This window comes from Impatiens glandulifera, chromosome 1, assembly GCF_907164915.1.
Source record: "Impatiens glandulifera chromosome 1, dImpGla2.1, whole genome shotgun sequence".
NCBI classification, from domain to species: domain Eukaryota; kingdom Viridiplantae; phylum Streptophyta; class Magnoliopsida; order Ericales; family Balsaminaceae; genus Impatiens; species Impatiens glandulifera.
The window spans coordinates 101,184,155-101,297,401 of record NC_061862.1 but is presented as its reverse complement, the minus strand read 5'-3'; the positions used below and the strand labels follow the sequence as shown (position 1 = coordinate 101,297,401).

The window sequence follows — 113,247 nt, the reverse complement described above, 5'->3', positions numbered from 1 at the left end:
GAAGAGATTTTGAGGCAATACAATCAAAATGATTTTTTTAAAGTTAATCTTCAATTATATTTAACCATTTTAATAGTTATTTGGAAGATTATCGATTATGCAAATGGACACAGGCCGGGCCCCGAGGGGTAGGCAGCCTAGGTGGCCTAAGACCAAAAAGGGGCTCATTTTTTTTTATATATGCTAGGTATTACCGAATAGTAAGGATTTTTAGTTTTTTATTCTTTAATTTTTTTTATATTATGTTAGATTTTTTGGCCCATGGCACTATAGCCCAAATAGAGAAACAAACTAACACTATCAGAACAAAAAATTGAAAACCCTACTGTTTGTCTCTCTCAGTCTCTGTATCCTACATAGGGCTGCAAATGAGTCAAGCCGTTCGTGAGATGCTCGCGATCCGCTCGATCAAAGTTCGGCTTGAGCTTGACTTTGATCGAGTTCGAGCCGAGCTCGAGCCGGCTCGTTTAATATTCGAGCCGAACTCGAGCTCATATAATGCTTGCTCGACGGCTTGTCGAGCTTTTTCGAGCCTGATAATATATAATATATTTATTTATTTATTTAATATAAAAAAATTAAAATAATGTTTTTTCTCTATTTTCAAAACCCATATAGAAGCCCATAATCCTCATTATTATATTATATTGTCATAAAACAAAACCCTAATTTCTAATGTATCAATCATAAGTGACTCTTCATCTCTTTTACTTCTTTCTTTCATCTTCATCGCTTCTTCTTCTTCCTCATCTTCACCATTTCTTATTTCTTCTTGTTCTTCCTCTATCTTCACCATTTCTTCTTCTTCTTCCTTCTTCACTATTTCTTCTTTTTTCGTCTTCATCATTACTTTCACTCATTCATAATAGGTTAATACATTTTTTTATGTTATCTCTTATCTACACTATTTCTCTGATTCATTCACAAGAAACATACAGGTAAATTAAAATATATTTTCATTTCTACTGTAGTTATTACTCATACTTTTAAATAACTTTGATTTTTTTTTGTATTATGAAAAATTTGTGCTTATATAGATAGTTCATAGATCTATATGGAAAAACACTATTATATATATTAATTATTCCTAGATTTATATAGAAAAACACTATTATATATATTAATTGTTCATAGATCTATATAAAAAAACACTATTATATATATTAATAGTGTTCATAGATCTATATAGAAAAATACTATTATGGTAAACAATATTATATTATATAATATATAATATATAATATATAATATTGAAATATTAATATATTATATATAATAAAAGATAAAAAAAAAATGTTAGTATATATTTTGTTAATATATTATATATAATAAAAGATAAAAAAAAATGTTAGTATATATTTTGTATATATTATGAAGAGATAAAAAATGTTAGTATATATTATATATAATATGTTGAGAGAAAAAATGAATTTATAATATTAATAATATATTGTAATATATAAATAAATTAATAGATTCTTTCTATAAATAAGTTAATAAATTCTTGTTATAATTGTACCCAAATAATTTAATTATATATAATAATATTTAATAAAAAAATAGGTTGAATTTGTTTTTGTCCGTATATACCCTTAAACCTTAAAGTAAGTTAAATTTTAGTTATTTGTTTTAACATGTATTTTTTATATTAATTATTTTTAAGCTTAAATTCAGGTAGGTGTATTTGTGCTATGCTTGAAGAACGTGACTTAAAAAATATTAATATATTGAATGTTCAAACAATTTATATAGCATTGTACTTTAATTTTAGAATTTTATATTTTAGAATTTTGACGAGTAATTGTGGTTGAATGCTTTTTGGATTATTATGATTTTGGAATTTTAAATAGTTATGATTTTGTCATATTTTCAATTTTAAATATTATTTTTTAAATGTTTTATATGTATGAAAGTTTGATATTTCATTTTGAAAATAAATTTTAGTTTGAGTTCGAGCTTGAATTCGAGCTCGAGCTTGAGTTTGAGCTCGAACTCGATCTTGAATTCGAGCTTGAGTTCGAGCTTTTCGAGTCGAGCCGAGCTTATAGGTAAATAGTCGAGTCAAGCTCGAGCTCAAATTTATAAACTCGTTCGAGCTCGAGTTCGAGTCGAGCTAATAAATACTAAATCGAGTCGAGTTCGAGCTCAAGCAAATTCGAGCTCGACTCGGATCATTTGAAACCCTAATCCTACATCGACAACGAAACTCACAACGAAACCGACAACGAAACCGACAACAAAATAATTTCGACGGTGACTCTGTTTCGCTGAGTTGAGCCTTGAGGTAAGGTTTAACCATTAAAAGTGAAAATTCAACATCAGGGTTTGATTGTTATTTATTTTTATGCTTTGTTTTGAGATTGTGTATTTGTGTGGTTAAGCCGTAAAGATCTTTGAAAATAGTTTACTTGTTTAATGGCGCCAAAAAAATATTTATCTGGATATGAAAAACGAAAAAGGAAAGAATTAGAAGAACAATTTGTTAAATCTCAAAGTGGTGCGATTGACAAGTTTGTTAAAAGAACAAAAGCTTCTGAAAATTTAGACTCCACTGAAGCGATAAATGCTGAAAAAATTAATATAGTTAATATAGATGAGAATGTGGAGGAAATAAATATCATTCCCGAAAACGATAGTCAAAAGAACAACCATTTTATCTCTCTCGTGGATAAACCCTAGTAGATATATATGATCCTATAAATTGGGATAATCTTGATAATAAAACAAGTGATTTATTGGTTGAAAAAGGTCCTATAAATTGGGATAATCTTGATAATAAAACAAGAGATGTATTTTCTCAAGAAGGTACATGTGATGTTAATTTGAGTGATTTGTTTTCTGAACTAAAAATACTACAAGTTGTTTTACCTAGTTTGGATATGTCCGCTGCTGAAATTCTTGATTTTGTAATGTCAATAGATTGCTATCCTAATGTCTCTATTGTATATCGAATTTTACTAACATTGCCTGTTACGGTAGCTTATGCTGAAAGAAGTTTTTCTAATTTAAAATTATTGAAAAATTATCTAAGATCTTCGATGTCTCAAGATAGATTGAATGGACTTGCTATTTTATGTATTGAAAAAGATTTTTTGGAATATATTGATTACGATACAATTATCAATAATTTTGCATCTAAAAATGCAAGAAGAAGTCATTTTCGTTGACAATTTATGTTGCATCTTTGTAGATATTGGAAGGTTATTGAATATCAACGGTGAAACACAAGTGAAGTTTATGCGTAATGCCCCAATTTCGTGCTTTCGCCCTAAGGCCTAAAAAATCTTAGGAACGACACTAAATGGACTAAGATATAAAAAAAATATTACAATGATTTAAAGACATGTATTAAATATGTCAAATAATTAATAAACTACTTATAATATTAGAAAAAAAAATGATTCAAAGTAATTAATATAATTGGATCTGTTCATAATACTAGTAGGAGAGGGAATGATACGCAATTGGATCGGATTAGTTTAAAATATAAAATATTATCTCTCTTTCTTTTTATCATCTTTTTATTTTTCCAACAAATTAAGTCATTCTCACTCTTATTCTCTTTCTCAAATTTTTTCATCATATCACTCATCTTTCTTATATTTCATAAATTAAATATTATAATTAAAATTTAGATGTTATGACTTGATTGAAAATTTAGTTTTATTATTTTTTTTACATGAATGAATTGGGTGAGGGCTTTAATTAAGATTCACATAAATCAACTATTAATTAAAGTGGGAATTTTTTAATCCAAAAATACTAAAATATAGCATTTTATTTGAATTGGTTGGATGTGTTTTTTTATAACGATTAGTATATAAATATTGTTTATGTTATTATTATTGTAAGGATGCCTAATTTTAAAATGTCAAACTAAAATATTTATTAATAATCATTCTCTAGTATATTAAAGATAGAAATAATTAATTATTATTTTTATTTTTAATATAGTTGGAGTGAAAAGGTGATGGAAAATAAAAAACTAGTGAAATATATAAAAAAAAATTATTATTTTTTTCTAAACAAATTTAATTTAAATTTTAATGGGTTTAGTGCGACGATAAAATATGAGATTTGCGGACTAAGCAACCAAGATATTATCAAACTATGGTATGAGGGGACACGACATTGAAATGTGAAGTTCACTGTGGAGTAATGATTATCTACTTAACTTAGTCGTAGCATACATTAATACCAATATTCGGACTTAGTACGTATTCAAATTGGAAAATATACAACCTGTTATTCTTATCCTCACTTCGGTTAATCAACCATCTCATTTCATATTTATCCACCAATCTTCAATCGACCTCTCATCTCGTGAAATTATATTTTCACTTGATCAAATTAACTATCTCCAACATTACCAATTTCTTTTACCTTCACTTTGCCCCCAGAAATCCTCACTTTCTTATATTTCACAAATTAAATATTATAATTAAAATTTAAATATCATAACTTAAAATTTGATTTTATTATCTTATTTACTTGAATGAATAGTGTAAAAACCTTAATTAAGATTCATGTAAATCAAACATTAATTAAAATGGTAACTTTTTTATCCAAAAATACTAAAATGTAGCATTTTAATTGTATTGGTTGGATGTATTTTTTTTTTTTTATAATGGTTTGTATATAAATATTGTTTATGTTATTATTATTGTAAGGATGCCTAATTTTAAAAATGTCAAACTAAAACATTTATTAATAATCATTCTCTAATTAATCATTATATTTATTTTTAATATAATTAGAGTGAAAAGGTGATGGAAAATAAAAAACTAGTGAAATATAAAAAAATAGTATTTTTTTCTAAACAAACTTAATTTTAATTTTAATGGTTTAATGCGACGGTAAAATATGAGATTTGCGAACTAAGCAACCAAGATATTATCAAACTATGGTAACAGGGGATACGACATTGAAATGTGAAGTTCACTGTGTAGTAATGATTATCGACTTAACTTAGTCGTAGCATACATTAATACCAATATTCGGACTTTGTACGTATTCAAATTGGAAAATATACAACGTGATATTCTTATCCTCACTTTGGTTAACCAACCATCTCATTTCATATTTATCCACCAATCTTCAATCGACCTCTCATCTCGCATCTCGTGATATTATATTTTCACTTGATCAAACCAATCATCTCCAACATTACCAATTTCTTTTATCTTCACTTTGTCCCCGCAAATCCTCATTTTCTTATATTTTACAAATTAAATATTATAATTAAAATTTAGATATTATGACTTAAAATTTGGTTTTATTATCTTATGTACTTGAATAAATTGTGTAAAAGCCTTAATTAAGATTCATGTAAATCAACCATTAATTAAAGTGGGAATTTGTTAATCCAAAATACTAAAATGTAGCATTTTATTTGTATTTGTTGGATGTGTTTTTTTATAATGGTTTGTATATAAATATTGTTTATGTTATTATTATTGTAAGGATGCCTAATTTTAAAAATGTCAAACTAAAATATTTATTAATAATCATCCTCTAATTAATCATTATTTTTATCTATAATATAGTTGGAGTGAAAACGTGATGGGAAATAGAAAACTAGTGAAATATAAAAAAAATAGTATTTTTTTCTAAACAAACTTAATTTTAATTTTAATGGGTTTAGTGCGACAGTAAAATATGAGATTTGCGGACTAAGCAACCAAGATATTATCAAACTATGGTACGAGGGAATACGACATTGAAGTGTGAATTTTACTATGTAGTAATGATTATCGACTTAACTTAGTCGTAGCATACATTAATACCAATATTCGAACTTAGTACGTATTCAAATTGGAAAATATACAACCTGATATTCTTATCCTCACTTCGGTTAACCAACCATCTTATTTTATATTTATCCACCAATCTTCAATCGACCTCATATCTCGAGATATTATATTTTCACTTGATCAAATCAACCATCTCCAAAATTACCAATTTCTTTTACCTTCACTTTGTCCCCGCAAATCCTCACTTTATTATATTTCACAAATTAAATATTATAATTAAAATTTAGATATTATGACTTAAAATTCGGTTTTATTATCTTATTTACTTGAATGAATTGTGTAAAAGCCTTAATTAAGATTCATGTAAATCAACCATTAATTAAAGTGGGAATTTTTTAATTCAAAAATACTAAAATGTAACATTTTTTTTCGGAAAAATGTAGCATTTTATTTGTATTGGTTGGATGTGGTTTTTTATAATGATTTTTATATAAATATTGTTTATGTTATTATTATTGTAAGGATGCCTAATTTTAAAAATGTCAAACTAAAATATTTATTTATAACCATTCACTAATTAATCATTATTTTTATCTTTAATATAGTTGGAGTTTTAATATAGTTGGATTGAAAAGGTGATGGAAAATAGAAAAATAGTGAAATATAAAACAAAAATAGTATTTTTTTTAAACAAACTTAATTATAATTTTAATGGGTTTAGTGCGACGGTAAAATATGAGATTTGCGGACTAAGCAACCTAGATATTATCAAACTATGGTATGAGGGGATACGACATTGAAATGTGAAGTTCACTATGTAGTAATGATTATCGACTTAACTTAGTCGTAGCATGCATTAATACCAATATTCAGACTTAGTACGTATTCAAATTGGAAAATATACAACTTAATATTCTTATTCTCACTTCGGTTAACCAACCATCTCATTTTATATTTATCCACCAATCTTCAATCGACCTCTCATCTCGTGATATTATATTTTCACTTGATCAAATCAACCATCTCCAACATTACCAATTTCTTTTATCCTCACTTTGCCCCTGCAAATCTTCACTTTCTTATTCTCACTTTGGCTTTACCAAATTCTTTTACACTTACTTTGGCCTCACTAATCCTCTTACACTTTCACTTCGATCAAATCAACTATCTCTACTTTCACTTCGGTCAAATCAACCATCTCTACTTTCACTTCGGTCAAATCGACCTCCCATCATGATCTTCTACTTTCACTTCAGTCAAATCAACCATCTCCAACATTACCAAATTCTTTTATCATCAATTTGGCCCCATCAATCCCCACTTTTTTATCCTCACTTTGGTTTTACCAATTTCTCTTACCCTCACTTTGGCCCACCAATCCTCTTACAATTTCACTTTTGGTCAAATTAATATATATTTGAGATAGATTATTATTTTAGTATATATACATTTGAGATAGATTATTATTTTAGTGTGATTTGAGGGGAGGGTGATAATATTAGAGTTTATTTAATTATTTTATGTTATTTTATTCGAGTCTTTGGATAAAATATTTATTTGATTTAACATTTACATTAATTGATTTTTTAAACTAATTAATTATTTTACCTTTATATATACTAGAGAGAAAAATTAAAGAATATATTAAATAAATGATATTTTATTATTTCATTATTAAAATAAATGATGAGATAGATGAACTCAAATGTAAGAAAATATTTAAATTTTGAATAAAATTATAAAATATCTAATATCAAACAAGTTCTAGATGTATTCATTATTATTATTTTTCTAAGAGTTTGTTTGATTATAATTATTTGGATGATAATTATTTTTAGGATTTATTTGATATGATTATTGAGTATTTTATAATTCTTTAGATATTTTTTCTCTCAAATTATGTTTATTTATTTTATGTAAAATAATAGTTTATAATAAGTAATTAATTTATTAAAATAATTAATAATATTTTAAGAAACATATTTCAACTAGATAAAATCACATTATTGTACCTATTATTTTATTTTATTTGGTTTTACAAAACAATTAAAATAAAATTTAAGCCCACCCTTATAAAAATTTTTGGGTCCGTCCCCTGACCCAACTCATATTATTCATTAATATGAGTTGGATAATGGGTTGATCAAATTTAATTTGGGTTGAATATGGGTTGAGTTTACTCATTTGCACACTCTTAGGCCCACCACCCCACCAATTAATAATATATTGTTTTTAATTTAATAAAATCTTAATTTATTAATTTTAATTAAATAACCCGAGTGTTACATGGCTGCGGTTGATCCACACTGCCCCGCCAATAATTAATACTGTATAATATATTATTTCTAATTAAACGAGATCTTAATTTATTAATTTTTAATTAAATATTCTAGGTGACCCACCACTAAATAATGTATAAACAGTTCCTAATCTATTCCTCCCTAATTAATTAAACAATGTTTCTATTACAAAGATTTGTGTGTTATTTGTTATGTAAAAAATAACATATATATTTCTTACAATATATATAGGTTTCAAATACATATATAACAATAAAAGAATAAATAAAATTAAAAACATTAACAATATAGTTATTCATAAGTCATAAATTTAATTTCAAGTTTTGAAAAAATGGGACAACGCTAACGGGCTCGAACCCAATAATTTAAGGTTAGTATCCACATTTTATTGCTGTTAAGTTAGAAGAGGGATTATTTTACATTATTTTGACTTATTTTAAAAATGACATTTACACAATTATTTATTATACTAGTTACCTATAAATTTCAACAATAATGGTATTGTTGAAACTTGAAACTGATCTAATGTGGTCTCTCTGTTTATACTATTTAGACAACTAGGTTACAATGCCCCCAAGGTATCCATGATCTCTTCACTCTATGCACACATTTGTGAGAGAATTTTTTATGTGAAAGCTATCGTTCTTAGGGTTGAAGTATTTTACTTAGGATATCTAGTGGTTATGATGAGTAGTTCCCTTAATCACCATGAACCGCTACTCATCCTAACCGCCAGATGTACCAATTGCTACACTTCAATTTTAGGGTCATTAGTCATAACCATAAATATCTTACTTCGATCTACATTATTAGCCTATATTCTCACTAGTCATATTCTTCGCAGATGTTTTTAACAAATTTAAGAATAAGAATGAAAATTTCAAAAAATTCGTTGTGTGATACAAAAGGAGGCATACTTAAAAGTGGGCAGGTGTTTCTCACAATGGTGAATAATATGAAGTGGGCAGATCTGTGTGGGCGATACTTAAAAGAGGCAAAATGGTTCATGGTGGATATATATGTACCTACACTTAAGAGTATTTGAATAATTAATGGATTACAATTACAATCCCCATGTTGTCAGCACACCCTTATTTTCTCATTTCAAATAATCAAACAATACCCATCACAAAGGCTGGTTTGGATGCTATTATAAACTATCATGATCTTATTAAGTGGCCAACAATGGTAGTAAGGCTAGCTAATGATTTGCAAACATCCAAGACAATATATGCTATATATATATAATTCCCTTTTCACATGATATCACTCTCTCTTATGAATTAAAGTATTGATGCTTACTAATTAATTTGTCTTGTTTGTGAGTTTAGAATGAAATGATCAGAGACGATACAATGAAGTCAATGCAAGTGTATATGTGGGAGGGAGGAATATCGATGGAAGATGACCGCAAGCATGTGAAAGAGTTGGTTCGAGATGCATGGAAGAAGATTAATAGTACTCGAGTTGCACCTGGTTAGCAAACAACGTTTTAGAGTAAATATATCGGTCAACTTAATAATTAAACGTTTTGCAGTTTTTTTCAAATCAAATAATCCATCAGAAAATAATCGAGATAAAAACCTATAGAATTAAACCAACCGAGAACACAGTCTCAATTCAAACTTTTTTTTGACGGTTGACGATTGACTTCCACTTAACCTACTGAATATCTATCGTATTATTCCAATGTATGTTTAATATTGTTGTCACTTAGGGAAATAATAATAATCACAAATGTTCATTGTTTTCATTGGATGTTGTTTCAAATATGACCTAGCTAGTTTTCTGTCGGCGGGTATTATTGAGAAAGTTTCTAAATCTGTATGTAAATAGTTGGTCCACTTATAATGGTGTCGTCACAAAATCTATGCCAGGTATTTTAAGATCTACATATCATTATTTATGTGACATTAATGCAATGATAAACATGAAAAAAATCTGACATATTTAAAAATAATATATTAGTTAGTGGATAGTGGCAGGATTAGAAATTTTATCATTAAAATATTATGAATCATGATTTCCTAATTTATTTGTTAAATAGATCCTCCATTATGTCACTTATACACATTACTTTACTAGTAAAATGTGCTAATATTTTATTTTAAATGTCCTTATATAAAATATAAGGATAGAGTAATCCAAAACAACATAATTGAAAATCTTGTGATGGTATGATATCTATATGCGAAAATATAAACACAATAATTACGATAAACAAATATAATAAACTTTAGATTCGTATTTAAATGGATAAAATATTTATATTAAAAAAGTTGATAAGACACACAAATTATGGATGGAGAATTTAATTAATTAGAACCTAGCATGATTCAACAAATTTGGTTAGAAATACAACACAAATTAACCTAAAACAACTATCGATTAATTAATGGAATGCTAATACATGTTGACCAATTTGAAAACACATCTCATTTGGATGCGAGTTTGGATGAGTTCATGTTTTTTAAACATAATTTAATAAAATAGTCACTGAAACTTCATTAACTACTTCCCATATCGATCTCGATACAATATGTGTTTTGAAGTGTTCTTACAAAAAAACACACCATGACGCCCAATTTTACATTTAGGTATTTTCAACGGTTAAAGGGGTTAAGACCCTTAGTTTTTGTCATTTATAAATAATAATTGGATTCTCCAACTTACTACATTCAAACAAGTAAGACAGTATAAAATTGGGCAGCAACGAAAAATAGTTTTACTGTAGTTATTGTTCTTTATACATGGTAAACATACCAATCGCCAATAAGAAAAAGTAGCATGACTAAATATAACTAAAAAATAAACATTTAGTTTTTTTTTTTTAAAAACGACTTAGCGTCATTTCATTAAAAATTCCTAAAAACGAAAAAAAATCACAAATTTAAGAAATCATTCTAGACAGACCTAGAATGACTTTGAAGTCGTATCATTCTGAATAAAAACAAAAACGTAAATGAACTATTTGATTATAATGTTTTTGTTTATAATAATTTCAGTAAACGGTAAATTCCAATTCTTGCTGATATTTCAATTATGCTCTGTACTTGAAACTTTTCTCCACGTTCCCGCAAGTGCGCCACAATCCGAGACTATGTCTCTCCATAATTCTTCAACACTTCTGCGGGTTCTGCCATAGACTCTCGCATTACATTCCTGCCAAATGTTGTAACCTACTGCTCCAAAGCCGCACTTGAATACGTTTGTTGCGAATCTGTTTCCTTTGACTTTGAGTAGTGCTGCTTATTTGATTTATTTCAATTCCTTTGGGAAACTGATCAGCTCCAAGCTTTTAGAAAATCTGTTCAAAATTTCTAATGCTATACTGCAGCTCCCAAACAGGTGATCAATGGTTTCTTCACTTTCGTTGCATAGAAGAAAGCTCACGTCCGGGATGCTCATATACTTGCTGATACGGTCACGAGTGCTAAGTCTTTCTCAGAAGGCAAGTCATAGGATGAACTGGTGTCGAGGAATGATCTTGGTTGACCATACGAGATGAGCTCATTCTATTTTCTGCGCCTTTTCTCGGATTACCTCCCATATTCTCTTTGAGACCAGCTTCCCATTGCCTTCTGCATTCCATTCATGAACGTCGAGTCTATCTCAGAGTTGTACGGTACTGATGTGATCCAGTATTCTCTGTCCTTTTGGATTTTTCTCAAAATCGAGTTCCAGTCCCTGTCTTTTACGTCTCTGATTTTCGCCGCTACGTAGTCCCTTTTGATAAGTGTATTTTTGAACTCCTCTTTGTGAATGATTGGCTGATTTTCGAACCAGGGATCGTGTCAGAACAAAGTGCCTTTCCCGTCCCCTAGCCGAATGTCGTAAAGGTCTACAATATCACTTCTTAGTTTAAGAATTTTCTTTAGTGACCATCTCATACCTTCATTGATTTTACACGTCCAAATACTGGTTTCATGTTTCATAAATCATGTGTGTACCCATTTAATCCATAATGATTCATGGTTGCATTCCAATGCCCACAGATACTTGAAGGTTAGAGCCTTGTTCCACTTGACGCAGTTCTTCAGGCCAATGCCTCCCTCCTCGGCATTTAGGTTTCTATTCAACCTTGAAAATGTTTAAACTTATATAATAGTGTTTTTTTAAGAAGGAAAAATCTAATTCTATAAACAAAATAAAAATTCTTTGTAGGATAATATTATTTGAATAGCCATTGTTACATTTTTTCCTTTTAACTTATGATAATATTTATTTGTGTAATTTGAATTATAATTGATTCTTTGATCTTATGTAGACAAATGAATAAAATAATAATATTTTGAAAATAGATCGATTAGACCTTGAAATTCACTTATTGCACAAGTCAAAAAAATGATAATAATTGAGTTTATGATATTTTAATTGACAAAATTTTCTTTTGTTGTATCAAACTAAACTTAACTTGTGGTGATTAATGTCAAAACTCAAAACTTAAATTGTATTTAATTATATTTGTAGTGTGAATTAGTTGCGGGCCGTGACACTTAATTTCTCCTTCTATATAAAATGTTGCTCTCAAATATATCTAAGGTGAATAAACAAGAAACAATATTGCTAAGTGCAAAACAAAGATCTAGCTAGCGTTTCTTCTTTTCTCATTGCTTGATCAATGGGTTCCCAACATCTCATTCCCTTAAACCTAGTTCAATCTTCTAAGCTTCCCCAGTTTTGGAAGTTACCGGTCGGACCTTTCCGCCACCGGTTGTCACGACAAATAAAAGGTTTCCCGAGCCGAATGGGTTGCAACATAATCAACTGCAACAAGGCTACCACTTTAGACCAACCCAATGATGACCGAGCCGTGGTTAGGCGGTGGGCTAACTATGGTCCAACTATTTGGGAACATGAATACATACAATCGATTACCAATAATCATGTGGTAACCTATTTTTATTTTTTTTCCCTTTGAATTAGTATAAAACTTATTAAGACTAAAAATTATATATTCCTATATTTGTCACATACAACTTGATTCGTCATGATTCTTTTTAGCCATTATATTTATTATCTTCATATAATTGTGATTTAATAAAATAATTAAAACAAAAAATATTATATTTAATCAAGCATAGTAATCATGTATATGTATGTATAGGGAGAGGACTATGAGAAAAAGGTGGCAAAATTGAATGAAGAAGTGAGGATGATGATGCTAAAGAAGATAGATATTCCATTGGAGAAATTGGAGCTTATTGACATAGTGCAAAGACTTGGAGTGTCTTATCATTTTGAAGAAGAAATAAAGTCCTGTTTGGATAATATCTATAGTAACACAAATTGGTCTACTGATGCAGTTGACTTAAATGAGACAGCTCTCAAATTCAGGCTTTTCAGAGAGCATGGTTATAATGTTTCACTAGGTAATTCTTCATTTTTTCTAATTATTTCTTGGTGAGAGAATTTATGTGTGAATTAACTTGGTTGTGTTTTATAGATGTTTTTGAAAAATTTAAGGACCAAAATGGGAATTTCAAGGAGTCCTTATGTGAGGATACCAAGGGGTTGTTGTCCTTGTACGAGGCCTCATTTCATGCACTAGAGGATGAGGGTACAACATTGGAAGAGGCAGAAAATTTTGCTACTAAACATTTAAAAGAAAACTTGAAGAAGATAAAAAATCCATATCTTGCCAAGTTAGTGAGCCATGCTCTTGAGCTTCCCCTCCATTGGACCATGCAAAGATTCGAGGCGAGATGGTTCATAGACGCATATGGCATGCGACAAGATGCTAATAATGCCCTCCTCAATTTCGCTAAGATTGATTTCAACACGGTGCAAGCTATTCACCAAGAAGACCTTAAACATGTTTCGAGGTGGTTAATTATCAAATCATAGTCTTATATATATAAAGATCTTTGAACCATTTTATTACACTTTATAAAAATAAGATTATACTAGTATTATTTATAATTTATGACACCAACCTTCTATAATTTATATTTCCCTCAAATGTCCTTTATAGTAAAACATTCTCTTATTTTTTTTTATATATAAAATGAATAATTAATCAAAACTTCTGTTGTGCAGATGGTGGGACAACTTAGGATTGAGTAAAAAACTACCATTTGCAAGGGATAGGCTAGTGGAATGTTACCTATGGTCCTTGGCTGAAGTGTATGATCCACAACCTCAGTTTCAATACTATAGAAGGATGGCCACAAGGGTCAACCAACTAGTCACATGTGTTGATGATATTTATGATGTCTACGGAACACTAGACGAGCTCGAGCTCTTTAACGACGCATTTATTAGGTTAAATTTGTGTCTTTATTTACACAACTAACAAGTTTTTTATAAGCTATATAAAATTAACAATTGAGCTAGTTAAGGTAATTATTGGAGACTACGGTATTCATGATTCCACCGAATGGAAAATGGTCGTAAAATAAATCATACACAACTTATTATAGCAAAAAGTATATAAAGATGTGTTTATTTGAATTTGAAGGTGGGATGTCAATCATGTTGATGGATTGCCGGACTATATGAAGTTATGCTTTCTTGGCAATGTCAATTCTATCAATGAATTAGGCTATGAGGCTCTTAAGGAGGTTGGAGTCCACGCTCTTCCTTACCTCGTCAAAGTGGTACTTGTCATTTCGTTCCATTTCTATATTTATCGTCTTGATTCTTGTATATTTATCAATAATTTCTATTGCGCATAAGATTTTTGTATATAACAATACTCGGTAGCTTCTAAAAAACAAAGTTCACTAGTTGATAGCTTCATTTCAATTGTTTGTTTCGATGTAGTGGACAGATTTATGTGGGTGTTACATGAAGGAAGCGAGGTGGTTCCATGGGGGACATGTTCCTTCTCTTGAGGAGTACTTGGACAATGGATGGATGTCTGTTGCGATTCCTATGTTGGCCGTTCATGGGTATTTCCTATGTGGTTCTACTTCTCATGCAATCACTGAGAAGGGGTTAGAAGCGGTTAAAAACTATCATGATCTCATCAAATGGCCTTCCATGATAGTTCGTCTTACCAATGATTTGGGAACATCGAAGGCAAGTTGCATCCACATTCCTCCTGAATTTAAAATGTAGCAATAAAAATTTCATTTTCTATCAAACACACTCTAACCGTTCTTAATGATAGATGTTTTTTATTCTTTTTTATGGTTTCAATTTTAGAATGAATTGGAGCGTGGTGATATATTGAAATCAGTGCAAATTCATATGCATGAAACCGGCCTCTCGCAAGAAGAAGCTCAAAATCATATTAAGAAACTAATTAGGGCAGCATGGAGGAAGATAAACACAGCTCGAGTCGCACCTGATTGCCCTTTCGGGAAGATTTATGTGAATATAACAACAAACCTTGCAAGGGCAGGTCATTTCATGTATCAACATGGAGATGCACACGGTCATAATACTACAGGAAAAAATAAAGACCGCGTTGAATTGCTCCTCCTCGACCCGATTTCGCTTTCCTTTGATTGATATGAATTATCCAAAATCAGTGATGAAAGTAATGGTGAATGCTTTTAAATGTTGATCATTTAGTTCATAATAAGGCTATATATTGTGAGAACAAAATATTTGTCTTTATTTTCATCTATTTTAATAAATGTCTGGCTCATCAAAATATCTTAATTATGTGTTGTTTCTTTTTGAAAAACTTATATATGTGCACATGTTTATATATCATGCTACATATTGTTAGTATGTTAGGCTTTTTCGAGTCTATTAATGTGGAATATTATAGATAATATATATAATTTTAATTTTTCATACGTTTATAAAATATTGAAAAATATAATTTGAAAATTAGAATTTAAATTCAAATGGCTGAGTTTATGAGTGTATTGCTAAAATAACAAAATGATGCAAGTATTTGTCTCCATATAAATGCTGATTATCGACGCTTAATTATGTGTCGGATAAAATTTAATTTTTTCGAACTCCGTCTTTTGCGACGCTAAATCTTGTGCCGCTAAGATTTTTAGCGGCACATATATTGGACAGTTAAATTCTCTGTTTTTTTTTATTATATTTTGCGTTTTAATATATTTTGGTAAATTACATATTTTGAATTTAATCACATGCCTAATTTTTAAACATTGATAATGAACGGTGATGTTCATGTCAATCACATGATTCACATTGACTCTAGTCCAACATCAATATGTTTTTTTTTAATTATTAAAACTGACAATGATATCTGAAGAAAATAAATTATAAAATTATGAGAAAAAAATGTGACACTTTTAAAATTGACAAATGAAATCATCAAAATCACTATTACATTCAAAATCAAAATATATGTAAATAAATAAAGGTGGATTTTGTATCTAACATAATATAACCTTACGATTATGACACCCACTCTCAACTCGTTTTAAATATAGACATGTTAAAATCATTTTTGCATATTAATAACCACCACAAAAATAAATAAATAAATAAGCTCCCATGATTTAGTTAGGTACATGTCCATCAATAACCAACTTATGTAATTTCAAATAATGATTGATTTAATGATGTACACCTAATTTGGAAACCAAGAAAAGGCGTTGTGGAAATTCAAAACATTTTAAAAATAAATTCAAAATCACCTTTCAAAGCCTAATTACAGTGTGGTTTCACATATAACCAGGTTTGCCCCTAAACATTAGGGGCTTCATTCAAACAAAGATGCATTAAACAGATTAATCCAAAATCTAGGTACAAAAGTGTTCGAATTTAAGATTAATTCAATTTAAAGTTAATTTATAAATTTTATTAATGAATGAAAATGAGAATTTTGGTAGTTAAAATAAAATGAAATTCACACTAAATTCAAATGTGAATTAAATGTGAAATTTAATCTAAAGGTATAATTTGAATTAATTAATTTAAATTTGTTATTTATGTAATTAACATTCATAATTTATATGTATTTAATATGGTTAATTATCATTCTAACATTCGTTAGATTATTGCTATTAATTTATTAACAATTTAAAAAATCATGTAATGTGTCTTTTCTAATGAAGAGAAAATGTAAAGGACAATGAATAGACAATCAATGAAAGTCATGTTATCAAAAATTAATGGTTGATTTTATTTTTATGAAACATTATCTATTCAATAATATAAAATTCCTCATCTCTAATCTTAAACCAACACATCATCTTATCCTTTCTCACTCTAGAATTTCTAAAGTTCTCTCCTTATTTTGTGAGTAATCTTCGAGCTCTTCGCTCGACATTTTCTTTTAAATCTGGTAATAGTTTAGGTATACTGGTCAAGTTTGATGCGTAGTGATTCCAGTGTAGAATCACTACTAGATTCGTTGTACCATAGGAGACAGTCATCTGTGATAAGTTCCAGCACAAACGGGAGACGATAGAACTGTTTGAGTTGGTGCTCAAATTGATATTTAAAATTTGAGGATTTTAAAATCAAGAAACGTGTCATTTATTTGATATTACTTTCATAAAACTTTGAAGAAACAATATCTTCTAAATGATTTTATGAAATAGATAAAAAAAGAAATTTTTATAAAGTCTTTATATGACTTATAACAAATTTTATAATAATAATATGAAAATTTGATCATACTTTGATTAAAAGTGAATGTGACAATTACATATATCATGAAGATAATAAAAATTATTTCATTACGTGTCTTTTGTATGATATTTTTATCGTTGAAATTACGATGAAAAAAATTGGTATTATTAAATGATATATTGATATTATTAAATGAAAGACTTTACGCCTACAAGTGAATCTGTTTACTCTTGTAAGTGCAATCTAAGTATAGAATCTTCTAAAAAAATTATGTTTGATAGATTAAACATTATAATCTATAATTTTGACATATGTCAAAAAATAAAATATGTATATGAAAAAATATTATTTACACGAAGGCAGAATAGTTCAAAAATATTTTGTCTACTAGTTAGCCAAGTAAACAATAATTTTATAAAAACAAAAATTTAAACGGTAAACATGTACGAATGACTATGTTTTTTATTAGAAGATGTTTCAAGATTATCTAAAATGTACCAACGAAATTTTTTAATTATTGTGATAGTAATTTGAAATTGGACAAACTTAGAGTCAAAGACAAGTCTAGACATACACGTCTTAGAAATAATGTCAATAAAATATACTCTATAATGAAGTTGTCAAATTTGACTATTTAAGTCAAAGATAACATTGTGGATCCACTAACCAAATTATTAAATAAAGAGTTAGTTTGAAGTCTTTAAAGATATTAGCTTACTATAAGTTGATATGAAGGAAACCCAACCTATGTAGATTGGAGATCTCAAGAACTAGGTTCAATGGGATAACCTAATTATACTGACTTGGAATATTATTGTTGAGCATTAATCCTATAAAGAAACAATATATATTTTAATGAGGATAAACATGTCACTTTTAATTATTCTTTGAAACAAAAAGATCACCTATGTGAGGGAGAAGTCGGGTCGCTTCGAAGGAATTGCACAACTCAATTCTAGACCCTGTCACAGAACTAGGCGCGTGTTCTATGGACAAAACAGACACAACTATGAGAGCTTGACATGTATCAGGAAAAATTCGATGGAAAAATGTGTAATCATTTACATAAAATACGAAATAATTCAAGGAGATCGAGTCTACTAATCATCTAGTAAAATTATATACTTTCGTAAGGGAATGTTCAAAAGGTTACACATACATATTCTATGTAAGATTCAACTGTTGAACTTTTTAACGGGTTCATATTTCAATTTCCATTAATGTGGGGATTGTTGTAATTTTAAACTAATTCATAAATTATATTAATGAATTGAAATGAAAATTTGGGTAAATAAAATCAAACGAAATTCACACGAAATTCAAACGTGAAATTTGATTCAATTGTATGAATTAATTAGTTTAAATTTGTTAATTGTGTAATTAATATTTAATGGCTTGAAAAACAATTATCAAATTAAATATATTTAATTTTTCTTATTGTCATTATAACCTTAATGAGATTATTGCTATCAGTTTATTAGCATTATAAAAAATCATGTAACGTGTCTTTTCTAATAAAGAGAAAATGTAAGGATAATGAAGAGTCGATCAATGTAAATGGTTGGATCAAAGATTAATAATTGCTTTTATTTTTATGAAAGTTTATAATTCAATAATATAAAACTCATCATCTCTAAATCTTAAACTAGCACATCATCTTATCCTTTCTCACTCTAGGATTTCAAAAGTCCTCTCTTTATTTTGTGAGTAATTTTCGAGTTGAAACTTATTTTGTGAGTAATCTTCGAGGTGAAACTCGGTTATAGTTCAGCTACGCTGGTCAGGTTCGATGCGTAGTGATTCCCGTGTAGAATCACTACTAGATTCGTTGTACCCTGCGAGACAACCATCTGCGATAATCTCCAACCCAAACGGAAAACGATGGAACTGCTTAATGAAAATTTCTTATGCACATGCTTTGAATCAACCACTTATTCAATAATATTGTTCTTCATATATATATATATATATATTGTATTTAATTATTTTCTTTTATACCATCATATTTTATATATATAAAACTATAAAATTACATAATCCTCCTCTAAGGTAGAATAAATAATGATGGATAATTAAACTCTCTGCGTGTAAACTTGATCAAACAACCCAGGTAACCTCCAACAAAACTTTCCATCACAAAACTGCAATTTGTTTTCTCAGACAACCCGAGATAAAATCTTCATTTAGTAGAGCATGACTGCGACTTCAGTTTTTCGGAGTTGCGGGCGACGGCCATTGCGATTTAGACATGGGGTTTTTTCAACTACGACAACTTATTTTTGCAAAATCCCATGCCTAAACCAAACATGAAACATATTGTTACTCTAAAGTTTATTAATTAACGTAGAATCGTGTCCACATAACTAGAACACAATTAAGAGCTACCAAAGAGAATTAAGATATTTATAATATAGAAATCAAAATGTAGTTTGAGAGGTAACTAGACTCATGTTATGGTCAGTCATGTCAATTTTTTTATTTTCTTGTTCCATGTTGGAGCTTTTAGGTCACCCTAATTTGAGTTAACCCTAATTAGTTCTCAACCCCCATATATCCATCATGAATATAAAACAAACAAGTATGTCTATCAAATCGATTATTAAAGACGGATCAACTAATTCTAAGTTGATTTGAAATTAAACTTATAAAAATGTTCAAATAAATCTCAATATTCATGTATGTAACAAAAAAATATATCATTTTATAAAATCAATTTGAATTTAGTTTAATAAAATATCAATATATATATATATATATATATATATATATATATATATATATATATATATATATATATATATATATATATATATATATATATATTTGTGTGTGTGTGTGTGTTTTTTAATTTAATGTTCAATTTTATCATATTTTTAATTTAATTACGTGATATAATATATTTTATTATTATTAAAGCTAAAAATAAATAAGAATAAATTTATATATGATCATTTTAATAGAGTGAATGAAGAAAATTAATTGTGAAGAAAAAAATAGAATATTATGAAAGAATAAATTATAAATATATATATATATATATATATATATATATATATATATATATATATATATATATGTGTGTGTAAATATACATAAATAAATAAAAAATAAACTATAAATAAGTCGTGTTTGATTCAACTTAGATTATCCGTGTTTGCTTAATAATATGTCATTGTAAATTTAACTAATAAACTAACCAAAAAAATTATAATTAAAAATATTTTATGTTTTAAAGCAATTTTGTATTTATCTCATTTTATAACATTTGAGCTTATAATTTCGATGATTTATTGTCTGATCATTATTTTAAATATTTTTATTCATTCTTTCTCGTTTTCTTCACTTTTAATTTTGTTTTTTTTTATTTATATTATTTTATTTATTATATATGATTATTATATTAATTTATATAAAATTATTATTATTATAATATATATTTAAATATTTATATTTTTCTTTTATTCAAAAAAATAAATAAAATAAGAGTGTTTGGTAACTATGAAATTAAAATTGAGGTTTTAATCGCAATTTTTAAGTTTGGTAAATCATTTAAGATTAAAATTTGGAATTAAAATTCCAATGGAATCAAATTGATGTGATTTTATAATTTTCAGTTCCATTCTTTTTAACTCCAAATTGTAATTCCAAAGAGAGAAATGATTTTGGGAAGGAATTTGATATGGAATTACATGTTGCGATGAACCGGAAAAAATAACAATTTTTTTCCCTTTTCTCCCTTTTTCCCTCTATCCTTTTTTTAGCTAGTGATTGTTGATACATCATTCATTCTCCCAAATTCTTTCAATTTATCACTAAATATTTATGTTTTATGTTTTCTAAATAATTTTTTATTTTTATTATTTACCATACGGTTAACTTATTGTACCAATAATTTTTATTTTTGAATTTAGAAAAGTTAAAAATGTCAAACTAATATATTTTTTAAAAATTTAGTAAGTTAAATTTCGAACAGATATTTATTTTTTAATTTAAAATTTTAACATGTCAAACCTTTATTTTGTTTTTTTTAAATTTTCAAAGTTAACCTACTCAAACGATATTTATTTTTATAATTTAGTAAGTTAACATACTTAACCGATATTTTTTTTCTTAATAGAATTGAGCTCTGGACAAAAATCTTAACAAATAAACTATCATAACTAGAAGGATTCTCGTGCGATACCTACGGATTAAAATATAAAAAAAATATTAATAAAAAAAATTGTATTTAATGTTTAAAATTCTTAATAAATCACTAATCATATATTATAATAAAAAATAAAACATTCTCATTCCATATTTTATTCACTTTAGTAAAATAATTTATCTCATCACATATCTCAGGCTCTCAGCACATAATATTTTTCAATGGATCTTTCATCTTATTACCTTACACTTTCACTTTGATCAAATCAAAAATCTTAAAATTACCAATCTCTTTTTTACCCTCACTTTAGCTCATCGATGCTCAATTGACCTCTCATCTTGTGACCTTAAATCACTTCGACTAACCAATTATCTCATTCCACATTTATCTACCAATTCAAATCGAACTTCTTATCTCGTGACCTTAATTTTTACTTCGGTCAAACAACTAATTTTTTCGCATATTTTAATCATCAATATCAATTTCTTTTTGATCAATCTCTCATATCTTTACTTTACTTTCACTTCAACTAATCAAAAATTATTGCATTCCACATTTATCCACCAATCACAATCGACCTCTCATCACTCGAAGACCTTACTTTCACTTAATCAAACAACTCATCTTCTCACGTATTTTATAATATACAATCCGACATTATTATCCTCACTTAGGCTAATCATACATTTCATTCCACATTTATCCACCCAAAAAGACCTTACTTTCACTTTGACTAATTAATCATCTCATTCTACATTTATCCATCAATTCACAATTGATCTCTTATCTAGAGACCTTACTTTCACTTCGTCAAACAACTCATCTCCTAACATATTTTACAATATACAACCCGACCTTCTTTATCCTCAATTCAACTAACCATTAATCTCATTTCACATTTATCCACCTCAATAATCAACCTCTCATCTGTGATATTACACTTTCACTTCGATCAAATCAACCATCTCCAATATTACCAATCTCTTTTACTCTCATTTTGGTCACCAATTCCCAACTGACATCTTATCAGTGACTCATCTTCTCGCATATTTTATAATATACAACCTAGTTTTTTTATCCTCACTTCGATTAACTAACCATCTCATTCCACATTTATCCACACCTTAATAAACCTCTCATACTATGACCTTACACACTTTCATTTTAGTCAAATCAATCATCTATAACATTACCAATCACTTTTACTCTCACTTTGACCCATTAATCCCCAATCGACCTTTCATCGCGTGACCTTACTTACTTCAATTAACCAACCATCTCATTCCACATTTTTATCTCACCAATATCAAACGACCTCTCATCTTGAGACTTACTTTCATTTCGGTCAAACAATTCATCTTCTCACATATTTTAGAATAAATAATCCGACTTACTTATCCTCACTTCGAACTGACCATCATCTTTTTCCACATTTATCCACCATAATCGGACCTCTCTTACTGTGACCTTAAACTTTCACTTTGGTATATTACAAAATCTCTTTTATCGTAACTTGGCCCACAAATCCTCAATCGACCTCTCATTATGTGACATACTCACTTCGACTAACCAATTATTTCATTATACATTTTTATTCACCAATTTCAATTTCGACCTCTTATTTCAAAACTTTTTACTTTCACTTCGGTCAAACAACTCACTCCTCACATATTTTATAATAAATAACTCGACATACTTATCATCACTTCGAATAACCAACCACCTCATTCTATATTTTTATCCACCTCAATTGACCTCTTTCGGTAAAATCAACAAACTCCAAACAATCTCATTTCATATGAATGTCATTTACCCAACCATTAATTTCATCGCATATTTTAACAATCCATCACAATCGACCTCTAATCTCATTAATGTCATTTACTCCCCCACAAATTTCATCGCATATTTTAACCATTAATATAATTTCGCATTTAACTATCTTCTCATTTCGATAAACCAACATTCTCATTTTACATATTAACCATCAATGGTTTTTTAATAGTTAAAAAATTACAGAATTTTAACTATGATATCTATTATATAACATGAATATTTCAACCATTAGACCACCTATTAAAATATATATATATATATAACATTTATTTTTAAAAAAAATTAATAAATACTTATTATATTTATATTTTTAAATTAATTTTTATTTTAAAAATTATTACTTTTTTTTATTAAGATTTATAATATATATATATATATGAACGAATGAATTATTATATTATTAATATTAAATTTTTAATATTGTTTAAAAAAAATTTGAATTATTCATTTTATTTTGTATGTGTATTATAATAAAGGTGAAAACTAATAATTTTATTTAAATAGTTTGATATATATATATATATAAATAAATATATAAAGAGTGAATAAAATAGTTGAAATTTTTTAACTAATAGTTATTTTGTTCTTAATAATTTTATCTATCATATTTATTAAAAAAATATTCTTTAAAGCTATTTTATTCTTAATTAAAATCATGAACTATATTATTCTTAATTTAAATCATTAAAGTACTAAGATCATCTCCAACCCACCTGCAAACCCATCTCCATAATAGGTTTTAGCCTTCCAACTCACCTGCAAACTCAACTGCATTTTGAGTTTTTCTGCAAATTCTCTCTCCTCTATACCCAAATTTGCAGGGACACTGTTCACATATTTAAAACTTTTCAAAACTTTCATTCTAGTCCTTTTAGTTTGTTTTTAATTAATTTACATAACTTATTTATATTTTAATTTGTTTACCTATTTTATTTATTTATATTTTAATTTATTTATATAATTTATTTATATTTTACTTTATTTATATGTTTAATTCATGATAATTTTAATTTGATTATATGATTAATTTATATTTAAATTTGTTTTTATTTATATTTTATATTTTTTAAGTATTATAAATTTATAATAATAAACAATATTGTATAAATAATTGATTTATAATTAGAATTTAAAAGTAATTAATGAGTTGTGGTAAAGTTATGGGTTCAATTTGTAATTTTAGATAAATATATAGATAATATTGAAAAAATTAAAAATTATTATAAAAAGGAATATTCTGAGAATATTCTTTTGAGTTTCAATTTTTGGGTTGGAAATGAATTACTGTTTAATGGGATGTTTACTGCATTTTAGGTTTGAGAATAGGTATTTGGGTTGGAGATGGCCTAATCAGGCACATTAGTTGTTAATTAATTATTTAATATATATATTTTATATTAAATTAATAATTTTATATACTTAATGATGAAAATGATTTTATAATTTCCTATTATTTTAGATTTTAGTCATTCCATTTAAAAGTCTCTTCAACATTAAAAAATATAATTCAAACCAAAATAATAAATCCCAAAAATAAGCCTACAAGAAACACCATGAACATCCCAAATAAACACTGAAATTTCTCATTTTTACAAACTTTGTAATTCTTTTGAAACCATAATCATATATTTATTGTTAAACAAATCATTGATCAATATTCACCCTTGAAACACAAAACATAAAAGAAATAACGTTAAACCTAATATTATCTAGATTTGTACACACAGATAGGCAATTTTTTTCATTATTCATAGAAAATCTTATGAAACTGAACTTTTCATAATCTATGACACATTAGATCACATATTTGAAAAGTGAAAATAATGATGAATTATCAATTTTCAAAAAGTGAAAGTATTGATCATAGAAAATTTGATAAAATGTAGCCGAGATTTCTAAACACGCCAATAGTGAAAACAATTTGGAGTGTCTTTCAGTTCGGCTAATAATAACTCTACGAAGGTATAGATTAGTGTTAGAGAGGTCTCGTTAATAGAGCTTCCTCCCTGCTGGGACCTTCGAAAATAATAAATCTCAATCTAGGGTTTATAAATCTTAATCAATTTGTTGTAAGAGAGAGTTATAGATCTAAAATAGACTGTCAGTCAGGAGATAAAATCAAATAATTCATCTCCATTGTAACAAAACTCTCTAATTCTATATTCGAAAGCAAACTTGGGCGATAACGCATAATTGTGCGCTTCTTCCATAGGACCTTCGTATAAGCAAATTCAATAGAACGATAGATTGAGAAAAATGAAAAGAAAAGAATTGTAAGTAACTAGCTCAGGGAATACGAACCGTAGAAAAGTTCATCTTGCGAGATTACTGGATCCCGCAATCATATGTTTTCTAACATTCTCGTCATTGCCATACATACATAAACTGTAAATAGCTAATCTCTCTCTCTCTCTCTCTGAGTTGTTTGATTCAGATGTGGAAGAAGATGAGAAACTTCTACGAGCTTATAAATCCAAGGCAGGGCAGACGGCTGAAGAGCGACAATAGAGTTGTGCGCTGGTGTATATTAGGGTTTTATTGGGCCCTCGTCTAAAGCCCAATATGTTCAAGTTTTATATACTTAATTAGAATGGGTATTTTTTTTCTAAAGCCCAGGTTAAAGATGAGTGATAGGTGAAAGGAATGGTAGAGAAAAGGATGTGTTATTACCATATTAGGTGATTGGCTGTAAAAAAGTGTAGAGATTTTGAGGCAATACAATCAAAATGATTTTTTTAAAGTTAATCTTCAATTATATTTGACCATTTTAATAGTTATTTGGAAGATTATCGATTATGCAAATGGACACAGGCCCGGCCCGGAGAGGTAGGCAGCCTAGGCCACGGGCTAGGGCCTAGGACTAAAAAGGGCCCATTTTTTTTTTATATATGCTAGGTATTAGTAAGGATTTTTAGTTTCTTATTCTTTAATTTTTTTTATATTATATTATATTTTTTGGCCCATGGCTCTATAGGCCCAAATAAAGAAACAAACTAACACTATCAAAACAAAAAATTGAAAACTCTACTGTCTGTCTCTCTCAGTCTCTGTATCCTACATCGACAACGAAACCGACAACGAAACTCACAACGAAACCGACAACAAAACCGACAACAAAACAATTTCGACGGTGGCTCTGTTTCGCTGAGTTGAGCCTTGAGGTAAGGTTTAACCATTAAAAGTGAAAATTCAACATCAGGGTTTGATTGTTACACTGGTAAAAAAAGGATCTTTACCGACGGTTTTTCCCGAAGGTTTTCTAAACCTCTCCTAAATACTCCCGAGAGGAACAAATCCTTCGGAATTAAAAATAGATTCCGAGTGGGGTGTAAAACCTTCGGGTTTATTAATTATTACCGAAAGTTCTACAAAGAACTTTCGGTTTTTACCTTCCCAAAAAACCCAAAAAAATTCTAAGTGTTGGATGTGGGTTAGTTGCGAAGGTTTTTGGAAAAACCTTCGGTTTTGAAATCCCTTGGTTTTTTAATTGCGAAGGTTATTCAAAGACCCTTCGGTTTTGCTCATTTAAAAAAAATTCAAATTTTTGAAATTGTTTTTTCCGAAGGTTTTTTAATAAACCCTCGGTTTTGACTAATATCAAAACCGAAAGTTTTATGAAAACCTTCGGCCTCAACCTCTATAAATACAAACCCTAACCCTTCTCTTTTTCATTCCGCTTCTCTCCTTTCTCTCTCTTCCGCCGCCGCCGCCTGCCTCCTCCAAGCCGCGGGTTCTTCTCCTCTCAAGAGGTAATTTGTTTGATTTGGTTTTTTTGTTTTGTGTATTGTGAGATTTAGATTTTTCTTAAGTTTGTATATATATATATATATTATAGATCTAGATTTATGTTAGTTTACGTTATTTTGTTTGATGAATATATATATATATACATATATGATCTGAAATGCATTTAGGATATGGGTGATGATTCGACATGGAAGAGACTTCGGCGTACACCGGAGAAACTGCATCCGTGTTACCAGAATCTGATAACACAATCTGAAATTGCGGCACGTGAGGAAGAGGTCAGAAAGATGACGCTGGAAATGGAAGAAATCCGACTAAGGGATGCCGAAAGAGGTCGTTTGCTTAGTGAAATCAAAGCGGACCGGGCCGAAATGTCTCAGAGATTAGAGAATCTCGAACAGGAACTTGTCTTGTTGAGGAGTCGACTGAATCAACCACCCCCTCCTTCCACCCCATCTAATAATTAATTTGTAGATTTATTATGGATTTATGACAGTTATGTTTGAATATTTATGAATTATTCTTATTATGTTTGTTTTTGTTTGGTTTAATATGTTTTTATTAAATAATTCTGTTTTGTTGAATTTTCACAATTTTGTAAAAAAAAAAAACCGCATCGCCAAAACCGAGGGGTTTATTTGAAAACCTTCGGTTTTGACCATTTTTTTTTAAATTGGGGTAAAAACCGAAGGTTTTCAAATAAACCTTCGGTTTTTACCCCTCATTAAAAAATCTGATTTTTTTTTCTAAGTATGGGAATGGGTAAAAACCGAAGGTTTTCAAATAAACCTTCGGTTTTAGCCCCTCATTAAAAAATCTGATTTTTTTTCTAAGTATGGGAATGGGTAAAAACCGAAGGTTTTCAAATAAACCTTCGGTTTTAGCCCCTCAGTAAAAAATCTGATTTTTTTTCTAAGTATGGGAATGGGTAAAAACCGAAGGTTTTCAAATAAACCTTCGGTTTTAGCCCCTCATTAAAAAATCTGATTTTTTTTCTAAGTATGGGAATGGGTAAAAACCGAAGGTTTACTTGAAAACCTTCGGTTTTTACCCCTCAGTAAAAAATCTGATTTTTTTTCTAAGTATGGGAATGGGTAAAAACCGAAGGTTTTCAAATAAACCTTCGGTTTTTACCCCTCATTAAAAAAATCAGATTTTTTTCTAAGTATGGGAATGGGTAAAAACCGAAGGTTTTCAAATAAACCTTCGGTTTTTACCCCTCATTAAAAAAATCAGATTTTTTTCTAAGTATGGGAATGGGTAAAAACCGAAGGTTTTCAAATAAACCTTCGGTTTTTACCCCTCATTAAAAAATCTGATTTTTTTTCTAAGTATGGGAATGGGTAAAAACCGAAGGTTTTCAAATAAACCTTCGGTTTTTACCCCTCATTAAAAAATCTGATTTTTTTTCTAAGTATGGGAATGGGTAAAAACCGAAGGTTTTCAAATAAACCTTCGGTTTTTAGGGTAAAAACCGAAGGTTTTCAAATAAACCTTCGGTTTTTACCCCTCATTAAAAAAATCAGATTTTTTTCTAAGTATGGGAATGGGTAAAAACCGAAGGTTTTCAAATAAACCTTCGGTTTTTACCCCTCATTAAAAAAATCAGATTTTTTTTCTAAGTATGGGAATGGGTAAAAACCGAAGGTTTTCAAATAAACCTTCGGTTTTTACCCCTCATTAAAAAATATGATTTTTTTCTAAGTATGGGAATGGGTAAAAACCGAAGGTTTTCAAATAAACCTTCGGTTTTTCTAAGTATGGGAATGGGCAAAAACCGAGAGATATATTTAAAATCTTCGCAAATACACATCAAAAACGAAAGTTAATTTTATAACTTTCGGTTTTAACACTACCTAGTTTGTTCAATTATTTTGTTTTTAACCCACTAATCTTAACTTCTAACTAATATAATCATTTTCGTGTTCTATTTTAAAAATTAATATTGTGTTTCATGTTCAAATATTTATGAATGTGTTTGATTATTATAGAGAAGTCTATATGAATGTTCATGTTTGATTATCTTATGAATGTAGGTAATGTTTGATCATATGGATTGTGCAACATTTTAAAGACATTAAATGTGGTAAATTAATATGGTTGTAGGTCATTAGAAGGTGAAAAACCAAAGAATTTAACAATTTGTCAAGTGCTAATTCCGAAGGTTATATAATTAACTTTCGGAAATAGCCATCAAAACCGAAAGTTTTCTAAAAACTTTCGGATTTTACATTTCTCAAGAACGAGGGTTTTATATAAACCCTTCGGTTTTGATGGATATTTCCGAAAGTTAATTATATAACTTTCGGAATTAGCACTTGACAAATTATTAAATTCTTTGGTTTTCTACCTTCCAATCTAGACTCCTAAGTAATATAATCAAGTGTGTGTTTTTATTTTAAAAATTTAAATTGTCTTTAATGTTAAAATGTTTTATGAATGTGTTTGATCATATAGAGAAGTGTATATGAATGTTTATGTAGGATTATCCTATGTATTTGTGTAATGTTTGATCATATGAATTGGGACATGTTTTAAGGATATCAAATGTGTTAAATTAATGTTGTTCAAGGTTATTAGAAAGTGAGAAACCAATAAATTTAACAATTTGCCAAGTTGTAAAACCGAAAGTTAATTACACTACTTTCGGAAATATTGATCATAAAGGAGAGTTTTATGATTAACTCTCGGAATTAATCAATTGATCAAAACCGAAAGATAATCATAAAACTTTCGATAATGAAACATCAAAACCGAGAGTTTTGTGATTAACTTTCGGAAATAATTAATTAATCAAAACCGAAAGTTAATCATAAAACTTTCGGTAATGACCAATTAAAAAAACAAAACCCGCGACTTTCTTTCCTTTTCTTTCTTTCTTTCTATCTTTCTTCTCCCCCGATTCATCTTCCGCGCCGCCCGATTCCTCCTTTGCGCCGCCCCGCTTCACTCTCCCCGACGCCGATTGAAGACGACGCCGGATTGAAGACGACGCCGCCAACAGCCCGCCGCTTGAAGACCTCGACGACGACTACAGAACTGCTGAGCCGCCGCGCCGCTTGAAGAATCTCACTGCCGCCGGCCCGATTGGATTCCTGCCGCCGCCGCCGATTGGAGAATCGCCAAGCCGCCGCCCCACCGCCCACCACCTGCATCAAAGGTCAGTTTGAGTTATATGTTTGAATAAGGATTATTTGTTGGTTCAATTTAGGGTTTGTTTTGATTGGAGTTTGATTTAGGTTAGTTTTAGGTTTGATTTAGGTTAGATTTTGGTTTGATGAATTTGATTTTAGGTTTGATTTCAGTTTAGTTTGATTTCAGTTTGATTTAGATTGATTGCAGTTTTTATTTAGGTTTGATTTGAGATTTATTTAGGTTTGATTTGAGATTGGATTTGTTTGAGTTTGATTTAGGTTTGATTGAGTTTGGTAGAATGAAATTGATTTAGGTTGATTTGAGATGGAATTGGATTGAGTTCGATTTATGTTGATTGAGTTTGGTATGAATGAAATGATTTTAGGTTTGATTGAGATTGGATTGGTTTGAGTTTGATTAGGTTTTATTTGAGTTTTGTATGAATGAATTGATTTTAGGTTTGATTTGAGATGGGATTGGTTTGAGTTGATTTAGGTTTATTTGAGTTTGGTATGAATGAAATGATTTTAGGTTTGATTTGAGATTGGATTGGTTTGAGTTTGATATAGGTTTTATTTGAGTTTGGTATGAATGAAATTGATTTTAGGTTTGATTTGAGATTGGATTGGTGTGAGTTTGATTTAGGTTTGATTTGAGTTTGGTATGAATGAAATTTATTTAGGTTTGATTTGATATTGGTTTAATTTGAGTTTGATTTAGGTTTTATTTGGATTTTAGGTTAATTTTGATTAGTTCAAGTTCTTGTCATTAGGTTTGGATTAGGACCTTCATCCGCGTGCTGCCCGCCCGTCGATCTACATCCGCCGCTCTTCTCGTCGCTCTTTTCTTTCAAGGTTAGTTTCATTTTTGATTTATGTTAAATTTAGGTTTATGTATGTTAGATTTAGGTTAGATTTTGTCTGAATTATGTTGGATTTTCATGTTAGATTTAGGTTAGATTTAATTTTGATTTATGTTATGTTTGATTTATGTTATATTTTGTTAGATTTAGGTTTGTGAATGAATTGATTATTGTTGATTTAGGATTCAGTCATTTATTGAATGAATTGATTATTTTTGTTTGTTTAGGTGGAATTTTAGTTAGAAAATGTTAGATTTAGTTTAGATTTATGTTAGGTTTGTGAATCAATTGATTACTGTTGATTTAGGTTAGAGTCATTATTTGAATGATTTGATTATTATTGTTTGTTTAGGTGAAATTTTAGTTAGAAAATGTTAGATTAATGTTGAATTCTTTTGGAATAATGATAGATTATGTAGCGATTATGTTACAATTATGTAAGCCTAATTAATTTAGTGAAATATAAGTAAATAATAATGCGGGTTGTGTTCCATTTTATTAGAAATATGGAAGTACCCGATAAAAGCTGGATGACCTTACGTCGAGATCATCCAGATTACGAGGAAGGCGTTGACAAATTCCTCGAGTATGCTGTTAGGAGTACATCCCGACAAATCGTGAAATGTCCCTGCGTGAAATACTTGAACACGCCGTTCATGGAAATAGACGAAGTGAAGACTCACCTCATTGTTTATGGAATAAATGTGCATTATCAGTATTGGTATTTTCATGGAGAAAAAAGACGTACTACTCAAGTGGTGAATGACGATGTCGATGAAGATGCCGATGACTTCGATGATGATGATGATGACGATGATCAGTCGGAGGATGCCGTGCCGGAATTCAACGATGCGAGACCGGAGATGAATAATACAGTTAATGAAGAGGTCAACGAAGAACGTTATATGCACGAATTTATAAACGATATGTTCCCCAACGTTACTGACGGCCCGGATAACGATGAACCAGTCGAAGATGCGCATAGATTTTATAAATTGCTTGATGATTGCAAACGGCCATTGTATGAAGGTGCTCGAATAACGAAATCATCGGCACTACTGAAACTACTTCACATAAAAAATGTATGTCAATGGACGAATTCTTCGTTCGATATGTTGCTGCGTCTGCTTAAAGACTACATATTACCGATTGACGCTCAATTGCCAAACTCGTACTACGAAAGTAAAAAATTCATTACTGATATCGGGCTTAAATATAACAAGATAGACGCATGTAAGAACAACTGTATGCTATTTTGGAAGGACGACATAAATGAAGATTCGTGTAGAGTTTGCGGTCTTTCAAGATGGAAAGTCGACCAAACAAGTGGGACAGTTCGGGAGAAGCAAAACGGGAAATTCATTCCAAAAAAGGTGTTGAGATATTTCCCTTTAATACCAAGACTGCAAAGACTATACATGTCCTCAAAAACGGCTCCAATGATGAGATGGCATAAAGAAGGAAGAGTTGACAGTGATACGTTGAGACACCCCGCTGATTCCTTAACTTGGAAGACGTTTGATGAAAATTATACAGATTTTGCTTCAGAATCCCGAAACGTAAGACTTGGTTTATCAAGCGATGGATTTCAACCATTTGCAAATGGGAAAAAATCATACAGTGTTTGGCCGGTAATTCTCGTCCCTTATAATGTGTCACCCACGACTTGCATGGATTCTAGCAATTTCATTTTATCTATGTTAATTCCGGGTCCAAAGAGTCCGGGAGATGCAATTGACATATTTCTCCAGCCATTGATCGATGAGTTGCATGAACTGTGGCAAACAGGTGTGAAAACGTTTGATGCACACACCTCGCAATACTTTAACATGCGAGCGGCGTTGTTGTGGACCATTAACGACTTTCCCGCATACGCGAATTTATCAGGCTGGAGTACGAAAGGTAAATTTGCTTGTCCTTGTTGTAACAACGACACGGTATCCCTTCGATTGGTCCATGGTTCCAAACAATGTTACTTGGGTCACAGACGTTTCCTTCCACCGAAGCACAAATACAGAAGGGATATAGAGTCGTTTGATGGTCGAACTGATTATAGGGATCCCCCTAGATTGTTAACGGGCCAAGAAAGTTATGAGCAAGCACGAGACCTAGAAGACATTATTCTTAGTGCGGATATGAGCAAGAGAACCAAGATATATCATGAAACGCGGGGCGACAATTGGAACAAACTTAGCATTTTCTTCCGTCTACCTTATTGGAAATCGCTATTATTGAGACATAATTTGGATGTGATGCATATTGAGAAAAATATCTGTGATAGCGTGCTGGGAACAATAATGAATGTGAAAGAGAAGACTAAGGATGGTCCTAAAGCTCGTAAAGACTTAGAACTCTTGGGCATAAAATCATGGTTACATCCTATAAATGATGAAGGAGTTGTTCATTATCCAGAAGCGCCTTTCACTTTGACATCCGAAATAAAATACGTCTTTGTAACTTCTTGAAAGATCTCAAGTTGCCTGATGGGTTTTGCTCAAATATCGGGGGTTGTGTAAATTTGGAAGAGAAAAAACTTTCGGGATTAAAGAGTCACTGATTGTCACATCTTGTTGGAATATCTAATTCCTTTAGCAACTCGTGGAATTGCTTCCAGAGTATGTGTATGATGCGTTAGTAAATCTGTCTCGTTTCTTTCGGTTGTTGTGCTTCAAAGAGTTGATTCAAGAGGACCTGGAACAATTGTACATGGATATTACATTGACACTTTGCAAATTTGAAATGATTTTTCCGCCGTCAATCTTCGACATCATGATGCATCTCCCGGTTCACTTGTCATTTGAGGCTTTGCTTGGAGGACCTGTTCAGTATCGATGGATGTATCCCTTTGAACATTACATGGGTACAATGAAAAGATATTTGCGGAATAATAACCACCCCGAAGCCTCTATAAGCGAGAGCTATCTTGTTAACGAAAGTATTAGCTTATGTGCCAGGTATATGGAGGAACAAGATCAAGAAAATGCACAACCTGAAATCTCGGGGATTTCAATATTTGCATCATTGGAAGACCTATCCAACGGAAAAGTATACAACTTGGATTATATAGATCGAGTGACAGCTCATTCTTACATTTTGAAAAATTGTCCCGAAGCAGAACCCTTTTACATGTAAGTTTCAAAGTTGCTGTTACTAATTAGCATTAAAGAGTGTTACTAATTAGCATTCGATCTATTTGCAGAGATTATAACAACGAGTCCAGTGGAGAAACGTTTGCCGCATATTTCAAAGCATCGAGTGAGTAAATTACAAACCATATATCCTAACTCTTCTTATTCATATTAACAACTTACATTTCGGATACATATATAGGTCGCCCATTTAACAGAAATGAACGACATATCAAGAGACCTCAAGATCTTAGGAGAAGGTCCAAGTATGTACTCGTCTATGTATGTTTGGTGTAAAGTAAACTGGATTCAAATTCTGTACAGAAAAACACGACGAAGGTTTGACAACTCAAAATAGTGGGGTGGTTGTTGAGGGATACAACGGTTCTGAAACTATGTCATACTACGGAGTTTTGACGGATATAATCGGAATTACAATACTATTCTCACAAACGAGTTGTTTTATTCAAAGTGTAAGTGGTTTGATACACACTCGGGGGAACTAGGAGTGAAAGTGGATAAATATGGCTTCGTAAGTGTAAATGTAAACCGAATATTGAAAACGCAAAGTCAAGACCCGTATATATTGGCGAGTCAAGCAAAACAAGTATTCTACGCCCCTGATATGTCAGCCCGACCCGGTTGGAAGATTGTGACAAAAATAAAACCGCGGTTTACAAACATATAGTTCATATTAATTAATTAGGTAGATTTAATTATGTTTTTAACTTTATATTCATTTTTATTACTACTTTATTTCAAGTATTCACTCATTTTTATTAATGGTGTGAATTAAGAATGTCTGAAGGTCCTAAAACAGTTTGGAAGAGTATGAGGAAGACACCCAAGAAATTGGATAAGAGTTACCAAAACCTACTTGCCCAATCCGAGACGTTAAAGCAACGAGGATCGTCTTCGAGAGACCAACCACCGATTCCTGTGGTCCCGATAGCTACTGCGCCTCCCCGAACATACGAGTCTGAAGACGATATTGATGACATCGCAGAGTATATAGAGAGCACATTCGCTGCTGATAACCTGCCTACCGATGAGGCTGAAGACGAGGGTCTTGAGGAGCCTATCGAGGAGCAGGATGACGAGGAGGAGCACGGGACCACTCCAGACCCATCATCGACAGGTATTTCGTTTACAAATTAGTTAGTGTTTCAATTGATTGACATATTTAATTAAGATTTTGATAATTTCGAAGAATCTTCTGCCCGCAAGAGACGGGGGAAGAACAAGAATATTGCGCTGTCTAAGAGGCTAGCGGGGACGAGGATCCCTCTAACGTTTAGAGAGAAGGATGGGAGGCCAGGCGGTACAGACGTGGGAAGGACACTGTGGTCTAGACATGTGGGGTCGATTATCCGGAGCCCCGCAGCCGTCTCACACCGTCTTCTCAAGTGGAAGGCTTTAAGTGCAGACCAATTGGATTCACTGTGGACTGCTATCAAGGTTAATAATTATTACTTGATTATACATTACGTCATGAAATAATTATTTTTCACATTTGGATGTTATTTTTTTCAGGATCCGTTCGAAGCGACTAATGGTGACATTGACTCTTTTCGAACGAGGGGGTTGGGACACGCCAATCAGATATGGGATAGATGGCGGTCGGATTTGAACAAGAATTATATCCGCGTCCACAAAGGAGACGAGGCGGCGGTACTGGCTAATCCTCCACCGGACTACGATCGAGATGATTGGGAGTTTGTGTGTCGCAACCATTTCTTCACAGAAACGTTTAAGGTACGGTTTCATAATTCAAATAAGAGTTGATATTAATTAATCTAACTTCATTTGTTATTTCAAATACAGAGACACAGTACTACAAATATGAAGAATCGGAAGAATCTGAAATTCCCACATCGAATGGGAAGTAGACCGTTTGCACAAATTGAAGACGAGTTGGTAAGTACATTATTTGTAATAAGTTAATATAAAGATTGTTATTAATTATATAAATCATTTATTTCAACAGGCGATTGAAATGGGACGGCAACCGTCTGTAATTGAAGTATTCAAGAGGACCCGTACACCAAAACCGACACAAGAAAACCCAACACCCGTCCCGGACGAACACGTGCAAGAGAAAATTGTAAGTGAATTGAATATGCCTAGTTTTTTTATTATAGAAATGAGATTTTATTTTAATTGTGCAGGCTGAGATGGAGGAGGTTGTTAGTAACGAACCGGGAATATCTGATTTTGAATTGACGGAGAGGGTGTTCGGACAACAAAAACACGGGGTCGTCTTCGGAATGGGATCAGGCGTCCGACCCACACACTTTCGTGAGGATCGTCGTAGTGGAAACAGTTCACAGCGAAACAATGAGCGATTGTTAGAAGATAATCAAATAATGAAGCTCAAGCTGGAGGAACTGGAGAAGAGAGATGAAGAAAGAAGGCGGAAAATGGATGAAATGCAATTGGAAAAGCAAGAAATTGTGGAAAGAATGGAGAGGGAGAAGTTAGAGATTACCCAAAAAATGGAGAGGGAGAAGTCAGAGATTACCGAAAAAATGGAGAGGGAGAAGTCAGAGATGAACGCGAGAATGGAGAGAATCGAATTATATATGAGGCAACAACCACCTCCTCCCCCCACAAGCTAAGGTTGTTTCGATTATGAACATGTTTTCATTATAGTAGTTGAACTTATAACAGATTGTTCGGAATATTTGTTTGGTTTCGAATTTTGTAATGTTCACGATCAATTAATGTGATCGTTTAATGTATGCTGCATTTCTTTTATCATTAATATATTGGTTTGGCTGAACAGGTTTTGGTTATGTTTTGGTTGCGAGCAAAATAATCCGCACATTTTTAAAAATTTAGGGGAAAAAACCGAAAGTAATATTGAAATCTCTCGGTTTTTCTCTTTTTGAAAAAAACGAGAGATATTAGAAACCTCTCGGTTTTAAGCCAATGAGAAAACCGAGAGTTATATGACAAACCCTCGGTTTTTATCCTTAAGAGGAAAACCGAGAGTTATTCACAAAACTTTCGGTTTTCCTATTCGGGTAAAACCGAGAGTTTTCATATAACTTTCGGTTTTCTTGAAAAGGAGAAAACCGAGGGTTTTGCAAAGAACTCTCGGTTTTACAAGAAGAGGAAAACCGAGAGTTATTTACAAAACTTTCGGTTTTAACCGAAGAGGAAAACCGAAAGTTTTGTATATAACTCTCGGTTTTCCTCTTCGGGTAAAACCGAAAGTTCTTTGCAAAACCCTCGGTTTTTCCACACAGAGAAAAACCGAAAGGTCTGTATAAAACCCTCGGTTTTTCCAAAAAGAGAAAAACCGAAAGTTCTTGTAAAACCCTCGGTTTTTTCAAAAAGAGAAAAATACGAAAGTTTTCATATAACTCTCGGTTTTTCTCTTTATGGAAGTCCCGAGAGTGTCAATAGCGAGGGATGGCGAGGGTTACTAAAACCTTCGGTAAGGTGTCTTCACCGAAAGTTATAGGGTCAAAACCGAGAGTTTTAACTCTCGGTTTTGACCCTTTTTTCACCAGTGTTATTTATTTTTATGCTTTGTTTTGAGATTGTGTATTTGTGTGGTTAAGCCGTAAAGATCTTTGAAAATAGTTTACTTGTTTGATGGCGCCGAAAAAATATTTATATGGATAAACAAGCACTACCAGGTGAAGCTTGCTTCACCTATGGATTTACAGTGCTCAAATGAGTGAAACAAGCACTACTAGGTGAAGATTGCTTCACTCAATATTTACAGCACTGATAGAAGTGAAAGAAACTTCACTTGATATTAAATTTGTAAGATATTTAAATGAATTTACTTTAATTATTTTATATGATTATATATTAAATATATATATATATAAAAAACAACATGTTCAATTTTTTTTTTGTAATATATTTAAAAAATTTGTAAAACAAAATATTTTAAAAATTATTTGTAAGATATTTAAAAAATAATATATTTCAATTATTTTATATTTTATATAATTATATATTAAATATATGTAAATGTTCATGTAAAACCACTAACACATTTATGTAAAAATATTTATACGTTCATGTAAAAACATTTATGCATTCATGTAAATCTGCAAAAGAATAAAAAAACAAGCGTTATAAGGTGAAACTAGCTTCACCTGGGTATTTACAGCGCTCAAATGTGTGAAACAAACACTAACAGGTGAAGCTTGCATCACTCAATATTTACCGCGCTGATAAAAGTGAAGCAAACTTCACTAGATATTTACATTTGTAAGATATTTAAATTATTTTGTAAATATATTTAAATTAATTTGTAAAACAAAATATTCAATTTTTTTTAATATATTTAAATAAATTTGTAAAACAAAATATTTTAAAATTTATTTTTAAGATATTTAGAAAATATATATATTTAAATTATTTTATATTGTATATAATTATATATTAAATATATATAAATGTTCATGTAAAACCACTAACATATTTATGTAAAAACATTTATACGTTAATGTAAAAGCATTTATGCCTTCATGTAAATCTGCAAAAAAAATAAAGAAAACAAGCGCTATCAGGTGAAGCAAGCTTCACCTGGTAACTTGTTTTTATTTTTTTATTCTTTTGAAGACTTACATGAAGACATAAATACTTTATATGAACATATAAATGCTTTTACGTAAATGTGTTAATGGTTTTACATAAACATTTATATATATTTAATATATAATTATATACAATATAAAATAATTTAAATATATTTTTTTTAAATATCTTAAAAATAAATTTTAAAATATTTTGTTTTACAAATTTATTTAAATATATTACAAAAAAATTTTGAATTGCTTCACTTCTATCAACGCTGTAAATATTGAGTGAAGCAAGCTTCACCTGATCGTGTTTGTTTCACTCATTTGAGCGCTGTAAATATCCAGGTGAAGCTAGCTTCACCTGGTAGCGCTTGTTTTTATTTTTATTTTTTGCAGACTTAAATGAAGGCATAAATGCTTTTACATTAACGTATAAATGTTTTTACATAAATGTGTTAGTGGTTTTACATGAACATTTACATATATTTAATATATAATTATATAAAATATAAAATAATATAAATATTTTTTTTAAAAAATATCTTACAAATAAATTTTAAAATATTTTGTTTTACAAATTTATTTAAATATATTACTAAAAAATTTGAACATATTTATATATATATATATATATATATATATATATTTAATATATAATCATATAAAATAATTAAAATAAATTCATTTAAATATCTTACAAATTTAATATCAAGAAGTGAAGTTTGCTTCACTTCTATCAACGCTGTAAATATTGAGTGAAGCAATCTTCACCTGGTAGTGCTTGTTTCACTAATTTGAGCGCTTTAAATACCCAGGTGAAGATAGCTTCACCTGGCAGCGCTTGTTTTTTTTATTCTTTTGCAGATTTACATGAAGGCATAAATGCTTTTACGTGAACGTATAAATGTTTTTACATAAATGTGTTAGTGGTTTTACATGAACATTTACATATATTTAATATATAATTATATAAAATATAAAATAATTTAAATATTTTTTTAAAAAATATCTTACAAATAAATTTAAAAATATTTTGTTTTACAAATTTATTTAAATATATTACAAATTTTTTTGAAAATGTTATATATATATATATTTATTATATAATCATATAAAATAATTAAAATAAATTAAATTAAATATCTTACAAATGTAAATATCAAGTGAAGTTTACTTCACTTCTATTAGTGCTGTAAATATTGAGTGAAACAATCTTCACCTGGTAGTGCTTGTTTCACTCATTTTAGCACTGTAAATCCCAAGGTGAAGCAAGCTTCACCTGGTAGTGCTTGTTTTTTTTTGTTTTTTATTTTTGCAGACTTACATGAAGGTATAAATGCTTTTACATGAACATATAAATGTTTTTACATAAATGTATTAATGATTTTACATGAACATTTATATATATTTAATATATAATTATATAAAATATAACATAATTTAAATAATTTTTTTAAATATCTTACAAATAAATTTAAAAATATTTTGTTTTACAAATTTATTTAAATATATTACAAAATTTTTTGAACATGTTATATATATATATATATATATATTTATTATATAATCATATAAAATAATTAAAATAAATTAATTTAAATATCTTACAAATGTAAATATCAAGTGAAGTTTAGTTCACTTCTATTAGTGTTGTAAATATTGAGTGAAGCAAGCTTCACCTGCTGGTGCTTGTTTCACTCATTTGAGCGTTGCAAATACCCAGGCTTCACCTGGTAGAGCTTTTTTTTTTTATTCTATTGCAGACTTACATGAAGACATAAATGCTTTTACATGAACATATAAATATTTTTACATAAATGTGTTCATGATTTTACATGAACATTTATATATATTTAATATATAATTATATAATTATATAAAATATAAAATAATTAAAATATTTTTTTTTTAAATATCTTACAAATAAATTTAAAAATATTTTGTTTTACAAATTTATTTAAATATATTACAAATTTTTTTGAATATATTGTTATATATATATATATATATATAATATATAATCATATAAAATAATTAAAATAAACTAATTTAAATATCTTACAAATGTAAATATCAAGTGAAGTTTGCTTCACTTCTATCGGCGCTGTAAATATTGAGTGAAGCAAGCTTCACCTAGTAGTGCTTGTTTCACTCATTTGAGCGCTGTAAATACTCAGGTGAAGCTAGCTTCACCTGGTAGCGCTTGTTTTCTTTTTATATTTTTTGCAGACTTAAATGAATGCATAAATACTTTTACATTAACGTATAAATGTTTTTACATAAATGTGTTAGTGGTTTTACATGAATATTTACATATATTTAATATATAATTATATAAAATATAAAATAATTTAAATATTTTGTTTTACAAATTTATTTAAATATATTAAAAAAAAATTTAAACATGTTTATATATATATATATATATATTTAATATATAATCATATAAAATAATTAAAGTAAATTTATTTAAATATCTTACAAATTTAATATCAAGTCAAGTTTGCTTCACTTCTATCATATAAACTGATTTTACATGAATGTATTTTATATTCACCTGAGTGAATATATATCAATCAGTTTTACATGGATAACCTTATGTAAAACAGTGTAGACTGTCTCTTCAAAGGTCATGTAAAACAGAGTGACTCATTTCTGTTTCTGCTGAACCCGAAATAAAATACGGGTTCCGGGTTCTCTTTCTTCCTTTTCAACCAAATTTTAATTTATTAATATAATAATAATGCTGAGTTTTGATTGGTCCGCAACAGGGGAATACCCAATTCGGTAGCAGAAGATCTGATCCCAAATTCCTAATGCAATATGAGATATAGTCATTCCTTAATCTAGCCTACTTTAACTAGGCCCGCCGGTGTGTTTTCCCCATTTTACATAAATGGCTAAAAAGTCCATTTCTATTTATTTTACTTTACTATATAATATTTATTATTAATTAAATAAATATGAGGTCCAGTTTGGTCATGATTTATTTTTATATTTAATTGTTATTTATTTTTAAATTTTTTTTAGGGCTCCAAAAATCCTAAAATTAAATATATATATATATATTATATTTTTGTACATACTTATTATAAATTAATATTTGATGCATACCTATTAATATGTCATTAAACATTGTTTAATGTGATTAGAAAATGTTTCATTATTATTAGACCCATGATTTAAATATATATATATATATATATATATATATATATATATATATATATATATATATATATATATATATATAATCTTTATGCTTCATTTTGTAATTAATACCTTGAATGAATTGGAATGATTAATATGATTGTGTTTAAACATGTTTAAATGACATTTCTTGAAAATTCATTGTTTATACGTTTTATATAATAAGACATCCATGAATTCCGGCAGTACTCCAACCAGATAACATTCCATATGCTGAAAAATCATTTATCGTCCATAAAAGAGCCGCTCTCATATTGAATGTTTGTCCACTTGATATGTCGAATGTTGGAACACCTTCCACCCATAATTGATTTAACTCTTCTATTAATGGTTGCATATATATGTCAATATTCTTTTTTGGATTTGATGGTCCGGGCACAATCAACGAAAGAAACATGTATTGTGTCTTCATACACATACTTGGTGGAAGATTGTATGGAGTCACCATTACCGGTCAGGAAGAATATGTAGACATATCAAAAGGTGAAAATCCATTAGCGCATAGTCCTAAACGAATATTGCATTTCTCGGCTGAAAATTTTGGAAATTTACGGTCAAATAATTTCCACGCCTCAGAAGGATGACACATCACGCCATTTTCAATATCATGTTGAGAAAACCAAGTAATGTGTTCTACTGTTACATTTGAAGCGTATAACATTTGTAACCTTGGCGTTAAAGGCAAATATATTAATTATTTCAAAGGTTTTTTCTTTGTAGAGTTGACTTCATTTTATTTGTATCTTGGTTGCAAACAAAACTTACAACCTTTAAGACATACATCAATCTTTACAACCGGTAAACCTAGATCTTTGAGCAGTTTTTTCGCATTATAATAATTTTTATGCAAGTTGTTGTCACGTGATATTAGATCATGCAACAATACTATAATGTCATCTATTGCACTTTCAGATAAGTTATAATCAGATTTAAGACTTATAAGTCCCGTAGTTGCTGACAATTTTGTTTCGCTTAGGTGACCTGACCAAATAGGTTGATCTAAAATATTTAACATTTCCCAAAAATTTTCATCTTTAATAGGTTTATCTATCGGAACATTAGATGAAGAACTTGCACCTTCATTTTGTATTGGCGGGTCATAACTAGCTGCAACATTGAAAAACCATTCTATGGTACGAATTAATGTCGTAAACACTAGAATTTGGTTCAACATTAATTTCATCCGAAAATTGTACAAACTGAGTTGGTGCTTCCCCGTGACATACCCACATATGATAATTCTCAATAAAACCACTACGATAAAGATGACTTCTATAAGTTTCTGAATCTTGAAATGCACGATTTCCTCATTTTCTACATGGGCACAAAATATTTCTTCCATTCATACCGTTAACATTGTGGATAGAAAACTGAATAAACTTCTACCCCTTTAATAAATTCGTTAGTTAATCCTCGACGATCTGGTAAATTTTTGTTGTACATCCAAAGCCGATTTTCTCTCATATTTTTTTGACAAAAATTTAATTAAAATTACCTTAGATAGACTCACTTGAGAAACTTTTAATAATTGGTACAAATGAATAAAAAATAGTGATGGACATACACAGTGACGGACCTACAAGGGGGGCCTTGGGGGCCCGGGCCTCCCCCAACCAGGGTAAAACTTTTAAGATATTTTATATATATGTTTACTAAATAGAATTTTGTCCGGTTGATTTTTGAGCTAAAATCTATATTAGAGGTAATGTGATCAAATCCCCTAACTCTCACATTTTTTTTTATAATAACCTCACACTTCTTTTATAAATTTTTTATTTTATACCAACACTATTTTCTAATATTTATAATAAATTAACACTTTCTTTTATAAAAAAAAAACTAATTCATAATTATATTATTCTAATTTCAAATATAATTTTATTAAAGTAATTATTATTAATATTTTATTTTATACAAAAAAAATATTTTTTTTATACAAAAAAAAATATTTTCTAAGATACTATATTTATAATAATACATAAATTTTAGTTAATATATAAATAAAATCTATTTATATAAGTTAAAATATAAAGAATTATATATAAAATAATGAAAATCATATAATATTATTATTTATTTTAAAACTACATTTATATTATAATTTATATATATATATATTTTATTAATTTTATTAAAATTAATAATACAAATTATTTATAAATATAAGGGTAAAATATTAATTTATATTTCTTAATTTTAAAATAGTTTTAAATTATTTCAACAAATAAATGTATTTGTTAGATTTTATTTAGGGGCCTAGGGTTGACACATATTTATTTTTAATTATTTATTTTATGTAGGATATAGAATAACGGAGATATTCTATAAACGAATTTGTACTTCTACATCACATGACCAGAATGAGTCTTCTCAATCAATTAATGAGCTTACTAATGAGTCTAATGTTACTGATCAAATATACATGGTTAGAATATAGCATATCAAAAGATGCATCATTTTGTTTTGGTGTTATCTTTTCAAGATTTTAAATAGACGTAGATGATACATTTATAAGAGATGGGTACAAAAATTGGAAAAGGGCATTAGAAATATTCAATCATCATATGAGAACTTCAAATAGTTGTCATAATGAAACTAGAGTTCAATTTGAATCATTTTAAGATCAAAGACATAACGTGAGAAACGTTTTACGTACACATGATCGTGATATAGAAATAAATTATCGCACCCATTTAACGACAATGTTTGATGTAACACGCTTTCTATTGAGGCAAGGATTACCTTTTCGAGAACATATGAGTCAAGTAGTTCATCAAATAAAGTTAATTTTCTTGAATTGATTGATTGGTATAATCAACGTAATGAAGATATTTTGTATTCTTTTGTACCAACTCATGGACAAGAATAATTTAGTAATTGTGCTTGTTAGTATTTTTATATAATTATCGAGTAAAAATTTAATTAAAAATGCATTTATTTGATAGCAAAAAAAAATGATACGTTACTATGTATTTGGCCCCCCCGAGAAAATATTTCTGGGTCCGCCACTGGACATACATGTATTATTCAATAGCAGCTAAAGATTATTCATCAACGGATGCAAAATGATAAGGTCAACTAAAGCTCCAAATATAAGGATCGGATCTTTAGAAGCCCTAGAATATAACCAAAATTTCAAATAAGAAACAAGAAATATCCATACATTTCTTTTTAAAAAAATCATTGTTTTAGATTATACTATAATAAAAAAAAGTGACTGTTATAAAAAAATATTATGCCTCTCAAATAAGTTATTTTTGGACACAATAAATCAAATATATTAATTGTTTCCAATTTTTTTTCTAATTCATGTACCTCTTTTAATTTGTGTTTCATGACAACAAATAATGAAAAATTACATTTTTTGAAGATATTATATGAAATCATTACCCCAAATTTGTTTAGTATATATCTAGAACAAGCCCGACTTTTGAATGAAAGATAAACAAATAAAGCAAGAAAGAAAACAAGGCATTATTCATGGAGGAATTGAGGTGCAACCTATTCATAAATTTACTTTCTGATGCTACTCCATAATTTGTCATCTAAGGTACTCAAAGTGTTTGAGTTTCATAATTGAATCTGACCCTCTAATGGTTGTTGAATATTGTATGAACAAAGAAATAATTGGAAATCCAGCCAAAAACTATTAACAACTTGGTTTATTTGTAAACAATAAAACATGTTGCACTAATGATATTATGTCCAGTGTGGATGAATAGTACAGTCGTAAGGAAATACATCCCAAGATACCTTTTTCTACAAAGATTATGATAACTAGAAATTGAACCCCCCCTCTAATTATGCCTTGTACAAAGCTTAAGATATCTTAATTTGTGTGTTAATGATCCACTAAATAGGGGTTTTCTTTTGTAAACACTTTTCAAGGTCTTAAGTCTGCAGTATATTTAACCCAACGTTCAAACCCATAAAATAAACAATTGTTTTTCATAGAAAATTAATTACCTTCATTATTCTCAGAAGTTTGTTTATTAGCAATTGCACATTAGATTGTAGATTCTGCAACAACCCCTTAATTACCTACTATAACAAGAAGAAAATACGGGTAAAATGAAAAAAGGGAGAAGAAGATTATAGTACTCACAGTTCTCAAACTGAACAAACAGATCTGCAATCGCAGAAACAAATAGACGAAAATTGTACTTAGAACATGTAGTTTTCAGCTCAAGAAACATGTGTCGTTTTCGATTGAGAAAATGTCGTATTCATGTGCAACCCATTGGTTCATGCGGATTATCTCCAGAAGGTGCTCTATTAACATAAAGAAACCGGAGCCTTCGTTATGTTCTTCTTTCTAAACCTAGATATTATAAATTTGTCATTTGCGATGAAATTTATTACGAAAACAAATGTAAAAAATAAATTTGAATGTAATGTTGAAACAAGCGTCGAAAATCTACGACGAATTTTCTGCGGATATTTGCGATGATATTTTTTACGGATTTTTTGACAAACTAAAAAACTTCAAAATATAGTATAAATTAATTGACGGATCCTACGGAAATGTACCTTTTAATTTAGCGACGATTATTAATCATGGGTAAATATCTTTATTTATTTTGATGAAGTTTTTTTCATTTATTAATATTTTCGATGGTTCATGTTTTTCGTGGATTAAACTGTCGCGATCGCCGTCATATATTTTCGACGCTTACTGAGCGTCGATAATTATTCGTCGCCAATTAGGTGTTTTTTTGGTAGTGTTTCATTCTCCTATCGTTATTTTAATACTATATAATATATTAATTTTAATTAAACAAGATCCTAATTTATTAATTTTAATTAAATAGCCGGACCTACCTCTAGGTGGCCCACTTAGGGGTGAGCATATCTTGTGTTGACCCAAACCCCAAACCTAACCCAAAATATTAATTTGGGTAGTTAATTTGGATTGTGTTGAGTATGAGTTGGGTTTAATTTGGGTTGAGTTATGGTTACTCAAATTACCCAAATTATATAAATTAAATTAAATTTTCTATTATTAATTCAATATAATCTAACAATCTTCCAATTTTAATATATTCTCTTGATTTTTACTACGTTGATTTCCGTTAAAGTTGAATATGTTTTTAACATATTTAACACGTTTTTAACATGTTTAACACGTTTTTTTTTACGTTTTTGGCACGTTTAACACGTTTTTGACATGTTTAACACGTTTAATACATTTTCACACGTTTAACACGTTTTTCACACATTTTCACACGTTTAACACGTTTTTGACATGTTTAACATGTTTAACACATTATCACACTTAAAATAAATTTTCACATGTTTAATACGTTTTTGACATTTTTAATACGTTTTTCACGTTTTTGGCACATTTAACACGTTTTTGACATGTTTAACACGTTTTACATGTTTAACAAGTTTTTCACATTTTTAGCACGTTTAACACGTTTTTGACATTTAGAACGTTTATAACATTTTTGGCACGTTTAACACGATTTTCACGTTTTGGGCACACTTAACACATTTTTGACATTTTTAATATGTTTAACATGTTTTTCACACGTTTAACACGTTTTGACAAATTTAACACATTTTTCACGTTTTAAGCATGTTTAATATATTTTTGACATTGCTAACATGTTTTCATTTTTTAGCACATTTAACTCGTTTTTTACATTTTAACACGTTTTGACACATTTAAAATGTTTTTGGCATGTTTAACACATTTTGGCATGTTTATGTCAAAACGTGTTGAACGTGTCAAAAACGTGTTAAATGTGTCAAAATGTGTTAAACGTGTCAAAAATGTGAAAACATGTTAAACGTGGTGAAAACGTGTTAATGTGTTAAACGTGCAAAAACGTACAAAATATGTTAGATGTGTGAAAAACGTGTTAAACGTGAAAAACATGTTAAACATGTCGAAATGTGAAAAATATGTTAAACGTATGAAAAATGTGTTAAACGTATTAAACATGCAAAAATGTGAAAAACATATTAAACGTGACAAAAATGTGTTAAACATGCTAAAATGTGTTAAACGTGCCAAAAACGTGTTAAAAATGTTAAAAAATGTTAAACGTGTCAAAACGTGTTAAGCGTGCTAAAACGTATTAAACGTGCCAAAAACGTGTAAAATAGATTAAAACGAGTTATATACTTATTAAAACTAAAAACGTATTAAGCGAGTCAAATACATGTTAAATGAATTAAATATTTGTTAAATTAGTTAAAACGTGTTGAATAAGTCAAAAACGTATTAAATTAGGTAAAACGAATCAAATAATTGTTAAACGAATCAAAATGTGTTAACGGGACAAAAATATTTTAAATATTAAACGAATAAAAAAATGTAATAAATATTTATCAACTAAAATTTAGTTTGAGTTATCCAACCCATATTATTCATTAATATGAGTTGGATAATGGGTTAATCAAATTTAATTTGGGTTGAATATGAGTTGAGTTTACTCATTTGCACCCCCCTACGCCCACTATCCCCACCAATTAATAATATATTGTTTTTAATTTAATAAAATCTTAATTTTTTAATTTTAATTAAATAACCCGAGTATTACATGGCTGCGGGTGATCCACACTGCCCCTGCCAATAATTAATAGTACTGTATAATATATTATTTCTAATTAAACGAGATCTTAATTTATTAATTTTTAATTAAATATTCTAGGTGACCCACCACTAAATAATGTATAAACAGTTCCTAATCTATTCCTCCCTAATTAATTAAACAATGTTTCTATTACAAAGACTTGTGTGTTATTTGTTATGTAAAAAATAACATATATATTTCTTACAATATATATAAGTTTCAAATACATAAATAACAATAAAAGAATAAATAAAATTAAAAACATTAACAATATAGTTATTTATAAGTCATAAATTTAATTTCACGTTATATCACATTATTGGAAAAAATGTGACAATAAATTAAGTATGAATCCCGCAAACACACTTAATCAATTAACCAGACGCAGAATTTGCCGCCTAACGGGCTCGAACCCAAGAATTTAGGGTTAGTATCCACCTCTTATTGCCGCTAGGCTAAAGAAGAAATTATATCACATTATTTTGACTTATTTTAAAAATAATATTTACATAATTATTTATTATACTAGTTACTCATAAATTCCAACAATAATGCTATGGTTGGAACTGACCTAGTGTGGCCTCTATGTTTATGCTAGGATGTCTAGTGGTTATGATGAGTACTTCCCTTATTAATCATTAACTTCTACTCATCATAACCGCCTGATGTACCAATTGCTACACTTCAATTTTAGGGTCATTAGTCATAACCATAAATATCTTACTTCGATCTACATTATTAGTCTATATTCTTACTAGTCATATTTTTCGCAGAAGTTTTTAACATTTAAGAATAAGAATAAGAATGGAAATTTCAAAATTTCGTTGTGTGATACAAAAGGAGGCATACTTAAAAGTGGGCAGGTGTTTCTCACAATGGTGTGTGGGCGATACTTAAAAAGAGGCAAAATGGTTCATGGTGGATATGCACCTACACTTAAGAGTATTTGAATAATTAATGGATTACAATTACAATCCCCATGTTGTCAGCACACCCTTATTTTCTCATTTGATCAAATAATCAAACAATACCCATCAGGCTGGTTTGGATGCTATTATAAACTATCATGATCTTATTAAGTGACCATCAATCGTAGTAAGGCTAGCTAATGATTTGCAAACATCCAAGACAATATATGATATGTATATATAATTCCTTTTTCACATGATATCACTCTCTCTTATGAATTAAAGTATTGATGCTTACTAATTAATTTGTCTTGTTTGTGAGTTTAGAATGAAATGATCAGAGACGATACAATGAAGTCAATGCAAGTGTATATGTGGGAGGGAGGAATATCGATGGAAGATGACCGCGAGCATGTGAAAGAGTTGATTCGAGATGCATGGAAGAAGATTAATAGTACTCGAGTTGCACCTCGTTGTTCCTTTAGCAAGCAACGTTTTAGAGTAAATATATCGGTCAACTTAATAATTAAACGTTTTGCAGTTTTTTTCAAGCCAAATAATTCATCAGAAAATAATCGAGATAAGGACCTATAGAATTAAACTAACCGAGAACACAGTCTCAATTCAAACTTTTTTGACGGTTGACGATTGACTTCCACTTAACCTACTGAATATCTATCGTATTCCAATGTATGTTTAATATTGTTGTCACTTAGGGAAATAATAATAATCACAAATGTTCATTGTTTTCATTGGATGTTGTTTCAAATATGACCTAGCTAGTTTTCTGTCGGCGGGTACTATTGAGATAGTTTCTAAATCTGTATGTAAATAGTTGGTCCACTTATAATGGTGTTGTCACAAAATCTATGCCAGCTGCTAATTTAAGATCTACATATCATTATTTATGTGACATTAATGCAATGATAAACATGAAAAAAATCTGACATATTTAAAAATAATACATTAGTTAGTGGATAGTGGCAGGATAAGAAATTTTATCATTAAAATATTATGAATCATGATTTCCTAATTTATTTGTTAAATTGATCATCCATTATGTCACTTATACACATTACTTTACTAGTAAAATGTGCTAATATTTTATTTTAAATATCCTTATATAAAATATCATGATAGAGTAATCCAAAACAACATAATTGAAAATCTTGTGATGGTATGATATCTATATGCGAAAATATAAACACAATAAATACGATAAACAAATATAATAAACTTTAGATTCGTATTTAAATGGATAAAATATTTATATTAAAAAAAGTTGATAAGACATACAAATTATGGATGGAGAGTTTAATTAATTAGAACCTAGCATGATTCAACAAATTTGGTTAGAAACACAACACAAATTAACCTAAAACAACTCTCCATTAATTAATGGAATGCTAGCTAATACATATTGACCAATTTGAAAACACATTAGATGTGAGTTCGGATGAGTTCATGTTTTAAACATAATTTAATAAAATAGTTACTGAAAATTCAATAATTTCTTCTCATTCGATCTCATTACAATATGGTAGCGTTTGGTACGATATATTAGTTATATAGGTATAAATTGTAAGGGGTATAAATTATAAGGAGGTATTATGAGGTATAAGTTATATAGATTATTAGTGTTTGGTTGAGAGAAAAAAATAGGTATAAGTTATATATATTTTGTTATTTTGTGTTTGGTTGGTGGTATAAGAGAGTAGTAAAAAAATGTAAATGATTATTTTAATCTTATATTTTTTAAAATTATTTTAAATTATTATTTTAATGCTTATTATAAGTAGCTTGTAATATTAATTAAATTGAATTTTATAAAAAATAATAATATATAATTATTGTAAAAATGTATTTTTAAAATAAATAATACTGTTATATGGTTTACATTATTTTATATATAATTCTTTTTAATTTAACTTATATAATTATATAAGTAAAACTTATTTATATATTAATTAATATTTAATTTTGAAATTTATGTATTATTATAAATATTTATATATTAAAATAATATTAAAAATAATAATTTTAATAAAATAATATTTGAAATTAGAATTATAAATTAATTTCAGAAATAATATAGATATAAGTTATATTAATTAATAATAATATCATTAATTTATATAATTAATTATAAATATTATTTATTAATAATGAAATACAATTTTATTTTATAAATTAATTTTATATATTATTAATTTTTAACTAACATTATTATTATTTTTAATCATTATATTTAATAATGTATATAAATTATCACATTAAAAAAATTATACTTAAAATAATATAATTTTTGTTTATATACATAAAAAAAATATAAATTAAAAAATCAAATAAAAATAAGTAATTGTGTAATTATTATTATTATTATTATTTAAATTTAAAAATTAAACAATGTTAAATTTAAATTAATACTTAGATATAATTTATATTATTATTATATTTTAAAATATAATAAAAAATTAAAATTTTAATAATTTTATAAAATTAGGGTAAAAGAATAATATTAAATTTTATAATTGACTTTGTAACTGGTGTAGGTAGGTATTACCTTATACCTCATATAAGTGATAAGTTATACCTAAATATTATTACTGTATATATAAATATTATTCAACCAAACAATCATTCTAATTTACTAGTGATATAAGTATACTTTATCTACAGGATTATACCCTATACCAAACATAGCCTGTCTATTTTGAAATGGTCTTACAAAAAAACACTATACCATGACGCACAACTTTACATTTAGGTATTTTCAACGGTTAAAGAACTTTGAACCACAGGGTTAAGACCCTTAGTTTTTGTCATTTATAAATAATAATTGGATTCTCCAACTTACTACATTCAAACAAGTAAGAGTATAAAATTGGGAAGCGACGGAAAATAATATAAGTGTTGCATAATTTACTGTAGTTATTGATCTTTATCCTGCATGGTAAACATACTAATCACCAATCATCGCTATAAATTCCGTAGCTAAAATATAGCTACAAGAAAAAGTACCTTCAATAAAAAAAAAAAAATATTTAATTTTTTTTTAAAGATTCTATTAATAAGTAGTCATATTTTACTTTACATATTAAATGACCATGACTAAATATAACTAAAAAATAGGACATTTAGGTTTCTATTCAACCTTGAAAAAGTTTGAACTTATATAATAGTGTTTTTTTAAGAAGGAAAAACCTAATTCCATAAACAAAATAAAAACTCTTTGTAGGATAACATTATTTGAATAGCCATTGTTACCTTTTTGCCCTTATAATTTATGATAATATTTGTTTGTGTAATTTGAATTATAATTGATTCTTTTCCAAACGAGAAACATGATCTTATGTAGACGTACAAATGAATAAAAAATTCACTTTTCAAAAATAAAAAATAATAATAATAATAATTGAGTTTATGATATTTTAATTGACAAAATCTTCTTTTGAAACTAAACTTAACTTGTGGTGATTAATGTCAAAACTTAAATTGTATTTGATTATATTTGTACTGTGCATTAGTTGCGGGCCGTGACACATAATTTCTCCTTCTATATAAAATGTTGTTCTCAAATATATCTAATGTGAATAAACAAGAAACAATATTGCTAAGTGCAAAACAAAGAGCTAGCTAGCGTTTCTTCTTTTCTCATTGCTTGATCAATGGGTTCCCAACTTCTCTTTCCCTTAAACCTAGTTCAATCTTCTAAGCTTCCCCAGTTTTGGAAGTTACCGGTCGGACCTTTACGCCACCGGTTGTCACGACAAATAAAAGGTTTCCCGAGCCGAATGGGTTGCAACATAATCAACTGCAACAAGGCTACCACTTTAGACCAACCCAATGATGACCGAGCCGTGGTTAGGCGGTGGGCTAACTATGGTCCAACTATTTGGGAACATGAATACATACAATCGATTACCAATAATCATGTGGTAACCTATTTTTATTCCTTTTCCCTTTGAATTAGTATAAAACTTATTAAGAGTAAAAATTATATATTCCTATATTTGTCACATACAACTTGATTGGTCATGATTCTTTTTAACCATTATATTTATTATCTTCATAGAATTGTGATTTAATAAAAGAATTAAAACAAAAATATTATATTTAATCAAGCATAATAATCATGTATATGTATGTATAGGGAGAGGACTATGAGAAAAAAGTGGCAAAATTGAATGAAGAAGTGAGGATGATGATGCTAAAGAAGATAGATATTCCATTGGAGAAATTGGAGCTTATTGACATAGTGCAAAGACTTGGAGTGTCTTATCATTTTGAAGAAGAAATAAAGTCCTGTTTGGATAACATCTATAGTAACACAAATTGGTCTACTGATGCAGTTGACTTAAATGAGACAGCTCTCAAATTCAGGCTTTTCAGAGAGCATGGTTATAATGTTTCACTAGGTAATTCTTCATTTTTTTCAAATTATTTCTTGGTGAGAGAGAACTTATGTGTGAATTAACTTGGTTGTGTTTTATAGAAGTTTTTGAAAAATTTAAGGACCAAAATGGGAATTTCAAGGAGTCATTATGTGAGGATACCAAGGGATTGTTGTCCTTGTACGAGTCCTCATTTCATGCACTAGAGGATGAGGGTACAACATTGGAAGAGGCAGAAAATTTTGCTACTAAACATTTAAAAGAAAACTTGAAGAAGATAAAAAATCCATATCTTGCCAAGTTAGTGAGCCATGCTCTTGAGCTTCCCCTCCATTGGACCATGCAAAGATTCGAGGCGAGATGGTTCATAGACGCATATGGCATGCGACAAGATGCTAATAATGCCCTCCTCAATTTCGCTAAGATTGATTTCAACACGGTGCAAGCTATTCACCAAGAAGACCTTAAACATGTTTCGAGGTGGTTAATTATCAAATCATAGTGTCTTATATATATTAAGATCTTTCAACCATTTTATTACACTTTATAAAAATAAGATTATACTAGTATTATTTATGACACCAACCTTCTATAATTTATATTTCCCTCAAATGTCCTTTATAGTAAAACATTCTCTTATTTTTTTTTTATATAAAATGAATAATTAATCAAAACTTCTGTTGTGCAGATGGTGGGACAACTTAGGATTGAGTAAAAAACTACCATTTGCAAGGGATAGGCTAGTGGAATGTTACCTATGGTCCTTGGCTGAAGTGTATGATCCACAACCTCAGTTTCAATACTATAGAAGGATGGCCACAAGGGTCAACCAACTAGTCACATGTGTTGATGATATTTATGATGTCTACGGAACACTAGACGAGCTCGAGCTCTTTAACGACGCATTTATTAGGTTAAATTTGTGTCTTTATTTACACAACTAACAAGTTTTTTTATAAGCTATATAAAATTAACAATTGAGCTAGTTAAGGTAATTATTGGGGACTACGGTATTCATGATGATTCCACCGAATGGAAAATGGTCGTAAAATAAATCATACACAACTTATTATAGCAAAAAGTATATAAAGATGTGTTTATTTGAATTTGAAGGTGGGATGTCAATCATGTTGATGGATTGCCGGACTATATGAAGTTATGCTTTCTTGGCAATGTCAATTCTATCAATGAATTAGGCTATGAGGCTCTTAAGGAGGTTGGAGTCCACGCTCTTCCTTACCTCGTCAAAGTGGTACTTGTCATTTCGTTCCATTTCTATATTTATCGTCTTGATTCTTGTATATTTATCAATAATTTCTATTGCGCATAAGATTTTTGTATATAACAATACTCGATAGCTTCTAAAAAACAAAGTTCACTAGTTGATAGCTTCATTTCAATTGTTTGTTTCGATGTAGTGGACAGATTTATGTGGGTGTTACATGAAGGAAGCGAGGTGGTTCCATGGGGGACATGTTCCTTCTCTTGAGGAGTACTTGGACAATGGATGGATGTCTGTTGCGATTCCTATGATGGCTGTTCATGGGTATTTCCTATGTGGTTCTACTTCTCATGCAATCACTGAGAAGGGGTTAGAAGCAGTTAAAAACTATCATGATCTCATCAAATGGCCTTCCATGATAGTTCGTCTTACCAATGATTTGGGAACATCGAAGGCAAGTTGCATCCACATTCCTCATGAATTTAAAATGTAGCAATAAATTTTTCATTTTCTATCAAACACACTCTAACCGTTCTTAATGATAGATGTTTTTTATTCTTTTTTATGGTTTCAATTTTAGAATGAATTGGAGCGTGGTGATATATTGAAATCAGTGCAAATTCATGTGCATGAAACCGGCCTCTCGCAAGAAGAAGCTCAAAATCATATTAAGAAACTAATTAGGGCAGCATGGAGGAAGATAAACACAGCTCGAGTCGCACCTGATTGCCCTTTCGGGAAGATTTATGTGAATATAACAACAAACCTTGCAAGGGCAGGTCATTTCATGTATCAACATGGAGATGCACACGGTCATAATACTACAGGAAAAAATAAAGACCGCGTTAAATTGCTCCTCCTCGACCCGATTTCGCTTTCCTTTGATTGATATGAATTATCCAAAATCAGTGACGAAAGTAATGGTGAATGCTTTTAAATGTTGATCATTTAGTTCATAATAAGGCCATATATTGTGAGAACAAAATATTTGTCTTTATTTTCATCTATTTTAATAAAGGTCTGGCTCATCAAAACATCTTAATGTGTTGTTTCTTTTTGAAAAACTTATATATGTGCACATGTTTATATATCATGCTACATTGTTAGTATGTTAGGCTATTTCGAGTCTATTAATGTGGAATATTATAGATAATATATATAATTTTAATTTTTCATACGTTTATAAAATATTGAAAAATATAATTTGAAAATTAAAATTTAAATTCAAATGGCTGAGTTTATGAGTGTATTGCTAAAATAACAAAATGATGCAAGTATTTGTCTCCATATAAATGCTGATTATCGACGCTTAATTATGTGTAGGATAAAATTTAAAATTTTCGAACTCCATCTTTTGCGACGCTAAATCTTGTGCCGGTAAGATTTTTAGCGGCACATACATTGGACAGTTAAATTCTCTGTTTTTTTTAATTATATTTTGCGTTTTAATATATTTTGGTAAATTACATATTTTGAATTTAATCACATGCCTAATTTTTAAACGGTACAATAATTTTTAATGAACGGTGATGGTCATGTCAATCACATGATTCACATTGACTAGTCCAACATCAATATGTTTTTTTTTTTTTATTAAAACTGACAAGGATATCTGAAGAAAATAAATTATAAAATTATGAGAATAAAATGTCACACTTTTAAAATTGACAAATGAAACCATCAAAATCACTATTACATTTCAAAATCAAAATATATGTAAATAAATAAAGGTGGATTTTGTATCTAACATAGTATAGCCTCACAACTATGACACCCACTTTCAACTCGTTTTAAATATAAACATGTTTAAATTATTTTTGCACATTAATAATCACCACAAAAAAAAATAGCTCCCATGATTTAGTTAGGTACATGTCCATCAATAACCAACTTATGTAATTTCAAATAATGATTGATTTAATGATGTACACCTAATTTGGAAACCAAGAAAAGGCGTTGTGGAAATTCAAAACATTTTAAAAATAAATTCAAAATCACCGGTCAAAGCCTAATTACAGTGTGGTTTCACATATAACCAGGTTTGGCCCTAAAGATTAGGGGCTTCATTCAAACAAAGATGCATTAAAAAAAGATTAATCCAAAATCTAGGTACAAAGGGTTCGAAATTTTAAATTAATTCAATTTAAAATTAATTTATAAATTTTATTAATGAATGAAAATGAGAATTTTGGTAGATAAAATAAAATGAAATTCACACTAAATTCAAACGTGAATTAAAGGTGAAATTTAATCTAAAGGTATAATTTGAATTAATTAATTTAAATTTGTTATTTATGTAATTAACATTCATAATTTACATATATTTAATATTGTTAATTGTCATTGTAACATTCGTTAGATTATTACTATTAATTTATTAACAATTTAAAAAATCATGTAATGTGTCTTTTCTAATGAAGAGAAAATGTAAAGGACAATGAATAGGCTATCAAGGTTAGTCGTATTATCAATAATTAATGGTTGATTTTATTTTTATAAAACATTATCTATTCAATAATATAAAATTTCTCATCTCTAATCTTAAACCAACACATCATCTTATTCTTTCTCACTCTAGAATTTCAAAAGTCCTCTCCTTATTTTGTGAGTAATCTTCGAGCTCTTCGCTCGACATTTTCTTTTAAATCTGGTAATAGTTTAGGTACACTGGTCAAGTTTGATGCGTAGTAATATCAGTGTAGAATCACTACTAGATTCGTTGTACCCTAGGAGACAATCATCTGTAATAAGCTCCAGTATAAACGGGAGACGATAGAACTGTTTGAGTTGGTGCTCAAATTGATATTTAAAATTTGAGGATTTTAAAATCAAGAAACGTGTCATTTATTTGATATTACTTTCATAATAAACTTTGAAGAACCAATATCTTCTAAATGATTTTATGAAATAGATGAAAAAGAATTTTTTATAAAGTCTTTATATGACTTATAACAAATTTTATAATAATAATATAAAATTTTGATCATACTTTGACTAAAAGTGAATGTGACAATTACATATATCATGAAGATAATAAAAATTATTTCATTACGTGTCTTTTGTATGATATTTTTATCGTTGAAATTACGATGAAAAAAATTGGTATTATTAAATGATATATTGATATTATTAAATGAAAGACTTTACGCCTACAAGTGAATCTGTTTACACTTGTAAGTGCAATCTAAGTATAGAATCTTCTAAAAAAAAATTATGTTTGATAGATTAAACATTATAATTTATAATTTTGACATATGTCAAAAAATAAAATATGTATATGAAAAAATATTGTTTACACGAAGGCAGAATAGTTCAAAAATATTTTGTCTACTAATTAGCCAAGTAAACAATAATTTTATAAAAACAAAAATTTAAACGGTAAACATGTACGAATGACTATTTTTTTTATTAGAAGATGTTTCAAGATTATCTAAAATGTACCAACGAAATTTTTTAATTATTATGATAGTAATTTGAAATTGGACAAACTTAGAGTCAAAGACAAGTCTAGACATACACGTCTTAGAAATAATGTCAATAAAATATACTCTCTAATGAAGTTGTCAAATTTGACTATTTAAGTCAAAGATAACATTGTGGATCCACTAACCAAATTATTAAATAAAGAGTTAGTTTGAAGTCTTTAAAGATATTAGCTTACTATAAGTTGATATGAAGGAAATCCAACCTATGTAGATTGGAGATCTCAAGAACTAGGTTCAATGGGATAACCTAATTATACTAACTTGGAATATTATTGTTGAGCATTAATCCTATAAAGAAACAATATACATTTTAATTAGGATAAACATGTCACTTTTAATTATTCTTTGAAACAAAAAGATCACCTATGTGAGGGAGAAGTCGGGTCGCTTCAAAGGAATTGCACAACTCAATTCTAGACCCTGTCACAGAACTAGGCGCGTGTTCTATGGACAAAACAGACACAACTATGAGAGCTTGACATGTATCAGGAAGAATTCGATGGAAAAATGTGTAATCATTTACATAAAATACGAAATAGTTCAAGGAGATCGAGTCTACTAATTAGCTAGTAAAATTATATACTTTCGTAAGGGAATGTTCAAAAGGTTACACATACATATTCTATGTAAGATTCAACTGTTGAACTTTTTAATGGGTTCATATTTCAATTTCCATTAATGTGGGGATTGTTGTATATTTAAACTAATTCATAAATTATATTAATGAATTGAAATGAGAATTTGGGTAAATAAAATCAAACGAAATTCACACGAAATTCAAACGTGAAATTTGATCCAAATGTATGAATTAATTAGTTTAAATTTGTTAATTGTGTAATTAATATTTAATGCCTTGAAAAATAATTATTAAATTAAATATATTTAATTTTTCTAATTGTCATTATAACCTTAATGAGATTATTGCAATCAGTTTATTAGCATTATAAAAAATCATGTAACGTGTCTTTTCTAATAAAAAGAAAATGTAAAGGATAATGAAGAGTCAATCAAGGCCAGTCGTTGTAAAAGATTAATAATTGATTTTATTTTTATGAAAGTTTATAATTCAATAATATAAAACTCATCATCTCTAAATCTTAAACTAGCACATCATCTTATCCTTTCTCACTCTAGGATTTCAAAAGTCCTCTCCTTATTTTGTGAGTAATTTTCGAGTTGAAACTTATTTTGTGAGTAATTTTCGAGATGAAACTCGGTTATAGTTCAGGTATGCTGGTCAAGTTCGATGCGTAGTGATTCCCGTGTAGAATCACTACTAGATTCGTTGTACCCTGCGAGACAACCATCTGCGATAATCTCCAACACAAACGGAAAACGATGGAACTGCTTAATGGAAATTTCTTATGCACATACCTCGAATCAACCACTTATTCAATAATATTGTTCTTTATATATATTTTTATATATATTGTATTTAATTATTTTTTTTATAACTTCATATTTTATATATATATATATATATATATATATATATATATATATATATATAAAATTGCATAATCCTCCTCTAAGGTAAAAAAAATAATGATGGATAATTAAACTCTCTGTGTGGAAACTTGATCAAACAACCCAGGTAACCTCCAACAAATCTTTCCATCACAAAACTGCATTTTTTTCACAGACAACCCGAGATAAAATCTTCATTTAGTAGAGCATGTCCGCGACTTCAGTTTTTCGGGGTTGCGGGCAACGGCCATTGCGATTTAGACATGGGGGTTTTCAACTACGACAACTATTTTTGCAAAAGTCCCATGTCTAAACCAAACATGAAACATATTGTTACTCTAAAGTTTATTAATTAACGTAGAATCTTGTCCACATAACTAGAACACAATTAAGAGCTACCAAAGAGAATTAAAATATTTATAATATAGAAATCAAAATGTAGTTTGAGAAGTAACTAACACATGTTATGGTCAGTCATGTCAATTTTTATTTATTTATTTTCTTGTTCCATGTTGTAGCTTTTAGGTCACCCTAATTTGAGTTAACCCTAATTAGTTCTCAACCCCATATATTCATCATGAATATAAAACAAACAAGTATGTGTATCAAATCGATAATTAAAGACGGATCAACTAATTCTAAGTTGATTTGAAATTAAACTTATAAAAATGTTCAAATAAATCTCATATTCATGTAGGTAACAAAAACATATATCATTTTAATAAATCAATTTGAATTTATCAGATTTTTAATTTAATTACATGATATAATATATTTTTAATTTTATTATTAAAGCTAAAAATAAATAAGAATTAAGTTTATATATGATCATTTTAATAGAGTGCAAGAATAAAAATAATTGTGAAGAAAAATAAATATATAAAGTTATATATATATATATATATATATATATATATATATATATATATATATATATATATATATATATATATATATAAATAAAATAAACAATAAATAAGTCATGTTTGATTCAGCTTATAAGTTGAAATTATCCGCATTTGCGTAATAATATGCTATAGTAAATCTAACTAATAAACTAACCAAAAAATTATAATAAGAAACATTTTACGTTTAAACGCATTTTTTTATTTATCTCACCTTATAACGTTTGAGCTTATAATTTCAGTAATTTATTTTCTGATCATTATCTTCAATACTTTTATTCATTATTTCTCATCTTCTTCATTTTTTATTTTTTCTTACGTATATTATTTTATTTATTCTATATGATTATTATATTAATTTATATAAAATTATTATAATGTATATATATATATATATATATAAACATTTATATTTTCATTGTTTATAAAAAAAAATGTTTGGTAACTATGAAATTGGAATTGGGGTGCAATTGTAATTTAAGTTTGGTAAATCATTTAAGATTAAAAATTTGAATTAAAATTTCAATGGAATATTAATTGATGTAATTTTATAATTTTCAATTCCACTCTTTTTAACTCTGAATTGTAATTACAAATAGAGAAATGATTTGGGGAAGGAATTTGATAAAGAATTATCGTGACGACAATCTGATTCGTTAAAAAAACAACAAAGTTTTTCTTTCTTCTTTCTCTCCTCTCTTTTATTCTTTTTTCAATCAGTAATGTGGTGACACCTCATTCACTCTTTCAAATTCTCCCCCTCTATCATGGAATATTTATGTTTTCTAAATAATTTTTTTGTTTTTATTATTTACAATACAGTTAACTTGTTGAACCAATAATTTTTATTTTTGAATTTAGAAAAGTTAAAATTGTCGAACCAATATATTTTTAAAAAAATTAGTAAGTTAAATTTCGAACAAATATTTTTTTTAATTTAAAAATTTAACATGTCAAACATTTATTTTATTTTTGTTTTTATTTTAAAAGTTAACATGCTCAAACGATATTTATTTTTTATAATTTAAGCTTAACCGATATTCTTTTCTTAATAGAATTGACGTCTAGATAAAAATCTAAAAACATAAACTATCATAATTAGAAGGATTCTCGTGCGATACATACAAATAAAAATATAAACAAAAAATTCATAAAAAAAAAATATAATAATTTTAAAATATGTATTGAATATTTAAATTTTTAATAAATCACAAATAATATATTATAATAAAAAATAAAACACTCTCATTCTATATTTTCACTTCGGTAAAATAATTTATCTTCTCACATATCTTATCACATAATCTTTCCAATGGATCTTTCATCTCATTACCTTACACTTTCACTTTGATCAAATTAAAAATCTCAAACATTACCAATCTCTTTTTTACCCTCACTTTAATTCATCAATGCTCAATCGACCTCTCATCTCGTGACCTTAAATCGCTTCGACTAACCAACCATCTCATTCCACATTTATCTACCAATTCAAATTGAGCTTCTCATCTCGTGACCTTAATTTTCACTTCGGTTAAACAACTAATTTTCTCGCATATTTTAACCACCAATATCAATTTCTTTCTGATCGACCTCTCATATCTTTATCTTACTTTCACTTCGACTAATCAAAAATCATTGCATTCCACATTTATTCATCAATCACAATCGACATCTCATCTCTCGAAGACCTTACTTTCACTTCATCAAACAACTCATTTTCTCACATATTTTATAATATACAATCCGACATTCTTATTCTCACTTCGGCTAACCATACATTTCATTCCACATTTATCCACCAATTCACAATTGATCTCTTATCTCAAGACCTTACTTTAACTTCGTCAAACAACTCATCTCCTAACATACTTTACAATATACAGTCTGACATTCTTTATCCTCAATTCAGCTAACCATTAATCTAATTTCACATTTATCCACCTCAATAATTGACCTCTCATCTGTGATATTACACTTCGATCAAATCAACCATCTCCAACATTACCAATCTCTTTTACTCTCACTTTGGTCACAAATTCCCAACTGACATCTTATCTCGTGACTCATCTTCTCACATATTTTATAATATACAACCTAGTTTTTTTATCCTCACTTCGGTTAACTAACCATCTCATTCAACATTTATCCACACCCTAATAAACCTCTCATACTATGACCTTACACACTTTCATTTTAGTCAAATCAATCATCTTCAACATTATCAATCTCTTTTACCCTCACTTTGACCCATCAATCCTCAATCGACCTTTCATCGCGTGACCTTACTTACTTTAATTAATCAACCATCTCATTCCACATTTTTGTCTCACAAATCTCAATCGACCTCTTATCTTGAGACTTACTTTCACTTCGATTAAACAATCCATCTTCTCACATATTTTACAATAAACAATTCGACTTACTTATCCTCACTTCGAACTGACCATTCATCTCTTTCCACATGTATCCATCTTAATCGGACCTCTCTTACTGTGACCTTAAATTTTTACTTTGGTATATTACCAAAATCTCTTTTACCCTAACTTTGGCCCACAAATCCTCAATCGACTTCTCATTGGGTGATATACTCACTTCAACTAACCAATTATATCATTGCACATTTTTATCCACCAATCTCAATTTCGACCTCTCATTTCGAAACTTTTTACTTTCACTACGGTCAAACAAGTCACTCCTCATATATTTTACAATAAACAACCCGACATATGTATCATCACTTCGACTAACCAACCACCTCATTCTATATTTTTATCCGCCTCAATTGACCTCTTTCAGTTAAATCAACAAACTCCAAACCATCTCATCCCATATGAATGTCATTTATCCAACCACTAATTGCATTGCATATTTTAACCATCCATCACAATCGACTTCTAATCTCATTAAAGTCATTTACCCACCCACAAATTTCATCGCATATTTTAACCATCAACATAATTTTACATTTAACTATCTCCTCTCTTCAATAAACCAACGTTCTCATTTCACATATTAACCATCAATGGTTTTTTAATAGTTAAAAAATTGTGCCTAACGAAATTTGAACTAAAATCTCTATTATATAACGAACAATCCCACCACTAGACCACTTATTAAGAAATATTTTATATATATATATATATGATATTTGTATTTTCTTAAATTTTAATAAAATTCTTAATATATTTATATATATTTAAATTATTTATTTTTCAAAAATATTAATTTTTTACTAAGATTTGTAATATATATATATATATATAAATGATTTATTATATTATTAATGTTGATTTTTTAATATTGTTTAAATAAATTTTGAATTATTAATTTTATTTATTATGTATATTAAAAAAAAGGTGAAACCTAATAATTTTATTTAATAGTTTGTTATATATTTGATTAATCCAATCTCCTTGTTAATTATCTATTTAAAAATATATATATAAAAAATAAAGGGAAATTATTAAGATAGAGAGATGAGATGAGAGAAAAATAACTAATGAAAAGAAAAAAAAGAAATCTGACATTTTTAAAATTATGCTTGGTTACAAATTATGTAACATTTTCTCTCTTTTGACAAATTATAAACATATTTAATAATATTTTTCTTTAATTTTTTATTTTTAAAAAAATATTTCATATTTTCTATCTTTCTAATTTATATATTAAAATTTTATAGTTATAAGAACCGTAACTTTCTAAATATATATTTCTTAATAAATAATTTTTTAATTTAATAATAAGTTTTTTAAATATTTAATAATATCACTTTTGTACATATAACTACTCATTTGTTTATTATATATTAAGATTGTTATTTATATATATATATTTAACATTTTTTTATAATTTTAAAAGAATACAATAAAAGTTATAATTTAATATATATATATATATATATATATATATATATATATATATATATATATATATATATATATATATATATATATATATATATATATAAAAAGTGAATAAAATAGTTGAATTTTTTTAATAAATAGTTATTTTGTTCATAATAATTTTATCTTTCATATTTATTAAAAAATGTTCTTTAAATCTATATTATTCTTAAATAAAATCATTAATTATATTATTCTTAATTTAAATCATTAACTATATTATTCTTAATTTAAATCATTAACTAATCAGGCACATTAATTGTTATTTAATAATTTAATATTTATATTTAATATTAAATTAATAATTTTATATACTTAATATTGAATATGATTTTATAATTTCATTTTATTTTAGATTTTAGTCATTCCATTTCAAAGTCTCTTCACCGTTAACAAATATAATTCAAACAAAAATAATAAATCCCAAAAAACAAGTCTACAAGAAACACCATTAACATCCCAAGTAAACACTCAAATTTCTATCTTTACAAACTTTGTAATTCTCTAGAAACTATAATCATACATTTTATTGTTATTGTTAGAGCATATTTATCAATAACTATTTTTTTTTAGTTTTTTAGTTATGATCATGAAAAAAGTTTTATAACCAAGATTTTGGTAAGCTTGTTTAGTCATAACCAAAAAATCTTAATTATAAATTAAAAATTATTATTTTAATTTTAAAATTAAAAAAATAATAAATAATTTTTAAATATAAACGAGTTTAGATTATTGTTATAATTATCCATAATAATTTATTATTAATTATGGAAAAATTATAAATAAAAGAGGATAATTAGTATGAAATGGAGATTATTGATAATAATTTATTATTAATTATGGAAAAATTATAAATAAAAGAGAATAATTAGTAAGAAATGGAGAAAAAAAGTGATTTTTTTTATCCATTTCTTACTAAATACCTCCGCTAATTATATTTAAAAAAGATTTATTATTTCTGTAATTTAAAATAAAAATAAATTAAAATTTTAATTAATGTTGGAAGATTTTTTTGGTCATGAAAACTTAATCATAAAACTTAATCATAATTCATGAGAAAAATTATGAATTTTGGTATATTTTATTTATCTTTTTAAATTATAAATAATAATAAAATCAAGTTTTAAAGATAAGAGATAAAAAAAAAATCTTAGAGCCTAACAAATGACAGCATTTTATTGGATGAGTTTGTTTGAACTAATTGTGATTTTGGTCATTGAATAACAAACCAAGGTCATAATAAACTCACACAATCAACAACGAAAAAATTGGTTATTGATAAAGATGCTCTTAGACCATCCTTATTCATGACCCAAAAATAGGTCACGATGCTGGTTATAGTTAATCTTGTCAATTTATAATACCAAATGTATGGTCATTCCATGATCAAAACCAAAATCATGTCATTTTATTGATCAAAACTAAAATCCTGTCATTTTATTGAATGGGTTTCTTTGAACTGATTATGGTCAAATAACCAATCAATTGGTCATGATAAACCCACACAATCAACAATAACAACCAACATCATGACCAAAAAATTGGTTATTGGTAGGGATGCTTTTAGACCATCATTATCCATGACCCAAAAATGGGTCATGATACCGATTATGATTGATCTTGTCAATTTATCATGACCAAATGTTAGTCATTCCATGACCAAAAACATAATCAAGTCATTTGGTCTTAATTTTTTTTTTTGTCAAATACTGTCATTTGTCAACATCTGTCAAATGTCAACATCTGATATTAAAAAAAAAAATATATATATATATATATATACTAAAATTCATAATTTTTTAAGATCTATAAATAAAAACCACTCTTGCTAAATTTCGGAGCACAAAAAATCATCACAAATCATGGGTTTGACTCAAACCCATGGATAGCCATACTCTTAAACAAAGAAATAGGACATTTTCGAAGGTGTATGATTTTTCAACACCTTCCTTACAGAGATATCATCGTGCATAGGCGGTTATGAATATGCCTCTTCAAGTGAATCATTTAACAAATCATTGTTCAATATCCATCCTTGAAACAAAAAACATAAAAATGCATCTTCAAGTGAATCATTTAACAAATCATTGTTCAATATCCATCCTTGAAACAAAAAACATAAAAGAAGTAATGTAAACCTAATATTATCTAGATTTGTACACATAGATACACAATTTGTTTTCATTATTCATAGAAAATCTTATGAAATTGAACTTTTCATAATCTATGACACATTAGATCACATATTTGAAAAGTGAAAATAATGATGAATTATCAATTTTCAAAAAGTGAGTATTGATCATAGAAAATTTGATAAAATGTAGCCGAGATTTCTAAACACGCCAATATTGAAAATGATTTGGAAGGTCTTTCAGTTCGGCTCATAATAACTCTACGAAGGTAATAGATTAGTGTTAGAGAGGTCTCGTTAATAGAGATTCCTCCCTGCTGGGACCTTCGAAAATAATAAATCTCAATCAATCTAGGGTTTATAAATCTTAATCAATTTGTAAGAGAGAGTTTTAGATCTAAAATAGACTGTCAGTCAGGAGATAAAATCAAATAATTCAACTCCATCGTAACAAAACTCTCTAATTCTATATTCGAAAGCAAACTTGGGCGATAACGCATAATTGTGCGCTTCTTCCATAGGACCTTCGTATAAGCAAATTCAATAGATAGATCGAGAAACTAAGATGAAAAGAAAAGGAGTTGTAAGCTCAGGGAATACGAACCGAAGAAAGTTCATCCTGCGAGATTAGATCCCGCAGTCATATGTTTTCTAACATTCTCGTCATTGCCATACATACATAAACTATAACTAGATAATCTCTCTCTGAATTGTTTGATTTAGATGTGGAAGAAGATGAGAAACTGCTACGAGCTTATAAATCCAAGGCAGGGCAGACGGCTGAAGAGCGACAATAGAGTTGTGCGCTGGTGTATATTAGGGTTTTATTGGGCCCTCGTCTAAAGCCTAATATGTTCAAGTTTTATATACTTCATTAGAATGGGTATTTTTTCTAAAGCCCACTAGGTTAAAGATGAGTGATAGGTGAAAGGAATGGTAGAGAAAATGATGGGTATTACCATATTATGTGATTGGCTGTAAAAAAGTGTAGAGAGCCGAAGAGATTTTGAGGCAATACAATCAAAATGATTTTTTTAAAGTTAATCTTCAATAATATTTAACCATTTTAATAGTTATTTGGAAGATTATCGATTATGCAAATGGACACGGGCCGGAGGGGTAGGCAGCCTAGGCCACGGCCTAGGGCCTAAGACCAAAAAGGGGCTCATTTTTTTTTATTTATGGTAGGTATTAGTAAGGATTTTTAGTTTCTTATTCTTTAATTTTTTTTATATTATGTTAGATTTTTTGGCTCATGGCACTATAACCCAAATAGAGAAACAGACTAACACTATTAGAACAAAAAATTGAAAACCCTACTGTCTGTCTCTCTCAGTCTCTGTATCCTACATAGGGCTGCAAATGAGTCAAGCCGTTCGTGAGATGCTCGCGATCCGCTCGATCAAAGTTCGGCTTGAGCTTGACTTTGATCGAGTTCGAGCCGAGCTCGAGCCGGCTCGTTTAATATTCGAGCCGAACTCGAGCTCATATAATGTTTGCTCGACGGCTTGTCGAGCTTTTTCGAGCCTGATAATATATAATATATTTATTTATTTATTTATTTATTTAATATAAAAAAAATTAAAATATTTTTTTTTCTCTATTTTCCAAACCCATATAGAAGCCCATAATCCTCATTATTATATTATATTATCATAAAACAAAACCCTAATTTCTAATGTATCAATCATAAGTGACTCTTCATCTCTTTTTCTTCTTTCTTTCGTCTTCATCGCTTCTTCTTCTTCTTCGTCTTCACCATTTCTTATTTCTTCTTGTTCTTCCTCTATCTTCACCATTTCTTCTTCTTCTTCTTCCTTCTTCACTATTTCTTCTTCTTTCGTCTCCATCATTACTTTCACTCATTCATAATAGGTTAATACATTTTTTTATGTTATCTCTTATCTACACTATTTCTCTCATTCATTCACAAGAAACATACAGGTAAATTAAAATATATTTTCATTTCTACTATAGTTATTACTCATACTTTTAAATAACTTTGATTTTTTTTTTTTTTATGAAAAATTTGTGTTTATATAGATATTTCATAGATCTATATGGAAAAACACTATTATATATATTAATTGTTCATAGATCTATATGGAAAAACACTATTATATATATATTAATAGTGTTCATAGATTTATATAGAAAAATACTATTATGGTAAACAATATTATATTATATAATATATAATATTGAAATATTAATATATTATATATAATAAAAGATAAATAAAAATGTTAGTATATATTTTGTTAATATATTATATATAATAAAAGATAAAAAAAAATGTTAGTATATATTTTGTATATATTATGAAGAGATAAAAAATGTTAGTATATATTATATATAATATGTTAGAGAAAAAATGAATTTATAATATTAATAATATATTGTAATATATAAATAAATTAATAGATTCTTTCTATAAATAAGTCAATAAATTCTTGTTATATTTGTACTGAAATAATTTAATTATATATAATAATATTTAATAAAAAATAGGTTGAATTTGTTTTTGTCCGTATATACCCTTAAACCTTAAAGTAAGTTAAATTTTAGTTATTTGTTTTAACATGTATTTTTTATATTAATTATTTTTAAGCTTAAATTCAGGTAGGTGTACTTGTGCTATGCTTGAAGAATGTGACTTAAAAAATATTAATATATTGAATGTTCAAACAATTTATATAGTATTGTACTTTAATTTTAGAATTTTATATTTTAGAATTTTGACGAGTAATTGTGGTTGAATGCTTTTTGGATTATTATGATTTTGGAATTTTAAATAGTTATAATTTTGTCATATTTTCAATTTTAAATATTATTTTTTAAATGTTGTATATGTATGAAAGTTTGATATTTCATTTTGAAAATAAATTTTAGTTTGAGTTCGAGCTTGAATTCGAGCTCGAGCTTGAGTTTGAGCTCGAACTCGATCTTGAATTCGAGCTTGAGTGCGAGCTTTTCGAGTCGAGCCGAGCTTATAGGTAAATAGTCGAGTCAAGCTCGAGCTCAAATTTATAAACTCGTTCGAGCTCGAGTTCGAGTCGAGCTAATAAATACTAAATCGAGTCGAGTTCGAGCTCAAGCAAATTCGAGCTCGACTCGGCTCATTTGCAGCCCTAATCCTACACCGACAACGAAACTCACAACGAAACCGACAACAAAATAATTTCGACGGTGGCTCTGTTTCGCTGAGTTGAGCCTTGAGGTAAGGTTTAACCATTAAAAGTGAAAATTCAACATCAGGGTTTGATTTTTATTTATTTTTATGCTTTGTTTTGAGATTGTGTATTTGTGTGGTTAAGCCGTAAAGATCTTTGAAAATAGTTTACTTGTTTGATGGCGCCGAAAAAATATTTATCTGGATATGAAAAACGAAAAAGGAAAGAATTAGAAGAACAATTTGTTAAATCTCAAAGTGGTGCGCTTGACAAGTTTGTTAAAAGAACAAAAGCTTCTGAAAATTTAGACCTCACTGAAGCGATAAATGCTGAAAAAATTAATATAGTTAATATAGATGAGAATGTGGAGGAAATAAATATCATTCCCGAAAACGATAGTCAAAAGAACAACCATTTTATCTCTCTCGTGGATAAACCCTAGTAGATATATATGATCCTATAAATTGGGATAATCTTGATAATAAAACAAGTGATTTATTGGTTAAAATGGTCCTATAAATTGTGATAATCTTGATAATAAAACAAGAGATGTATTTTCCATGAAGGTACGTGTGATGTTAATTTGAGTGATTTGTTTTCTGAACTAAAAATACTACAAGTTGTTTTACCTAGTTTGGATATGTCCGCTGCTGAAATTCTTGATTTTGAAATTTCGATAGATTGCTATCCTAATGTCTCTATTGTATATCGAATTTTACTAACATTGGCTGTTACGGTAGCTTATGCTGAAAGAAGTTTTTCTAAGTTAAAATTATTGAAAAATTATCTAAGATCTTCGATGTCTCAAGATAGATTGAATAGACTTGCTATTTTATGTATTGAAAAAGATTTTTTGGAATATATTAATTACGATACAATTATCAATGATTTTGCATCTAAAAATGCAAGAAGAAGTCACTTTCGTTGACAATTTATGTTGCATCTTTGTAGATATTGGAAGGTTATTGAATATCAACGGTGAAACACAAGTGAAGTTTATGCGTAGTGCCCCAATTTCGTGCTTTCGCCCTAAGGCCTAAAAATCTTAGGAACGACACTGAATGGACAAAGATATAAAAAAATATTACTAATGATTTAAAGACATGTATTAAATATGTCAAATAATTAATAAACTACTTGTAATATTAGAAAAAAAAATAGATTCAAACTAATTAATATAATTGGATCTGTTCATAGTACTAGTATTGGGAGAGGGAATGATACGCAGTTGGATCGGATTAATTTAAAATATAAAATATTATCTCTATTTCTTTTTATCATCTTTTCATTTTTCTAACAAATTAAGTCATTCTCACTCTTATTCTCATTCTCAAATTTTTTCATCATATCACTCATCTTTCTTATATTTCATAAATTAAATATTATAATTAAAATTTAGATGTTATGACTTGATTGAAAATTTAGTTTTATTGTCTTTTTTACTTGAATGAATTGGGTAAGGGCTTTAATTAAGATTCACATAAATCAACTATTAATTAAATGGGAATTTTTTAATCCAAAAATACTAAAATATAGCATTTTATTTGTATTGGTTGGATGTGTTTTTTTATAACGATTAGTATATAAATATTGTTTATGTTATTATTATTGTAAGGATGCCTAATTTTAAAATGTCAAACTAAAATATTTATTAATAATCATTCTCTAGTATATTAAAGATAGAAATAATTAATTATTATTTTTATTTTTAATATAGTTGGAGTGAAAAAGTGATGGAAAATAAAAAACTAGTGAAATATAAAAAAAAAATTATTTTTTTCTAAGCAAATTTAATTTTAATTTTAATGGGTTTAGTGCGACGGTAAAATATGAGATTTGCGGACTAAGCAACCAAGATATTATCAAACTATGGTATGAGGGGACACGACATTGAAATGCGAAGTTCACTGTGGAGTAATGATTATCTACTTAACTTAGTCGTAGCATACATTAATACCAATATTCGGACTTTGTACGTATTCAAATTGGAAAATATACAACCTGTTATTCTTATCCTCATTTCGGTTAATCAACCATCTCATTTCATATTTATCCACCAATCTTCAATCGACCTCTCATCTCGTGAAATTATATTTTCACCTGATCAAATTAACTATCTCCAACATTACCAATTTCTTTTACCTTCACTTTGCCCCCGGAAATCCACACTTTCTTATATTTCACAAATTAAATATTATAATTAAAATTTAGATATCATGACTTAAAATTTGATTTTATTATCTTATTTACTTGAATGAATAGTGTAAAAACCTTAATTAAGAATCATGTAAATCAAACATTAATTAAAATGGTAACTTTTTTATCCAAAAATACTAAAATGTAGCATTTTAATTGTATTGTATGTATTATTTTTTTTATAATGGTTTGTATATAAATATTGTTTATGTTATTATTATTGTAAGGATGCCTAATTTTAAAAATGTCAAACTAAAACATTTATTAATAATCATTCTCTAATTAATCATTATATTTATTTTTAATATAATTAGAGTGAAAAGGTGATGGAAAATAAAAAAACTAGTGAAATATAAAAAAAATATTATTTTTTTCTAAACAAACTTAATTTTAATTTTAATGGTTTAATGCGACGGTAAAATATGAGATTTGCGAACTAAGCAACCAAGATATTATCAAACTATGGTAGCAGGGGATATGACATTGAAATGTGAAGTTCACTGTGTAGTAATGATTATTGACTTAACTTAGTCGTAGCATACATTAATACCAATATTTGGACTTTGTACGTATTCAAATTGGAAAATATACAACATGATATTCTTATCCTCACTTTGGTTAACCAACCATCTCATTTCATATTTATCCACCAATCTTCAATCGACCTCTCATCTCGTAATATTATATTTTCACTTGATCAAACCAATCATCTCCAACATTACCAATTTCTTTTATCTTCACTTTGTCCCCGCAAATCCTCATTTTCTTATATTTTACAAATTAAATATTATAATTAAAATTTAGATATTATGACTTAAAATTTGGTTTTATTATCTTATTTACTTGAATAAATTGTGTAAAAGCCTTAATTAAGATTCATGTAAATCAACCATTAATTAAAGTGGGAATTTGTTAATCCAAAATACTAAAATGTAGCATTTTATTTGTATTTGTTGGATGTGTTTTTTTTATAATGGTTTGTATATGAATATTGTTTATGTTATTATTATTGTAAGGATGCCTAATTTTAAAAATGTCAAACTGAAATATTTATTAATAATCATCCTCTAATTAATCATTATTTTTATCTATAATATAGTTGGAGTGAAAACGTGATGGGAAATAGAAAACTAGTGAAATATAAAAAAAAAATAGTATTTTTTCTAAACAAACTTAATTTTAATTTTAATGGGTTTAGTGCGACAGTAAAATATGAGATTTGCGGACTAAGCAACCAAGATATTATCAAACTATGGTATGAGGGAATACGACATTGAAGTGTGAATTTCACTATGTAGTAATGATTATCGACTTCTTAGTCGTAGCATACATTAATACCAATATTCGGACTTAGTACGTATTCAAATTGGAAAATATACAACCTGATATTCTAATCCTCACTTCGGTTAACCAACCATCTTATTTCATATTTATCCACCAATCTTCAATCGACCTCATATCTCGAGATATTATATTTTCACTTGATCAAATCAACCATCTCCAAAATTACCAATTTCTTTTACCTTCACTTTGTCCCCGCAAATCCTCACTTTATTATATTTCACAAATTAAATATTATAATTAAAATTTAGATATTATGACTTAAAATTCGGTTTTATTATCTTATTTACTTGAATGAATTGTGTAAAAGCCTTAATTAAGATTCATGTAAATCAACCATTAATTAAAGTGGGAATTTTTTAATTCAAAAATACTAAAATGTAACATTTTTTTCAAAAAAATGTAGCATTTTATTTGTATTGGTTGGATGTGGTTTTTTATAATGGTTTTTATATAAATATTGTTTATGTTATTATTATTGTAAGGATGCCTAATTTTAAAAATGTCAAACTAAAATATTTATTAATAACCATTCACTAATTAATCATTATTTTTATCTTTAATATAGTTGGAGTTTTAATATAGTTGGAGTGAAAAGGTGATGGAAAATAGAAAAATAGTGAAATATAAAACAAAAATAGTATTTTTTTTAAACAAACTTAATTTTAATTTTAATGGGTTTAGTGCGACGGTAAAATATGAGATTTGCGAACTAAGCAACCTAGATATTATCAAACTATGGTATGAGGGGATACGACATTGAAATGAGAAGTTCACTGTGTAGTAATGATTATCGACTTAACTTAGTCGTAGCATACATTAATACCAATATTCAGACTTAGTACGTATTCAAATTGGAAAATATACAACTTAATATTCTTATTCTCACTTCGGTTAACCAACCATCTCATTTTATATTTATCCACCAATCTTCAATCGACCTCTCATCTCGTGATATTATATTTTCACTTGATCAAATCAACCATCTCCAACATTACCAATTTCTTTTATCCTCACTTTGCCCCCGCAAATCTTCACTTTCTTATTCTCACTTTGGCTTTACCAAATTCTTTTACACTTACTTTGGCCCCACTAATCCTCTTACACTTTCACTTCGATCAAATCAACTATCTCTACTTTCACTTCGGTCAAATCAACCATCTCTACTTTCACTTCGGTCAAATCGACCTCCCATCATGATCTTCTACTTTCACTTCAGTCAAATCAACCATCTCCAACATTACCAAATTCTTTTATCATCAATTTGGCCCCATCAATCCCCACTTTTTTATACTCACTTTGGTTTTACCAATTTCTCTTACCCTCACTTTGGCCTCACCAATCCTCTTACAATTTCACTTTGGTCAAATCAATCATCTCTAACATTACCATTTCATTTTACCCCCACTTTGCCCCCACCAATCCTCACTTTCTTATCCTCACTTTTACCAATTTCTTTTTACCCTCACTTTGGTCAAATCAACCATCTCCAACATTAAAAATTTCTTTTACCCCCACTTTAGCCCCCATCAATCCTCATTTTCTTATCCTCACTTTGGCTATACAAATTCCCTTTACCCTCATTTCGGTTAAGACCTTACACTTTCACTTAGGTCAAATCAACCATCTCCAACATTATCAATCTCTTTTACCCTTAGTTTGGTCCATCAATCACCAATCTCCAGTTTCTTATTCTCACTTTGGCTAAGACCTTACATTTTTATTTCGGTCAAATCAACCATCTATAATATTACCAATCTCTCCTACCCTCAATTTAGCCCACCCCCAATCAACCTCTTATCTCTTGACCTTAATTTCACTTTAGTCAAACACATCTATCTCACGAGCATTTTTTGCATCCAACCATCTCCTCAATTTGATAAACTAACAATTTTATTCATATATTTATAAGAGTTTAACAATAGTTCATATTGTGATTTGAACTTTCGTCTTTATTACGTATATCAAACGACAACTTAATATTGTTGATTTATATTTATAATTTCGTGTATGTATACCTACCTTCATTTATTTTTATTTTTATATATTATTAAAATATATATATATATATATTTAAAATATCTAATAAACACTATTATTTTAATATATTTAAATAAAAAAAAATATTTTTAAATTTTATTAATTCTTGAATGGTTATATATATATATATATATATATATATATATATATATATATATATATATATATATATTATTATTTTACTATTAATGTTTATTTTTTAATATTTTGTTTTAAATAAATTTTAAATCAGTAATTTTATTTATTTATATTTATTATCAAAATAAAAAAATTAATATAAAAAATTGTATTTCTTTCAATAATTAATTCAATTATTTAATAACATAATATAGGAGAAAATGAATAAAAATTCTTAACAATTAAAAATGCACAAAAAAAATCTCACTCACATATATATTTAATAAATATTGATTATTTTAATATTTTATTAATTATTACAATATTAGAGTGGATTTTATATATATATATATATATATATATATATATATTTTGTACTATTATGTTGATTTTAATATATTTAAATTAATTTTTTATTTTTAAAATTAATTAATTATAATATTGTAAAGGTATATTATTATATATGATTTCTTTGTAAACATTTTATCATATTTGGATGGAGAGGAACACAATAACATTTTCAAGAGTTTGAAATGACGTAGAGTTTATTTGAAATGAAATTATCTTTGATGGAAACTCACTCATTCGAATCGGAGGCGAATTCCCACTTATGAAAAAAATTGGTTGATTTGTCAAAGATGGAGAATTGTATATGAGAAACTCAACCTCTCTTCTGATTTTAAGGCGCTCTAAGCTTAGTTGTTTGTGTTTTTCACTTTTGTTCTCATTCTATTTTCATCTTATTGGTTCATTCAATTTTGACAAAAGTTTGTTTTACCTTAATCCTGAACTCTTGTAATCCTTACCTTTTTCAGGTCTTTCTATTTAATAATGATATATCTTTTTCTAAAAAAAAAACTTATATAATATATATATGTGATAAAATAATATATATATATTTAAAATATCTAATAAATATTTATTAAAAAATAAATTAATATAAAAATATTCAATTCAATTCATTTAATATTTAATGAAATTATAATCCATCAAAATATTCAACTTTTTATATTATTAACTATATATATATATATAACGCCAAAAATCGACACTTCACAATAAGCGTTTTTGTTACTCGATAACTGCGCCTCATAACTAACTTTCATCTTGAGTGTCGAGTAAGACAATGAATCAAAATAGTAGGCTTAACTAGAGTGCATTAAAAACGCCGATTTAAACTAGTTTTGACTTTTATAGATTCGCTGCCTAATTACTTCTCAAAAAATTAGTAAAGAAAAATATTTTATGTGTTCAAACACGTTTTAAAGATTATGTTCTTAGTTTGGTGATTAATTATAGATAACAAAGGGCTCTCGCGCTATGTCTAACATGCATGTTACATTATAGTCTTTACTTTAAATGTTTGGCCATTTAAAATAATATTATTTTACACTTTATTTATTCATTCAATCATAGGGCATACGTCTAAAGGTAATTCGAACATAAACATGTGTCTAGTTTTGTATCATTCTATTACTATAGCTTGTGTCTATGTCATGAGTTCTAAATCTAAAGAATACAAATGCTAGTACATGTAAACGAATTACGAAACTCGAAGAATGATACCTGCAAAAGAAATAAAAACAAGTTAGTTTTAAAAGGAGATATAATTCAAACAATATTTCAAGTTAAATATTTATAGTTATTTTATTAGAAAATAATTTTATTGCATTTTATATTATACATATAAGTATTTATATATAATATATCCACGATAATTATAACCCCAGGAAGATCCCTTCATTCCCCGTAGCTTAGCACGTGTTTGGTTGACACGTGGTAATACGGGGACCCGAGTTGGCTCAAGTTTCGATAGTTTTAACTTTGGTTTGCATGTTAGACATCTTTTTAAAATAAAATATTATCTTAAAAGATTTTGATAGTATCTGCCGTTTTTAAAATTAATTATATAAAAATAATTAATTTTTATTTAAATTTCATAATCTAGGGATTTGTTATAATCAAATGACGTTTTGATTTGAATTTCGATTTAAATTAATTAAACATAATTAGTTTAAAAAATATATATATTTAAAAAAAGTCGCCAATTAATTTTAGAAAAATCAATAAAATGGTATACGTGTACAAATGTATTTTATACCAGAGTTTCATTTTTTGGTTTAAAGTTTGGTGATACTCGGAAAAGATTTTCGCGCTTCATCCTTCGTACCCGTCCGAAGACGGTCTCTACTTATAAAGTTGGCCTTTGAAAATGAGTTGTATCACGTTTTTAGTTTTAACCAATTATTTTTCTTGGCCTAGTCATGCTTCTAGGTTTAGCGTTATTTAAAATATTGAAACATCAATATTTAAATCTTGTTATGTGTTGCGAATGATAAGTAGAGTAGAAATAAGTGATGAGTATTAGTCATTTTTAAAAGTATTAGGGTTTAGAAATAAACACGTCGAGCCATAAATGTCTCTTCTTTCGTTTTGATTTATTCACTGATCTAAAACTTAGCAAACAAGCCTTTGTTGAAATATTTTGTGGGAAAATTCCGAAAATATTTAAAATGCATTTTCTAACTTTTGGGGAATTTTAGAAAATGATTTGTAATCCCAAAATTACAAAAATAATATTGAATTTTTAAAAGTGGAACCAAACATACTTTAGGACCGGAGTCCTAAGGCTTGGGTCCAACTTTATTGATCGGGGTCCGGAGACCCTCGGTCTGGGCTCGGGAGCTCTCGGTCTGAGTACCGAAGTCTCTCAGTCAAGATGCTAAGGACTCTCAGTCCTTAATTAATCTTATCGGTCGTGTAAAACCCTATCAGTCCTAAACTAGATTGGGTTAGGTTTGTCAATCGAGGTGTATAAATCTCTCGATATGTGGCTAGCTCTATGTAAAGTTCATCGGTCCTTGGTCTCGAGAGTCTCGGTCCCAGGTCTGGAATTCTCGATCCCAAGTTTGAATTTTTCGGTCGCGGGTCAGTCCTCTCGGTCCTAGGTTCGAATTTTATCAGTCCTAGGTTGGACCTCTCATTCCTAGATGAGAATCCTCGATCGAATTTCTCGGTCCTTTCTCAAGAACATCGATCATATGTCTCGATCATAACTTAAGAACATCGGTCCTAAGTCTCAGTCTTGGTTTATTTTTATCGGTCCTTGGTCTCGGTTCTAGGCTCACAAGTCTCGGTCCTCAAGAACAGAAGAATTCATTTTTAAAATTTTTTAGGTCATATTCTTTGATACAAGAGTTTGGCTAGCTTCACAAAGCTCTTAGGAACATGTTGATCATCATCTCAATGTATGGATCAACCTAGATAATGATCAATTTGTTCAAAACAGTTTTTGATCAAAAATTGGGTTTTTGATTTTAAGGTTGTTTTGAAGTGAAATGAGTTATCCAATAGTTTTCTTATAACACATATACTTGATTGGTACCAAAACAAGAACACTAATTGTTCGTTTTGACCAATTCAAAAAATCATATTTTTCAATTTATTTTGAAAAATTGATTTTGATCAAACATGATCGGGATGGATCAAACATGATTGGGATTGATCAAACATGATCCAAATGGTTGTCCAACATCATTACAATCATGTTGGGAAGCTTTTGGGGTTGTGATTCGATCGAATTAACCCAAGAACAGCAAACCCGTTTTTTTTTTTATTTCAATTTGTGTTTTTTTTATTAGACTGATTCATCGATTCTATCATATCTATATAGTTTCTAAATGATCCTAAAATCAATATTCAATCATAAAATCACATAAACAAGAAGCATACAAGCTTCTAAAATTTGAAATATGAAAACTTCAAATTCAAACTTTGAATATGGACTTGAGGATGATTGGAACCTTACCAAGGATTAAAGAACACACATTGATTCTTATGGAAGCTTTCTGGATGCACAGATCTGAGCTTCCAAGCCTTAAACATAAATTTTGAAAAATCTAAAAACTTTAAGCTTTAATGGAGAATTTTGAATTTCTTTGATTCAAGAGGGCTATGTTGGTTGGTTGTCTTCGAAATGACCTTATGAGGGTATTTATACTACTCCTAAGTCAATTGGGGGAGCATAGTGGCTTGAATCAGCCAAAATATATTTAATGTATTTTAGTTGTTATTTAGTCAACTCGCCGGAGTAGGCAGTGACAAAGCCTACGGTTGAATGAGTTGATTTGGTGGACCAATGAGAAAGTTCCAAAAATCCAAAATCAACACAGATGTTCATCCTTATCTTCGCGGTGTCGCGTTGAGGAAGATGATCGGAGGCCAAAACGATGTCGTTTTAGGCGTGTTTTGGCGTTCCGTTTTGGCGTTTAGCATTCTGTTTCTTGATCCGCTGCGAACTGAACGTGTTTCTACTCAGGCTACAACCGGCTGTGTGGAAGCACTTGGAGCGTTGGATGAGTCTTAGCGTCCATCCAATGGACGTGTCTCTTACTGTAATAAAGTCGTACATTTTCGGCTACACCTAATTGTGAATTTATTTTTATTTTAAAACCTTAAGAGTTTGTTTGAATTTTTTTTCACATTTTGACTTTAATTTTGATATTTTCAAATATACAAAATATTAAAATAAATATGACAAATATTTTATCAATTATTTTATTTTAAGATTTTTAAGATTTAAATAAATATTTTTTTAGGTGAATTGCGTACAAAATTCACTCTAATTATTTATTTTTGTTCTTTAATTTTTCTAAAATTATTTTGAGACATTGAGTATAACATTTATTCTAAATAATTTTATTTTCTATTTTTATCCTTAACTCTTAATTAATATGATTAATTAACAAATTAATTAATCCTAATTAATTACTTTAAATAAGTTTTTAATATGAAACTAATTATTTTGATATTATTTATTTAAAAAGTAATTTAAAATAATTATTTTATTATTATATTTTGGATGTAAATTACTATTATTCTATATCTATGACTATGGATATTATATATTTTATATAATATTATAATAATATATATATATATATATATATATATATATATATATATATATGCTTTGTTCTCCTTGGGTTATTTTAAAAACTCACACAAAATTAATTTTTTAATCAATTACTTTTAACTAATCAAATCACTCATTTCATTAATCAAAATACTAAAATACTCTTTATTTTAAATTATTATTATTTTTTTATTTTATTTATATTTATTAATATCCTTTAAGTCATTTTACAAAAAATAATTATTACTTCCTCAAAATCATCACCCATCATTCAATTTTTTTCTCTCTTGGTTTTTTCAAATCCCCGTATAACCGAAGAAGACCTATATAATATATCACTTTTGTTTCCCTTTCTTTTATCACATTGTTGGTAAACGAATCCTCGGTCGGGTAATAAAAAACATCGTCAACACCCCCATTAGGTGAAGCCGGAACGTTTGAGATCCCTTTTCTTTTTCTCTTTTTAGCTCGGATGGTTACCAGTTCAATCTCAGTTCGTAACATGAAAACAAATACAACATCCTACATAGTCTAAATATTATAGTCAATCCCAAATAAGAATCTTAAATGTAAAATTTGTACAAAAGGATTTCAACCACCTCCTAAACCCATAAAGTATTCACAGGCATCACTCATAATGCATTTTGCCTACTTGAAACAACACAATAAATTTTACCAAGGACAAAGACAGCACTACCAAGTTCTCAAAAATATTTGAAACTAGTTCTTACATTCTCAGTTCAACATGAACCTTCTCAACTAGTCTACGTTATTCATACATCACATACAAAATAGAAATGAAATACAAGAGCAAACGATAAGCAATCAAACAAACAAAATGTTGTTTCCTTTTATTATCGACTTTCTAGAAATCTGTTTCATTACAAAGGCGGATTGGGAACTTAAACAAATTTTCTTAAAGGTTCTGAGACGAACTTGAGTCAGCCTCCATTCGAATGGGGATCATTTTGGTATCCGAGAACTGAGCCCAAGAATTCCCTCCTTTCTCTTAGCTCTTTTTCTTTTCTATTCTCGTGAGAGATTCTCCCTTTTGGTGTCTCTCCCTATCTGTCTTTTATCATTACCCCTTTTGGTGTCTCTTCCTACCAAGGTTGTTAAAATCTCAAGTTTACTCTTAAAATTTTTACGATTTCATATTAGGTTAACGAGTCTGAGTTTAAGTGAACTCTAATAGATAAACTCTTACGATTTTAAATTTACGATAATATGATTTTACGATTTTACGAGTTTATAAATACTTTTGATTTTACGATTTTACTATTAAAAAACAAATTTGTATTTAAAAATAAAAAAATAAAAAATAAAGTTATTATTTATTTAAATTAATTAATTAATATAAATAATCTTGTAAGTACCATTTTTTTTTAGTGTTATTTACTTATTATTATTTTTTAATTAATTTTATATTAAAATATATATTTTTTTTAAATTGACTAAATATAAATACTTAATTAAATATATAAATAATAATAATATATAACTATTATTTTTTCATATTAAACTATTATGATTTCATATAAAATCTATGTTTTTGTCCAATCTCCCTTCTCTCATGTTCTCCCTTCTCTTTTGTCCTTTTTCTTCGTTTCTTTTTATCTAACTTTCTCAAATCTCTCTTTTATCGTTTTTTTTTTCATCATTTACTTTGTTTGGTTTGGAGTCTAAGTGGCGGCATGCTGTTCAGGCTTGTTTGATTTCGCGTTCAATTATTTATCTACAAAATAAAATAAATTAATTCAAAAGATATAATTCATTTTGAATTTATTTTAATTTGTTTAGCTTATTATAATAGTTGATTTTATTGAAATAATTATAAATAAGGTGTAAGATGTAATTGTCTATAATATATGATATTTTTATTTTTAAAATATTTAATAAATACTTATTATTTTAATATATTTAAATTTTATTTTACTTTTAAAATTAATTAATATATATATATATTTGTAATTTTAAAATAGCTAATAAATTTATATATTTAAATTAAATTTTTATTTTTAAAATTGATTAATTCTATATAAATAAATATCAAGAAAAATATATAAATATAAACTAATGAATAGAAAATTTTATTTTACATTTTTTTTAGTTAGTCAAAATATAGTAAAAATATTATATATAAAATATAAAGAAATATGTAATATTATATAATTATTATATAACTGAGAAAATAAATTAGTACATATTTTTTTATTAGGTAAATTGATATAATTATTTTGATTATATATGAAATATTATATATATATATATATATATATATATATATATATATATATATATATATATATATATATATATATATATATATATATATATATATATATATATATATATATATATATATAAATTTGTAAACAAATTTTTTTTTTGATAAAAGATAAAATATATTAATATTAAATTATTGATTAGAGAAAAAATTAGGAGTTATTATTATTCACTTTTTTGCATTTATAAAATTTTGTTAGAATTATATATAATTTTTTTATTATTATTTTAATATATTTAAATTAAATTTTTATTTTTAAAATTGATTAATTCATATATATATATAATTAAATAATAAAAAAATATATATATAAATATAAACTAATAAAGAGAAAGTTTTATTTAACATTTGTTTTTTTAGTTAGTAAAAATATTATATATAAATAAAAATAGTTGTGTAATATTATATATTGATAAAATAAATTAAGAAAGATATTGTTCTTAATTAGGTGAATAGATATAATTATTTTTATTATATATATAAATAAATAAATATGTAATATTATATATATAAATATATAAATGAGTAATAATTTTTTTTATAAAAGATAAAAATTATTTATATAAAATTAATGATAAGAGAGAATATAATTAGAAAAATAAATTATAAAATATAAAATAGAAGATAGAAATTTGATAATTTAAGAAATAGAAATAAATTAAAGAGATATTTTTTAATTAGGAATATATATATATATATATATATATATATATATATATATATAGAGAGAGAGAGAGAGAGAGAGAGAGAGAGAGAGAGAGAGAGAGAGAGAGAGAGAGAGAGAGAGAGAGAGAGAGAGAGAGAGAGAGAGAGAGAGAGAGAGAGAGAGAGAGAGAGAGAGAGAGAGAGAGAGAGAGAGAGAGAGAGAGAGAGAGAGAGAGAGAGAGAGAGAGAGAGAGAGAGAGAGAGAGAGAGAGAGAGAGAGAGAGAGAGAGAGAGAGAGAGAGAGAGAGAGAGAGAGATTATTTTATTAATAAATTTAATTAAGATAATAGATAATAAAGAGAATATAATTAAGAAAATAAATAAAGAAATTAGTTATAATTATAGAAGAGAGAAATCCAATAATTTATGAATAAAATGATTTATGAAAGATAAATACTGTGAAGAGTTTGTGTACTGTAATAAATAAATAAATAAATAAATATATATATATATATATATATATATTAATAAGAACAATTATTGTGTTTTGGATTGCGAAGAATCTCTATAAAAAAAATACTATTTTTTTCTTATCACTTGAAGAATGTATATGTATAACTATTTTAATTTCAAATCAATTATTTCTTTAACTAAAATTTTATTAAATCTAAATTTATATATATGTTGAAAATTTAGTCATTAAAAATTTATTCAAAAAAGTTTTTGGAACAATATAAATAAATTGTGTCAAACACTAGTCCATTTTTTAAAAAATTGTCAACACTAACCTGCTATTTAAAACCAACTATTAAAAAAGACATGTGCTAAAACGTGTACATAGTAAAATTTTATTCAAACAAATTTTAACAAATTCCTCCCTTAAACTATATTACATGTCCCTTTTAATTTTTAATTTTTTTTTATCATAAAATCAGTTAACTATTCTTCAATCATGCAATGAACAAAGTTTATCAAACTTATTGGATTATTGGATGAATCTCTAATTAAGTGATAACAAGTATCAATTAGCTTGCCCCTTTAATATAAACCTTAAATGAAGAGTAGAAACAATAACACACCAATAACATTTTAAAATAATTTTATAATAAAAATATTATCATAAAAAATAGTAATTCATTTAGAGGTGACTTATAGAGTTTTGTAGAATTCTTCTCATCTTACTTAACACACTACCTAAGTTGATGCCACCAATTCAACCTTAGCAGAAGAAAATATAACAATGAGTTGTTTTCTAGATGACCATGTTAGAGCTCCTCCTCCATCATAAAAAAAAATATATTTGGATATGATTATACGATAAACATCAGCTATGTAGTCACTGTTGATATACCCAACAAATTCTCTTTATTTTTCTTTTTAATATAGTACACTCAATCCAATAGCCTCACTTATATACTTCAGTATCCTTTTTAAAAGATTCAGAGACTCCATGTACCTACTTGTTATTTCATCTACAAACATCAAGTCATCTATAGTGATTCTAAGGTAATTCAAACCATTTGTTTTTAATTTGTTGGATGAATTTAATTTCCACTCCACTTTCATCCTTATTTAGAACAATTGAATTTTGGACAGGATTACAACAAACTATTCTAAATCTTTCCAACATCTCACTTATGAAAATTCTATTGTTATCTTGTTTTACCTTAACTTCTATAAAAATTCATCAACCCCTCAAAATTTTACATCATAGTTTTTTTAAGACATCAATCATCTGCTCACTACTTCCCTATTAAAATCAAATCATCAACATACAAACTAACAATTAAATATTTTTCCTTATATAATTATTTTAACAAACAAAAATAGTTTAGATGAGCACTTTTCAAAATCTTGTTCTATAAAATAAGCTTCAATTTTGAAGAATTATGCCTTTCGAGCTTTTTCCATGCCTAACAAGTTTTTCTGGTTTATAAACTTTGTCCTCCACCTTTTCTCAAATCACTTTGGCTAGTCAATAAATAGTTACATGATTTATATGATTTTATAGATTTATGGCAACAAAAATAAGGTTTTTCAAGAAGAATAGGAGATGTGTCAATTGATTAACAACAAGATTTCAAGGAAGAAAGAGATAGGTAGATTGATTAATAACCAATAAGAAGAGAAAAAGAGATATTTCAATTGATTAACAACCAAGAATTCAAAGGAAGGAATAATTGTACATGTCAACCTTCAGTATGGAAGATATTTCAATTGATTAACAACCAAGAATTTAAAGGAAAGAATAATTGTACATGTCAACCTTCAGTTTTTCCATGTTCATTAATAAAGAGATTTGTGAATTTATCTTACCCAAACCTAAACAGTTACATAATTTGCATAACTATACAAACAGTTACATAACTGCTCATGCAACATTACTAATACTATTATAAACACAACACGTAAATGCCCATATAACTAAAATTATTAGCTATAAACTTAGATATTTTGACAGCTTCACTTACTCTTATTTATACTATTTCTTCCTGTGTTAGCCAAAGAGTGCTTTCAGAAATAGTGATAAAAGGTAATCTAGTTATGCCCCGTTCCACATTGCCATAACATTGGTTTCACAACTTGACACAGCTGCAGAGAGTATTTTTTTTTCTACTATGACTTTGTCTTCAAGTGTCACCTTCTCTTCTCAACATTGATTTTAAAGAGCATATTTGAGCTCAATTAAGGTATTAATCCTCTCCTCCGATGATAAATTTGATAAGATGTAGACGAGATTTCTAAACACACCAATAGTGAAAATGATTTGGAGTGTCTTTCAGTTCGACAAATAATAACTCTACGAAGGTATAAATTAGTGTTAGAGAGGTCTCACTAATGGAGCTTCCTCCCTGCTGGGACCTTCGAAACAAATCTCAATTTAGGGTTTATGATTTCATCAAAAGGAAAATTTGTAAGAGTTTTAGATCTAAATAGACCGTTAGTCAGGAGATAAAGTCGAAAATTTCACATCCATTGCAACAAAACTCTATTCTATATTCGAAAGCAAACTTGGGCAATAACGCATAATTGTGCGCTTCTTCCATAGGACCTTCGTATAAGCAAATTCAATAGAACGAGAAAGATGAAAAGAATTTTGAGACAACTCCAAAAGGGAAATTAGGAATTTCAAAACCAAAATCAGTTCAATAATAAAATACTTCAAACTGATTGGGGTGGCAAATACCAAGCTAAATGTAATTCAACATTGTTTTTTTGTCCATACATAAACGAATCATCTAAAACATATCGGGTCCCAATCATCTATGTCATATGAATATTGGGATGCTACTTATCTCAACAACAACAACGGACTTCTCGCACATGCTTTGGACAATAATATGAATATTTGTATAAACAAACACTTGATTAAGGATCTTTAATCTGCATGCTATCCTCTAACAATGTCATACAATCAACACAAAATGGGATTTAAATCAAATCATCAGCTACAGTCCCGATCATATCAGTGTCTACATACATGTTACTTATGATGAACAGAAATTCTCTTTTTCAACTCTCCAAACCTTACTCTATTCCTCTGAGGAGTGCATTGATTTACTTACTTTTCCTTGTTTCATTGCTTCACTTTTATTTTTAATGTTTCTTCTATCTATTCAGAATACATCTTTTGTAGACATAATTAAGATTTCCATTCTACATTGTAATAACATAGATTTCTCATCGAAAACAAAATATAGATGTAGAGACTGCTTTGATTTTCACTTCAAGTGTCACCTTCTCTTCTCAACATTAATATTAAAGAAGATTTCTAAACACGCCAATAATGAAAATGATTTGGTGCGTCTTTCGGTTCGGCTAATAATAACTCTACGAAGGTAATAGATTAGTGTTAGAGAGGTCTCGCTAAAGGAGATTCCTCCCTGCTGGGACCTTCGAAAATAATAAATCTCAATCATTCTAGGGTTTATAAATCTTAATCAATTTGTAAGAGAGAGTTTTAGATCTAAAATAGACCGTTAGTCAGGAGATAAAATCAAATAATTCGACTCCATTTTAACAAAACTCTCTAATTCTATATTCGAAAGCAAACTTGGGCGATAACGCATAATTGTGCGCTTCTTCCATAGGACCTTCGTATAAGCAAATTCAATAGATAGATCGAGAAATTAAGATGAAAATAACTAGCTCAGGGAATACGAACCGTAGAAAAGTTCATCTTGCGAGATTACTGGATCCCGCAATCATATGTTTTCTAACATTCTCGTCATTGCCATACATACATACATAAACTGTAACTAGCTAATCTCTCTCTCTGAGTTGTTTGATTCAGATGTAGAAGAAGATGAGAAACTTCTACGAGCTTATAAATCCAAGGCAAATCAATCATCTTCAACATTATCAATCTCTTTTACCCTTAATTTGGTCCATCAATCTCCACTTTTTTATCCTCACTTCGGCAAAGACCTTACATTTTTATTTCGTCAAATCAACCATTTGTAATATTACCTATCTCTCTTACCCTCACTTTGGCCCACCCCAATTAACCTCTTATCTCTTGACCTTATTTTCACTTTAGTCAAACAATTTTATTTCATGAACATTTTTTTCATTCAACCATCTCCTCAATTAGCAAACCAACAATTTTATTAACATATTTATAAGAGTTTAACAATACCTATAGTGATTTGAACTTGGGTCCTTATTGTGTATCTCAATTAAGACCACTTAATATTGTTGATTTATATTTAAATTTTGAGTATGTATACATAAATATTTTTTTTTTATTTATTATTAAAATATATATATATATATATATTATTTTAATATATTTAAATTAAAATTTTATTTTAAAATTTTATTAATTCTTGAATTGTGTTATATATATATATATATATATATATATATATATATATATAAATTATTATTTTACTATTAATGTTTATTTTTTAAAATAAATTTTAAATTATTAATTTTATTTATTATTAAAAATAAAAAATTAATATAAAAAAAGTGTATTTCTTTCGCTAATTAATTCAATTATTTAATAACATAATATAGTTAGAGAAAATGAATAAAAAATCTTAACAATTAAATAAATCAAAAAAAATCCCACTCACATATATATTTAATAAATATTGATTATTTTAAAATTTTAAAATTTTATTAATTCTTACACTATTATACTATTAAGTTGATCTTTTAATATTGATTTAAATAAATTTTGAATTTCATTTATTTATATTTATTATTAAAAAATAAATTAATATAAAATTTCAATTCTTCTCCTAATTTACTATAGGTATTCAAAATTTAATAATAGTTGTATTTTAAAAATATCTAATAAATATTTATTATTTTAATATATTTAAATTAAAATTTTATTTTTAAAATTGATTAATTATAATAGTGTGAGGTATATTATATATGATTTCCGCAAACATTATTTATCATATTTGGATGGAGATAAACACAAAAATATTTTTAAAAGTTCGAAATGATGTGGAGTTTGTTTGGATTGAAATTATCTTTGATGGAAACTCACTCATTCGATTCAGAGGTGAATTCCCACTTATGAAAAAAATTAGTTGAGTTGTCAAAGATGGAGGCATTGCATATGAAAAACTCACTCACTTCTGATTTCAAGGTGTTTTAAGCTTCGTTGTTTTTGTCTTTCACTTTTGTTCTTATTCAAGTTGTTTTTTCTATTTTCATCTTATTGATTCATTCAATTTTGAAAAACGTTTGTTTTACCTTAATCATGAACTCTGGTAATCATTATCCTTTTCGGGTCGACATCGTATCGTTTCTAAAAAAAACTTATATATAATATATATATATTATTTATATTTTTAAAATATCTAATAAATATTTATTAAAAAGTAAATTAATATAAAATTATTCAATTCATTTAATATTTAATGAAATTATAATCCGTAAAAACATTTGAATAAATAATTAAAATTTTATATTGTTAACTATTTATATATATAACGCCAAAAATCGACCATTCACAAAAAGAGTTTTCTTTACTCGATAGTCGCGCCCCATAACTAGCTTCCATCTCGAGTCTCGAGTAAGGCGGTGAAACAAAATAGTAGGCTTGAATATAGTGCATTAAAAACGTCGATTTAAACTAGTTTTGACTTTTATAGATTCGCCACCTAATTTACTTCTCAAAAAATTAAGAAAGAAAAATATTTTGTGTGTTTAAACGCGTTTTAATGATTATGTTCTTAGTTATGTGATTGATTATAGATGAGAAATGGCTCCCGCGCTATGTCTATTGTGCATGTTACATTATAGTCTTATTTTAAACTTTTGGCCATTTAAAATAATATTATGTTACACCTTATTTATTCATTCAATCATAGGGCATATGTTTAAAGGTAATCCAAACATAAACATGTAGTTAATTTTTTATCATTTTGTTTCTAGAGCATGTGTCTATGTCATGAGTCCTAAATCTAAAGAATAAAAATGCTAGTACCTTGTAGACACTCATGAACAGAAAGAAGGGGCTACTGACACTAGTGATGTTGATCCAGATGCACCAGATCCAATCACCGATTAGTATAAATTTTAGAGAACACAATCTGTAGTCATTGAAGACAATTAGGACAATGATGTATACGACTTCACTAAAGATGAGACATATCGTGTAGTGCAAGACAGTCTTGAAATGCAAGAACCAAACCTTATATCCATTCATGAATATCATATCATGGAACATAAGATGTCTTAATGATCCTCTCAAATGCAAATAAATTAAGAGGTGTATTGAGAATCAGAAGGTTATAATCATAGGGATTCTAGAAATAAAAGTCAAAAGCAATAATGTTGACAAGGTTCGCATGTTGTGCATTGATAGTAGTTGGGAACTCATTCATAATTCGAACTCGAGAGAATTTTGTGAAACGAAAATCAAGGAAAAATTGGCTTTCTCTCTGTGACAAGAATACTACCTTATTCTATTGGAAATGTATTACTAAGAATATGAGGAACAATATTTACAGTCTTAAGAATGATGATGGTGAATATGTACAGGGAAAGAAAAGAATACACGATCTCGCCATCAACTTATATAAAGAGATTATGGGTACAAAGAAAGCGCAACCAAGTCATCTAAACACCTTGTAACAAATTATCGATAAAAGGGTTTCTGTTGAAGACAATCAAGATCTAATCAGGGTTGTCACACATGATGAAGTAAAAGAGGCTGTATTCAGCATCAATGGTAATAAAAGCCCAAGTCTGGACGGTTTTAATGCTCAATTCTTGAAGGAAAACAGGTCGGTTATGAGTCACGGTATTACAGAAGGAGTTCTAGAATTCTTTAAGAACAGGAATGTAAGAAAATAGAGAATAAAGAAATTGTATTGAATGATATGTTTCGGTTATATAGGTTATGTCTATTATATAGACATTACATTGAACTTATAAGGAAACTAATATAATAATATAATATAATAATGATATTATTTGGAAAAAAAGATTATTAAAAATTAAAATAATATTAATGATTAGAGCCCTCCATTAATGACTAAGATAACCATTGATGGAGGCAACGGAAGACTAAATTATGTAGCTCAAGAACAAAATTTTAGCTCTGATATCATGTGAGAAATAAAGAAAAAGATTGTGTTAGAATGTTATATGTTTCGGTTACATAAGTTATGTCTATTATATAGACATTACATTGAACTTATAAGGAAACTAATATAATAATATAAAATAATAAAGATATTATCACAATTTATCATATTATATTGAACTTATAAGGAAACTAATATAATAATATAAAATAATAAAGATATTATCACAATTTATCATATTGTGATAATATCTTACAAATATTTTATTTTATATTCTAACAAGGTAGATGCTCAAGCAGTGGAACACTACAATCCTGACTCTTATACCCAAAACCTCGGTTCTTGAAAAGGTTCAAGATTTCATATTAATTTCATGTTGCAATGTCGTTTACAAAATAATTTCAAAAATTCTTTCAAAACGATATAAAAATGTCATTGTTAAAATAGTTGGTTTAAATCAATCTGCATTCATTCTCGGTCGTACTATTTCACATAACATTTTGCTCATGTAAAACCTCCTCAAAGGTTATGGGAAAAGAAAAATATTCCCGAGAGTGGCTTTCAAAATATATATCAAAAAAACTTTTGATTTTGTTAAATGGGAAGTCATTTGGGACTTTATGGTCATATCAGGTTTTCCCATGATTTTTATAAAATGGATCATGCAATGCGTTTCTACCTCTCGTTTTGTAGTTAGCGTCAATGAGATCCACAGAAGTTATTTCAAGGGTGAAAATGGTGTGAGACATGGAGATCCCTTATCATCTTACATTTTCGTCGTCATCATGGAGACCTTTGAGAGCGTCTTTACGACGTTACGAAAGAATCGACCATACAACTTCCACTCATTCTGTGAAGAGGAGATCACCCATTTATGCTTTGCTGACGATTTGTTCATTCTCACGCATGCTGACGTTGATTCCATAAAAACTATAAAAGATGCACTAACATTTTTTTTCTGAGATTACAGGTTTGATTATTAACGAGAACAAGAATTTAACATTCTATAGAGGAGTAAAAGAGTAAACGAAAGTAAAGATCTACAACATCATGAGCATCGCAGAAGGAAGTTTCCCGGTAAGATACTTAGGAATACAACTCACGACAAAACAAATCAAAATCTCGCACTAAAGACCACTGATCGAGAAAGTGAAGAAATCAATTTCCAGTTGGGCAGCAAATAAACTTACATACGTTGAAATAATTGAGTTAGTCAAAAGTGTGGTGATGGGAATCATCGGTTACTGGCCGTAGTAACTCGTGCTCCCGAAGAAGGTAATGAAAGAACTTGACGCACTAATGAGAAACTTTATTTGGGGAAGTAGCGGGAGATACGGGAAGAATGTTCAGTGGACTGCACTTTGCAAACCAAAGGAAGAAGGCGACATAGGGCTCAAGAATTGTGTTGAATGGAATAAAGCGTTGACGTATAAGCACCTATGGGCCATCAAGAGCAAACAAGAATCACTCTAGATCAAGTAGATCCACACTCGTTTTATAAAAATGAAGCAATCGTTTGGACATCCAAAATAAGCGAATGCATGGGATGGTCGTTAAAGAAAATCCTTAAGCTAAGAAACAATATTGCATGACTTTTTGACATTAGCTGAGAGACGGTGAAAATACACTATTTTGGCATGATCCATGGTATGAGGACCAACTGCTAATCAATAAAGAGGAATTCAGAAACGGGAGGATCAGATGGGACTGCCTAGCTACCAAGGTTAGAGACATTACAGACGGGCTATAGAATTCACTCCTTAGACGAATACCGGTGGGGCGACGCATTCTCGAACATATCAATAACATCCAATTCAACAAAAGAATAGACGTACACCGATGGAAAGTCGAGGAAAATGGGAAGATGATTTCAAACAAAGTGTCGAACACCATCCGAGAGAAGGAGAAAAGAGTAGATTGAGCTAATTTGGTCTAGTCATCAAAGGTTATCCCGAGACACCAATTTATCCTATGACTTGCATTTCAGGAAAGACTAAACACGAGAGATCGCGTAAGGAAGTACATGGAAATTTCGGATCCAGGTTGTCTGTTGTGTGAAGGAAATGAAGAAACAATAGATCACTTATTTGGTTGTTGTCCTTACACATCGAAGTTATGGAAGAAGTTTTTCAAAATGAATGGAAATGATTAGCTTGCTTACAAAATGAAAAGAGATCAAAAAGGAAGTCATACACAAAACAAAGAGAAAAAGTTTCAAGTCAAGTGTTTTCAAAAGAGGCTTCAGTACAATCGTCTACCACATGTGGCAAGAAAAGAACGCAAGGGTACACTCGAAAATAAAAAGAAGTATAGAGGAGACATGAGAATACATAGTATTTGACAACAACTCAAATCTACAAACGCTAAGGCAAGTACCCATGACTGAGAAAAACTGGAAACTAAGTTGGAACTAGAAAATCACAATCAAAGAATTCACGAGAACAAAAAAAATTAGTTAGATAAACGTTTTCAATTATTTGTGTGTTGTGTAATTTATTTGTTTCAAACTGTTACGAACTAAATTCTCCTAGGCTTGTCTAGAAAAATACAGAAACTCATTTGTTTTCTTTCTTTTTGGGAATTTTTAATGAAATATCGTTAAGTCGTTTTTTCCAAAAAAATGTTAGTACATGTAGACGAATTACGACACTCGAAGAATGATACTTGCAAAAGAAATAAAACAACTTAGTTTTAAAAGGAGAATATTTTAAGTTAAATATTTATAAAGATTTTATTAGAAAATAATTTTATTGCATATATTATATATATAATTATTTTTATATAATATATTCACGATAATTGTAACCCCTAGGAAGATCCCTTCCGTCCCAGTTGCTTAGCACGTATTTGGATAACACGTGGAAATACGGGGGACTCGGGGTGACTCAAGGTTCAATAGTTTTAACCTTGATTTGCGTATTAGGCATCTTTTTAAAATAAAACATTATATTAAAATATTTTGATAGTACCTAACAGTTTTTAAAAATAATTAAATTTTATTTAAAATTTTCATAATCTAGGGATTTGTTATAATCAAATGACGCTTTGATTTAAATTCCGATTTAAATTAATTAAACATAATTAATTTTAAAAAATTATGTATTTGAAGACGAAGTCACCAATTGATTTCAGAAAAATCAATTAAAGGGTATATGTGTAGAAATGTACTTTATACCAAAGTTTTGTTTTTGTTCGACGTTTGGTGATACTCGGGAAAGGGCTTCGCGCTTCAATCTTCGTACCCTTCCGAAGATGGTCTCTACTTATAAAGTTGACTTTTGAAAATCAGTTGTATCACATTTTTAGTTTTAACTAATTATTCTTCTGGGTCTAGTCATGCTTCTAGGTTTAGCGTGATTTAAAATATTGAAAAATAGTTGCCTAAAACATAATGTACCAAAGAAACTTACATACGTTGAAAGAATTGAGTTAGTCAAAAGTGTGGTGATGGGAATCATCGGTTACTGGTCGCAGCAACTCGTGCTCTCGAAGAAGGTAATGAAAGACTTGACGCACTAATGAGAAACTTTATTTGGGGAAGTAGCGGGAGATGCGGGAAGAAGGTTAAGTGGACCGCACTTTACAAACCAAAGGAAGAAGGCGGCATAAGGCTCAAGAACTGTGTTGAATGAAATAAAGTGTTGACGTATAAGCACCTATGTGCCATCGAGAGTAAACAAGAATCACCATAGATCAATTGGGTCCACACCCAATTTACGAAACACGAAGCAATCGTTTAGACATCCAAAATAAGTGAAGGTATGTGATGGTCGTTAAAGAAAATTCTTAATCTAAGAAACAATATTGCATAACTTTTTGACATTAGCTAGGAGACGGTGAAAGTACACTATTTTGGCATGATCCATGGTATGAGGACCAACCGCTAATCAATAAAGAGGAATTCAGAAATGAGAGGATCAGAGGACCAAACGCTTTCAATAATTTATTTGTTTGTTGTTTAATTCAATTATTTAAGACTATTACGAACTAAATTTTCCTAGGCTTGTCTAGGAAAATACATAAACTCATTTGTTTTTTTTTCATTTTTGAGAATTTTTAATGAAATGTCATTAATTCGTTTTCCCCCCAAAAAATATGCTAGTACCTGTAGACGAATTACGACACTAGAAGAATGATACCTGCAAAAGAAATAAAAATAAGTTAGTTTTAAAAGGAGATATAATTCAAATAATATTTCAAGTTAAATATTTATATTGATTTTATTAGAAAATAATTTTATTGCATTTTATATTATATATAATTATTTTTATATAATAAATAATCACGCTAATTGTAATCTCTGAAAAAATCCCTTTCGTCTTAGTAGCTTAGCACGTATGTGTATGACACATGGCAATACGGGGAACCCGGGGTGGCTTAAGGTTCGATGGTTTTAACCTTAGTTTGCGTGTTATGCATCTTTTTAAAATAAAACATTATCTTAAAAGATTTTGATAGTACTTGACCATTTTTAAAACTAATTATATAAAATAAATTAATTTTTATTTAAATTTTCATAATCTGAGAATTTGTTATAATCAAATGACGCTTTGATTTAAAATCCGGTTTAAATTAATTAAAAATAATAAATTTAAGGAAAAAAATTTTATTTGAAGACAAAGTCGCCAATTAATTTTAGAAAAATCAATTAAAGGGTGTATGTGTACAAATGTACTTTATACTAGAGTTTCATTTTTTTGGTTCAAAGTTTGGTAATACTTGGGAAAAGGCTTTTACGCTTCATCCTTTGTACTTGTCCGAAGACGGTCTCTACTTATAAAGTTGACTTTTGAAAACCAATTGTATCACGTTTTAGTTTTAACCAATTATTCTTATGGGCCTAGTCATGATTCTAGATTTAACGTGATTTAAAATATTGAAACATCAATATTTAAATTCAATTACGTGTTGCGAATGATAACTATGGTGGAAATACCTGAAGAATATTAGTCATTTTTAAAAACATTAGGGTTTTAAAATAAGCACCAAACAAACCTTTGTTGAAATATTTTGTGGAAATATCCCGAAAATATTTAAAATGTATTTTCTATTTTTTTGAGAATTTTAGAAAATGATTAGGAGTCCCAAAATTACAAATATAATTATGGATTTTTAAAAGTGGAACCAAATCAGCCTTAGGACTCCTTAGGACCAGAGTTCTAAGGCTTGAGTCCAATTTTATCGATTGGAGTTCGGAGACCCTCGGTTTGGGCTCGGGAGCTCTCAATCTGAGTACTAGAGTCTTTCGGTCAAGATGTTAAGGACTCCCGGTCCTTAGCTAATCTTAATGTTCTAGGTTTAAAAACTTATCGGTCTGAAGTTAGCCTGGGCTAGGTTTGTCAGTCGAGATGTATAAATCTCTCGGTCTGTGGTTAACTTTGTGCAAAGTTCCTCGGTCCTTGATCTCAGGAGTCTCGGTCCCGTGTCTGGGATTCTCGATCTCAGGTTGGATTTTTCGGTCGCGGGTCCTGGGAGCCTCGGTCCTGAGTTCAAATTTTATCGATCCTAGGTTGGACCTCTTAGTCCTAGGTGAGAATCCTCGATCAGATTTCTCGGTCATTGCTCAAGAACATCGATCTTAGGTCTCGGTCATAACTCAAGAACATCGGTCCTAGGTCTCAGTCTTAGTTTATTTTTATCGGTCCTTGGTCTCGGTCCTAGGCTCACAATTCTCGATCCTCAAGAACACAAAGATTCATCTTTTTTAATTTTTTTTGTATCTCATATTTTATGATCCAAGAGCTTGGGTAGCTTTACAAAGTTTCCAAGAACATGTTGATCAACATCTCAATGTATGGATCAACTTGGATAATGATCAATTTGTTCAGTTTTTTATCAAAAATTGGGTTTTTGATTTTAAGGTTGTTTTAAACTGAAAGGAAATATCCAATAGCTTCCTTATAGCACATATACTTGATTGGTACCAAAACAAGAACACTTATGTTCGTTTTGACCAATTCAAGAAATCAAAATTTTTATTTTATTTTGAAAGTTTTGATTTTGATCAAACATGATCGGGATGGATCAAACATGATCCAAATAGTTGTCCAACATCATTACAATCATATTTGGAAACTTTTTGTGTTGTAATTCGATTGAATTAACCCAAGAACAGTAAACTCGTTTTTTATATTTTTTAAATTTAAATTTAAATTTTGTTTTTTGTTTATTAGATAGATTCTATCCTATCCAGATAGTTTCTAAATGATCCTAGGATCAATATTTAATCATAAAATTCATAAATAGCAAGCATACAAGCTTCTGAAAGTTTAAATATAAAAATTTTAAATTCGAACTATGAATATGAATTTGAGGATGATTGGAATATTACCAAGGATTAGAGAACACTCTTTGATCCTTATGGAGCTTTCTGGATGCACAAATCCGAACTTCCAAGCAATAAACAGAAATTTCGAAAAATTTGAAAACTTCAAGCTTTAATGGAGGATTTTGAATTTCTTTGATTCAAGAGGGCTATTTGGTTGGTTGTCTTCGAAATGACCTTAGGAGGGTATTTATACTACTCCTAAGTCGGTTGGGGGAGCCTAGTGGCTATTTAATGTATTTTGGCTATTATTTAGTTAACTCACGGGAGTAGGTAGTGACAAGGCATGTGGTTGATTGAGATGATTAGGTGGACCAACGAGAGAGTTCCAAAAATCCAAAATCAAAATGATTTTTCATCCTTATCTTCACGGTGTCATGATAAGGAAGATGATCGGAAGCCAAAACGACGTCGTTTTAGGCATGTTTGGACATTCCGTTTTGGCGTCTAACGTTCTATTAGTGTTCTAGCTAATGGTCTATTTCTTGATCTGTTGCGACCTGGGCGCGCTTTTATTCGGCTACAACCGGGTTGTGTGGAAGCGCTTGGAGCGTTGAATGAGTCTTAGCGTCCATTACGCTATCTAATAGACGTGACTCCTACTGTAATACATTCGTGCATTTTCAGTTACACCTGATTATGAATTTATTTTTATTTTAAAACTTTAAGGGTTTGTTTGAAATTTATATTTCTTTCATCTTTTGACTTTAATTTTGATCTTTTCAAATACACAAATTATTAAAATAAATATGGCAAATATTTTACTATTTTATTTTATTATATATTTTTAGGATTTAAATAAATAATTCATTTTAGGTGAATTGGGTACAAAATTCACTCTTAATTATTTATTTTTGTCCTTTCAATTTTTTAAAATTATTTTGAGACATTATGGGTAAAATATTTATCCTAAATAATTTTATTTTTATTTTGTTCTTAACTCATAATTATTTTGATTAATTAACACATTTACTAATTCTAATTAATTGTTTTAAATAAGTTTTGGGCCATGTTAATTATTTTGATCTTATTTATTTAAAAATAATTTAAAATAATTATTTTATTATTATTATAAATTGGAATGTAAATTTTCAATGTTTATGTTAATATTCTATATATTTTATATAATATTATATATCTTTCACATCACCCCGAATCTTATATTACACACAGGGCCGGCCAGGCAAGCCCATGGGCTATGGGCTATGGGCTATGGGCTATGGGCTATGGGCTATGGGCTATGGGCTATGGGCTATGGGCTATGGGCTAGAGACCTACTCTTGGCAGCCCAATTCATATTATATATATAGAGAGAGAGAGGAGGGATAGAGAGAGAGAATTTGGTGAGGGAATTTGGTAAGGGAATGACTTGGCATCACATTTGGTTTGAAAAATGTAAAAATGGGAGGAGAGAGAGAAATTATTTGATTTTTCCAGCAAATAAGATTATGTCACATCATTCCCTCACCAAATTCTCTCACCAAATTCACTCACCTAATCATTTCTCATATATATATATATATATTAACTTTTTTTTACCTTCTCTTTCCCTACCAATGTTAACTTTTTTACATTTTTTTTTCTTTCTATAATCTTTTTATTATATTTTATATTATTCTTTTCTAATTTCTTAATTTAATATATTTCCTTATAATTCTATAATCTTCTTAATTTAATATATATATTTTTTATAAATTCTATAAAATTTGCTTATAAATTCTACGGTTTTATCAATTTTATTTAAAAATTTTGAATTTGCTCTCAAATTTACTAAGGTATGTTTTCTAATCTTCTTCTAATTTATATATTTTAATCTTTATTATAACTATATTGTTTTTTTGAATTAGATATTCAGGTTAAATATATATTTTACTGTATTGTCTTAGTAAATTAAAAATGAATATGTTATTATTTATACTTAATGGTAGTATAATAGTACGATAGATTTTAGTTACTTAGTATTAATCCAAGATATTAAAAAATTATTTTTAAAATACTTAATCTCCTTTTCCTAGAAAATTAGTAATTAATAGGATAGTTATTAGATTTTGAGTTTAGAAATTAGGATTTAAGATTATGTTATATATAAATAATGTCCTAACAATAATGTCATTCCATGTTTGTTGAATAGCTAATTGATAAATGTTATGAAAAAAACTTGTTTTAATATAGGTATTTTATGAATTATGATGAAGAATACAAATCAAAATAGAGTGAGGTTTTGTCCATTTTGAAAACAACTTTCGAATCTTATAATAGATGAATCAAACGACGAAATGATGTAATGGCAAAGTTACTGGTGGGCTCAATTTCTAAATTATTCAATACAAAAAATCAAAATTCTATCTCTTCGACTTCGAGTCTTAGAGATGAAGACATATGTGACAAAGAAAATGATACTATTAAAGATGAAGAAGTAAGTAATGAAGAAAATGATGTCATTAGGGATGAATGTGATAATGATGAAGATGATACTCTTCAATATAAGGTTTTTGAACAACCTACCAATAATAATCTTAGAGATCAATGTGTCAATGAAGAAAATGAAAAGGAAGATGATTAGAAGAATGTATTGATGGAGAAAATGATAAGGAATAGGAAGGTGTTAATGCAAATTACGAGGATGAATGTATTATTAATGATGTGAACTACGATCCGGGAATGTGGGGAAGTATTAACGTCAAAATGAGGATAATATTAGTTATTCGAGTTCCAATTAAGATCATAAAAAAAATGATGCATTTCAATAAGAAACTGTTCGAGGAAGACACTTTTCACCTTCTCTTTATGTACGCCATCTTCCAAATGGTGAAAAGCAAGAAAGGAAGTGGCTTGTGTACTCAAATGAGTTGAATAAGGTATTTTGTTTTTGTTGCAAGTTATTCAAAGATAAACCAATGACAACTAGTTTCGCTGAAGATTGAATTAATGATTGGCATAACTTTCCATTTCAAGTTATTCAAGGATAAACTAATGACAACTAGTATATTATTTAAAACTAATAATTTTTATTTGTGAATAAAAAAAGTGTTGGGTTTAGGGAGTAGGGAATAAGGCTGTTAAAATCTCGAGTTGACTCTTAAAATCCTACGATTTTACGATTTCACGGAAAGTTAACGAGTCTGATTTTAAGTAAACTTTTAAATATGTAAACTCTTACGATTTTAAATTTACGATAATAAGATTTTACGATTTTACGAGTTTATAAATAATTTCGATTTTACAATTTTACATTTAAAAATAAATTTATATTTAAAAATTAAAAAATAAAGTTATTATTTATTCAAATAAATAAATTAATATAATTAATTTTGTAAGTATAATATTTTAATAGTGTTATTTATTTATTATTAATTTTTAATTAATTTTATATTTAAATATATAAAAAAATTAATTTGGTTAAGTATAAAATATTTTATTATATATATAAATAATAATATATAACTGTTATTTTTTCAAATTAAACTCTTACGATTTTAAGTAAACTCTAGATTTTACGAGTTTATAATTGGCTAACAATTTTACGTAAACTCTCGATTTTGACAACCTTAATAGGGAAACTCAACATTGTGGGTCGACACTGATTACACGTGATAAGTTAATATATTATCTCTATACATAATTATAAGTATTATATATGTTATTATGTTCATTATTATATATAATTTAATAATAATAATAATAATGTAGCATGGACAACATGAAATAAACTGGGCGTTCTTTTGACTTCATAAAAGACGCAATATGTTGCGTTTGGTCGATGGAGGAAGATGGGAGGTAGACGTTGGGTTCAATTCTTGACAATTCCCTTTCTTTTAATTTATCGCATGGTTGGTAAACAAATCCCCGGTCGGGTAATAAAAATCATCGTCAACAACCCCATTAGGTCGTAGCATGAAAACAAATACAACATCCTACATATGTTGGAGATTTTATAATCTCCCACTAAAACTTAAATCATAATCTATGATGTCCTAGATCCATACCCGTTCATGATATATGAAAGACAATAACGAAATACATACATGAATCCTTTGGCATGATTATTTAGGAAATGGTCTTCTAAAATTGCAGAAATCTGAATTCTTTAGTTCTCCGATAATGGGGATTCAGAGAGAGAGAGAAAACGTGATCTTTTCTTAGATCTCCTTAAGTCACGACTTTATTCCCCTTTATATATTTTTTGACTTTGAGGGACCATAACCGCTTTAATAATAAATGATGTTTATTTCTAATTTGGCCCCTCAACAAATTAGAAATATCGCAAGGTATCCACAATTTATTATTCATAACAAAAATGTTCTTAAATCAAAATCTTAAATAACCTTAGATCACATAATATTGACTTATTATATTCAATGACCATATACATTCATTTAAATATATAAATGTCCCATTAAATTCTAACAACATAGTCTAAATATTATAGTCAATCCCAAACAAGAATCTTATTAAATTAAATCATAATGTAAAATTTGGACACAAAGGTTTCAACCACCTCCTAAACCCATAAAGTATTCACAAGCATCATCCATAATGCATTTTGCCTACTTGAAACAATACAATAAATTTTACCAAGGACAAAGCCATCACTACCAAGTTCTCAAAAATATTTGAAACTAGTTCTTACATTCTCAGTTCAACATGAACCTTCTCAACTAGTCTACGTTATTCATACATCACATACAAAATGGAAATGAAATACAAGAGAAAACGATAAGCAATCAAACAAACAAAACGTTGTTTCCTTATATTATCGACTTTCTAGAAATCTGTTTCATTACAGAGGAGGATTGGGAACTTAAACAAATTTTCTTAAAGGTTCTGAGACGAACTTGAGACAGCCTCCATTCGAATGGGGATCATTTTGGTCTCCGAGAACTGAGCCCAAGAATTCCCTCCTTTCTCTTAGCTCTTTTTCTTTTCCATTCTCGTGAGAGATTTGTTGGTTAATTAAATGTTCGTAGTGGAATAATTTATAGATCTAATCTAAACATCTAATCATATGATCATGCATAATTGATAGAATCATGATATATAGTTTATAGAAATATACCTTTGATGCATGAACCGGATCAGATCTGGTAGTAATGAATAGTCGAGAGCCCCACGTGTTGCTCCTCTACTTGGTCCACACGAGCCCGACTAGATCTCTTTATTTTCGACTGCTAGGACGAAAAAGACAAAGGGGAAGCAATCAAATTGCTAGATTAAAAGATGATTTCTTCCTCTTGGAGTTCTCACCGTAATATAGCAAAAACCGTTTTAAAAAGGAACAATTCTCTCTCTATTCACTTGCGTTTTCTTGCAAATAATTGAATCCTTTTGTATTAAATAAAATTTCATAATTAACCATTAATTATATATTATTTTATTTCACAAATAAATAATATTTCTTATTATTAATAATATCTAATATGTATTAATTATATATTATTTTATTTCACAATCTTAACTCCATAATTAACCATTAATTATATATTATTTTATTTCACAATCTTAACTCCATAATTAACCATTAATTATATATTATTTTATTTCACAAATAAATAATATTTTTTATTATTAATAATATTTAATATGTATTAATTATATATTATTTTATTTCACAAATAAATAATATTTCTTATTATTAATAATATCTAATATGTATTAATAATTAACCATCTTTCTCGTTTATCTAGTCGGTCAACTCTAAGTGTGTGACCTCATAGGACCCGATTATAATAGTTATAGGTTTAACCTCATTAATCGTAGTTGGCTTCTAGCAAAGCACTACGACTCCTAAAATAATCGGATTAAATTATATCTGTTAATTTGTCCTATCCAAGTTTAGTCATTGCACATTAAATTAAAGGACACAATTCCTTCAATCTCCCACTTGTCCTTAAACAAGTGTGCAATATAAGATACCTTTGTCTCTTAATGTCTTATTTGATGATATGGTAACATTCATACCTTTCTATCAAATATGTTTCTTGAACTCTGAGTTTGAACTGTCAATTAAACGGATGATTCATATTAATCCATCCGAGCATGGCCATGCATTTTCAGTTCTCGCTCTTCAAGTGGCCGAGACACCATTCCTGTTCAATGTATCACAGTATACATGAAGTAGGAGGACTTCTCCATTCTTGTATGACTATGGCTCCCACTCAATTTTTAGCAATCCCAACTACTGCCTTTATAACTCCCTTTTACGGAAAGCGTTTAATAGTGTCAAAGAAATACCAATCATCAAGTGAGGCCACAACATACTCATGTCTGAGGAATCTACTAAACATGGTTTAACTTAAAACTCTACAATCTCTTTTGGAGAGTCTTAAGGTGGGTCAGTCTTACATGTATCATCCATACACATATATGTAATTGACTAGACATCTCCATGTCCTTATAGCCCATGAAACCTGACGCTATCAGTCAGCTTATAATATAGTAACTTATAAAATCATCTATGTCCATTTGATGATTTCAAACTATAGACTTTTAATAATTCAAAACTTCATTTCACTTAATGGGGTTTCATTCACCAGAACACTTAAGGTGACCCCATTTGTTAATAATGAATTATTTGGACATATTATTCAATATCGATAAAAACAATATAAATAAGGATGAAATATCATATATCATAAAATCATCAAGTCAAACATAAAACTGGTGTCTAACACTCATAAATACAAAATGTAATACAAAAGCAAACTCAAAGTCATTCTCCAATGTTCTTGAAACCCTTAGCCCTAGTGTGACTCTCATGCTTGGGCATAGGCATAGGTTTGGTTAATGGATCTGCAATGTTGTCATCAATATGCACCTTACACATCCTAATATCACCCATAGTGATGATGTGTCGAATAAGGTGATACTTTCTCATAACGTGTCTAGATTTGGAGCTCGAACTCGGTTCCTTTTCCTGAGCTATGACACCATTGTTGTCACAATAGATGTCGATAGGCATTGAAATGCTAGGAACAACACTGAGTTCATCTAGGAACTTCCTCATCCAAACGGCCTCCTTTGCTGCTTCACTAGCAGCAATGTACTCAGCCTCTGTTGTAGAATCGGCTATAGTACCTTGCTTGGAGCTCTTCCAGCTCACAGCTTCTCCGTTAAGGATAAAGACATAACCCGATTGAGACTCAAAGCCATCTCGGTCAGTATAAAAGCTTGCATCAGTATAGCCTTGTACGATCAATTTTTCATCTCCCCCATATACTAAGAAATCATCCTTTATTCTTATTAAGTACTTCAGGATATTCTTAGTTGCACTCTAGTGTGCTTCTCCAGGACTTGATTGGTATCTGTTACACATGCTCAAAGCATATGCAACATCTGGACGTGTACATACCATGACATACATGATAGATCCTATAGCAGAAGCATATGGGATCTTGTTCATCTTCTCAAGCTCAGCAGGTGTTTTAGGACACTTCGTCTTCCTGAGATATACACCTTGTTGAATGGGTAAAAATCCCTTCTTGGAATCTTGCATCTTGAATCTATTAAGAATCTTATCAATATAAGTTCCTTGACTTAATCCAAGAAGCCTCTTAGATCTATCTCTATAGATCTTAATTCCAAGTATGTACTCGGCCTTTCCTAAGTCTTTCATTGAGAAACATTTCTTCAGCCATTCTTTTACGGACTCTAGCATCGGAATGTCATTCCCAATAAGTAGTATGTTATCCACATACAAGACTAAGAAGGCTGCCTTACTCCCACTAAACTTCTTGTAAAGACAAGGATCCTCTTCGCATTTAATGAATTCAAACTCTTTGATCTTTTTATCAAATCGAAAGTTCCAACTCCTAGATGCTTGCTTAAGTCCATAAATGGACATCATAAGCTTGCATACCTTCCCAGCATGATTTGGATCTTCAAAACCTTTAGGTTGTGTCATGTACACATTCTCTTCCAAAAAACCATTTAGAAAAGCGGTTTTGACATCCATTTTCCATATCTCATAGTCATAATATGCAACAATATCTAGGATTATCCTAATGGATCTAATCATGACAACTGGTGAAAATGTCTCGTCATAGTCTATACCATGAATTTGTCTAAAACCTTTAGCAACTAGTCTTGCCTTGTAAACAGATGCATTTCTATCCTTGTCATTTTTGAGTTTGAAAATCCATTTGCTTCCTATGGGTTTTACCCCATCTGGCAAATCTATCAAGTCCCATACTTGATTTTCAAACATCGAATCCATTTCAGACCTCATGGCGTCAAGCCATTTATTGGAGTCTAGACCCGTCACTGCTTGCTTATAGGTCGAAGGTTCACTATGTTCTAGCATAAGAACATCAAGGCTTACATTTAAGATGAAATCATCATAACGTCTTGGTTGTACCCTTGGCCTTTCCGATCTACGAGTGGGTTCAACTTGTTCAACAACTAAATCCGGAACATGATCTACAACTGTTTGTAGATCCTCTTGTTCTGGTTCTTGGATGTTCTGAGGCCCTAAGCCTTCAAAAGTAATCATCTCTGCATCGACATCATCCATGTCATTTTGTTGTTGAGTTTGTTGCTCTTCATCATCTTGAACTGTTTCAAGATGAATATTTCTCCCACTTGACTTGTTGGAAAGGAACTCTCTTTCCAAAAAGACACTATCCCTTACAACAAACACCTTTTGCTGAGTTGGATTGTAGAAGTAATATCCAAAACTTCCTTTTGGATACCCTATAAAAAAACATTTATCTGATTTTGGGGCAAGCTTCTCTGTTTGTAAACGCTTTACATAAGCTTCACATCCCCATATTTTCAGAAAAGACAACTTTGGAACCTTTCCAGTCCATATCTCATATGGAGTTTTGTTTACAATTCTTGACGGAGTCCTATTTAGTGTAAGTACAGCGGTAGTGAGGACATATCCCCAGAAGGATACCGGAAGATTAACAAAACTCATCATTGATCGGACCATGTCTAACAAAGTCCTATTTCTCCTTTCAGACACACCATTTAACTGAGGTGTTCCTGGGGTAGACAACTGTGTGACTATCCCACAGTTTTTCAAATGATGATCAAATTCGTGGCTCAAGTACTCACCACCACGATCAGATCAAAGTGCTTTTATTTTCTTGCCACTTTGAGTCTTTACTTCGTTTTGAAATTCCTTGAACTTTTCAAAGGACTCTGATTTATGTGACATAAGGTAAATATACCCATATCTACTCATGTCATTAGTAAATGTGATGAAGTATTTATAGCCACCTCTAGCTTCAGTGCTCATTGGACTACATACATCAGTATGTATTAAGCCCAATAGTTCAGTAGCCCTTTCAAACGTTCCTTTGAAAGGTGACCTTGTCATCTTGCCCATCAGACATGATTCACATGTATCAATGGATTCAAAATCCATGTCTTTTAGAAGCCCATCTTTGTGGATCTTCTTCATGCGATTCGCATTAATGTGACCCAATCGACAATGCCATAGGTAGGCCTCACTCAAACTATTTAATTTTTGCCTTTTTTATTTATGTTATACAATTCTGATTTGAGATCCAATACAAAGAGTCCATTACTCATTGGAGCAGTCGCATAGAAAATATCATTCTTAAAAACATAAATATTTCCATTTTTAATGCTAAATTCAAAACCTTCAGAATGTAATACAGCAACCGAAACAAGGTTCTTAGTAATGCAAGGAACATAATAACAATTATTCAGTTCTAATATTAAACCAGAAGGTAAAGATAGACTTAAATCTCCTACGGTAAGTGCAACAACACTTGCTCCATTTCCAACGCGCAGGTCTATCTTTCCTTTCTTCACTTGTCTTTTATTTCTAAGTCCCTGTACATATTAAATAATGTGAGCACCACATGTAGTATCTAATACCCAAGTAGGACCATTATTTAATGTGAGAACATCGGTTGTCATAATCTCAATAACATAAATACCTGAAGTGGAACTCACAGTCTCGTTCTTCTTGTCTTCTAGGTACTTGGGACAATTTATTTTCCAGTGTCCCTTGGCCTTGCAGTAAAAACAATCATGATCAGCAGCCATCTTTGGCTTCTCACCACCCTTGGGTTTGGCAACTTGCTTGTCTTTCCCTTGGTTATTGTTCTTTTTCTTAGCCACCTTCTTAAACCTCTTCCCATTGTTGACATTTAAAACTTCCTTCTTCTTGTCATCAATAATATTGCCTTCAGCATTTTTAAGCATGTTATGGAGCTCATTCAGATCATGTTTTAGACCATTCATATGGTATTGCATTCTAAATGGTGCAAAACCATCATGTAAGGATCTAAGAACAATATCAGTGGTCAACTCTTGGTCATATGGGGTCCCTAGATTTTCCATCCTCTTGAAAAGCCCAGTCAGGCTAATCACATGAGGACTCACTGGTTTTCCCTTCACAAGCTTGCTATCAAGTATAGCCTTGTGAGTCTCATATCGCTCTATCCTTGCATGATCCTAAAACAGCGTTTTCAGTTCAGTTATGATAGTATAAGCATCAGAATGCAAAAACCTCTTTTGCAATTCAGGCTCCATTGTAACTAGCATGAGGCAAGTAACAGGTAATGCTTCAGTTTTCACCCGAGTTGATGTTGCCTTCTCCTCATCTGATGAGGTTCCGGTCACAGTAGGGATAGGGGTAGTTAGGACGTCCTCACGTCCCTCAAACCTGAGAATAATTCTTAGATTCCTTTCCCAATCAAGGAAGTTCGTTTCATTGAGCTTGTTTTTCTCAACAATTGAGCGCAGAGAGAATTTCAAATTATCGTTCGACATATTCTACAGAATATAAATGACATACAAATTAGTTCATGTTTTGAAATTTGCAAAATACTTATAATTGAACAATTTAAAATAAGTGAATGCACATTTTATTCAAGTTTTTATAGTCCCTTATGAATAAAATGATTCCAAGATCCCATTACAGACAATCCCCAACGTACTTTTGCACTGCCTTAGGTCTTGTGTGTTCAAGGTAAGTAACAATTACTAATTATAACTTCTTATAATTCTTGGTTGATGATCCACATCCAATGTAGGATTCATCCTCATGCCTCAAGATCCAAAACTTTGTCTTTTGGTCTCTTATTGGGTACAACCGTATCAAGGTTTATGAATCCCCGTATAGATTTATCCTCAAGAGCCTAAGGTTGAGGAAAGATACCCTCACTTTTGTGAAACCTATCCAACCAAAACCATAAACTTCATGGGTCATGACACGGAAAGGCATTGCCCCAATTTTCTTTAGGAACTTAAATTTTGATTGTCTTTTATTTATTAGTGAAAATTATTATAAATAAAAACAATGCAATGAAAATTGTGATCCTAGTATGGCCCCTAAGATTCAAAAAAAAAATATATAAAGAACTAAACTTCTTTGGTCTCCATGCTTGCACCCTTCATGGATCTCCATCCTTGAACTTCATGCTTCTTATTTGTATTGCATAATTATTTATAATAATCTAATTATCAAAATAAATTACAAAATACATAACGATACGTAGATCGTGTTATAAGAAAACATAACGATGCTCAGATCGTATTTCTGGGCCATACTAGAAAAATATTAATCTTTAATAAGTGAGATTTCCTAACTTTTAGAAAACAAATATATCATATTTGTTTGATCCAAATATTTATATAATCCAATTAAAATAAATATTTCTTTTATTTTCTTAAAGATAGTTTTACATCTTAATCTATGTAAAATTATATCATCGATATAGATCCGCATCAAAATTAACAGTTAATTTATTGATCCTTTCAATATATGCAACCTGACTCTGATACCACTATTGGTTAATTAGATGTTCGCAACGGAATAATTTATAGATCTAATCTAAACATCTAATCATATGATCATGCATAATTGATAGAATCATGATATATAGTTTATAGAAATATACCTTTGATGCGTGAACCGGATTAGATCTAGTATTAATGAATAGTCGAGAGCCCCACGTGTTGCTCCTCTACTTGGTCCACACGAGCCCGACTAGATCTCTTTACTTTCGACTGCTAGGACGAAAAAGACAAAGGGAAGCAATACAATTGATAGATTAAAAGATGATTTCTTTCTCTTGGAGTTCTCACCGTAATATAGCAAAAGCCGTTTTAAAAGAGGAACAATTCTCTCTCTATTCACTTGCGTTTTCTTGCAAACAAGTGAATCCTTTTGTATTAAATAAAATTCCATAATTAACCATTAATTATATATTATTTTATTTCACAAATAAATAATATTTCTTATTATTAATAATATCTAATATGTATTAATTATATATTATTTTATTTCACAATCTTAATTTCATAATTAACCATTAATTATATATTATTTTATTTTATTTTACAATCATAATTCCATAATTAACCATTAATTATATATTATTTTATTTCACAAATAAAAAATATTTTTTATTATTAATAATATCTAATATGTATTAATTATATATTATTTTATTTCACAAATAAATAATATTTCTTATTATTAATAATATCTAATATGTATTAATAATTAACCATCTTTCTCGTTTATCTAGTCGGTCAACTCTAAGTGTGTGATCTCATAGGACCCGATTATAATAGTTATAGGTTTAACCCCATTAATCGTAGTTGGCTTCTAGCAAAACACTACGACTCCTAAAATAATCGGATTAAATTATATTTGTTAATTTGTCCTATCCAAGTTTAGTCATTGCACATTAAATTAAAGGACATGATTCCTTCAAGATTCTCCCTTTTGGTGTCTCTCCCTATCTGTCTTTTATCATTACCCCTTTTGGTGTCTCTTCCTACCAAGGTTGTTAAAATCTCAAGTTTACTCTTAAAATCTTACGATTTTATGATTTCACGATTTCACATTAGGTTAACGAGTCTGAGTTTAAGTAAACTCTAATAGGTAAACTCTTACGATTTTAAATTTACAATAATATGATTTTACGAGTTTATAAATAATTTTGATTTTACAATTCTATACGATTTTACTATTAAAAAACAAATTTGTATTTAAAAATTAAAAATAAAAAAATAAAAAATAAAGTTATTATTTATTTAAATAAATTAATTAATATAATTAATCTTGTAAGTACAATTTTTTATAGTGTTATTTACTTATTATTATTTTTTAATTAATTTTATATTAAAATATATAATTTTTTTTAAATTAACTAAATATAAACACTTAATTAAATATATAAATAATAATAATAATAATATATAACTATTATTTTTCATATTAAACTCTTACGATTTCATGTAAACTCTAAATTTTATGAGTTTACAACTAGTTAACAATTTTACGTAAACTCTCGATTTTGAGAGATCCTATCTTGGTTTTGTTTAGTGCCTCGTGCTCTCCCTTCTCTTTTGTCCTTTTTCTTCTCTTCTTTTTATCTAACTTTCTCATATCTCTCTTTTGTCCTTTTTTTTTTTTTTTTATCATTTAATTGTTTGGTTTGGAGTCTAAGTGGCGACATGCTATGTTTAGGCTTGTTTGATTTCCATTCAATTATTTTCAATCTACAAAATAAAACAAATTAATTTAAAAGATATAATTCATTTTGAATTTATTTTAATTTGTTTAGCTTATTGTAATAGTTGATTTTATTGAAATAATACAAAAATTTTATTATAAATAAGGTGTAAGATGTGATTGTCTATAATATGATATTTTTATTTTTAAAATATTTAATAAATACTTATTATTTTAATATATTTACATTTTATTTTATTTTTAAAATTAATATATATATATATATTTGTAATTTTAAAATAACTAATAAATTTAAATATTTAAATTAAATCTTTATTTTTAAAATTGATTAATTCTATATAAATAAATATTAAGAAAAATATATAAATATAAACTAATGAATAGAAAATTTTATTTTACATTTTTCTTTTTTTTTTTAGTTAGTAAAAATATTGTAAAAATATTATATATAAAATATAAAGAAATATGTAATATTATATAATTATTATATAACTGAGAAAATAAATTAGTACATAGTTTTTTTATTAGGTAAATTGATATAATTATTTTGATTATATATAATAATATAATATAATATGTATATATATATATAAATTTGTAAACGATTTTTTTTTTATAAAAGATAAAATATAATATTAAATTATTGATTAGAGAAAAAATTAGGAGTTATTATTATTCACTTTTATGCATTTATAAAGTTTTGTTAGAATTATATATAATTTTTTTATTATTATTTTAATATATTTAAATTAAATTTTTATTTTTAAATTTGATTAATTCAGATATATATATAATTAAATATAAACTAATAAAGAGAAAGTTTTATTTAACATTTCTTTTTTCTTTTTTAGTTAGTAAAAATATTATATATATAAATAAAAATAGATATGTAATATTATATATTGATAAAATAAATTAAGAAAGATATTGTTCTTAATTAGGTGAATAGATATAATTATTTTTATTATATATATAAATAAATAAATATGTAATATTATATATATAAATATAAAAATGAGTAATAAATTTTTTTTTATAAAAGATAAAAATTATTTATATAAAATTAATGATAAGAAAGAATATAATTAGAAAAATAAATTATAAAATATAAAATAGAAGATAGAAATTTGATGATTTGAGAAATATAAATAAATTAGAGAGATATTTTTTTTAATTAGGATAAGAGATAGAATATTTTATTATAATATATATATATATATATTATTTTATTAATAAATTTAATTAAGATAATAGATCTAGAAGAGAATATAATAAAGAAAGTAAATAAAGAAATTAGTTATAATTATAGAGGAGAGAAATCAAATAATTTATGAATAAAATGATTTATGAAAGATAAATACTGTGAAGAGTTTGTGTACTGTAATATATATATATATATATATTAATAAGAACAATTATTAAAAAATACTATTTTTTTCTTATCACTTGAAGAATGTATATGTATAACTATTTTAACTGTCAAATCAATTATTTCTTTAACTAAAATTTTATTAAATCTAAATTTATATATATGTTGAAAATTTAGTCATTAAAAATTTATTCAAAAAAGTTTTAGGAACAATATAAATAAATTGTGTCAAACACTAGTCCATTATTAAAAAAATTGTCAACAATAATCTGCTATTTAAAACCAACTATTAAAAAAGACATGTGCTACATAGTAAAATTTTATTCAAACAAATTTTAACAAATTCCTTCCTTAAACTATATTATATGTCCCTTTTAATTTATTTTTATTTTTTTTGTCATAAAATCAGTTAACTATTCTTCGGTAATGTTCTTCGGTCATGCAATGAACAATGTTTATCAAACTTATTGAATGAATCTCTAATTAAGTCATGCAATGAACAAAGTTTATCAAACTTATTGAATGAATCTCTAATTAAGTGATAACAAGTATCAATGTGCTTACCCCTTTAATATAAACCTTAGACGAAGAATAGAAATAATACCACACTAATAACATTTTAAAATAATTTTATAATAAAAATAT

At 28.3% G+C, this 113,247-nt stretch overlaps 2 protein-coding genes and 4 non-coding genes across 6 annotated transcripts; 2 read left to right on the top strand and 4 right to left on the bottom strand.

Moving 5' to 3' along the window:
* The first annotated feature begins 12,674 nt into the window (after positions 1 to 12,674).
* Positions 12,675 to 15,511, top strand: LOC124938487 (terpene synthase 10-like). Its single transcript, XM_047478932.1, has 7 exons — positions 12,675 to 12,944; positions 13,161 to 13,425; positions 13,500 to 13,878; positions 14,093 to 14,317; positions 14,514 to 14,652; positions 14,819 to 15,076; positions 15,203 to 15,511. The coding sequence occupies exons 1-7, from the start codon at positions 12,675 to 12,677 to the stop codon at positions 15,509 to 15,511; spliced, it is 1,845 nt and encodes a 614-aa protein (XP_047334888.1).
* Positions 15,512 to 25,425: 9,914 nt separating this feature from the next.
* Positions 25,426 to 25,573, bottom strand: LOC124923240. Its single transcript, XR_007098240.1, has one exon. It is a non-coding gene; the product is annotated as a small nucleolar RNA snoR145 (small nucleolar RNA).
* A 27,765-nt stretch (positions 25,574 to 53,338) lies between these two features.
* Positions 53,339 to 56,175, top strand: LOC124938476 (terpene synthase 10-like). Its single transcript, XM_047478922.1, has 7 exons — positions 53,339 to 53,608; positions 53,824 to 54,088; positions 54,166 to 54,544; positions 54,753 to 54,977; positions 55,178 to 55,316; positions 55,483 to 55,740; positions 55,867 to 56,175. The coding sequence occupies exons 1-7, from the start codon at positions 53,339 to 53,341 to the stop codon at positions 56,173 to 56,175; spliced, it is 1,845 nt and encodes a 614-aa protein (XP_047334878.1).
* Positions 56,176 to 67,359: 11,184 nt separating this feature from the next.
* Positions 67,360 to 67,508, bottom strand: LOC124923244. The gene has a single exon (XR_007098244.1). It is a non-coding gene; the product is annotated as a small nucleolar RNA snoR145 (small nucleolar RNA).
* Positions 67,509 to 86,612: 19,104 nt separating this feature from the next.
* On the bottom strand, positions 86,613 to 86,760 carry LOC124923241. Its single transcript, XR_007098241.1, has one exon. It is a non-coding gene; the product is annotated as a small nucleolar RNA snoR145 (small nucleolar RNA).
* An 884-nt stretch (positions 86,761 to 87,644) lies between these two features.
* Positions 87,645 to 87,792, bottom strand: LOC124923247. The gene has a single exon (XR_007098247.1). It is a non-coding gene; the product is annotated as a small nucleolar RNA snoR145 (small nucleolar RNA).
* Between the last annotated feature and the right edge of the window lie 25,455 nt (positions 87,793 to 113,247).

Excerpts from the sequence above, each read along its gene's own strand:
- LOC124938487 (XM_047478932.1), top strand. The coding sequence starts at position 12,675 with ATGGGTTCCCAACATCTCATTCCCTTAAACCTAGTTCAATCTTCTAAG. Across the intron at positions 13,879-14,092 it reads GACCTTAAACATGTTTCGAG|ATGGTGGGACAACTTAGGAT; the intron begins GTGGTTAATTAT and ends TCTGTTGTGCAG. Across the intron at positions 14,653-14,818 it reads TTCCTTACCTCGTCAAAGTG|TGGACAGATTTATGTGGGTG; the intron begins GTACTTGTCATT and ends GTTTCGATGTAG.
- LOC124938476 (XM_047478922.1), top strand. The coding sequence starts at position 53,339 with ATGGGTTCCCAACTTCTCTTTCCCTTAAACCTAGTTCAATCTTCTAAG. Across the intron at positions 54,089-54,165 it reads TGGTTATAATGTTTCACTAG|AAGTTTTTGAAAAATTTAAG; the intron begins GTAATTCTTCAT and ends TGTGTTTTATAG. Across the intron at positions 55,741-55,866 it reads ATGATTTGGGAACATCGAAG|AATGAATTGGAGCGTGGTGA; the intron begins GCAAGTTGCATC and ends TTTCAATTTTAG.